Source organism: Haemaphysalis longicornis, unplaced genomic scaffold (genome assembly GCF_048455015.1).
Source record: "Haemaphysalis longicornis isolate Haplotype H1 unplaced genomic scaffold, Haemaphysalis longicornis Haplotype H1 scaffold_5, whole genome shotgun sequence".
Taxonomy (NCBI): domain Eukaryota; kingdom Metazoa; phylum Arthropoda; class Arachnida; order Ixodida; family Ixodidae; genus Haemaphysalis; species Haemaphysalis longicornis.
This window is the reverse complement of record NW_027526385.1, coordinates 82,421,494-82,565,672: the sequence shown is the minus strand read 5'-3', so window position 1 is coordinate 82,565,672 and position 144,179 is coordinate 82,421,494. Positions and strand designations below refer to the sequence as shown.

The 144,179-nt window shown below is 48.0% G+C and overlaps 1 protein-coding gene across 1 annotated transcript; it reads left to right on the top strand.

The window, feature by feature from the left end:
* The first annotated feature begins 62,055 nt into the window (after nt 1-62,055).
* LOC144139794 (uncharacterized) lies at nt 62,056-136,051 on the top strand. Its single transcript, XM_077672050.1, has 9 exons — nt 62,056-62,116; nt 65,330-65,701; nt 118,163-118,251; nt 120,251-120,582; nt 123,875-124,211; nt 126,427-126,738; nt 127,912-128,208; nt 130,395-130,607; nt 132,106-136,051. Exons 1-9 carry the CDS (start codon nt 62,056-62,058, stop codon nt 132,214-132,216), a joined length of 2,124 nt encoding a protein of 707 aa, XP_077528176.1. The 3' UTR covers nt 132,217-136,051.
* The last annotated feature ends 8,128 nt before the right edge of the window (nt 136,052-144,179 follow it).

Below are 144,179 nucleotides of genomic sequence, written 5' to 3'. Positions count from 1 at the left end.
GTGGTTTATGGGGCGCCGGCCAGTCACGTGACGCGTAAGCGTGATGTTGTCATGGGGCACGGACGTCACCAAATTCGAAAACTCGCTCGTAACAGCTCACATTGCAAAAAAAAAAAAAGAATCACGGGTAAACAAAGAGAAAAGACTTAAACCGACAGCGACCCACCGCGGTGGCTCAGTGGCTAAGGCGTTGCGCTGCTGAGCACGAAGTCGCGTGTTCGATTCCCGGCCGCGGCGGCCGCTTTTCTGATGGAGACGAAAAGCAAAAACGCCCGTTTGTGCGAGATTTCGGCGCACGTTAAAGATCCCCAGGTGGTCAAAATTAATCCGGAGCCCTCCACTACGGCGCACCTCATCGCCTGCGTTGCGTCGGCGCGTTAAACCCTACCCTCAAATCAATTAAAACCCTCAAATCAATTAAACCGACAGCATTGTTACGGACCTATCGTGTTACTCATCAACACGCTCCCTGTCGGATCGTCGCTCATCTCGTCGAAGACGTCTTCACACTCACATTAACACCGTTCGTGATGCCTCCTTCTAGTACCCTCCTCGGGAATTATGTAACTTTTACAAATTCACCCTGAATCAACAAAATAGGGGAAATAACAAAACTGGACGTAATGATATACAGTGGTGTTAGCAGCCAATTGCCACAAATGTACACAAAACTCCGTGTCCTTGTCCTTGTCACCGGTATGATAATTGTCTTGCACTATTTATCTATCTTCGTGCCGCACTTAGGAGCTTTGTAGACGAAGTAAACTTTGTTCGGTCTGAAAGAACTGGCCTTTGGTAACTCACTCAGTTCCATTCCGGCCCCGAAAGACGTTTTCTTTAACCTTAAAACGCGAGAAGTGTCGAAAAACGTTTAAATTTCCCGCTACAATGACGTAATATGGGCAGGAGTGACGTAATATCAGCCAGCCCTAAAAATATAGTTATCGGTGTGTTCACTTCACGTTAGCATACACTCAAACGGATGTAGAGGCCTCGCCTCAACCGCCAAGAAGTGTTTCTTGGTGTTGGCTTAGGTCGGCCGCAGCTAATAACATGAACATGATTTTATTCCGGTTCATTTCATTTATTGAAGCCTTAGAGGCCCGGAGGCATTACATAAGGCGGGGGCAAACGATGTTTGGGAAGCTCTTAATCACAAAAAGAAGGAAAAAAAAGAAAAAAAAATGGCGTACAGGAAGAACAAAGCAACAACGCTCAGAAAGAAGCAAGAGGTAGAACAATCTAAATCCCAGTTATTTGAAAAAAGGCAAGCAAGCAGTACACATGACTAATCATTATTATTAACAGGGTTCAGGTAACAAAATCCTTCTAGGTAAAATGATTTGTTAGTTTTTCGCGGAAGGCCTTGCGGTTGGTGGTCGAAACAATAATGTCGGGCAGATTGTTCCGCAGGGTTATTACACTTGGAAAAAAAGAATCTTTCATCGCAGATGTGCGACAGTGAATGTGCGTGATTGGACTGGTGTGGTTGAGGCCAGAAAAATCGCCAGAAACGGCTGGGGAGTCACCAGTGCTTGGCAGTTTTCTTTAAATGTAGATCGTTTGTTTTGAAGTTCGCGATAAAATTGTTATGGTTGTTTGCAAGCAGACCAAAGTAGTATTTTAAGAACCAAACTTGTAATCTATTTTCGTGGCCCATTTAAGAAGCCAAGTTCAAGAATGCGGCCATAGAATTTATCTGAAAAAAGCTTCTCTTACCTCCAGCAGCGTTCATTTGCCGCACTCCTCGTTGAATCAGGCGCGTAAGCGCCGCTCATATTTTCGGCAGCCACGGTTTTCTCCAACAATGAAAGTTGGCATTGTCTACGCAAGCGAGACTACTTTCTCCCTTTGCTCTTGTGGGCTCCCTTTCACCGCAACATTCTTGCGCCCTGGGTGGCCGGGCTGACTGTAGGTCAGTGCACCAGACGAGTGGCGGTGGGAGTTGTGATTTTAACGCGCGGTACAGACGCTGCTGCATACTACAGGCTCGTGGAGAGATTGTCAATATTCGGAGGCTTGCGCTACGACGGCGGGTCGCCATCACTGCTCTCGGCATACCTTCGCTCTCCCCGTGGTCCATGACTTGCGCAAACGCAATTTCTGTTTGATGGATGCAACTTTTGGCTGAACCTTTGATTGATTGATTGATTGATTGATTGATTGATTGATTGATTGATTGATTGATTGATTGATTGATTGATTGATTGATTGAGGTAGCGAATGAATGAGTTTATGAATGAGTGAGTGAGTGCACGAAGTAACAGTAGACTCCCGTAGTCATTTAACTCGGATTCCAGCTTTACTTGAAGTTTCTGACGGACTTCACTGCAGTGGAGATAGAGAGCAAATCAGCGCCGCATTTAACGTCGTACTGCTTATAACGAAGCCTTTTTATGGTAAATACTCGATACAACGAAATAACTTTACCACAAATAGGTGTCTGTGCATGGCACATACCCACGTGGGGGATTGGCCAGGAATCGGGCGTGAGAAGGGCTAATGCACCCGCTTAAAGGAGTACTGACACGAAATTTCAAAGCTGAGATCCGCTCTAGCAATCAAGTACAACGACAACACAAATAGGTGTCTGTGAATAAATGCATCTTTCTTTCTTTGTAGTTGTGTGTGTGTGTGTGTGTGTGATCTCTCTTTCGCGAACATTACCGAACCGCGCAAATTCAACTCCTGCATTCGCACTTTCACATTCTTCCCCTCGGGGAAATGCGGGGAAATTTTTTTTGTGTTTCATGTTATTCTACGTTATACTTGTTTGCGCTTAGGACTGTTGTTTAAAAATATTTTTGTTGCTATTTCTGGTGTTTTTTTGCATAGTAAAATACTAAATATTTGGAAAGCTAACCCGGGTCATCCCAACGATCTATGGAACGAAGTACGATATAGGATGATGATGACTATAGGATGATGGTGAAGGATGATGATACTTAGAGAGGTAATCAGCGCCTTAGACCTGAGAACAAGCTCGGGTGGAGACATTATAGCTAAAATATAGAAAAAATAAGTGGACTCTGGCTGAGCATGAAATCGATAAAATGACAGCCGGTGGACTATCACGATGGCAAAGTGGCTACCAAGGGACGGTACTACAAAGGAGGTGGCTAACTAAATGGAGGAACCAAATAAGAAAATTCGGAGGCAGTGAACGGACTCGGGCAGCGCAGGACAGCAGAGGTTGGACACCTATGGGAAAGGTCTTCGTCCCGCAGTGGACTTCTGTTGTTGTTGTTGTCGATGATGATGATGAAAAAAGAAAGGCGATACGAGCCAATCGAGTGTGGTGCGAATCGCTGCTAGTCAAATTGCCGAGTTAGGTTGCGTTTTTCGGTAGGTAACCAAAGTGCCATTTGTGCTTTTAACAGTGATGAACACTTGAATCTTTGTATTACTGTACTTCAATTGCGCAGAAAAGTAACGAAGACTGGAGAGAGACGACACGAGACAAAGCACTTTCAACAAACTTTATTAAGATGAAATAACAAATTTATACTGCCGTTGCAGTATAAATCTTACTACTTACTACTGGAACGAATGCCCCTTGTAAGATGTGCTTCGTAGTCCCTCTGTGGCTTAAGGGTTTCGGCTCCCCAATGATAAAAATACTCACGCATGTATTGATCTATCGAAATTAATGACGTCATTTCCGGACACAAATGACCCAACATGACCTCCATAGCCCCTATGCGGCTTTCAGGTGTAGACCCCATGGTGATAAAACTAATGCCTACATACCAAAGCAATGACGTCACTTCCGGGCACTAATACGTCAAGATTTCACGCGCGCGACAGAGAGAGGAGAGGGAAAGGCGTAAAGAAAATTACGCTCCCCCTCCACCACTCCGAAAAGGAGAACGGCGCGGGCCTGGAGGGGGTGTCCCGAGCACGACGTCACCATTTTCTCGGGTCCCCAAAACGAGCGCAACACGTATGTACAGGAATCCGACTGCCCCCTCCTCGCCGGCAGAAGCCGAAATCGAGGCCAAACCGAAAACGTGGCTTCACTACGGCCTAGCGCCCTCTATTTGGGAAGCCCACCCTCGCCGGCATGCCCGGGTCCATGCCGACGGCCGGCCAAGTAAAAAAACAGTCGCGGCGTAGTCTGCTCGCCGAGCGGGTAGCCAGCAGATGAGAAGCGCAGCGTCGTCTGCTCCGGCATCCTCCGCGTCGTCTGCTACGGCGGTGTTTATCGTCTGCTGCTCCCCGGAGCGCTCTGCGCTTCGCGTGTGGTGACCGCCATGTGTCGTCTTCTACTACGCTCCTAGAGTGTACGCCAGCGACGGTGTGACAGGAGTGATTGTCGAGTGATACTACATGTGGTGGAATTGTACAGTACAGCCGTGGAATTGTACAGTACAACCGTGTGCCGGCGGTCGGTGGGCCGCGTAGAAATACCGGCGCTTTCTTGTCATTTAGAAAGCTGAATCCGACGATGAGGTCCAATCACAACAGGTGCAGGCCACCCGAATTCTATGGTGAGTCCACGTGTTTCTTTCTCTGACATCAGCGTTTTTTTATGTGTGTGTGAGTGTGTTTGCGTGTTTCCACGCAAAAGAAGCTAAGAATGGCATGACCGCTAGTGGAAACGAAGAACATGCGGTTAGTAAAAGGATGAGAGGAACACAGATCTCGACTTGAGATAACGGTACGGATCGGAGTAGAACTAAACGGGACCGCTGATGCGAGGGGAATCAGACACGGGCGGCTCCGAAACGAACGGGTTACCGGCCGGGTACCGTAAGAACGCGTACATAAGGATCGGCGCTAAACCTAATAGAGGAACATTCTGCCAGAGCGCGGACGCATCTTGCCGGCATTTACGTTATTAAAACAGTAACACGGAAGGCCTACTGTTCTGCTAACTGCATTGGTGGTGTCTGTAGCTGTCCAAAAACATGGAATAATATAGAAGAGCAAAACAAAAAGGTGTTGGTGGAGTTACCGAAGAGCGCGCGAATAACTCGCATGTGCCAAAAGTGCAGCGCTCAGATATCTGAAGTCGTCAGGGGAGGGTTCGAAACACAGCACACATTTATTGTACGAACCATTCCTTCCATCTGCTTTGTGTCTTTGCTGAGACGTTGGAAACTCAACTCTATTCACGTTCCATTCCAGTGACGACACACTACGATGCAAACGTACCGCGGCAGCAAATTCATTGTATAAAATGTGCGGTAAGCTTAACTACGCAGACGTAAACCTCTTGAATAGAGCAGGCACTTGTCAAACCGAGTCATTTAACTTCTTAGTCGGCAAACGATGTTTCTTCCGGACTGGGCGGGTGTGCGCCGCTTTGTATCGCTGTCACGGAGGGGCTGTTGACCAGCCGTATGATTTAGCAGCTTTTGTTGACTTCGCAACATAAGGAGTCAAGTAAGCCATTTTAATTTCATTCGAACAAAGTTACAGGTCATGTAGCGCCACCGGGCGGAGCTGGGTGAAAACGGCGTATAAGCGGAGAGAAATTATTGCGACCGAAGCCAGCTTGCACGCGCACGCTTTCAGGGGCGAAGCAGCTTAGGGGCTGGGGATGTTGTCGTCTCCTGTCGTCGCCGTCGTAACCGTCGTCTCATGTAGTCACGGTACTAAAACACCGGGACACTCGCTTACGCCTTGCGCTGGAGAGCTTCGTGCTTCAAAGACACCAGACTTTTACAGCAAAGCTGTACACCCCTACCCCCCAACGGTTTCATCTTCGTTGGCAAAAACGCCAAGGCGCCAAGAATACACTCACACACTGCATGCTTCGCCCCTCCCCTGGTTTCTGTAGTGGAGATGGCCCGGAATTTTTTTCAGCTTTTCTCTTCTCATGTTTTTATGAATTCTCTAGAGAACCTGCGACAGTGAATTTCACTCTAGGGTGAATCCTCCGTTTCAGTTTCCCCGCGATGCACTTTAGTGACCAATTTATGCAGCTAAAAAAGAAAACTCGGCAGAAAACAGCAACGCCATGCTTGCTGAACGCCATGCTTGCCTTGCGTGGTGCCACAGCGGATCTGAAACGTTCAAGTCAAATTGTATGCTCCACAACGTCGTTCACCAAAATTGCATTGTTGGGTGTACTTATTGGTCCATAGAGTGCATTCCCTAAGGATTCCCTTAGAGAATGGACTCATTTCACGGAAACAAATCCCTGCAGTCTCACTGCTGATGTATATCAAGGTTGTGAATATAGAGGAAGCGTCCTAGTTTAGTCAAATCCCTTTACATTGAAAGCATTTGGTCACAACATAAGCCCAAGCGACATTCCACAAGCTAAAGGGACCCTGCAACACTATTTCCCATCTTTTTTTTGAAATCTAAATGCTTGCAGAACTTAGTCAACCTACACATACAGTACTTACATTAGGGAGTCGCAAAGTACTCCAGCCAAAAATTACTGCTCTATACGCATCAGATAACTTTGAAACTTGCTCAAAATATTTGATGGGCGAAGCCCCTTAGGGGCTCGGGCCATCGGCGTCTCATGTCGTCGTCGTCGTAACTGTCGCCTAATGTGGTCACGGTACTAAAACACCGGGACACTCGTTTACGCCTCACGCTGGAACGCGTCTTACTTCAAGGACAGGCGCCTTTTACAGCAAAGCTGCATACATCTATACCAAAACAGTTTAATCTCCCTGGGCAAATAGGCCATGGCGCCAAGAATACACTTAAACACTGCATACTTCGCCCTTCACCCGGTTTCACGGGAGTGGAGATGGCCCGGGGTTTTTTCTCTCTCTCCCGGTCTTGACTTTCTTCAACCGCTCGAATTCCGGAGGTGTAGCGGCCATTGGCCGACTGCGTTTCAGTTGCAGCAATAAACGCATTTGGTAGCCACTTTACAAAGAAAGCCACAGAAGCTAAGCATAAACGGAAGGCGTATCTGTTGCGACGAGCAAATCACGCAGTGCCACTCCGTGCTGGCGATTACTACATAATTTAAATGTGCTTCCATACCGAAGGAAAGAGTGGAACCGTTTATCAGAGCTGCTGCAGAGTCAATTTAAAAGATGTTCCTTTACAATAAACGTCCATTTCATCAACCAATACTCCTGTTTTTAGATTCTCTTCGAGGCGTGTGGAAGCAGAAAAGTGACACCCCTGACGTAACAAGCCAATGGCAGGTCTACGGATTTCCGAATGGAGCAGGCTCAAATGTTTTACGGGAGTGGTAAAAGTGATGGCACTATATTCGGCAATTGTTGATGCGAGCCATATTGGCGGAGGATCAGTACAAATGGAAACGTCGGTACTCGGGCAAAGATCCGTTCGATCTTGTTATTTAGGAAATATATATATAATGTAAGGTAGGGGATGCATTGCGGAATATTTTCACCAGCGCGCCGAACTATAATAAACCGCAACAATAGCACTGGAGACAGGATCAATAACACAAGAACCATTGATTGATTGATTCTAGGGTTTAACGTGCCGACGGAACGCATGCGACGAGGCGCGCCGTAGTATGTAGGAGGCTCCGGATTAATTTTGACTACCTGGGGATCTTTAACGTGCGCCGAAATCTCGTACACACGGGCGTTCTTGCTTTTCGCCTGCATCAGAAAAGTGGCCGCGCTACCGGGAATCGAATAGACAGGAACGTTCCACCGAACGGTTCCCGCATCGTGGCCCTTGCGATATTCTTTATTCAAGGTTGTTTAGTGTTAATCTGACTCTTCACTTTGTTAACTGCCATGAGAGGCTTAGCAGAAAGAGGTTTAGAAATATGTGGGTTAAAGTTTCTCATTGCTTTAGCTTTCCTAAAATGCGGTACAACGTTGTTTTCTTTCGTCTAATCTTTAAAATTTAGGCCTTGCGCTTTAACGCACACCTTTCTTTTTATTTGTTTAATCTACGCTCAACCCGAGCAACGTCATAATCATTTTTCAAAAAAAAAAAGTAGCTTTGCATTATAAATTGATTACGTTTAGTCCGCTGGTGTGAGGATGTCTCTATGCGTGGAATCCATGCCGGAAACTTGCGCTCGACATGTCTAGAGGAATAGCGAATAACATTCATCATGAACAGATACCAAACAGTCACGCCGCTTTGTTCAACGGTGCTATCAAAAGACACATATCGCGAAGTGCTGCCGGCTTAACTTGTGTTTCTCCAAGTCACGAAATGCAACATACTTTTAAAGACTGCTATCTTGATTGATTTCATTGCGGGGTTTAACGCGCCGACGACACACAGGCGATCAGGCGTGCCGTAGTGGAGGGCTTCGGATTAATTTTGACCACCCGGGGACGTTTACGAGAACACACGGGCGTTTTCGCTTTTCGAGCCTCCATCAGAAAAGCGGATGCCGTGGCCGGGAATCGAACCCGCGTCCTTGGGCTCAGCTGCACAACGCCTTAGCCACTGAACTACAGCGGCGGGTCAATGACTGCTATCTTGCGTCATCCGAATCTATTATTTGGCACGAAAATTTCTAACCTCATACCTTCGCATAGTTCTCTCTACACTGCTTTTTTACCATCCCCTATTTTTTCACTATCCACCATCTCTACCCCTGTCATCCATGGGTAACCGTTCCGGTAACAGGACAGTCAACTTGTCGTCCGGCGTCCGCTTCACATCGCAACATCTCCTAATTTGAGGCACATGATGTTTGCAGCACTAGTTCATCAATCAATCACGACGATCCTTAATTCGTGTCACTGCAGGAGTACGTAACTCCTCTCCAAATTCGTATGCGCATGTGCGAGTCTGCGCTAACACTGTTAGCGCAGATTTGAAAAACAAAACGCACTTCTCAGTGCCGCTAATGTAACTATAACTGACTGGCGCCGAAACGGAAATCATAGCCACTCGGCGTATTTCGTCAGCTCTCATGCAAGTAAAATTGGGAGTTACTAAAAGTCTCTGCTTATAGTCTTCCCGCATGGAAGCTCGCACAACAATTTCGCAGGCAGTTAGGTTACTGCTAAAAGGCATGTCATGTCGAGGACGGAACTGGCTGGGGACACCGTGGCGTGATCAGAGTGCGACGCTCGCTTCACCGAAAGTTAACGTACATGCATATCCAGCCATGAGCTGATTCCATATGGTAACGCAATACAAGCTTCCCCGTTTGTTTTCTGTCGTAACGTGCACTGGGGAAACCCTACGGTGGGTCGGTAAGTTTTCGGAGGGGCGTTCGAGGCTCCCGGCTTGCTCCCAATACGTGGCTGGCTGCCGCTGCTCTTCCTGCAGAAGAAACAGGTTACGATCACTCTGAGAGAACGGGCCCAGCGATGGCGATATGGTGTCGCCCGGCTGCAGGCGGCCGCTAAACGAGGAAAACCACGCTAACGACCGCCAAGTCTGAAATTTCCGCCTCCCGCTGGGCGCGGCCATGTCCGTCTCGGCGCTGCAGCAGCGCCGTGCCGTGGCTTAATTTTGCGGCGGCGCGCAGTGACACATAGAGTTATTGCACGTCGCTTGTGGTGGGACGTTCGACCACCGCAAAATTTGGATGTACAGCTGCTGTGCGGCAGTTGTACACTCTTAACAAAAATGCTAGTAAAAAGGTAGTAACGGGCTGTATTTGCTAACTGCTTACGAACTTTACTATCCCCAGAACGGTACGTAGGTACTGGCACTAAGTATGGAACCTAAATGCTATCGTTAGTAGTCTAGACCGTGCACTTGGTAACTGCTGCTTGTTTGATGCTAACATTCACTGATAGTAAGAAAATTCTATGAATTATTGATCATAATACCTACAGCACTTTTCCTACTCCCAATCACGATTAAGAAGTATTTGTAGGTCCACACGCTTACGTGTATATGCTCACGTTAAAATGCCTAACTACAAAATTATCGATAAAATATTTGATTTTTGCGACAAGCTTACCGACTCTATCAGAGGACTTTCAGCTGCTGGCTATAAAAGGAAGAAGCGAAGATGTATTTTAAGTTAACAGAGTTATACTCGCTTTCCTCGTGCATCTCTGTTAAGACGTGGATGGCAGAAAAAGACTTGTTCGTTCCATGGGGAATTGGCTGTCTAATATGCAAAAAATCTGAAACTATTGAGCATGTATTCATCGATTGTTGGAATGCTGTGTTCCTGTGGGATGTGCTCCAACGAACACTGAAAAAGGATCTGCCTGTGGATACCCAAGGCATACGGTACTTGCCTGTTGAAAGCGAGGATGGTATGCCTTACGACCTGATCATGCTTGTTGGATTGAGCTCTATTTGGAAAGCAAGAATGGCCGCAAGGTACTCTGACATCGATGCGCGAAGCGCGAGACAGTATTTTAGAGAGGCAATGAGTGAATACGTGGAAAATCAAAAATACGTGTCGAATCCACCCGAATGTCTTGCAGACATGGAATCGTTGGTACACCTAAGAGACTTTTAAACACATGATGTCAACCAAAGTCAGGTTGACGGCTGTCTGTGAATGAATGTCTGTGTTCTGTATGTGCCAAAGCAGGCAATAAAAAAAAAAGCATCGCGTTGGTTTTCCCGCTCAATTTATTTGTTGTCTAAGTGTGGTATGTGCGTCTAGAATGTGTCTATGTCGTGCTGCGCGCTGTACCGATCCACATTGTCACGCGTGGTTTTTTACTAGGTTATGCATGACCAGTTAGTAAAAGCACTATAAGTACCTAGCGTATACTGTGAAAAGTAACTGGTTAGTGTACTGTTAGTAAGTGATGCAACCTTGTTTTAAAGAGTGTAGGGCAGCTGTAGTTGTAACGCTCCAGTAATACCCTAGTTACTCCAATGTAGTGTTACTCCAGTAATGCCAAGTGTAACACTGGAGTAACTTTCCCGTGTTGCTACCATTGATCTTTATGCTAATATACACTAGAGGTAAATCTGGCGCCAGTATCTATGCGAGCCGTGCTGCACCGAGCGTGCTGTCGATCATGTACCCGTGAAGAAAGTTTCACTTGCCCTGGGCATGGCTCACCAAAAGACATAAAGTTGTGTGTGGCTGCAAAAAACAATATTATTTTAAAAGGAAGGTTAAAGTTTGAAAAGTGGAGCCCAGAAATATTTATTTGTCAGGGATTATTTAGAAGCTTCATGCAAGACGAACAAGAAAATAAAACGTCACCTTTGTGTTGGTTTTGACTTCAATAGCGAAAGGAAGCCATGTAGGAAGCCAAGCCGAGCGGGAGAGGAACATTTCCAGTTGAAATGGCAGCGCCCAGGATGGAATGTGATTGCTGAGACAGATTTTCCTTAGCATATGTTAGTATAAAACCCTATGGTTAGTACAACCATGGCCTCTTGCAACACTTTCGAGTAGCAACGTCCCCCCAGAAGTGGTGTCCCATGCAGTGACTATGCCGATGGGGTAATAGCTGCTCCGCTACTTGTAATATAGCAACATCACCCCACAAGTGATGTCACATGTAGAAGCATTGCTTAGGGGTGATGTTGATTTCACAGAAGACGTGTTAATAGCTGCAGTTGCTGTATAACTGTTTCGCGCAAGACTTGTACCCCGGCTTGTTCCTGGACAATGAAATTTCTTTTCTCACTTAAAAACGCCCGTGCATGGGCCGTATGCCAAATATACCACGAGCTTCATCTTCGGACCGGTCCTCGAACTCGCACCTAAGAATGCTTTTATCCGCCACTGCGCTTGTTTGCGCTAACCATTTGCAGAGTTACTTTCGGAACTCTTGAAACTCTTGAAACTTTCGGAAATTTCGAGACTTTTGAAAATTTCGAAACTCTCGAAACATTCGAACCTCTTATCTTCCAATGTTCGATAAGTTGTTGTAAACCTTTTATTCGCCAAAGGACGTCACTTGGCCTGCGAAGGATATACTGGGTAAGGGAATCTAATTTTAGAGTTCTTCAGTGCTGAACACCGTGAAGCGATTACTGAGCTCTTTTGAAGGGTGTATCGGCTTCGTTGTGGACCAGCACCATAACACTCGTGCTAAGCCACTCATAATACTGATTTGTGCAATTTGAGCGATGGTGTGTTCTTCCAGCGTGCGAAGGTCTACTGGAGCGGTGGTATCAAAGCCAGGAGATAACTGTTCTGTATTTTGTAAAACTTGGACACTTCCACACCGATGATGGAGATTTGCAGAAGTGAGTCCCTCCAACAGGTTGAATTTCTTCGATCACTTGCACTCGAAGCAATCACAAGAGCACTCGGCTGTTCTAGCTGCCATCGGCGAATTTAGGTTACACTTAACGACTGCACATCATGCCCGCACGCACGGATAAATATAAAATTCTCTCCTCCCTCCTTGCACGGAATCTACATTCGGGCGAAACGAAGCCGTGCTTGGTTCCACGTTTCAGCGAACACGCTATCACCATCCGGCGATTAAGTACCGAACGCTAGCGTGTCTCTATTTAAGGCTGTCGGTGGATCTGGGGAGCTATAAAACACCCTTTCCTTAATGGCAGAAGAGAAATAGAGCTCCCAGATTGTTCAGGCCGATACAAAATAATGCAAGCACGGTATCTGGATATTCTAGCTGAAAGAAGGGCCTCAACTAAGTATGTTTTGTACAAGTTTGTCGATGTTAACAAGTGTCACTGTAGTCCAAGGTTCGACGAAAACTCGTCTGGCGAGGAAATAACATTGTTGGTACAAAACCTACACTCGCCAAAGTGCTAAAAACAATAGGTAAAACAAATGACGTTTCGGGGCGAGCACTTTGGCGAGTGTAGGTTTTGTACCAACAAAGTGTCACTGTGTAAGCAGTAGGCACCATCGGAAAAAATAGAAACTGAAATACGTACTTGTCTTTCACATTCCCCAGTGCCTGACGTTGGCCTATGGAATGTTGAGCAGCGCGATACAAACCCGAATATTCCACCATGGTCGGGTACTCGGGGATATCGAATAATCAATTCTCCGATCGAACAGGAATCGAGTAATACTATATTCATATTCGAAACTTCGAAACTTCGAGCATTCCTGCTCACGTATTCAATGCACTTGCAGGTCAACTTAGGAAAAATTAGACCATGGTAGATTTTGAAAAAAAAAAAAAAATTATGTACCAAAATTCTGAGAATTGCCTATTAATGAGTAGCATTCTTATGCCGCCTGTCTAAGTGTGAGTTCTTTACGGCGAAATTGTTTGATTTTTCTTAATTATGCCCGACCAATTATCTTTCATAACACTAATAAAACGATCAAAGGTGTTACTTCTGACCAATGTGCATTTTTGTCTGAATGAAGGGTGTTACACGGCTCGCCATTTTCGCTATTTTTATTTTTCCTTTTTTTTGGTCTTTAAAAATTTTGTTCGACCAATTATCTCCACTTACATTATTATAACGATTACATGGGGGACTTCCACCAAGTGTGCATTCTTGTGGAAATTCAGGGCGTTAAGGCCACCAATACCATAAGGCCACCAATTAAGACTTCGATGTCAGGTTACGTGTGCAGATGGGTCCTTCCTTAAAAACAAACCACTCCCAGCAGACTTCTTTTGGCGGCTGCACGATGCCCGGTTGCCTTCCAAAACTCGCGATAAAATGGTTGCCACGAGTGGAAGAACAGCTGATTTTACTGATCGCTTAAGCTCATTTACGCTGACCAAAACAGGAAGCACAGGATGACTTCCGCTAGAGTTGAATAAACTTGCACGCACACGGAAACAAACTCCTCGAGAAGGAAACTTACTTCGATAAGGAGTATTTCTTTGAAAGCGGGGAATATTAGCTCTATCTGCGCAGCCATTAGGAACATAGGAAACTTCTAATAAATCGAGATTTCGAATAAAGCAATTTTCTCCTAAAAAGTGCCAACTGTACTTACTGTTTTAGTTGATTCTTCCACTGAAAGTCTGATGGCCTGAAGTATCTAAATCCATCACGAGGGCCCGTGAGACCGCATAACCACACATGCACTAGCGCTCTCGACAGTAGCCAGCTCTTTTATTCTTGTCTGGAATTCCCCGACAGCACGGGGGTAGTGCATCTACTTCGCGACCCAGAAGATGCTTGCAGTTTGAATCACTCCTAGGCCGAATCGTTTTATACGGTGATTAACTGCGTGTCGGTCTAACCTGTCGCTCAAGCATTTCGGACTTCCGTCACAGCCGGGCGTGTCACTCTTCCGTGACGACTTCCGTCGCAGTTCCAGCACGAAATACGACATATAAAACGCATTTTTTTGCTAAAAAAATACGGGAACTGGTTTTATGGGTAAAGTACAGAAAATAAGAACGGATTTTATGTCGATGCGATGTGTAGGTTATCTGAAATAAGTTCCAAAGAAGCGAGCTAAACTTGCTAATGGCACTCTGCTTAGATTGCTGCTAGCAAGGAAGGAACCTTCAATAATATCGCTTTAGTAAACAAAAGGAAAATATATTCACGCCAAAAAACTACGAGAATTCAAGCTGAAAATGATCAACTGCTGTGATCTTTCTAGTAGCTCTTCTTGGTGCAAGTAAGTGTTGTTCAATAACTAACACCAACCGCGTCTCTAAGCACGATATACAAGGGTAGTTCAATCTTCGCCATGGCATACTTTTAGGGGCTCGGGCTGTCGACGTCTAATGTCGTCGTCGTAACCATCGTCTCGTGTAGTTACGGTACAAAAACAGCGGGACACTCGTTTACGCCTCGCGCTAGAACGTAACGCGTGCTAAAAAAACCACCGGGAAACTCCTTTACGCCTCGCGCTAGAGAGCTTCGTGCTTTAAAGACAAGAGACTTCTACAGCAAAGCTGTGTACCTCTACCCCCAACTGTTTCATCTCCGTCGGCAAAAAGACCAAGGCGTCAAGAATACACTTGTACACTGCATGCTTCACTCCTCCCCAGGCGTCACGTTAGTGCAGATGGCCCGGGATATCTATCTCATCACCAGTAAGGGAGCTGGAAAGAATTTAACCAGATAAGGCAAATTATGTACCTCGTGTCAAAGACGTCCATTCTCAGACCCCGGTGCAGGGTCCCCATAAGATATGCCGTAGAGTCAGACGACGCGGCGCCTCGAAAAGAAAAGTCAAAAGACGCCAAACAGCGAGAAAACAAAAAAAGCAGGAGCAGCATTCCATGAAACGATTAAAGAGGCCCACTGAGGTCAGCGAAGAATACGGGATTCAGCCGTTAGGGGCGGCCCGCTGGTGCTAACGGTCTTCCCGTCCTTGAACAGCCCTCCTGACCTTCTTTCTTGCGCAAACAATGCGTTCGCTCTTCTTCCTCTCAGCAGCGAAGTCTTACCGTCTTGCCGTGCGCTTCAAGCAGACAGACGCACGTTGTGAGGCGTCCCAGTGTCCGAAGTATAGGAGTTAACTCGGAGGCGTGGTTTGCAGCGGGAGCGTGCTTCCAAGGGCACTCGATATGTTCTCGTTACGCGACTATTCGGTTGCTCTTCTCTTGCCTTGCGAGACACTATAGTCGTTAGAGTTGGATTTGCTGGGAGACAGCTCTAGAAACGTGTGTGTATACTGCCGTTGCAAGCGTCGTTTGGTGCTGTTCTTGGCACTAAAAGTGGCAGCTAGTTGAGCTAAAGTAGGGAAGAGCATTTAGTAAAGGCCGAGTATCCGTCCAGTTGTGGCTGCACCTTTTTCAGCGGTCCTTCCGATTCAAACAGGCCAATAAGTGAAATGAAAGCGAAAAAAAAATCCCGGACCATCTCCACTAACGTGAAACCTGGGGAGGAGCGAAGCATGCAGTGTATAAGTGTATTCTTGGCGCCTTGGGGTTTTTGTCCACGGAGATGAAACCGTTGGGGCATAGAGGTATACATCTGTGCTGTAAAAGTCTCTTATCTTTGAAGCACGAAGCTCTCTAGCGCGAGGCGTAAACTAGTGTCCCGGTGTTTTAGTACCGTGACTACATGAGACTACGATTACGACGACGACATGAGACGCCGACAGCTCCATCTCCTAAGGGGCTCCGCCCCTAATATATGAGGTGGACCATCCAGACAAGGCGCCAATAACCCATCGAAGCCCGAAAGACGTTCTTTGCACGGAGTTGTTGAAGTAGCAACCACTCGTCAGTCAGTTACGGGCATTTTCTCGCCCCTCTCTATCCTTCCCCTAACTCTCTGCTGTCTCTACCCTCAGCGAACACTAAGATGAAGAAAACGTCATTCGCTATTAAAGAAAACTATATCTGAAGGGTATCTGGAAAAAGGTAAACGGACGATGATGGACGGTACTCTTGAGCCAGTCGTCTTGTCTTCGAACATTGCAGCTGGGCTTCGTTCGTCGTCTGTCGACGTAGGCATGGTTTAGCGCTGATGAATTAGAAAAAGCAGGCATGACAAAAGATTGTAATGACAAATTATCGGGGTAGATTACGTTAGGAGCAGACTAAACACCTTCATGTTGAAAATTAGCTGCAGTAAACAGTGGCAGCGTCATGTTACCTCGCTGACCCTTGGCGAGCGGCGCATTGTTTGGTTACACCAAGGGGAGAGCAGCTATGAACGCCCTAATAGATGCTACAAGTTGTCGATGCCGAAAGCTTCCCAATCCCGTTAATTTGTTTTCCTATTGAAGCTATGTGAGCACGGTAACTAACTCATGCGAATTATATACTGTTGCTTTCGGTAATGTGGTGACGTTCGAACGTCACCTACAGTCTTTGGGAGACAGTCGTGTGACCTCCGACTTCATGATACATGTTTCCCGTCCGCACTGGGCAGTTAGGTAAAATTGATTCTCTTGTGATCATTATAATTGCTACTCCGTGGGTGGCTCTTTCGGCACTTTACTTACCTCGAATCTTTTAAAAAGTTCTCGATGTTTGCACGAGCCCCTCGGTATTTTTTGCGGGTCTTTGGGCCCTCAGCCCGGAGCAGGTTAGGCATATGGGACTATGCCTGTCGGGTTCCTCACAATCAAAAAAGGAGTAAGAGCCTTACCCCCCCCCCCCCTCTTCCCCTCCCACCTCCTACAGCATCCTCGAAAGAATACTTGGTGTTACACTGCCCCGATAAACTCTATCATGTGTAATTACCTTTTAAAGCAAGAGCGGCATGTGACCTGTGTACGAAAAAAAAACGGCGTCGTTTTTGATTCCTGTGCAGAAAACAGCCGCAACGACAATAAAGTGAGATAAAACTCATTTGAGTTCATACACGAACTGAACCCGGATCGCGATAGTATGCACCTTTCCATTAGTTAATCTATAATAAGATGAGGGCATGTTCTGGGCTGTCTTGCGCATGCGCAGTGACATCTTCCTGTCGACTGCGCCAATTATACGGCCGCTAGCACAGCCCGCTGACAAAATGGCAGCTCCCAGGACGAAAAAGTAAAAAAAGGTCTATAGGAGCCGAGGGCGTTACCACCGCAGGTTGCCGGCGGTAGAGCACGAGTTAGATTAGTGCGCGCAGCGTGACAGAGGAACGTGACAGCACGCGAGTAAAACAGGTGGCCACCAGCCAGGGCCAGTTGCGATTCTGGAGGAGCTTGGTTTGAAGTGTCACATGCATCGTGGTGGAATACAGAAGCGCTCAAAAAACAAGGACGAAGGAAGAAGTAGACAACACGGCGCTTACTCGCAACTACTCGTTTATTGAAAAACATACAAATATATACCATCCAGAGTACACGTGGTCGGATTCCCTCCCCCATTATACACACCATTACAAGACTTAACAGCGGTCTAGGCACATGCGGCAGAAAAAAAAATATAAGATACAACACACGCCAAACGTAAAGTACGCAAACCCTGAAAACAGCGCCACAACCTTAGATAGACCAAAGCATTAGTTCCGCAACGTGTGACACAGATATGAGTATTCCTTGTCGGTCAAATTGAGGGAGGGGGCGCTGACACAGCGTTTCCCACACCTTTTAATGTGGAATGATTCAATAACTTCTCTCGTGGTTTTGTCCCGAAATTTTGATAAAACTGAAGCCTCGCAAAAAATCGGTGTACATCCACACGCAGAACAGTGTTTCGCCAAGTTAGAGCCATCCTTCGACTTAACAGAACTTCGATGCTCTTGCAGGCGTATATTCAAGCATCGCTCAGTCTGGCCCACGTAGATATGGCCACAATTCAACGGTAGGCAATAAACAACACACGTTGCACAACGAACAAAGGGGGGGTTGTGCTCTACTCCGCAATTTCGTTTTCTTGTGCATTTTTTACTATTTGATAATAACCTATCTACTTTGCTACACACACCGTTCAGTTTATTCGGAGCCGAGAAAACCACTCTAACATCAAACCTATTGGCAACATTCTTTAACCCATGCGCCAACTTATGCACGTAGGGAATGACTGCCTGTTTTGTGGGCTGTTTTTCGCTGTCCTTTTCCTTGGCCGCCCAATTAGACTTCACACACTTTATTAACTTCAGAACAACCTTCCGCACGACCGACTCTTGAAAACCAGCCTTGTTTAGTCTATCTAATTGATTATGAAAACTTGTGGACACTCTATCAGAACAAGATTTTGTAATGGCTGAGCGCAGACAAGAAGCAGCAATTCCCATCTTTACTACCTTTGAGTGCCCAGAGTTGAAGTTTAATATGGGCTTTTTTGAGCGCGGGACGTACGCCCAGCAAACGTGGTTTTCTTCACGAAAAAGCCTTAAGTCTAAGAACTGTAGTTCATTCTCTTTCGGTAGCTCTACTGTAAAGCTCAGTCCACGACCATACTGCTCAAACAGACTCAGAACATCACTAACCCTGCGGCGAAGGCTACCAGACTTTACAAACACCAGGAAATCATCGACATACCTTACAATTTTTGTAGCCGCCCCACCAAGGTTGAGGTCGATTTGTCGATCCATTTTGCCTAGGAAAATGTTGCTAAGTACAGGGGCTACTTTGGATCCTATACATACACCTGTTTTTTGAACATAAAATTTTCCTTTCCATTCCACAAACGTAGACTCCAAATAGAAAGACAGGATTTCCATGAATGTATTAACCGACACACCGCAATTGTTACTAAACCTGATTTCATCATTATCTTCCGTGATACATAGCCGGACACTCTTCAAAAGATCATCAAAGGGCATTGAATAATATAAGTCCTGCACATCAATGCTAAAGAAACCACAGGCACCTGGATTTGAGACCTTAAGAAAATTAACAAGTTCATCAGAATTCGGAATGATGAACGGGTCGCACACCACCAGGTTTTGTAAATGAGTCTGCAAGAACGTAGAAACCTCTCGCTGCCAAGTGCACCTTTCGGTTACTATTGCACGAAAAGGAATCTCAGGTTTGTGCGTTTTTGCCGTAAAAAAGATTTCCAAATTAGGCTTTTTCGACTTCTTGACAGCTGATGCAAGTTTTTCCAGGCTGTGCTCATGCAGTATGTCGAGGGCGCGCTGTTTTACTTTTGCAGGTTTTATGTCCACATGGACATAAAACCTTGTTTTACGTCCTTGTTTTTTGAGCGCTTCTGTATTCCACCACGATGAACACATACCAACTAGCCCAACTTTCCGTTCTTCTGTGTCACATTCCACCTGCCAAAGTGGTTCGCACCAAAAGACGACGGAACGAAAGTGAACGCACTCAAATATAATGTAACAGCGAAGATGTCTCACAAGCATCTCCAGGTGGAGCTAGTGTCACTAGATAAGGTCACAGAGCATCGGAACTATTTTCTCTTATTGTGCCGTTCAGCCGCCGTGGTCATTATAGTCAGTTCACATCAGCTGACACTCGTTTACGCTGCGACGGTTCATGGGCGCGGCGCCCATGAACCGTCGCATGCGTTTTGTTTATGCGTTTTAACCGGTTTATGCGTTTTGTGTAGGTCAAGCATGGTAGTCTCAGCTGGTCCTCCCTCCTCTGCGTCCACACGCGACTGGCGTCGTTCCGATTGCGAATCAAGATAACGCGCTTCGCAGCATTTCAGCTGCAGAAGTGTGTCCGAAGATGCCGTGTAGCTGCGTATTCGGCAGCGTTGTTTACAAATGACCTCGTCAAAGTTAGCGGTGAGGCCGCAGAAGCGGCAATCTGGCAACACTGACAAACCAACAAAATGGCCGCCGTTGCTCACTTGCGTGCCTCAGTGACGGTACTCTGTAGCTTATCTAGTGACACTAGGAGGAACCTTAGTGCTTTCACCTTCAAAGCTGTTAAACACACTAAGTTGCCCCGAGGAATTTACAGATTGGGAATTCTGGCAGTTCCAACACGGCCGGGAAGCCAAACGCAATGTCGTCGTGTTATCTACTACAAACATATCCCCTTGCACGGAACCCTTCCATACAAATAGTAAACACTACTATCGCGGTGTATCTTAGCTTATTCTGGCATTCTGGCCGGTGTTTGGTGCGTAGCAATCAGTGCGGTGCGCTGTTATCCTAACTCGGGGCTTTGAGGATTAAGCGGAGCCAGCGTTCCCTCTATAATACACGGCCGGGAAGTCGTAACCTTGCCGCCCACTAGTCGCCCGTCGTTTACACGTATACGCCGCCCCTGCAGTACTTAGCTAAGCCCGGGCTCGTATACATGGGTCATCCCAGACACGACTTGGCCGGACTGCCACGCACGGTTGCGTCTGATGAGCGGCGGCGAGGGAAGGTTGTTGCTCCCGAGCGTGCCGTGCTGGCATTTTCACGCAGGACGCGCGCTCTTAGAGCCATTTATAAGGGAGGGAAATCTGGGAACGGCACGGCGCCGTCTGCGCGCGAGGTTTAAACAGCGCCGGAAGCAGACGAGGAGAGGCGGAGTGGCAGATTGGAGTTTTAGGTAGGAGTGCTAGTGTTATGCGAAGTGTTAGTGTTGAATATGATTTAGTGTTTGACGGAAGGCTAGCGTTAGATCGGAGTTTTCATGATAGGCAGGAGTGCTAGTGTTAGATGCGAACGTTGTGGTTATAAGGACGGTTAGTGTTAGAGTGTTAGTGTCAAACAGAGTGTTAGTGTTAGTAAGAACATTAGTGTTAGACAAAGCGCTAGTATTGAACGGGGTGTTAGTGTTAATAAGAGCATTAGTGTTAGACAAAGTTTTAGTATTAAAATGAGTGTTAGCGTTTGTAAGAGGATTAGTAATAAACAGTGTTAGTATTAAACGGAGTGTTAGTGTTACTAAGAGCATTAGAGTTAGACAGAGTGTTAGTATTAAGCAGAGTGTTAGTGTTAGTAAGAGCATTAGTGTTAGACAGATTGCTAGTGTTAGTCGGAATGTCAGTGTTAGTATGAGTGTTATTACCTGAGGAAATTCAGGGGTTCAAATGAAATACAAGGTTTGTTTCGCGCTTGGCTAATAGCTAAAAGAAGTTACTCTACACTTCCCAGCACTATCGTGTCGTAACACAGTAATGCGGAACACAGTAACACATAGAAACGGTAACACAGTACGTATTGTGCATAGCTCTGAAACTGTAAAACGTACTTACTCTGTACCGTGACTTGAAACCGTCCATTTGGGGTAAAGTAAAACTGACGTGCTTTGTATTATACGAGTACATCGTACGTGTGCTAAGATTCTAAAAATAATATTTATACCGTACACAATAAACCTTCGTTATAACGAAGCCACTTTACTCAAATTCTCACTATATTCGAAGTTTTGTATTGCATCAACGCAGTGCACGAAACGTGAATAATTTCGCCTTTATCGAACCACCGCTTATAACAAAGTCCTGTCTCTGTGATTTTGTTTAACGAGTGCTTACTGTATTTTGTGGTACAAGCAAGATTCGTGAGAAACTTCACATTAGCTTTACTCCCCAACTGCATCCATGACCTTGTCTTTGTACATCTTGCGAAAAGAGGCTGTTCAACTTCAGTTTGTTAATTCATCGACAACTTCAAAACATCGAGTAAGATCGAGAAAACATCGAGAAAACATCGAGCAACACCTTGATGACTCTGGAACGCTTCGGAGAGTAGCTGAAGCACATTCACGCCCACCACAGGTGCATCGATCAAGAGGGCGAACACCACGCCACCTGGCGCGCAATTTCACTCGCCACGCGATCATACCGCCACGCCGAATTGACGACCCAGAGAGCTGGACCACGCAGCCAACCCGCAAGGCCGCCCTCAGTCATCGGCATTTTTAGCAGCAGCAGCGGTAGCAGCAGCGGCCACCGAAGCCGGCGCAGTCGAAAGAGAAGCGGCAACTGGAGAGGCGCCCGAAGCGCGATGCTGACCTAATTCGATCGCGTACAGTGCGCGAACGTTATTTCGGTCGCCGGCCGGCAACTTGTTTTCTTTCCCGAAGGTAAACAGCCATGAAGAGGCGCGGCGGCGATGCAAAGAACTTATTTACTCGAAAATGCGCTTCACACACCGTGTCCTTAACTGCACGACGAACTCGTACAAGACTCCTAGTGCACAAACGAACAACTTAAAAAACGCGGAGTGTGTATGCCGATTCCGAAGGTGTGTTGGACCGTCCGAAGAGCTCGGAATTCGGGAGGAGAGCCTCATCGTATACGACAGCTTAAACGGGTGATTCCAGCAGGTTCAATCATGTTGTCAGGAACGGACGACATGACGGGCAAATAGCTAGATTGAATCGGTAATGCCACTTGAACTATAAGTAACACCTAATAGCAGTCGCGGGGGTTGAGGTACATGGCCGATTCGGTAGCTTTAAGCTTCAGGCGGCGTATTTTCAGATGGCGTGCGACCCACTAGAGGAATGACCGACAGATATAAACGCCGTGGAAGCTACTTGGGAAGATTCATTGAGGTTGTGGGTGTGCTGACCGAAACGATGAGCTACCATTCGGAGGATCACGCGATTTGTATCTAGTCTGCTCACGCTTGGCGCGCCGTCTGCAGGCGTCGCTAATACTAAGACGGAGTAAGAGGTACTTGGGTTCGACACTCATATCATATACGACACGTGTTACCTGCGAACTTATCAAGAGCATTTCGACGGGGCCGATAATGGCGCATTGGATCGGAGACAAGCTCCTGTGGCCTAGACCTAGTTGCGAGAGGATTACATTTAATGGGTTGTGAGAAGACGAGCTTTTCTTCGGTACCATGACCATCTACAGCAAGTTTATAGGTGGTCGGGAGGGAAGCTTGTTTTATAGACACAATATAATCAAGGTAGTAGCAGTCTCACAGTTGACACGGTGTGCCAGCGGTAAACATTGGAGCAAATTCCTCGTTGCGATCTCGCACTGTGGGGTGAAATATCGTCAAAGTGAATTCGAACTAGAACACACAGGCCACGTATTACGCTGGTGAAAATAATCGACCATAGAATTGTAATGCATTCGACCTGATTTGTACCAAGATGGCCCGCTAGAAAAAGTAGGTGAATAAAGGTATGGCGAATGAAAAACCCGATTACGATGATCCCGAGTGACAGTGATTCCATTCTTGAAAGGGGGGGGGGGGGGGTACTTGTCGCACAGAATGGGGTTGGACGTGTTCACCCACTGAGCTTTTTAAGACTATTATTGGTAAGTAAATACAGCAAATAATATCCCCCCCCTCCCCCAAGGCATCTGGTATTGGGGTGTCAACAGACCCTGGCTTTTACTCCCATTCCTCGACCCACGTACGGGCAGTGGGTGGCACAGTTGACCAGCTCCGACCGACCTCTCCTTCGAGCTTAGCTTGGTGGAGAGGGCCCGGGTGGCCGGCACAGGCCAGGGCGCCCCGGGCTGGAGGAAACCCCCCACCAGCGAGTGCTCGGAGCCCAAGGCTCGCCGTAATGAAGTTTACACCTCCTCCTCCTCCTCCTCCCCCTCCTCCTCCTCCTATTATTATTGGTGTATAAGGGTGTAAATATCAGGTCCCGTGGCGGGCCCCACTTGAAGGGTGTTTTGACCGAACAAGGGTTTTTTGCAAAAAAAAAAGAGGGATAGCAAGAAAGGAAAACATGCACAAAAAAATGAAACAAAAACACAACAAGCACAAGAAAGCCTAAACAAACATTTAATTGAACCTTTAAAGCGTAATTTCGGCCTTGCGTAATTTCGGCCTTTGAAGCGTAACATGGCCTTGCGTAATCGTTTTATTTCTTTTAAGGGTTTTGCCACCACCACCATTATTCTGAGGTATTGCAAAATGGACGGTAGATGTGGTGAGAGCAGAGTTCGAAGCCGCCTAGTCCCGGTACGTAGCTTATGACAAAATTTGTTATTGGTAGTCATTGTTGATGACAGGCAGAGTTGATTTAGTGTTAGTTTCACATACAAGGGCGTAGTGCGCACCCTGTGAACGCACCTCGTATACTGAGTCCGCGGTGCACCCCCCCCCCCCCCATTTTTATTTGTTTTAAATCTCCCGCTGAAAAAAAAAATCTGGAAGAATTTGTGTGACTTTGGATGGGATCGTTTGGATGGGACCGTCCGTGGGAGAGTCTGTCTTGGTCCGGCAGTTTACATCAAAAGGCTGACGTTAATGAAGTCCCAAAGTACGAGGTTGGAACTCATTCTCCCGGAACGCACCTCTCATACTCAGTCCACTGCAGGGTCCTTACTATTTGTTTTTAAATTTCGCGCCAAGAGTGGGCGACCCAGGAAGAAAGAAGGAGCCGGACAGGAGCCATTTTCGCCAAATGACGTTTGTGGGCAGCGAGGTGTGACTGCGGAACCAGTTAGGAGCTGGGCGCGTCCCGCGAAAGGCAGCATGCCCGTCGAAATGGAGCGGACGGACGCTAAAAATAAGTAAATAAATAAACGGAGTCGACAACGCACGTCGACACCATCGCGTACGTACACGCCACGCCCTGTGGGATCCGTGCGCGCGCAACATGCGCGTTGAATTGCTCTCTCCGCGTGTCGAGTTGGAGTCACGAACCTCCCAAGAAGCAGGGTACGGAGAAGGAAAAGTGACCCGACTTGTGTCGGAGATAGGGAATAAGCTGTCGGGAACGCCTAGTGTCTAAGCGAGGAAGATATGCATCAAGGTCTTTCTCCCGACGCGGCGTAATAAGCGCGAGTACAGAGATGGGACGTGCCGTTGTAACTGGAAGGAACCGGTGCAACTTTTATGTGCATCGTTCTGTCGACCTTCAACGTCCTTGAACAAAACCTGGCCGTCAACCCTGCTCGTACATAAAAAAAAAATATTACGCCCCCGTCTATTTTAAAACTACAAGAAACCTGCTAGTAGCATTTATGTATTGATGTTGTGCCTCAAATATGCCCAGTGTTGTCTTTTTTTTTTTTTCCTAAACAGTATTGACAAGCATGCATATGCTACCAGGGGCGGTATTCTCGTGGTTGTCCGTTTTGAAAACGTCCGTTTCGCATCCGTTTTATTGTGACTTACTTCGAGTTGTAGGCGGGCTTTGGGTTGACTTTTGTGCAACTGTTCTTGTAATAAGCCTAATTTAAACTAACTTTTATGCGTTTATTATTCCGCCAGCGAAACAACAACAAGACGAGGAAAAATCGTCTGCTCCCAATCGTCTGCTACGAGAAGCCGCGGGTCATAGCTCCGCTGTGCTTGTGTGGCGTCACATCCGGGTGTTCGCTTTTAGCCAATCAGGGCTTGCTCAAAACGGACATTTTTGAAACGCACGCAAAACGGACAAAACACGAGAATATCGTCCAAGGTTCAGTACTAGCAGTTTCGAAATGTTTTGCCCACGTAAACGTTTCGTTCAAGAATCATATTACCTTTTGGCCTAAGCGGCTGAATCGACAGACAGACAGACAGACAGACAGACAGACAGACAGACAGACAGACAGACAGACAGACGGGCCAAGATTTTCGCGTTTAAGTAGCCCAAGAAAGACCATCGTCTTTAAAATTATTCTTCGGGAGTGTTCCATAGCCCGATGCGTTCCGTAGCATGAGCCTAATCTCTCGGCAGTATCGAGAGGAGGCCGTCCATTCCAGCACACCACGTATGAAAGAAGCGAAAGAACATATCCGAGGGACGACGAACACACAATCCTCACACCTATTAAAGGAGCCATGAAGAGAAAATACAACTTCTTTTAATTTGAAAGAACTAGGATTCAGTATCTCACTCAGCTCCATTACAGCCACAAAAGATGTTTTTTAACGAAAAAAGAAGCAAGAAGTATTTAAAAACTTTCAAATTTCGCGCCACAGTGACGTGTTATGGGCAAGAATGACGTCATACGGGCCAACAATAAAATATGATTTTCAGTGCGTTGACGGCACGTTAGCATTCAAGTGATGCGGTCAAATGGAACTAGAGGCCCCAGTACAGACGTCCAGTCATGTTTCGTCGCGACAGGTTAGTTAGACGGCCGCCAATCGCACAAACAAGGTTCCGTGACGTCATAGAAAAGTTGCGGGAAATTGGCTAGGGGGTCGCGACTGCTTCCCACGTTTTCTTTAATATCTCCGCTATTTGTTCGAAGATTGCCATGATATTGGTATCATTGTTATCGGGACTAAGCAGTCTTTCTAATAAACCGAACTTGTATTTTGTCTTCATGGCTCCTTAAGGCTGACTAATAAAAGCAGAGAAATGTGGACGACAAAGCGAATTTGTGTACTTGTTAGTTATACTCGAAAGTGTTAAACTTGAATTTACTTAATAAGGCTTAAGCTGGCCAACTCACACCTGGAGGATCAGCTCGAGCTGATCTACCAGACGCAGCTGGCTGCACTTGCCTGGACCGAAGACGTCTCGCACGTGAGCAAACGGCTCTACCGTCTTCCGTTTTGCTATGAGTAAACGTTCATTCCTCTTACTCCACCTTTGAGAGAACCTTGCACAGTATCGCAAATACGCACGCGTCTAAAATACCAGCAAGGCAAACTTGAAAGCCGTTTAAAGGACCACGAAGAGAAGCTTTTACGCTCAAGTCGCAGCGCTGCCACTATAACTTTTATGACCACTTCCACCAACGTCGGGCAACGTTGGTAAAGCTACAGCGGACATCAGCCAATAGGAAGGACGGACCCATCGGCGTTAGCCAATGAGGAAACAGATGCACCAACATGTTCGTTTGAAATATACCGCGCAAACGTTGTCTGATCTCCTCGGGAGGAAGCAGACGACAGTGCGTGGTGCTATTTTCTTCCGCGCACTGTTTTGGCTGCACCTCTCCACACATTACAGCTTCAACAGCGCTGCATTGCACTAGTGAAGCATAGTACGGAATCAAACGAAGCCGCTAGCGCCATTGGCGTTTAATTCCGAACACGTGAGCGTCGGCGCCCAAGGAAAACGCACGGGCTGCCGAGGCACGGGGTGGCAAACGAACGCCGCTTTGTCGTCACTTCGGATCGGAGATATGCGCAATGGCAAAACGAGGAAATAGGTACGCGGTCACACGACGACTCACCGTGTGTGCATCGAGCACAAACCAGGCCGCGGCTTCGCGCGCTCTGAAGGGACCTTTGCAGTGTCCCATTCGCCAGTCGTTTCGTCTGTTTGTCGCTTTCTTTTTTTCAATCTTCATTTCGCTGCGAGGCCTTTCCTGGTCGAAATATATCCTCCAAGAACCGGTGGCTTGCTTCAAGCTCGGTGTCTGTATGCCAGCACAGCCAGTGCACCGCGTATGGTCAATGCCTTGTTGCAATTTCGTCAGCCGTTAATTGATACCGAAGTCGAAGTCATACTTCACCGAACATCACTTCCGCGCTAAAGCGGCTTTACTGGGCCCCTACACCCTTGGGAAGTTTTTCTTAACATACCCATAAAGCCAGCGTAACTTCGTAATTAATGTATATGCCAAAAAGTAGCGGTGGAAGGATGCTACCCTGCGGAACTCCAAATTCGAAATCCTATAGGTGTAACTATGAGTGCATATGGTCGAGTATAACAACTTATTATTTGGGATAATAATTAGTTAGAATTACTATATACTCTATTAGTCATTAATTTTTAGTTAAGCTTCTCCTTAATTTCATTAAGGCGCTTCCTCTATAAAATCAAATGCGAGCAGATTCTACCCAGTAGTCCAGGTACCTTCCTGGAGATAGTTTGCGTATAGATTGTAGGCGTTTATTGTTTAGACGTGATTTGTCGTCAGCAGATTATAAACAAAAGCTAGGTACGGTAGAGGGCAACTTTTTTTTACATGGCACCTAAGTGGTATTGCTGAATTATATGTAGAACTGCATTGTGCAGGTCAACTAATCTTTTATTTCTCTTTGCACGGAGAGTGTAGAGCCTGCTTAAGGAGACCATGAAGAAAAAAGTTTAATTCTCTAGAACGACTGCTTTATTCAAATAAAAACGATACCAATTTCAATGCAAAATTACAACAAATAAGACAAAAAAACAGGTGAAGCAGTGCCGACTAACCAACTACTTTTCCGCCGTGTCATCATGGCGTCACAGGTACTTGCTAATGCGATTGGCGGCTGCCTAATTTTGGCGGCTGCCTAATTGGCGGCTGCCTAATGTTTCTCTCCTACCGGCAAGAAACATTACTGTACGATTGTTGTGGTGCCCCTAGTTTCGTCTGATGGTAACACTTCAATGCTAACAAGGAATTAACATATGAAATGCTAATAACTCTCTCGTTTTTATTTAGAGGCAAAGCACCTCAGGGGCTCGGGCTGTCAGCTTCTCATGTCGTCGTCGTCTCTTGTAGTCGCGGTACAAAAACACCAGGATACTCGTTTCCCAACGCATCGCGCTAGAACGCTTCGTGCTTCAAAGTTACGAGACTTCTACATCAAAGCTGTATACCTCTACCCCCCAATGGTTTCATCCCCCTGGGCTAAAACGCCGAGACGCCAAGGCCTAAGACGCCGAGCGGTCAGCATCGAAACCGTTTATACGCTTCATCATAACTTCGAAACCGCATCATACATTTATATGTGCATGCTTCGCCCCTCCCCAGGTTTTACGTTAGTGGAGATGGCCCGTTTTTTCAATTTTAATTACCCTCTTTCATACCGCTGGGGCTGTGTAAGACGTAATTTGCAAGTTTTTTTTCGTACTTCTTATCCCTCCCCTCCCCTCCCCTCCCCTCCCCTCCCCCTCTCTCTCTCTCTCTCTCTCTCTCTCTCTCTCTCTCTCTCTCTCTCTCTCTCTCTCTCTCTCTCTTTGTTTGGTTACGACAACGCCTTTCGGAGTCGGAATAGAGTTGAATGTGTTACAAAACAATTATTTAAAATTGAGCATGGTTTTATTCTGTCAGCATGCTCACTTTGAGGAGTAAAATGCGGGATAATTATAGCACCAGAAGAAAGACAGAAAGGAGAAAGGAGAGCAAAAAAGGAGTAATGCAAACTACGCAGCACCGCTAAACTCGAAACCATGGTCGATACGCTAGACCAGTGTTGTGCAAGAAAGCCAGGAAATGTTCCAAAGCGCGAGCTCCTGCCCGCAGGAGGAAACAGAAGGTGATCAGCGGAAGAAACCGGCCGCGTTGTTAGAGGGTCCATAAAAGACCACGGCGCTGTGCACTGTATAATAGACCCATAAGCAAGAACGAAGACATGCTCCACGTTTTTTGACACAGCCCATGTAGCGCGAAAGGAATCAGCGCGCCCACAGAACGACTGCTGAGCAGGGCTGCCGCGCACGCGCACAACCCGCCCAGAGACACAAATTCCGATTGATAACAGCTTCCGTAAATGGCGCTGTTACGAAGGTTGAACAAAAATTCATCAGGCGCTTAAGTTTTTTACGTAGTTGGAAAGCGAAAGCGTAGCGATTACCGTACTTACCCGATTCTAACGCGCACCTTTTTTCCGGTAAAATAGGCCGAGAAATCGCATGCGCGTTAGAATCAGATACGAAACCAAAACTACCGAAACAGCTGAAATTTCGTTCCACCCAGCGCCATCGCCATCTCAAGATGGCGCCAAAGCTTTTAGCAACAATTTTTCGGATCTAGGCGCATAGGCTTTTCTTTCGGCATTCACACAAATTGTCAAATTATTCCACTTGCGCGCTTGATAAGAGCAATGGCAGCAGCGGCAACGAAGGTGCGCCGCTTTCGCGGCTTACGACCGGCTCCCACGCGTTCACAACGAGCGGTTGGCTGAAGCGTATGCCTCTGGAGAAGCTTGCGGGATGGGTGTACGAGGCGTGGGCCACGATCCCATCGAACATGGTTGAACGTTCGTTCAGAAGTGTGGCATCGCGAACGCGCTTTACGGCACCGATGATGAGATGTTGCGGTCAGCGGAAGGCGACAAGGAGCTCTCGGAGAGGGACGAGGAGTGAGATGAGTGAGATTACTTCGGGAAATAAATCGCCCGTATCTCTCGCATTAGTTTTTCTTGCTAAGTTCCGTGCGCGTTACAATAGGAGGTGCACGTTTTTTCGTTTTTTTTGCCTGGAAAATCGGGCGCGCGTTAGAATCGGGTAATTACGGTATATAAAAAAGAATGCAGGCCAATACTCCCTGCGAAGGTGGTTGGAAAGCGAAGCTGTAAACGACACCCAAAGCGATTACCCATGCGACGTCACTGGAATTCCCACACGCGTGGCTCTAAAAAGAGCGCCGCGTGAGGTCGCGCGATGCTATCACGTCGCATTCAGCGAGAACGCAGGGGGTAAACCCGCAGCTGTGCTCGGTAAGTACACCGTCTGTCTCCGCCGTCTCCGCGTGCGCTCGTAGCTCAGTTGGTAGAACAATGGGCTCTCGCTCCGTTTCTCTATTCGGTCCAGGTTCGATTACTGGCGGCGCCAGTAATTTCATTTATTTGTTCGCGGGAGTTTTCTGTTGGCGCCGATGGTCGCGGCAGAACCCTTGGCTGGTAGAGGTAGAAAGCTTCGCTTTAAAATTCATCAGGCGCTTAAGTCTGCTGATGTAGTTGGAAAGCGAAAGACTAGCTATGGTCGAAAACTCCTTCACTGCTACATTGTGTTTGCGTATCTTCCTTCGCTTTCGTTTTTTTCGCCTTCCGACACGAATTACGCCGACAGGCAGACTGTCTGTAATTCACGCTGTAGCTTCCTCAGAGCCAAGAGCTCTCCTCCGCGTTTACCTGTTCTACGCACGTGCCGCCACGTGCCCCTGTCCCGGCGCGCATCAGGGTCATTCTTCCATCCGGCCAGGCTGCCGGGTTAACGCTGTGGTCAGAACACCTGGCTGCTGCCCTGGCGACCCGGGTTCAAATCTCCCACGAACCCAATTTGTTAGGGGCTCGGGCTGTCGGTGTCTAATGTCGTCGCCGTAACCGTCGTCTCATGTCATCACGGTACTAAAACACCGGGACCCTCGTTTTCCAACGCCTCGCGCTGAAACGCTTCGTGCTCCAGAGACGCGAGGCTTTTACAACCAAGTTGTATACCTCTACCCCCAACAATTTCATTTCCGTTGGCAAAAACGTAAGGCGCCAAGAATACACTTATACACTGCATGCTACGCCCCTCCCCATGTTTGACATTGGTGGAGATAGCCCGAAATTTCTTTTTAAGAAGTAAAGTCAGCTCGTTGGCTCTGTCACTTACTCACACACTCTCCAGCCGTCTCGCTTTCTCCTCCTTTTGGTGAGCACTCGCACATCTGCCGGCGAAGGCGGCTATCAATCAGTGCGGCAGGAGGAGGTCGCTTCCTGGATTCACAAAAAAAAACTCCAAGGAAGCACAGCGAGTTGCGACCCGAAAAAAAGTCGTGGTTATGTCTAAGCTTTAGGGCAAACACAACTCCGCTGATGTACGAGTCACTCTTTCCACCCGTCGTAGGAAACACTTGAGAGGATGGAACTGCATATGCTGCTCGGCTGCCACTGCTAGGGTCGCTGAAACGTCAGAAAAAAGAAGGCAAAACTAGGCAAGTCGGAATAGCCGCACGATGGTCCGCTCCAAGCTACCTTCTTTTCACAACGCCAGCGCGCAGGAATCACAGAAAACATGAACGCTTGTACAGCACAAAACCGTGGTACAGCTAGAGTAAAACCCCCTTCACTTGGGCTAGGTTGCCTGCAGGGGACCTGAATTCTCTTACGGAACTGCCTTTGAAGACGGTGGAGAACTAACGCTTAGTTAACGGATTATCAGAGGGAATATTCCGGCATCTGGTCTGCCCATGGCACCCGGGACACTGTAACCGTGAGTGCGCCCCCGGAGCAAATGCCATTGCTGATGACTTGGAAGCTGATGACTTGGAAACAAGAGAAGACCGACACTGATTTCGTAGGTGTAATCGGGCTTCCAGACCTTGCGGTAACTTGCGGACACGTATACCTCGGTGCGTATAAGGCCCAGTGCACCCGATAACGCCACCAGCCTAATTAGAGGTATACAACAAGAGACGTTCCGCTTCGGCGTAGGCAATGAGGAAGGCGTACTGGCCTTTAAAACTTTAATCCGACAGGAACTCAAGACTGGCCCACCGAACTCGCCGTTGAAGAGTAGAATTACCGTTATCCTGGCCAGCCGCGTGAGTACGATGACTTTTAGGGCGCAGCTCTTTGGCGACCGTCTCCGGGCTGAGCCCCGTTGTCGGCGTAACCGAGTGAACGATGGCAAGCGAAAGCAAAAGGGAACGATAAAAGAAAGCAAAGGGGGAGAGTGTCGCTAAATTGGGAGGGGTGGGCGGTTCGCCGTGGCGGCGCGAGCCAGCGCTCTCCGAAAGTGTGCGGTGGGGGAGGGGAGGGGCCAGTATGCTTTGCCCGCACGAGGCGCTCGATGGCGCGACCCTGGACGAAAACGGGAGGGGGGCGTGCGCGTGACTATGATGTGCGTTCGCTTAAGACGCAGTTTGCGGTCCCTTCCTGAGACGCACTTCGCGCCGCCGACGCAGAGGCTCATCATCGCTGCCGTCGAGAGAACCCACGAGAGGGAGCTGCCTCAGCGCTCTGCTGCTGCGACCAAATATCGCATTAGGCAGTATCGTAATCGCCAGCCAATTTTTAACATATGAATGACTTAATGAGTTGCACGGGGCCATCCCCTTGCAACGCATAATCGTGTGATGCGGCACTATACGCCTCGAGCGCGGCCTGTAGGGGCGCCACTGAAATCCCCCTAGCGGCCCGTTTCAAAAGCAGGCGCGGGAGTCCCCGGCCCGCTCCCCCCTGTCGCCGTTGCTTTTGGGGTTCGTTCAAGACAGCGATTTACCGTTTGTCCGCGTTCGAAATACCGAATAACGTGGAGCAGGCACTCTGTTTGCAAGCGTGGTGTGTTCACGAGAGTATAAACGTTTATGACGCGATCTTAGTGAGTTCTATATGAGAGCCGGGCGTGTCACAGGCCGGCATCCCGAAGCCAGCATTTGCATGCAGCTGATTTCAATTCCGCTGCCCTGAAATTTAGTGGCAGTGTCTCCGTAAGCAGTGTTTCCTCCGATGGTCATGTTGCGGCCATACACACTATGATGTAAATCAACTTTGTGCATTTACAAATTCAGCGTAGCACTCATACGTGACAGCACGCAAGTTACGCCTGCCAATATCACATATCAGATATTCATCAGCACCCTGAACAAGCCAATGCGGCATAAATTTCAGAAACATTGTACCAAAGAAGTACGACGGATAATGCAAAATTACACTCAGGAGTCAGCACACGACGACAAGTTTAATGCTGTGTCGTCTTGTCCCGAGGTGAGCGCTCGCAAAGATTCATCTGCTACATTTATCCTCCACGAGAAGCGCGAAGATCGGCTTATAGAGTAATCCGCGTCCGTGACGAAACTCTTCTTCGAAACATCGTCAGAATCTAGCATAAACCGAAATCAGAGACCCTTATCAGATACAACACTCTTCCAACGAGCCTGTGTGTACGAGATTTCGGCGCCCGTTAAGGATCTCCAGGTGGTCAAAATTAATCCGGAGCCCTCAACTACGGCGTGCCTCATCGTCTCCGTTTCGTCGGTGCGTTAAACCCTGCAATCAATCAATCAACTTTTCCAACGACACCTCGTATCGCTTGTGAACTGCCTACCCTGTATTCTTCAAAAAATGCGTCCGCCGAGTGATCAGCTGTTCGTTGAAGGCGAAAAACAAACGAAAAGTGGACACGCAGCTTGTGTGTGTGATTACTAAAACGTTCATTCGTTGATTTCGCTCCGCATTTGTAAACAACGATAGTTGAGCGTCCTCCTCCTTACCCCCCCCCCCCCCCCCCCATGTCTAGCAAAATAGTGCATTTCGCATCTAGTTGGTCTGGTGAATACTACCTTGCTTGAACAAACGTCTTTAGCATTTCAGAGGCTGCACTCGGTTTTTTTTTTTTCATTCCCGTACGACTATTTAATTTATTACAGACTTGCAGACCATTCGTTTTCCAGTGGTTTCATTAACATATACCTTGGTTCTTACTATAAGGCATGAGCGGGCACATATCTGACAATGCACAGCCTTTGAGTGTACTTAACATTTTCGCGTGGCTTATATTCTCATAAAAGGCACAAGTTTTTGTCAGCTATTGGGTTATCACATCCCCGAAACATATTTTTCTACGATGTACATATTCGAAGCAAAGCCGCATTTCTTGTCTGCGCTGCAAAACGAACCAACCTCTTACAGTGCTAAACGAGGCGACAATAAATAGAATTCACTTGTGCTGACGTGTTCGAAGGTGACAGCGGTGATATGCTGCTGCCGTCGCCGACGCCCGCAAGAGCGGCCAAGAACGCGCAGAACCGCCTCCCTGGGTAGCTCTTGTTGGCGTTAGAGTGCTCTACCAAGACGCAGCATTTTTTTTTTTAAGTGCCCTAAACGTGCAGTTAGCTTACAGACGTCACCATAACAAGTTGTTTGGTGCGCGGAAACGCAAAGAGAAGCGAAAGAGAAACAAAACACTGCATGACCACCTATCAGCCACGCAGCGCTAATCCCGCAAACGCCGCGGAGAAGCGGCGGCAGGCGGCGCAGCGATCGCGAATCTCGAGGCGTATATCAAAAGCGTTTTAGACGAATATAGGGCATGCAAGGTATCGGACGCCTTGATGTGTTCGAGATAATAAATAACCGCACAGGTGGTCGACTTTTGACAGGCCGTGTATGGAGCCTGTCAAAAGAATTAAAGCAGGCTTTCGATAACATATATTCTGATAACATAACAGCTCCCAAAAGAATTAAAGCAGGCTTCAAATAACATATATTCGAGGCACCTGAATATAGTTGTTTCTGTCTGCTTGTAGACAAGGTGTCGCAGAAATTTACCCGGGGGAACCTAACAACTTGGTTCTTCTTCACGGCTTCAAACTTGCCGAAACTACTGAGAGGTGCCAAAGCTCAGGGACCAAATCGGTGCGCCGTATACAGTATACTTTTAACACTGTAATATCATAATACTTATAGATACTTATATACTTTTACTATATATATATATATATATATATATATATATATATATATATATATATATATATATATATATATATATATATATATATATATCTATATATATATATATATATATATATATATATATATATATATATATATATATATATATTATAATTATTATATAGGTATTCTATACTTATAATATTGTAATTATAATTATAATGAGACAGCGGAGACGATGGGGGAAAAGCCAATGCTCCAAAGGATCTGATATCTGATGCCATCTAGACGGCGATAACTATACTGGCTGGGGCAGCTGCGAATCGCCAAACCGCGCTGACGCAGTAAGTCACAGTGCTCTAGTTCGACAGTTAACACCAACGTGCTGACAGAGTAACCTAGAAGCAACCATAAAGGCACAGTAGTGGTACAAATTTGAGTCCTTGGAGTAATTTAAGTGTATTAAATGACACGAATGCCAGAAGCACATACTGCTTAAAATTCAAGTTGATTTCATAGATTATTAAGTCTAGGATATTACTGAGACCTTTTTCAGCTGCTTTTCTTAACCGCTTATAAACATTAGGCAGTAAGCTCAGGGGCGTCTTTTATTCCGCTCGTTTGTTGCCACAGTTCATTCGGACTAAACTACGCTTCCACTTTCTATGGATATTTTCTATAGCACGGGCTTCAGTTACTGTTTGTACTACTTGGAAAGTTTTCCTGAAGGAACACATCCTTTTGGCATTTAACTTTATGTATGTACCACTTAGCCTGCGTCTGTCATCCCATTCAGTTCATTCCAGGGGATTCTGGCCTCTCCTAACTATTCGCAGGAAATTTAGCGTGTAAGATACTTAATCTCCGTCACATGTTCTACCACATCAAATCTGCAGATTTCCGGCTCATGGCAGTCCTTTCAAGAGTGATTAGTCTGTAGTTATTTAGTAAAGTGTACAATATTTTTGTGCAGCTAATATTGGGGGGAGAAAACTTGCTTTGTACACAGTTTCAAGTCTTGTGCGTTGCGCGAGTAAGCTCCAGACCCATGGAAACTATCCCATGCTAATGCATGGGGAGTAACATTTTACAGCGAATTACACACACAAAAAAAATTCTGAATTCTGGAAAGTTATTTTAGAATTTTCATCTTCACGTTGACTTCTTGCTTTACATGGCAAATATCACTTTCGTGAAGTGGTTTGCTAGGTTCCTGAGAGGTCGGAATTTTGAGCGAGAAATCTGGGTAAGTTCCACCCGGCAGTAGCGTTGTCCGCGGTGCCTTTCGCGCCATCCCAACAGAACGGGCTACGAATGTGTCGCATTCTTCATGAAGGAGTCATGAGACGGAGACGGATCCTCAAGAATTCCCGGCTTATGACATGTGCTCAAGAAACCGCCTCTCCTCTGGCCATTTCAGATGCCCCCGGAACCAGGCCAGGTTTCACTGGCCTGGTGGTTGTGTGGTGAAACATCGTCTCAAGGCTTCCCAGAAAGCCTATAGCTCCATGTCTGGGCAAAGTATATCGGCCACAGTAATATACCAGGAGATGTTAAGGACGTCTTTAGACTAGTTCCTAAATTTTGTGTTTATGCCCAGTGGGAGCGGCCACAGCTTTTCGGTCTCGTTCGCACGTCAGCTTCAAAGGTCCAGCACAGAAGACATGCACGTGCATCCTAGAAGCCGTCTAAAACCTACTATGAAGCCCAAAGACAAGGTGAATTCCAAGACCCAAAGAGTTGTGGACAATTTCTGTGAGAGTTAAACAAGGCTGGTTGTATCAGATACAAGTTGGTATCGCAGTGCTACGCAAAGAGACGCACGAGCAAAGTGCGACCGGTGTTATGGCAGAAAACGCTTGTTGTGTGAAAGTATGACGTGTCAACTTGAACAAGAAAGCAGCCAGGCAAGTCGATAAAGCCGGTCTGACGGAGCTGGCAAAGTCTGTCAAGACGTGAAATGGTCTTTGCCTGAATGCCTTTTTCTCGGCAAAGACATACCGGGAAGGGTGCTCGTTTAGCGCAATCGCGTCAGAGAGGAAAACCTCGCAAACAGAAAAGAGTAGTTCTTCGAGGCATCCCTGTCGACACTACGAGTTGCGGATCCTTGCCTCGTAAGAAGCCCGACCGAGGTGTCGGTCTTCTTGGAAGGTAATGAACGGCATTAGGTGAAAGCGCTTTCGGACATGAAGGACCTGTACCACTAGGCACTTCATCAGGACATCAAGGAAGTCGTAAAAGACGCCAATGACGGGTACGGAAGCGTCAGCTTCCAAAATTCGTGCGGCACGTGCACCGATCGTTTTTTGGACGTACTACGGTTCGACATGGAGTCGACAGCGGACAAACTGAACGATGGACATCACGTGCAAATGGGCGTCGTTTTGCTTGGTCCTCGTGCTTAGCGACCTTTATTCTTCTGGTGTGGTGATTTGGCTGGTAGCCTTGCAGCTTCCTGGACTGTGCGTTGTCAGATGGGTGGATGATTTCCTTATTCTGTTTGTTTCCTGAGAGAGCGAGGGTGAGTAATGTGCAGAGAAAACGTTTGCTGCTCGGATAGCTTTCCATGAATTTACACTTACTAAATATCTGTTATACAGCAACAAACATAGGTCTCTTGGCCTATTAATTTATTTTCACCCCCGGGATGCATGTTGACACAACGAGCCCCGCTATCAGAAGAGCTTGTTCCTTCTTTACTCACTCATTCAACGATTTTCGACGGCAGCACTACCTTACCTGCTACAGGAGCGCCCCTTCCCTTATGAACCCCAGGTGCAGCTAAGTCTCACAAACTATAGGCACAGAGACTTCAAGATGCAGGCTACCCTCACACCTTTCTGTCAGGCGTGGGAGAAAAAAAACTAACGACGGCAACAAGGCCCATAGAAGGTAAGAAGAAACAGAGAAGACACAAGAGTTGACAATCAAGACAGCAGTGATCCCATTAGTGCACAGAGCCTTGCGCGCGATTAATAAACCTTCCGGGCGCGAGGTGTGGCGTCGTTTTTTATGCCCTAAAGATAAGCGCAATGCGCCTTCTAGTGATCCGACGTGTTGGTGGCGTGTGTTGAAAGAAGCAAGACCGACTGTTCGCGAAGTGTACAGTCGGCCAAATCTTAGCGTGAGTAAGCTGCGATTTTTCAGTGTCATGACGCCCTTAGGACGGAACAGCCTAGCAGACAATGGAACTGTTTGCAACTTGGCTTTCGTCACACGCCGCTCACGCATGAAAAGTCGCCGCTTCCGAACGCTAGTTAAAGATTTGGCCGACTGTACGACAAATGAGGCGTACGAAATTAAGAGATCATGCTGGAAATTGTACGTTGCGCGGGCTATAGGCGTCGCGAATGAAAACCTGAGGAAGCATGCCAGCACGTTAAAAACAGGGAGAGGGATCGGTCCGGCCATTCACTGCGCCGCATTCTTGCATGTACAGTTATTCTCTCAGGCATCGCATCGTTCCACCGGCAGTATCGCTTCCCGCAGGAACCTTTGCGCCGCCCCAAGAGAAGGGCATACGAATGTGTCGCGTTCCGAATGAGCAAACCATGGCATAGATACGGGTCCTCAAGGATGGCCTTCTCACTGCGCGCCCCCCAGAAACACATTCTCCGCTGGCCTTGACAAATACCTACGGTACTACGCATCGTATCACACGTAAGCGATGTCTCAAGACGAGCCATCGTGTGAAAGCTCCCTACAAAACACATATCCACGTCGTACCTAAGCAGTTGCCACTATCGGATACACGGGTCTACCAGAGGATGTGAAGAAAGTTCTTGACATATCGGCCGAGAATTTTGCGTTCGAGCCAAGTGCCTAGTTGGAGCGGGCAGAGCTCTGCTCAGTCTCGCAAGCACAACACAAAGTAGATGCATCCTAGAAACCGTAGAACAACTGTCATCGAGGGCAAAATACTTGCTGAACGCCAAGACCGAAAAAGCTGCAGCCCATATTCGTGGCAGTGAAACATGGCTGGTCTTACAAAACAAGCAGGGTGGATTCGCCGTGCTTTCTAATGAGACTCACGAGTAAAGGGCGATCCCCACTACGACGACAAACTTCCATTGTGGCCACGTTCGTTCGGCGAACGTGAGCAAGGAGGCTGCTTGGCTATGTTATCCATCCGGCCTAACAAAGCTGGCAGGGTCTGTCAAAAAGTCAAATAGTCTTTGCCTGAATGCCTTCATTGCAAAGACACACAAAAAAGGGTGCCCGTTTCACGCAATCGGGTCAGAAAGGATGACATGGCAAAAACACGTGCACAGTTTCCTCCAGGCAGTTCGTACTACGCGTTGAGGATCCATACATCATAAGAAGCCCGACAAAGGTGTCGGTCTTTTCCGAAGGTTGTAAACGACGTGACGGGAGAGCATTCTCAGTGGGCATAAAGGACGAGTACGACTCACTACCTCACCAGGACGTCACGGAAGTCGTGAAAGACGCCATCGACTGGTACGGAAGCGTGCGCTTCCAGAATTCGTGTGGCACGTGTACCGATCGTTTTCTGGACGTAGTTGCCGACTGTGTTTTAAATGGACGATGTACATCACGTGCGGGTGATGGGCGTTTGTATTGGGTCTTGCTTGGTCCTCGAGTTTAGTGACCTTGTTTTGGCGCAGTGTAAGCCCTCATTCACACAGCCGTATCCCCCCCGTCAAGTCACCGTCACGTCACCGTCTTCCGTCAAGGGCGATGGTTTCTCGAGCGATTTCTCGCCGAAAATGGTGCGATGGTGACGAGAAGCCGAGCTCTGCGTTTCCGTTCCGTCAACGCGACGGGACCTCGCCGTGGTAAACGCGCCAATCAGAAAACAAATTTTACGGCTGAATTTAGCGAAAAGTGAGCGCACGTTAAAATCTAAGCCATTTTCTGTACTTTTCAGATTAAGCACGCTCAATTCTAGGGTAATCTGATTCCTAGGCAGACGACCCTGTACTCAGACGGAGAGCTCCAGTACGAAGGCTACACCGTTAAGTCTCCGTCGCGGCTTTTTGACGTGTCGGTGCCGTGACCGCGAAGGTCACGGCTGTGTGAATGAGGCTTAACAGGTTGTCATCCTTGCGGATATACGAGAACGTGCGCGTTTTACGATGTCTGGACGGTTCCGAGGGCGAGGGATAGGAATTTGCAATAAATTGACTTTTGTATATCAGACTGTCTATATTGCGGCTGGAAAAAGTTCTTCCCAGCTAGGCACATTTGCATAGCAATGAAGTCAACTCAAAAGACGCTTTGTAAATGCCAAAGCGGCTCACGCAGTGATCCGGCAATGCCCATTTGGGGAGTTTATCCATATTCTTGTCGTTTTCGATACGTTCGGCATGTATATTTCCCTCGTTTTCAAACAGCATTCAGTTAACAGCCCTCTTACCATATTTTGTCTTGTTTTTTTATTCGTCGGGTAAAAAGCACTGTTCCAAGCTTTATGCATGAAGCTTCAACCTGAGGGCGTACACGCTCATGTAAAAGTAAGTTGCATCGCCAGAATCGGCGGAACGAATCCAAATTAAACCTCCACAAAGAAAATACAACCGACGAGCTGTAGTGAATTTTTTCAGAACTGCTAAACGAAAGCTCCATTATTTTGCGTGTGCGCTTTGCGCATGATGTCGGACACGTTCAGCAACCATTTCTTTGTAAAAAAAAAAATACGAAGGGCACCAAACCGTCACAGTGTAATGGCGTGGACTCCACCGCTTTTCTCTCCCATGTAGACAATTTCACGGGTTGTAAAGTGCTGCGTAACAATGTTTTCCGTTCAGTGGAATACCACAGATCAAGCGTCCCCAACGCGAGGGCTCTGTGGCTAAGGCGTTGTGCTGCTGAGCCCAAGGATACGGGCTCGATCCCCGCCACGGTGGATGCTTTCTTGATGGAGGCGAAAAAAGAAAACGTCCTTGTGTCGAGATTAATCCGGAGGCTTCCACTACGGCGCACCTCATAGGCCAGGTGTACCTCCCATGCGTTAAACCCCACAATCAATCTCTTTATCAATCATAAGATCAAGCGTTCGAGAAAGTAATTGTAATGCCTGCAGCCCCAGAAGCAGCATTGACCTCTAAGGCGCTACAAGTGCTTGACGAATACCGAACAGACCAGGCAGAAGTCCCTGATTCGCGCAACACCAACGTAGCCGATGCTGTAGTGGTAACAGGCAACTGCGAAAAGGGAAAGTTGGACGTGGAGTGGAGGGGGGGGGGGGGTGTCATGTTGACACGTGTACCCTTTTTACAGGTGACCGAGATTGCATTCCACTGCGCAGTTCCTGTCTTTATTTAGAACGCAGAAGAAGACGCGCTCTGCCATTGTTCCGTCTTCGCGTTGAAGCGCGATTCGTGCACGATTACGCCTCTCTCTCTCGCGTGGGCAGAAGATAATGGTGCGGAGAGCAGCAGACAGCATCACGTCAAATCGCACCGCGTCAAGCACTGACACGTTCAACCAATGCTGCGGTGCGTTCGCGGATGTATCAACCTATGTAACAAAAGCAGCCGGATAACATCGAACGAAAGCTCCAGTGTATCGGTATGCAGTGGGCGGAGTTGAACGTAAGTACTCTATTCACGGAAGCGCACTCCGTAGGGGAAATCCGACGGAACTACTTCGTTGGTACGAACGGATTTTTTTTTTGTAGAGGGAAAAACCAAAGCACTGCTCTAACTTTGCAACGGCAATAAGGAAGCGCAGACAAGCAAGGAAACATGCAAATGGAGAGCTACCAGACGAAACACCTGGCATGCGAGTGACGACATCGAGAGCAGACGACAAGAAAAGGGATACGCCACGGAACGCCGTGGCAGACACTGAAAAAGCAGCAGACGATAAAAAAATGGACGCCCAGCGAGAGAAGATGAAGGAGTTTCAAACAGGAAAAACAAACCTGACACGTGGAACAACCGCAGACGACGGCCGGGAAGGCCAAGAAAAGACAATTGCGCGCAGCGCTACGGCAGCCCGGATTACCCGGGGGAACCACTTATGTCTATAAATACGTACTACGCGTGCGATTACCGCTGGCTCGCTAGCCCGCCCCATGTCTGCGACAGGACCCCTTGAAGGCGAGTTTAGGGCTCACAGGTCAATGAGAGATTCAAGGTTCTGTCTCATCTTAAATCTTTGTTTCATTTTGCTCGGGGCGTAGATGTTCTTTATGAAATGGCGAGCTATGTAGGGGCTTGCGCTGGCAACACGAATGTCTTCATTAAATAGATAAGGAAAATTAAGTCGCGCTAGCCTTTGTCATGCGTCGTTCTAGGAAGTAACGGGAAATTCGAGTTCGTTAGGGGGTTCATAGGGCGACCTGGTTTCTCATTGTCAGACTCTACATTTGTGAGTCTATGAGTAACGTAATCTTCGACGCTTTTGTCCGGGAGAACACTTCCACACTTTGTACTGGAGGGTGAAGCGCTTGTGATGTACTCGAATAGCGTGCAGCGACTGAAAAGCGGGCAATTTTAGCAACGCGCTTCGAAAAATGGCTGTTCAGTTTTTGTTTCAACGCTGCCTCGCCTCTTTGCGTCACATTTCCTGCTGGCCCGTAAGTCCTCTTCACGCATGGCAAGGTAGTTACAGTTTGCTTCCTGTTGCTTATTTTGTGTTGTTAGAGCAGCGAGAGCCTCATTTGAGTCCTAAGCCATGCGTTAGTAAGTTCTAAATGCTACCCGAACAGTTTCCGAAATCCTTTCAGACTTCCTTCCGCAAGCTTTAGTAATGCGTTACTCAGCGTTACTTAGTAGTACGTTAGCGTATATAATGCACGCTATTTTATGCCGTGTAGTCAACACACCGTCAACACATTAGCTCATCAACAATTACATGAGTTAATTTTGAAAGCTATTTCTTTCCTATTTTTTTCTACTCTGAGCTATTATATATATAGGTGTGGACACAGTAACTGAGTGCACATAATTTAGCAACTGCGTGTGGGCTGGTTGGGGAATAATTGACGTCATGATTTTAGAGCCACGACTGACAAATACTTGCGAGCTGACAGGACAGACGATAACTTTTCTCAAGACCCCAAGATTATGGAACGGTTCCAAAGTCATTTCGTCATGCAAGTAATCCATCCGTTCTTGACCACCATTGCTGAGTGAGTGAGTGAGTGAGTGAGTGAGTGAGTGAGTGAGTGAGTGAGTGAGTGAGTGAGTGAGTGAGTGAGTGAGTGAGTGAGTGAGTGAGTGAGTGAGTGAGTGAGTGAGTGAGTGAGTGAGTGCGCTGGCCGCTGAAGGGGACTTAGCTTTGATGGAATCACCCGCACAGCCTGAGTGTCACTATGCCGTGTTATGAAGTCTATGAAGTCGAAAGGTCACTGCTTGGCACTGAGTTCTGAGTTAGCGAAAATTAGAGCAGATAACGGACAACACCTCTTCTCAGAATCCAATACCTCCTTGTCAAGTGTCACGTTAAGCGGGCGGCACTCTTATAGATGGCGAAATAAGTTCGTCCGCTCCAGATCGTGGTTCGAATGGTTATATATTTCGGTGAACACCATCACTCTGGTTTGAATTCAGCATTTTGTTTACAGCACACACGGTGAATGTCAGTGCACGTCCTTTGCTGCGCGAATCGAGTGCCTAAGGCAGTTCGATTATATTTAGACGCTTCGATTCTAAGAGCCGCAAACAACAAACCCTCCGTAAAAAAAAAAAAAAAAAAGAGGCTAAAAATGTGCATGCGCCTACGAGTGACGAGGAGAGAAAAGGGCCGACAGAATAACACGTGCGGCTGCGCGCATTGACACACTTTAGCGTCGAAAGGGCCATTGTGCAAGATGCATAAAGGAACCGGGTACAAAACGCCCGCATACCCGAATAAAGTTCCTACGGAAGAAAGAAAAAAAAAGAGAGCAGAGTGAACCAACGGAGAAAACCTTCCGTGTTCGTGAGGAACGCATTGTCATTCATGATCTCGCGCACTTGTCGTTTGTACCTTCGCGCACGCGCCCGCAGGATCGTAAGGTTCCTCCTGTCTGGACGCAGCGGCGCGTTAATAATGTTATTCGGGATTTTACGTCGAAAAATAAGATCCGGCTGGTAAAAGTCACGACAGAAGCGTGAACTGAATCCAACCACACGCAACTGCTTCGAAGGGAAAATGGTTGTATGAGACACTACTATGCGCTGCCGGAGCCGTAGCTGAAGCTCCCGTCTCTATTCGGCGCACGTTAAAGATCCCCAGGGGGTCAAAATCAATCCGGAGCCCTCCACTACGGCGCGCCTCATCGCCTGCGTTGCGTCGGCGCGTTAAACCCTACAATCAATCAATCACGTCTGTATCAGCTTATCGATTTAGGTATTTGCTGGTTTATAAGTTCATCAGGGCATCAATTACCCCAGCAGAAGTCGCCGCGTTTGTGGCCGACAAGCCAATCAATATTGGCCGTCTATCGGCTTGCTTCGCTGCTAATGTCTAACTAAAGATGGTATTCTTCCGTCGCCATCCCTGGAACTCAAATCCCTCTCTTTTCTGCCCTCCCGATCCCTCACTACCCTACCCTACCCTCTCGGTCCGCGCTAATAAATCCAATGGCCCAATTCAATTTTACCGCGTTCGCACGAGCAGTGTGAACGCAGGACCTTTGTTTCTGTTGCGCTTGGAGCAGCTTGAGCCGACGTATACTTTGTTTTAGTATTTCCTCTTATCTCGCCTGTCTTAGACAACGTTTTAATGTGTCTGTGTTTCTATCATTTTTATTGTAAGAATCACGCCAACCTGTATTCTAATTAGACGAGCCCTGGTACTATCGGGTGTAGGTATTTATATTTTGCCGGAAGTATACCCGAGGTTTCCTTTGCACTGAATGGTGTGGACCCTTGCGAGCCATGATTGCAGCTTAAGAAGCCTGGAATGGTCTGGCGCATGTGTGTTTCGAATCCAGGCATTCTTTCACCGGATTTTTTTTAGGACGGTGGTCGATCGACGGACATACAAGACCGAAAGACAGACAGACGGACGGACAGACAGAGGGAACGAAAGGCAGGTAGACAGACAGACCAACAACCAGAAAGACAGAGTGCCTGACAGACAGACAGACAGACAGACAGACACGCCAAAGTTTCTCCTTTAGGTGGCGCAAGAAGTCCTATCCTCTTCAAAAGCTGTGCAGACGTCAGTGTCGACTGACCAGACCAGTAGGATGGTTCGAACGGAAATGCGCGATAGCGGTTTCACGACCACAGTGACAATTTTAGTGGTTGGTGTGCTGCCATATTTAGTAAATTGACTAACACCCCGGTCAGGCCCTCGAACGCATCGTTTATTAAGTCAACTGGCAACTGTAATCTCTACATGGTACGCAGGAAATGCCGCCACGTCACGTGTCTTTTGAGCCAATGACTAGAGCTCCACCGAGAATTTCAAAGACCGTCGACTACCCTGTCATTTGAGAGACCCGTATAGCTGCAGGTATAAATATTGTACCAACGAACCCGTCTCCCCAAAGAAGAGGCGTCTTTAACAGGTTATAAGGACGCTCGTCCAAACTTATACTCTAGTCGCCATCCCTTTCGCAGTTGCCCTCCTCGTTCCCTCCCTGCCGAAATCGTCATCCTCGTCGCCGGACGATTCGCACGTTCCTTCGTAACATTTGCCGCCCTCAAGAGTGAGCGAACGTCATACATAGTACAGTGGAGTCCACTTATAATGATACCGTTTATAACAATATATCGGATATAACGATGAACAGCTATGGCACCGTCAACTTTTGTATTCTTTCTATGGTGAAATAAACCGCTTATTACCATGCTCCAGTGCACGATATCGGATATAACGATTGAATCCGGTTATATTGTGCACCAAAAGTGCAACAGTGACGACTCTAATGACGCAGTTGCGCAGCCTACTCAGGTAGTGTCTTCGTAGTAGGCCCAATGCGTGACACAGTCCCTCGGGGACTTTGTTTTCCCCAAGGACATTTACCTCAGCTAGGTTAAGCACCTGTAGACACTCTTGGAAAAGATTTGCGCTAGCTTCACACGCGGCAAACAAAGGTGACCGACCGTGGCTTCTTTTCCGCAAATTACTAGTAGTACAACCTTGCTGGCATGCGAATAAAATGTTTTGAGCTCTGTACCGTCTTTTTATTCTCAAGCCGCTTATAACAATTATCGGTTATAACGATGGGATTTCCTTGGCACTTGGATATTGTTATAAGTGGACTAGACTGTATACTCATGAATATCGCCTATGCATGCACGGCTCTTCTTCAAGACGTCACTTGAGGAGCTTGTAGATGCGCTCAACTTGTAACGACCTGGAAAATATCTGGAACCTCATGCGCTCCTCAAACGCCAACTGTGTGCTTGATATCGGCGGCCTAAATCCCAAACTTGGATCTGAATCACCATAGTTAAGTATTCCCGCGGACTTTCTCCTATGGCAACTTTAAATGGCGTCAGACATACAGGCTGGCTCTTGCCCTGCTTTTAATGCAGTAGCGACCTCAATGACGTCAGTGTAAACCACCTTTGGGGTGCTTGAGGAACTGTGCAACAAGAAAGAAACGTCCCTGTGGACGTGCGCTCGGTTTATACAGGACTGCGTCAGCCTGTCCGGGGATTCCCCCAACGCGGACCAAATATAACCCCGACGGTGTCAAACTGCAGCGTTGGCTTTTTTGCAAGAGCAACGCCCGCATCATCGGAAGTGCAGTGCGTGCGCACATATGCGCGTTGTGGACCGTAAAGGGACACAGTTGGGGTGGAGAATGCTTAAAACGAAACGGCAATATTTTTGATTGATTGATTGATTGATTGATTGATTGATTGATTGATTGATTGATTGATTGATTGGTTGATTGGTTGATTGATTGATTGATTGATTGATTGATTGATTGATTGATTGATTGATTGATTGATTGATTGATTGATTGATTGATTGATTGATTGCGGGGCTTAACGCGCCGAAGCTGCACATGGGGTATGAGGCGCGCCGTGTTGGAGGGCTCCGGATTAATTTTTACTACCTGGGAATCTTTAAGGTGAGCCGAAATCTGGACACATGGGTGTTTTCATTTTTGGCCTTCATCAGTAAAGCAGCCGCCGCGGGTGGTTCTGAATCCGCGTCTTTTGGCTCGGCAGCACAATGCCTTAGCCACCGAGCCTTTGCGGCGAGTAATCTTTTAATGGAGTATCTCAAGCCCAGCGAGTTTCACGTGTCCTACTCCTCCCCTTCGTCTTCAAAGGTAGTCCAAGCCACGACAGAGTCATGTATCAGCCACTACACGTCACCTGCAAAGAAAAGGCTAGATACACTCGTGATTAATATTGAGTGGAACACCAGAGAAATGTCCTCAAAGGTCAGGGAGACGGGTTAAAAGATAAGTGTAAGCCGCCACCGACACATATATCGGCCACATTGCCTTGAGCAAAAAGAAGTCTAAGTACAACCTCGAAGAATATTAAGTGGAACACCTGAGAAATGTCCTGAAAGGCGGGTCGGAAGACGGGCTGGAAGACGGGCTAGAAAAAGTGGAAAGTTGAGGCAGATGTTATGCTACATGTTATGCTAAAGTGGAAGTTGAGGTTATGCTAAAGTGGAAAGTTGAGGCAGAGGTTATGCTACACGTACTTGCGATGGGATGAAAGCACCTTGCCACCTCTTGCCGCTGGGTTTTCTTACCAGCAAGAAATTGCGCATAATACAAACAAAAAAAATCTGGTGAGGCAAATTCTCGAACCTAATTAAGAACGAAAAGCGGTTGCACACTCAGATGCAGTACAGACGACTTGTCAAGCTCACATGTAACATACCTAACGATGGCGCACAAAACGTTTTTATTTTTTTATTTTTTTATTCGTCGAAAACAATAATCTACAATACAGCAGCTCATAGGCGAGAGGCGACGCGTATGATCGCCTGATTGGGCCCGTAGAGCTACTGCGCACGACACACAGCAACACCACTGCAGCTCAAAATTGTACACAATAATGCAAAGAAAACAGTTAAGTGCCACAATAAAGGGTGATCATCCAATGCAAAGGGGAGTCATGGTATCAAGCAACAAGATATATTTATATTTTGTTCACATAACTTATTTTGTTTATATAGTTGATAATAATTATAAACCGAATTTTGTAATAGGTGGATATTCAGCTGTCCTAATAGACATGCTGTGACGTTCGATCGTTTCACGTCACTCATAATAGGTGAAATGTCGTTGTATTGGGGCTGTTGCAATCCGCTTCACTGTATCTACGCCTTCAGTCAAACAAGACGCCGTTTATAAACGGAGTGTGCTAAACCAGTGCAAACGGCGCAAACATCTGGCTCGCATCGTTGCCTCAGCTACACGCATTAAGAGAACACCGACTGGTTCCGCGAGTTTTCAGTATCCGACCGCGCTGCCGACACCCCGATCTTTGAAGCTGATCAAGGGGCCCACAAGATATCGCTTCAATCCAGAGACCCGGATGTAGCACAAGAAGCTGCAATGCGGGGCGCTTCGCAGGCAACGGACAATTTTGGGCGGAAAGTTTGCTCAAGCGGCACGGTGTAAAGTGTATCGTCTGCAGGCGACTCAGGCAGAGGTTAGCCGGGGCCCCCGCAGAGCGGCCGTCGTGGGGCTGAGCGTTTATCTCTGTCACGAATGGCCCGGATACCAACTATCCTCGTTGGCACGTCCAGTTGGGGAAACGAAAACAAAATATAGAAAAGAGAAGAAAATACAGAGCAAATTTGGCCGCGTATCTGCTCTCTTCGTTGCACATACCGTCGAAAGACGATAGCCTTTTGCCGCCGCTGGCTGCCACGTAACCACCTGTCCTCTCAAGCCCACCCAAAAGTCACGCTGTTCCAATTGAGGGACAGACAGACAGACAGACAGACAGACAGACAGACAGACAGACAGACAGACAGACAGACAGACCAAAGTTTTCGAGTTTATGTAGCCCAAGCAAGACTATCGTCTTCAAAATAGAAAAAAAGGCTCACCGGCGTCACAAGTTCTTATTTATGTGATCCTTGCCGCCACAGCCTTCTATAAGAAAATAACAACAAAAATGAAAAAAAAAAGCCAGAACAAGTGCGCATCCCAAAAGTCAAACTACGTTGATTCCCTTTTGCTCCTTCGATATAGTTTCGCTTCTTTTGTAGCAAACTTGAATTGCGGCTGATCCGAGTCTTTGAAGCCCACTTTCAGACTTCAGACGACATTTGTAGCGCCAAACGAACCCTGACAGACCGTTCGGGAACGAACACGCCCAAATACCATCGAAAAATCGCGCTCCATACATGTGTCGCGCGCTCGTCACAGCGTGTTCCCTTCCTTTTCGCCTGCGCGATAAACACACTTAGTTGACAACCCCCCAGGGTTTGCTGGGCAGCAAAAACGGGCAATCCATCGGCTCATGTAAGCAAACCGTTGGGATCCATCCTTCTGTGCATGTACTGCTTAGATGAGTCAGTGTGCCAAGCCCCTGCTTGCATTGCTGCTTTCATTTTCTTGCCGCTTCCAGCCACGTAAGATTGACGCAGAAAGCGACAGCTAATTTGAGCGGACGAATGGACGCCACATATTACAAGTATCAAGTGTCACTTGAGGCGAAGGCGTCAGAGCAGCCGAAAAATCAAAGCAGACGATCGTAAATTGAAGAGGGCAAAGCAGAGCAGACGACCGTTACAAGATCTCGTTTCGGGTCGGCCTTTCCATGGTCGTCTGCCGGCGGCACACATCCTCTCACCCACCCGCCGAAGTTTCGTATCGACCGTTATTCCCGCCGCCTCCTCCGCTTGCTCGCCCACCCGTCGAGAAGGTTTCTCTCAATGACCTTTTCTTGTCTTTTATGTTTCGTCGTCTAGAGCAAGTCGCGGGATGATGAGGAGGTACAGACCGAGAAGAGGGTGAGGGGGGAGAAGAGGCGCTCGCCGGCCGCCATGTTTGTATTTTTATCCCGCCGGACCGAACGCGTCGGAGAGCTTCTTAAGAGGGCTTTCACCTGTTGCCTCTGCGTGCGAGGCATGCTTTGTCCCCGATTCGAACTCGGCTGGGCTTTTCGTACGAGGAACCGAAAGCTGCAGGCGCCTTTTCTTGTCCAGTGCGCACGTGTGGCGTAGCGAAGCGCAGAAACAAACAAATAAACGTTGCAGCAAAAGGAAAGAGCGAGGCAAAGGGGAAATACCACTCCGTTTGAGCCGGCCTCTCTCCCCCCCAGATACCCTCGAACCAGAGCGGGCACAGCCGAGCTTTCACTTTTATAACGGGAACTGAGATTTTCGGGTGGCTGGGGTTGACCGTCGTCTGCTATCCTCACCGCGTCGTCTGCTACGCGTCGTCTGCACAGGTCAGCTCCTCCAAGCCAGCAGGCGTCCTCTTTATCGGACTCCTGTCGTCGACTGCCCCTTCTTCGGTGTTAACTTTAAGGTGATTTATCTACAGTCGCTCGTAGTGCAAATGCGGGTGCTTTTGAGAGCGCTTACGAGATAATACTGCGCGCTGCTGGCAACGTTGGGCTTAACCGGAACCGAGGTGACAATTTCTTCGATGCATTGTGGTCGGCCAATACAGAACAGTGACGTCAGTTCGATCGCTACCATCGGCGTCAACAGTGGCTAGTGCATATTCGGCAACACCTGGTGAGGACTTGATTCATTCTTATGCATGAATGGTTTCGATATGGCGCCGATAGTAAGGCGACTGTGATGTCAATGGCGATAGCGACGCGTCACAGGCATACATTGCTTCTAACCACCCGGAATGCTCCAAATTTTTATTAACCTCAATTTTCATTACGGCATCATAATATTTCCAGAAATATCGATCTATTGTTTGTCACACCGCAGGGCTTCTGTAAGATCATGTAACCTGCTATCAGTGCAAAAAGTAGCTTGTACGGGCTATCGATGTGAAGAGCGTTGAGCGTATGGTATGCTGGGTGTAGAATGCTTCTAGACACAATTTTGTAGTACTTTTACAACCAAGTGACACTTATAATGAAAGAACAGTACAAGTTGCCAGGGAAGTCAAGCCTAACGTTGCGTTTGTCATTAGCACTAACAGCTGTTCACATATATGTGGTATTTTAGTTTTACTCACATGTTTTCCCAGTTATTTCGAGCTATGTCTTTAAGCTTGTTGGCGGAAAAAAAAAGCTTTACTTGCCTCGTGGTAAAAAATATAATGTTGCCATAATCTCCGCGGCAACTTACAAAGCAGTACCATGGGGTGACTCATGCGACACTGCCCAAAAAGCGTATCCGACAAAGCAAAAACAACACTCGTTCAGGTGCTTACTTTTACTTCACACAGCACCAGCTCAATTTGAACGCTGATCAAAAACACCGCTTAAAGGATTGAATCAAGGTTGCGAGTAACAGCCGTAATTATCGATGCAATTAGTCTATTCTCATTTGTAAGTCATGCGCAGCTTCAGAGCGGATATGGCAAAAAAGGGTGTCCCTCGTGGTCTTATTTACCCTTTCTTGTTTACAACTGAGATAAAATATGCAAAACTCCTGTCGATGTAGCTGAAAAAACCAACATCTGTGCTCTGATTTCATCACGTACAATACCGACATTGATGCTACGACGGTTGGTCTAGCAAGAATATCGAAATGACTAGACTAATATCACTCTTTCTGCAAAAGGGCACACTACACAAGGACTTTGAAATTGCTCTGATTAGTACACCTGCTTGACGCCGAGGTTACTGAGCTACGCATGGGAGGATGCGACGTATTATCTTTCTATGACCGGAACGACAAAACTGTCGTAAAATGGTTGGTTGCTCTGCTAAGCAACAAAAATGTCCTGCAGCATAAGGAGGGAAGTTCTGGAGGAGGTGGGTTAACTCGCAATTTCGGGGTGCAGGTCTGAACCAACACATTAAGCAGGGACCTATCATAAAGTGGGAGCGCTTACGAATAATGAAGAGTAGCATGCCTTTGTCACTACAATGGGAAGTATGCAAGGAATGCGTATTTCCCACATTCGACTGCTGGCAGAAACATGGGACCTTACCGCTATCCCGAAATGAAACTTTCGTTAGGAAAAAAAAAAGGCGGGGGACAAAGGTGGTTAGGGTGAAACTTAAATATACAACTGAGCGTCATGATTACGAGGACAAACCCAACTGCAAAACGTGCTGCAAAGATGATGTTAACAGAAAGAAGCGGATTTTGAACTTGGGACTTGCTGGCATGCTTCATTACTTGGGAGTGTTTGCGGAATGACGCCTGCACCACATCATTTCTTCATTCGCCCAATATGTTCCTCATGGTATGAATCAGCGCTGAGTGTTCCTTCTTAAGTTCAATACTTCCTGCAGTGGTTCATTTACAATGTTGAATGGTTGTTTGGCTGCCTAGCTGTTGTATAGCAACGTGGTTAAAAAGCACATTTCTCTTAGATTTATGATTTGATTTAATTTGATTTGTTTTGATTTGATTATGAGGTTTAACGCTCAGACGCTACGCAGGCGATAAGGGGCGCCGTAGTGAAAGGCTCCGGATTAATTTTGACCACCTAGGGATCTTTAACGTGTGCCGCATTTCTTTCGGAACTGATTATCCTGGAGTTATTTAGTGAAACGCAAAGTATTTTCGCGAAGCTAATATTGAGAGTCAAAGCTTGCTTTCAGAGAAGATTCAGGTTTTGCAAGTTCGGCTGCCAAATTCAGGGGGCATTGAAGCTATTACCTTTAAATGTATGGGCAGTAACTTCTGGCAAACAATGACGCAAAAACTGTTGAGAGTTTTGTAAAGTATTTTTACGGTGTTCATACGCAACTCGACTTGATTTCTCTATGCAACGTAGCACTTTCACCTGATGGTTTTACTAAATGATGGTGATGGTTTTACAAAATGATGGTGGGTCGGACTTTTGAGCAAGAAAGCTGGAGTATGGGCTCTTAAAAATCCGCATACGAACTCCAAATGCGTCAAAATTCTTCAACTATTATCGCGACTCACACAAGGCTTTCATAGTACGGATGAAAAAAAAATTTCAATTTACGAACTGAGGGCCCCCCTGTCTTCGCATTTGCACAGATTTTTTTAATGTGTAATGCATACAAGAGAGTTTCAGCACATGACTGTTTGTCACAGCTTACGACATTTGTTCAGGTTAGTTCGCTATATGACTCAGTATAGGCCCCCACCTCATGCTGGCTTATTATGAATGCAGTGATGATACGTAAACTGACCTACGAAAACATTTAACGAAATATTTCTCAAGCAGACCATAACTATTTTTGGTGTTTAAATTTACCGTTTGTTTTGCTATTGGGAGCCCGAAATTCCAACTGTCGTGCCGAATACTCCTCACAAACAACACCTCAGCTCATTTGAAGGTCATGGTTCGACGGGGCAGGTGTGTGCGTCGTGCATAAGAACAAAAACAAAAAAATCCCGTGCCATCTCTACTAACGTGTAACCTGGCGAGAGGCGAAGCATGCAGTGTGTAAGTGTATCCTTGGCGCCTTGGCGTTTTTGCCAACGGAGATGAAACCATTGGGGGTTACAGGTATACAGCTTTGCTGTAAAAGTCTCTTGTCTTTGAAGCATGAAGCTCTCTAGTGGAGGCGTAAACGAGTGTCCCAGTGTTTTTTGGACGCGTTACGTTCTAGCGCTCGGCTTAAACGACTTTTCCGGTGTTTTAGTGCCGTGACTACATGCGACGACGATTACGACGACGACGACGACGACATGAGACGCCAACAGCACCAGTTCCTAAGGGGCTTCGCACCTAAAAAAATAGTCATTGCCAACTACCACGAATGAGCCCAGGATGCGTCAAACATGCGTCAAACATGCATAGCCCAAATGAAATAGCCTAACCGCCATTCATCCAGGGCACACTCACAAAGGAAAGGTGTGCGGCCTTTATTGTTCTTGATAGTTCAAACTGGAATCTTAAGATTTATTAACAGCAGCCGATCCCATTTCATCGCGTTTCCAGAAGAACGACAGCATGGAAGCTCAAGGAGTCGTGAGAGAGATGTGCGCGGAGGCAATTTTCCAGAGTAAAGTAATACTGTGAGAATCCACATATCTCAAGCCATGCGGATAATACAAAATGATGCGCACTATTTGCGAAACTTTGAAGGCGAATAAGGCCTGTACAAAGCGGAGCAGGCAGGACAAATGTATAAATAAAATGGGGGAAAAAAAGACATCGCCGTGCAGTATGGTATCACCGCCCTTGACCATCGCTGGGACCCATTACACGTGCGTTCGCAAATCTATCTATAGCCCCTTGCGCCGCTGTAATTATGGGCTCTGGGGCCCAGCTGTGGGAACTGGAACTGGCGGGTGCGATGACGGAGGGAATCTGGGCTGCGTGTAACCGCGGTGCACCCGTCAGCCGTGGGAAAGTGCGCTACCGCTCACGCACCGATACGCTGACGGGCGTCGCAATCGATACCATCTGGTTCTGTTTTTGTGGTCATATGCGACACGTGGTTCTTTTACGCCATGGATATGACCACTTAGGCTGGGTCTTAAGCCCAAGACGCGTGATAAATCAATCAATCAATCAATCAATCAATCAATCAATCAATCAATCAATCAATCAATCAATCAATCAATCAATCAATCGTGGGTAGGACAACCGTATCATACACACCCCTTATATAGAAGTGCTGCCATAATTACTGTACATCGTCTGTTGCCGCTACCATGTTGTTACCCTTCTTTCAAGTGCCGTGTCATGCCCACCCCTCATTTAATGTCCCGATGGGACTTTTGAGGAATCAATAAATCAAATAAATTTAATGAAACCAAATCAATCAACACTGTATTAATTGACCAATACCTTGTCATAACGTATTAATATCAGCCATGGCGCCGGGGAACAGTAAACATTCGTCGCTCCAAAGCGCTCTGGGCAGAATACTTTTTGTTAAAAACGGTATTTCGTTCAAAGCGGTGATGATTTGTTTTTCGTGCACTGCAGTTAAGGCAGTGAGAAATTTCCAATAAAGCGAGAATTCGATTAAAGTAATTTTGTCGTAACTAGGGTGCACTTAGTTTACCTTACCTTCAAATTCTACTAAGTAACTTCCGGAATGAACGGAAAGGCACGCTTTTACGGTTCACGACCGCAACAGGTGGCCCATCCGTTGCGTGCGTCCCTGCAAATGCCCTTTTTTGATAAAGCGCAAACAAAATGGATGAGTTAAAAGCAGATTGTATACGCAGAGTATTTCCCGTCCTTGTTGTGACATCAGGCGCAAAGCCGTGTCCCTCAAACACTAGGGAAATTTTGAGACACTGCGAAACATATTTAAATACAGTTGAACACGCACATATCGAACACGGATATATCGAATTATTGTCTATATCGAACAGTGCAAACATCTCCTTGAAAATCCCATGCAAAAGTATAGGACTGTTGTACGCGTATATCGAACTCCTGATCATGGGCAAATTCGATATATCGAATTCCGCGCCGAAGGTGCCCCTGAAAGTTTGCTTCCTCTGATGGGGTGGAGTTGATGATAATGTTGACTCATCGCAGGAGCTGCCTGGCTTGGTGAGACAGAGGCGGCGTCCGCGGCATTATGTCGCTTCGATGGCCTTCAACAGCTGTATTCACGCTAGCACGAGGGGCAGCTCCATGATAGCTAGAACGCCGATAGTGGTTGGGGCGAAAGGACATAAAGGAGCAAAAGAAATTGACCAGAGGCACTCTTTTTCTGTGTTTGAGCTGTTTGGTGGCTCGTGTAGGGGGACCGATGCGGCTTTGTATGTTTGCTTTGTCAAGGCATCCATTTCGGAGCAACGAAGGCGGGAATTCGTCGGGTGCAGGCTGCTGAAAAGATGTTGGTTGATAAGGCGTTCGGAATTCCTCGCAGTAGTTTTGATGGCGATGCACGCATCAACATTGACGTAAAGGCGAATGCAGCACAACCCGCCCCGGCTATTCCGGAGCGTGTCGGGTGCAAAGCGACTTCGTTGCACGCCTCCAGATGGGGGAGGTGTTCGGTTCGGATACTGAAGATAACGGCACTCAGTGCCTGACAACGTACCCAACCGCCTACTGCAGCCGAGGTTACGTCAGCGTTATTCGCCTCTGTTATGGCATAGTACACAGCATTGATTTTCGCATTTGTGCGTGTTTGTAATCTTGAAGACAATTTGGCGAACTTTACGACGCAGAAAAAAAAAAAAAACAAGCGAAGCTCAAAGACATTTCAATGATAAATAAAGTGCGGTGGTCATCATGCTGCGGTTCGGATTTTCCGTGCTTTGAGGGTCAAAACGGTAAACTACCGTTTTCCCCGACTTCAGAAAACTCTCAGTGATGTGCGGAGTTGTCAGATAATCTTCAGATAGGCGTATTTTATATATCGAATTATCGATATATCGAATTCTTTCGCGATCCCCTTGGAGTTCGATATATCCGTGTTCGACTGTAATAAGTTCTCTATGTATTCCCGGGAAAGCTTGTGGAAGTGCACCAATTATTGCATAACCATTTCTGCTTGTCTATTTCTTTGTCTAGTGTCCGTATTTGCTTATAGGGTGAGCGAATCATACTTTGCACAGCTATGATATTTAGTGGGTTGAATGTTCCGTAAAAATTTGAGTTTCCAGGTTCATTTTAAAATACAACGTTTTCTTTTGGTACGGCAAAGCGTTAAACTTTAATTGGGCACAGGCGCGTTTTTGTGTTTTAAGCCTCAATAAAAAGCGCAATACTTGCGTAGGACACCAGATGTATCATAAATTCATAAATATCTATAACATTTGGTATTTTTATTTCAACGAAAAGGCGGTCGTTAAGGTTAGTGACGCTGGCATAAGCGTTTTATTGATCAGTAACGTATTGCAGACGTCTTCCACGAAGCCAGCAGATTATGTTGCAGACACAAGTTTCCAAAGCACGCCTGCAGTGCCTGAAATTTGATATTTAATATTTCATTTCTGTACTGCTGGAAGCGTAGCACGTATTATCCCGAGAAAAATTGTAATTGTAAAGGAGATGTATCGTTTGCGTACACAGAAGTGGGTGACCGCAAGCGGCCGTTCGCAGAATAAGTTATTATTGAAAAATACCAATAAAATTATCTTGGATTTTGTTCGAGTTTGGTTCCCCCGAAACCTTATTCCAACATTTTCATCGGTCTTAAGGTTGCGAAACAGCTTCATGTAAGTGTTTAATCAGGAGCTCTTGCTCTTTCCTGTCAAAAACAACCACGGTTTTCACCCCATTTCCGGTTTCCGTAGTTTTCTCAATCCCGAATATCCACTGACAAACTACACCACCGGTTGGATTGACGGCTATAAAGCTGGTTATGTAGGGGTGCAGACGATTGTATTAAGGAGTGAGTTTACAATGACGTTTAATTACTCTTTAATCATCATCATCATTACCATCATCGGCACAATTGTGATAGCAGTATTGATGGTTGAAGCTGCACCCATGCCAACAATGGTTGACAGTTATAACAATGGTTGATAACAATACAGTTGTAACAATACAGTTGACAGTTATAACTGTCAACCATTGTTTCTGCCCGCGGCGAAACTGGCTCGCAATACAATTTGTCCACTGCCAATACAAAAGAAAAATGCGAGCTACATATAAGGACCCAAACGTAAAGGTTTGGGTATTTTGACTGGAACTTGTCAAGAAGCCGTTGACCAACATCATATATCGGATCTTCTGACACTTGCAAGCAGAATGATACACTAATTTCACAACTATAAATTCCTGCATTCTATCATCATCATCATGTACTCGATTACGTGCTGCGTAACTCACCATGGTTGATAGGTGGGCAGGGGTGCACGGAACTTTATACCACGACGCAATGAAGAAAAACCCTTCGCTGGAGGGATGTGCCATCATGGGACCGTTGGGACGTATTCTATTCTTACTTGGACTGGCTTGCAGCGTGGCTTCCTAGGGCTCGGGATGGCCATTTTTCTTTTGAGGTGTACCCTCCATGCAAATAGCTCAAAGCTGTACGCCTTTCTCAATGTGATGATTAATGTTCTCAAAAGACTATTGACTTACTAGTGAGTTGTGTGATATGCTGGTGTTTCCGGGCGCGTGTTTTATTGGAATAAGTTAGAGCATGCAAAAAAGACTGAACACAACGGCGGGCATTCCAACAGCGCTATACGATACTTAAAGAAGACGCCGTTTTGACAAGTTGTCTGTTTATTTTCCAGTCCTGAACACTTCTGAACAGTTTACGGGCAGTCCCGAACTGATCTCGCCGTGTAAATTCCTTGGGCAGAAGAAAATACTGAGTTGCTATGAAATCATTGATATGAAGATAGCAGACGATGTGGCAGACTACAAAAACCATCAACAAAACCAACATTTTTTTGTGGTCTTGTTCATGTTGCCTAAATGTAATTCTACTTTAGTATGATAAGACAAAATATAATCGTATTACAACAAGAATATTTGCTTTTTCGAGTCACAGGCAGCGTTTGTCAAACTTGTTCACGAGCCAAACCAAGTAAGAATGGAACACTCGCCAGCGGTCCCGCCATGCCGCGTTGATTAAAGCGTGGCTCGCCTAGACGCTAACACAAATTTCCCTCTAGTATTTCTGACTATCAAATTCCGTGAAGAGGCGGCAGCCCCTCTTTTAAACCTCGCCGTGCTCCACAGGACTGCAGTCATTTCGATCATGACATTCTCGAGCAAGTGCCCATCCAGAGGGTACTTACTTCTCTTTGCAAAGGAATATTAAACACTGCTCTGTTTTCACGTGTTACACAGCGTCCCTCAACCTTTTCCATAACCCGTTCCGGAAACAATTTACCTTTCTGCAACATAAATTGGTCATTTTTGTCCCTAGGCTCTTGCGGCTACAAGATTTGGTGCGTGCATGGTTTAAAAGATGTCTACGAAGTCGCGTCGAAATGGCGAAGGGTAAATACGGTTATTAATGCAGCCTCGCGAGTATTAATTGTAGTTTAATGACCCAAGGTGGAATAATCTACAAAAAAAAAACGTTACTCCTTCCTGTGTAGTTCAGTTTGCGAAGCTGCGGCTGTGCAGCTCCAGCCGATGGCAAGAGGAGAGTCCTGATGGCAGGAGAGGAGTCGAGTTTTCCCTAAGCCGCTGTTACCACTAGTTCTGCCTCGCTGCAGCTTCACTGCACTGCATTGACGTCATGGTTGATAGCGTCACCGGCAGTGGACGCGTTGCCGCACCGAAAACGACACTACTTTCGGTCACTTCGTCAATGATACGCTGCTTCCCGTTGGGGCGTTACTTCTGCCGTTAAAGAGACCCTGCCATACTTTCCATAAACGCTTTCACTCTTTCCTTCGCGTCTGGAAGCACTCATCAAGCTATAGTTATCGCCAGCACGGAGCCGCACTGCGTGACTTGTTCGTCGTACCAGATACGCCTTCCGTTTCTGCTTTCTTTTTGTGGCTGTTCTTTTAAGTGGCTATCAAAAAGCGTTCATTGCTGCAACCGTAGTAAAACCGGCCAAAAGCCGCTACAATGCCTTAATGACGTAATTTGAGCCGTATAAGAACGTCAAGACCGGGAAAGAAAGAAAAATCTTTTGAGCGAGTTTACAAGTTACCTGATTGGCATAGAGCAGTAATTTTTGGTTGAGGTACTTTGCGACCCCCTATTCTAAGTACTGGTTGTGTTGGCTGACTGCGTTCTGCAAGCATTTAAGATTTCAAAAAAAGTTGAAAGAAGTGTTGCAGGGTCCCTTTAGTGGATTCCATCAGACCCGCCGCGGTGGCTAAGTGGCTATGGCGTTGTGCTGCTGAGCACAAGGACGCGGGTTCGATTCCCGGCCGTGAAGGCTGCTTTTGAGAAGTAAGCGAAAAGCAGAAACTCTCGTGTGTTCGAGATTTCGGTGCACGTTAAACATCCCCAGGTGGTCAAAATTAATCCGGAGCCCTCCACTACGGTGCGCCTCGTCGCCTGTGTATCGTCGGCGTTAAACACCACAATCCATCGATGGATTCAACCTCCATCTCAGCCCACAAATTCCGGACCAACACGGCTTTGCAGTCCTTTTACGATTGCCTTGTGGGCGGGGATAGAGGGGAAGGGGTCTGTTTACTTGCATCACCTTGCGTGGTTAAGTAACCAGCTGGGTATTGTCGACTACGGATGCAGACAGGATGCAGCAATATATAACTGCCTTTTGTCTACATTCCCCAATCTCTTTGATGGTATGCGGTGTTCCGGGGAAAGTGACTCATGAGCCCGCACCGAGTTGTATGTCCAAGATGACACACACATAAAGTAAGGCCGCGTGGATATTTGGCGGTGGCAGTTAGGTTTTGTACTACCTGGGTGATAGAAATCCTGTGAACAGCGCACCATGGGTAATTCCCTAGCACGCGGTCGCAGATGACGTGGAAGGGTCACCGTGTTCAGCAGCTGCGGAGTTGACGGGCAGTGCTTTTTCCGGAGGGCCGAAAACGTTTAGCCACAGTGACAACCCCTAGCAAAACATCGCAATCGTATGGAGCGATGTAGGCATAAGCAATGGCATCCCGCGTAAGTTACCACTGTCCGAAGTAGTTCGTTGAGAAACAAGGAGAAACGCGGCTTTACTATTTTTGAGGGGCGAAGCCCCTTAGGGGCTTGGGCTGTTGGCGTCTCCTGTCGTCGTCGTCGTAATCGTCGTGTCATGTAGCCACGGTACTAAAACACCGGAAAACTCGCTTTACGCCTCGCGCTAGAACGTAAAGCGTACTAAAACAACACCGGGACATTCGTTTACACCTCGCGCTCGAGAGATTCGTGCTTGAAAGACAAGAGGCTTTTACAGCAAAGTTGTATACCTGTACCCCCCAATTGTTTCATCTCCGTCGACAAAAACGTCAAGGCACCAATAACACACTTATACAATGCATGTTTCACGCCTCCCCATGTTTCACGTTACTGGATATGACCCGGTATTCTTTATTTCGGTAGAGTCGATAACAGACATGTCGACAGCATGAGCAGAATTTTCCTGCAGAGCTGGCCTCCAAGAAAGCTGTCGCTTTTAAAACGTACGGGTGCGCTATACAGTGTGCACGTGGTAAGCTATGGCAGTCGGTTTTGGGTTTCTCGGACCCTCCGCAAATCACGCGTTTAGCGAATCAAAGACATGCGTGTTCCTTTGTAACTTCAAACTGAAGACTGGAGTTAATAACTCCAAGAAAATGCAGTGATTTTGCACTATGTGAGCGACTTGTAACCGCCAATGTTTTCACAGCCTTCTCGTTGATGGATTGATTGTAGGATTTTAACGCGCCGACGCAGCGCAGGCGATGAGGCGCGCTGTAGTGGAGGGCTCCGGATTAATTTTGACCACCTGGGAATCTTTAACGTGTGCCGAAACCTCGTATACACGGGCGTTTTTGCTTTTCGCCTCCATCAGAAAAGCGGCCGCCGCGGCCGGGAATCGAACCCGTGACCTCGTGCTCAGCAGCGCAACGCCTTAGCCACTGAGCCACCGCGGCGGGTGACACAGCCTTCTCGGCGTGAATATGTAACGGCGTGCATGCGTGCAGCTGACAAGTGCATGTATCTCCTTTATTACACCTTCACTGACGTTACTGGACGCAGTACACAACCACAGAAGCGAATGCCATTCGCTGCACCTGGCTGAGAGCCTATTAGTCACGTGTCCCTGACACATCGCGTACAGTGCGAACAAGAGGACGGTGAAAAATACACGGGCCACCATATCCGCCACTACAGTCCACATCGTACAAGTGTGTGGGATTCGCCGTCAACGCGGTGACATGACTCCTTTCGAAGAACTAACCAGTTTCGCTTGTGCCAGACTCTCTCAGCGAAAGCGACTCGTGCCTTGATCTCCTTCTCGCGTGCTGCATAAGGAAAGTGCTTCTTTTAAAACCCCTTTTGATGCTCCGATAAGCACTCATCCATCGCTTTTGTAGATCCCTTTAGTGCACGCGTCCGTGCGCGATGCATTGGTGGCACTGAGACGGGAGAATTCATCTAGGTGGATAGCGAACGCGTCAGCAGGCCACAGCTGAAGGGACAAGGCCCGCCCGAGCACTCATCTCTCACGTCTCTTTCACAGCCTTCGTAGTCACTTCACACATACTGATGACGTCACTCGAACTCGTCCAGCAAGTCGGGGGAAAATGATGGCGTAGTTGTTAGAGACGATGACGTTGACTCAGGGCCTCGTCGACTGGGAGGTGTTCGTCCGTCCCGGCAAGGTGGCGGGCAGGTAGTGTTTTGCGCCTACAGAAGACGCGCGCACGGCCGTCATGCTCGCCCACCCCCGAGAACCACCTTTCCAGTCGCGTGCGAGCCGAGTGCCGAAGTCACGCTGGGGTGAGCGCGGCGCAGAGCACGCCCGCAGCTTTCGTGATCGTGGATGCATCGCACCACTTCTCCCTCCCTCCCCCGCGCTTCGCTCCCCCGGCGTGCCCGACGACTGCACACCACTTGCACCGAGAGCAGACGTTTTGTGCCGGCCCGAGGAAGCGCGGAAGGTTCCTCTAGATATACACAGCAGGGCCTCGGCTCTTTTTTTTTCCTGGTCGATCCGGCGAACCCGAAAAAAAGAGACAGCAGGGCCAAGCCAAGCCAAGCCGGAAAGAAGGAAAGTTTGGAAACGCCGGGGCAATTATCCGTTAACGAGATTTAGTTAGCGACTGTGCCGTAGAACTGATTATGTGGTGTCTGTTAACTGAAGAAAGGGCTGCAAAAGAATTGCAGCATTGTGCGGTGGCCTGCTTATCTTACAGCACTGCCAGGAAAAGTACAACAGAAAATTCAATTATCTTCCCTTTTCCTTTCAAGATTACTACACCTGCCTTTGATGTTTCAAGTTATTATTTACTGATTGGTTTCACCGCATTTCTTGAAGACGTTACAGAAGAACTTACGGCGTAAGAACCACGACTCTCCGCTTTTACAGCACATTTGCATTTTAAACAACCTTTCCCACTCTTTAATAGTTTCAAAAACAAATGATTTAGAGAACAGGTTCGTCGTAGCCGGCAACTTCCTTATTTTTAATACATGGTCACTTTTACGCCAGTAACTGTAGCTTTATTTAAAAGGTTTTTTTTTGTTAATATATGTCAGTTTTATTGCTCAATGTTTCCAAAATACTTTCAATCGCTCTATAACTTACGACTTGTACAATGTGTGAACGAGCTGAAAGGTTGTTAGCGAACATAGTCGAGATCTCGTAGATTACGCTGCCCTAAAGACGTGTATTTGAGAATGTGAAACAGAAAAATTCTCTAGGCTGTCCTTCGACTCTCTGCACGTGATTTCTCTCAACGGATAGTCCGATTCAGCATTAGTCTCAGACTTTGGGTTTTGTTGCAGGTTATGAGTTGCGAGTTCTCACTGCTATTAGCTCGTCTTCATCATCATCATCTTCGGGTGCAGGGATTGCATAACGAGAACCTAAACTATTTCTGTTCGTTCTTCCCTTACAAGCATAGCAGTAATCGCTTAACTATCGACTGAAACGAAGTTTTCGTTTCATTTATTAAAGCGAAAGCTATCTTAATGGGACCGACGGCGTCCTGTTCAAAAACTAATGCATTTCCCCATAGACCGGTTGGTCGACCGAAAAGCTCTGATAAGATCTCTGGACACTCGCGTGTGCGTGAGACCGCGCATTCGTTGTGTCAAGACGGAATTACTTGAAACTCGCGAAAAACACTGACCATAAATCAGTCGTGAATGTCATTGTGAAGTAATGAGGGGTGTGGTTAAGAACATTCACTTGTCTCTGGTTTCACTCTTTGTAGAGCCACGTGTGTGAATTCAAGTGACGTCGCATGGGCAATCGTTGTGGGTGTTACTTACAGCTTCGCTTTCCAACCACCTTCACAGCGTGGATTGGTGCCAAATTTTTTTTTTCGTTTAATATACCTTTACAGGTCCGGATGCATTCGTATCTAGTTTGATAGGTATGTTTGAAACCCGCACGACATTGGAAACGCCAGTATTAAGCACCCCCTTTCAGGAATAACCAATTACTGTTCAATGTCTTCCATAATCAAATCTTGACTAGATATAGACGCAAAAGTTGTCCTGACTGAAACACGACCAACAAACCCCTCAACTCAGCAGGGCTGAACATATAAACGCCGTTAACACAAAGCTTAGCTTTCTCGCGCTGTGATTGCGGACCTCCCCTCCCCTTTTACCACGTCCACACTAAACTTTATGATAGACGTCTTCGCATTAAAAGCAACACTAATACTACTATGTCCTTATCCATCCTTCTCCGGGGAGTGTGACTTCACTCCTTTCTTCCTTCCGTTATTGAGGGGAAGGATGATCGCCGCTGCCTCTTATGATCCCCGCCGTGGTCCTCGTCCTCTTCTCACGTTGCACCTTATATTTAGGGAGTAGGGGATAAAATTTTGGTCATGATGGTTAATCAAAGCGAACTGGCTGATTGTGGGTCTTTTGAAATTATGGGACAAAATGCGTAAGAAAGGACGAGACGAACAGAAAGAAGACACCTCACAGCGCAGACTGGAGTGTCTATTTTCTGTTCGTGCCATCCTCTTTTGCGCATTTTGTCCCACGATGATGGTTGTCTCGAAGGTGCGTATCGACGTAATTACACAAGATAATTTCCCTCCTGGAACCGGGTACACGCCATATTCTAACATGGAGTACTCCCACTAAGTAACTCCTTCTTATTGGCACGAGCGATACTCACAGGAAACTTGTGGCAGTGTCTCAGCTTCGTCAACAATCGCCAATATTTCTTGGCCTTAGCCGACTCGCCGTAGCCGGGGTGTATTGCGATAAAGCTGTCAAGGCGGAACATTGTGACGTATGTGCACACATTCGTATACAGACTAATGTTTCGCTGGGGCTAGTCTTGCATCTCGTTCTTTGATGAAATTCGAGAGCAGCCTTCTAGCCAGGACGCCAGGGGGTGCATCACTGTGACTGCGCAGCCCGGAACGTCTTCGAACACCCCACGGGATAATAGGATTGGGTGTTGATTAGGCAAACAAATGCTCAAATTAAGGGTAGAACGTAGAGATGGGCAGGATAAGTCAAACCGAGGACCGATAAGTGGTGGACTACAAATGTAGCAGTTTGGATGACAAGGCACAGGGTAAGAAGCTGAGCAGAACTACAGCTTAGTAGGGGGAAGAAGTAAGAAAATTTAGGAGCAAAGAGGAAGTCTACAGTCAGACAGGATACGAGCGATTGGAAGTCCGCAGGAAAGGCCTTCGATTTGAAGTGGACTTCAGAAGGGTGTCGATGATGAGGACCACGGCGTATATTCGCGCACAGATTGAGCATGTTGCGGGACAGCCGAAGAGATTATTATGCAATACATGTGGCTTTAGACACTCACGACTCGTATACAGCGATTTTCGCCCCCAATCGAGAAAGGGGCCGTGATGAGTGACGCCGGTGTTTCCCTTTTGTCTCGCGCAGACCGGGCGTTTCTGGGAGGGCGACCGCTACCCAGCCGGCACCCTTCGCACCACCTGCACCACCACCTGGCCGCGGCGCACCACCTGGCCGCCCACCCGGCCTCCGTGACGGGCCACCACTCGCACCCGCACCCGCACCACCACCACCAGCCCTCGTCGGTGCAGCACCCGCAGGGCGGCAACCCCAGTTGCTCGTCGAGCGGGGGCTCCGGCTCGAGCAGCGTCCACAGCGCCGCCTACCGGCCGCAGGCGCCCCTCGTCAAGGGAGCCGCGGGCAGCGCTGCAGCCGCCGCTAGCGCCAGGGCGCGCAGGAGGAGGATGAAGTGCCTCATCTCCCTCGGACTCATTCTGCCCGCGCTGGCCGGAGTCATCGGTGAGTCAGTCGCCGCCGGCCGTTTTAAATGCAGAGCATTTCAGTAACTCACGATGTCACCCGCGTTGACGTCCGTCGTAGTCCGCACCGTCGTTGTCCGCACCCCTCCCCCCACACTATATATATAAAAAAAAAACCACCCGGTGCCTGGTTTCGATCCCTCGACCCTGCGGGCGGAACGCAATGTACATGGTGCTCTACCCACTGCGCCACAAAGCCGACACAGAATGGGAGGCTACGAACGCGCCTTCTATCCTTGACTCATTCAAACTACGTCAAGAAGCTGCTGATACAACGCATTCACTACCACCAACTCCCCAAACACTAAACGTTAACGCAATACACCCACCCCCTATGCGACGCATTTACTCGAGTCCCCCTCGCGGGGAGATGGGACCGCCAAAAACAACGCGTTGTGGACTGCGCAGTAAGGTGCCGGAACGTGCGAGAACCGCTCGCGCTGTTCGTTCCAGGCAGGGGGCGCGCGAGCACTGCGAAGGCGGGAAATTTGAACTGCTTTCGGCAAACCTCCGTTCAATTCATCAAGAGAGAAGTGAGACAGGGAGGCGAAGAGCGTGATGGGTAGTAGCAGTAAGCGGATAACGGTGCCACAGGCCGTTATGGCGAATCACTGCTCTGCATTTACGACAGCTTTCACGTTGAGTGGAACGGCTTTAATTTTTTCAACATAGCGGTCCTTGGGGCAGCCGTGTTATCATTGGGATTCGCTAGCCTAGCTCCGACTAGTGTCACGAGAAAAGGTATCGGAGTACCGCCACTGAGGCGCGCAAGTCAGCAACGGCGGCCACTTTAGTGTTTGTCAGTGTTGAGAGATTGCCGCATCTGCGGTCTCGCCGCTAACTTCGACAGGGTCGTTGGTTAACAACACTGCCAAAACTGCAGCGAAACGGTATATTCAGACACACTTCTGCTCCTGAAATGATGCTACACGCGTTTGATTCTTGTTCGGAACGACGTCAGCCGCGCGCAGCCGCAGAGCAGGGAGGACAAGCTTACACTACCCCAGTTGATCGCCTCAAAACGCATAAACAACAAAATGGCGGCGCCCATGAACCGTGGCAGTGCAAACAAATATCACGTGATGAAAACTGACCAATGATCATGGCGGCAGCACGGCACAATGAGAGAAAAGAATGCCGATACCCTGTAACCTTATCTAGTGACGCATAGCTCCGACGTTTTTGGTGTGGTCAACAGGAAGATCTATCCGCGCATACGCAATACAATCCAGAGCTGGCCGAGATGTTATAAATGTTTACAGATTAAAATAGCTTTTAGGCTTCTTCGCCTTGGGAACGTTTCTAGCTTGCTCTGGTTTTATTGGCGCGCATGCGCAGCACAGTTCAAAGCATTCCGAGATTTTATCAAGGCTTAAAGATTGAAAAGACATTTCCAGCATCTTAGTCCTAAAACAATCCGTTTTATCATCGGGCCGTGCAGGCCACGATATAATTGGCCCAGTCGACAGGATGATCTGGCTCCGTATGCGTAGCGTGGTCCAGAATATGCCAGGATGCTGTTCTAAAGGTGTAATTCTTTTAAATTAAACTGTCCTGGAAGCAGCCATCTTATGATTGCGCTGTGCTTGCGCAGACCTAAATGGCGCAGTCAATATGATCCTGTCACGGCGCATGCGCAACATTATCTATACCTGCCTAGACGTTATCAGGGCTTAAAGAATCAGTTGTCTTTTTCAGCTTTGTTGTGGTCGGAGAAGCTGTTGTATGATTCGGCTGCGTTAGCGCCGATTTAATTGCCGCAGTCGACAGGATTACATCACTGCGTGTGCGCATCACAGCGCCGTCCAGAACATGCTGAGGTGTATTTTAAAGAATAAAAGGTCTGCTCTGCACTGCTCAAACAAAACAAAATGCAGTCGACCTGTTTGTACATTACCGTTTATGGCGAATTCGCACCTATCATGAACTGAGAGGGAGAACGAGAATGTTGTGAATTAAAGTAAGCAGGAACCATTTCTGTGTCCAAGACGCGCCATCGTGAACCGCTCCTGGAGAGGATGCGGACTAGGAATGTCGACGCAACAACAGAACGCACGGTTGGTGTAAAAATGGAGGTGGAGATAAAAGAATAGCAAGAAGTGGCATGATGTAGATAAATTCGAAAAGCAGGAACTTGCGAGGGCACGTGAGCTCTCTTTACAATATAGTGATTGTGAAAGCATTGCCTGTTTTTGCTACTTATAATCGGCCAGCAAGCCAGCGCACTATATTGCAAGGTGCCAGTAACGTAACAAACCATCTGGGTCGAACAAGACGCCCACAAGCACCAAAACTAGGCGGTAAGCCTTTTCTCGAGATGAAGGTATACCTGCGGGCTAAGCAAACTGCCCTTGAGAGATCATAAGATCAGGCGTTTCATTTTGAGCCACATTCTACTCCTCTTTTCTCGCGACATTCTGGAAAATGTAACGCGCAACATCCTCGCGGAAGAGCCTAGCTGCACGTGTGACAGACGTTGTTGTTTTGAGTCAGCCGTTGTGTCATTCTTCTTTCGCCACGTCCGTGTAAGAGACCGCACGTCTTGAAGAATCTCTCGTCCTCGTCGAATTACGGTGTTCCACACATATCCACGGTATTTTCGTCCCCGCATTACCGCATGCGCCGCGTCTGACCCCAAAGCCACGCTCTCGTATCTCCCTCCGCGACGTGGCGTGCGTAGGTCGAGTCGTTGGCCTTTCTCAAATCGTGCGTCATAAATGTGGAACGTAAAAAAAAAACACGATCAAGGTTTAGGTCAGCATAGTCCTGGGAAATCCTCGGGGTGTCGCTGCTCACACGTTGACGAAACCAACTCACGATCTCAAAGACAGTTTATAAAAACGCGAATAAAGCTGCCAGATGTCGAATTTTATAGATGTAGCTCAATACAGATGAGAATAAGCAGGCGACGTTAGAAACAGGGTAAAATTCTGCAACGTAGAGACAGCGAGAACTGCCATGAATTGTACAAGAGTTAAATTACGGTACGAAGTTCTCTTCCAGAGCAAGCCATGGTGAAAATCTACATCCAGGTAAAAAGCGCCATATGTACGCAGCTATAGAGGTACTGTGACGGGAAAAAGGTTTCTGGAACACGAAGAGGCCATTCAAAGGAATTTCGCTATGCAGCCCAACAGTTAATAGAAATACCTTTTTGGAAAACTTAGGGCCCTAACAGTGCCTTACAGGGACGTCGTGTATAGCTGCTATGGCCAATATAATGTTTGCGCAACTGAAACTATCGGGCTCTGTTAATATCTGTTCGTGGCAGTTCATACAAACAACCGCACAAGAACAGAAACGTCGTTTCTTTTTTTTAAGCCAGAAAGCAGGCATTCGCTCAAGACTTACTCAAATATTTCAGCGCTATGCCGTATATAACGCTACTGCTAGGAGCCGCTTATAAACGTGACAGGCCACTAAGCCCCTTTCCTGCATGCAAATTTTTTTTACATGTACGTGCACGCTTAGAGAGGTCAATCATCGGAGTGTGCGAAACTTCTGTACACCTGATTAATTCGTTCATATATACCTCGATTGTGTCGCTTTGGAACAAAATCGACTTTGGGAGGTAATGTCGGGTAAGGACGCCACTGATCGCCTGAATTACGGTTTCAGTTAGTCATAGCAGCCGCGCTTGTTCTGAGCAATTACCCCGTTTCCTTTCCTGGACAGCACCTCTCTTTTCAATGCCCTATATTGTACACGAAAGAACATCTCCGCATTAACTTGCCACTCAAGAGGTTTTCCACGCCACGAGTCCTTTCATGCTGTAATTTCCCTAATAGGCTTCAATGTTACCTGGCGTGCAGCTTCTAAACTACTTTAACCAGTACTAGACGCTGCGAATTTACTTTTTAATAGTTCTGCGCTTACAGAAGCTGTATGTATAATGATTTTCCCGATGCCATCGTTTTCATAACTAACCATACTCCATCCGCCACTGTGTAACCACTTATCTTTTACATTCGCCCTCGTCATTGCTCTTAAGCCTTCAGCCTCCCACTGATGTCATCTGTAGTCCACACAAAACGCACTGCAGGAAAGACAACTTCCTCTGACGACGACGACGATGATGATGATGATCGTGGATGAAGTGAAGCAAAATTAATACGCCTCCTGTGGTCGGAATCGAACCTGGGTACCTCGCGATATGAAGCTAACGTCTATCCGATTGCACCATTTCCGCACTGTCGAAGCAGTTTGGGTTTGGAGAAAGGCCTGTGGACGTACGAAATTAGACAGAAAATATCAACTACCCTTGTGTCGAAACAACGGTGGGGGAACGCGAAGCTATTTAAAAATCAAGTCCACCACCAAACTAACCAATTCAGAAGTGAGCGGACACACATTACATCACCTTATTATACACATAAGGTAGGAATCGCGTTACCACCGTATCAATCATCATAAATAAATAGGGCTCGCTCGTTTCTGGGTATTTTCATGCCCCGTGCTACCATTGTATCGTAAGCCTCACTTGGAACATCAGGTTTTGGGGGCGAAGACCCTTAGGGGCTCGGGCTGTTGGCGTCTCATGTCGTCGTCGTAACCGTCCTCTCATGTAGTCACGGTAATAAAACACCGGGACACTCGTTTACGCCTCGCGCTAGAACGTAACGCGTGCTAAGAAAACACCGGCAACTCGTTTACGCCTTGCGCTGGAATGCTTCGTGCTTCGAAGACACGATACTTTTACAGCGAAGCTGTGTACCTCTACCCCCCAATGGTTTCATCTCCGTTGGCAAAAACGCCAAGGCGCCAAGAGTACACTTATGCACTGCATGCTTCACCCCTCCCCAGGTTTCACGTTAGTGGAGATGGCTCGGGATCTTTTCGATGCTTTATATTACTGTTTTCCGGTTTTTGCACGCGCTTAAGTCATGCTCGGGGACTGCAGAGTCTTAATAAATAAATAAATAAATAATATCAATGACGCGTGCGGAAACTCCTCCCTGAATACCTGAACAGATTGGCACCACCGTTCGAGAAACGTAGTTTATCGACATTCTTGTTGAATCCGCTAGCAGTTAGTTAATTGCTCGCTTAACACGAGTCACCTCAATTGCATTATTATCGTCCAATAGCTTTGTCACTTTTCTTATTGCATGTTGTATTTATTATTGTCTACTCTAAATCCTAAGGCTGCGCAGCACAGAGACACTGTAATACGCGAGTCGCGATCGCCTAGACACATAGGGTGGGGACCTGGACGAACAGGAACATAAATACCTAAAGAACGAGTCCGCGTATGGCTAACGGCATTTCTTGTCCTTCGACGTTTGCACTTGTCCCCAGCCGACGAACGCTGCAGTACTACCCAATTTAGCCCACTCTTTTTCCTTTCCCAGCGATACCCCCCTCCCTCTCTTGACCTTTTCGCACGCGGCTCTCATTCGGCTCTGTCGCCGCAGGGACACCGCAAAGGAACGCGACAAACGTTGGAAAGGGTTGCCGCGAGTAGCCGCTGCTGCTACTACGCAAACGACGTACGGGCAGCTCGAGGCGAAAAGGATAAGGGAAAAGACCGCCACCCTCGCCTGTTTTTACGTCAAGTAAAACAACAAAAAAGAAGGAAACTCCGAATGCGAAACTGGAACGCAGAGTCGTCGGCCGGTTTCGGGATGTAGGTGAGGAGCGGCGGCTCTCGGCGAGCGCTGCGTCGTCTGCTATCGCTCAGTGACCGCTCACCGGCCAGATCGTCTGCTACCGAGACGAGCAGTTGAAAGACGCGAGCCAGCGCAAGTAAATAAAGGGGAAGAATTTAAACGAGAAAGCGATGCTGAACGAATAGATGAGAAAGTGAGAAGACGAAGAGGAGAAAAATAAAGGGCGGGGGAATCAGAAGGGCGTTTGCGTGCGGCTCTTATCAATCAATCAACGTAACGAGGATTCGGGTCGACCAACCCTATCGCGAGCGATTTCTTTGGGATTCTGTACGCCTAAGGCAAAGTCGTCTGCTTCAGAAGGGGGCAGCCGCCTTGGAGTGCGGATAAATGTCTAGCAAACCAACGCCATCGACCTACAACCGTTCGATGATGCGACAAGAAAGAAGGTGACGACATGACCTTCGTGAACTTGTAACAGGGCCGTTCCTGAACTTGTAACAGGGCCGATGGCGAGACTGTCGTAAACGCCCAGACAACTGCTCGTGAAACCCAAAGCGAGAAGACAGAAGGTTGTCGACGCGACGTGCCTGGATGGCACTCCCAGCAGGCATCGACATGTTACCAGAAATAGCCCGTAGTGGACTGTATGTACAGTCTCGAGTATGCGCGGTGACACAGTGGATAAATATTCAAAGCAACTGCAGGGATTGAGGCCGAATTCCAGACGGTAGCGAGAAGGGGTATAGGTGCTGATTTTCAAGCCTTCTGCAGGCCACAATCTGCTTCGTAATGGCGGTATTTAAACCGCAAATCGAAAATAATTAGCACGCATAACTGCTCACAGTCGAGTGCCGGTTAGCAAATAAAAAGGTTGATGATGTCAGTCAATGCAGTATGGAATGTCTCTGATGGGAGGAAATGTGAATTTCCCTTGGAAAAAACAAAAAACAAAACAACACGCTCATATAAATCTTCGCTTTCTACAGAACTATACTTCTGCAGCGGTCATGTAAACAGCCACCACGGCAGCGCGTCCGTTGCTCTCTACACTTTATCACCAAGCAATTATTTCAGCATTAAGACAACAAACTGTTATATTGTCACGTGGCCAAAGACGACGCAGTTGTCTTCAAGAAAAACAAGTTTATTGGAGCGAACTTGCGCTCCCCTAACAACTCAAAGAATACAGGCGGCGAGGCAGCAGTCAACAAAGTAACGTGCGAAGGCGAGCGCGTCGACGATTAGAATTTAAAGCCGTGGCGTCTGCTCTGCAGGCTTTTCTTTATGTTTCGGCGCGAGTGTTTCTCGAACCGTCGATTTACATCCAGAACAAAGAAGATTAGGCTGTTCACGTTAGTTCGGAATGCTCTCCCTATGAGAAGAGATAACACAGGTGGCATAGAAAGAAAGAATGGAACTCGCGCTTCCCTTGGCACACAGATAACACAGACCGGCGCAGCCGGGCGGTAAAAGCAAAACATAAATATAAAAACCAAATGCATGGTTCGCGGCAATATGATGGACGCTTCGACAAGCAAAAACGCCCAATATGGCCGTTGGCAGCGGCGAACCTGATTACGTGCAATCGGCGAATTCGAGACAAAATGACAGGGTAAAATTTAGAGACCTTATCAATTGTGCGTCGAAAAAATCATAAATTATGAACAGCATTACAGTGCGCATTCGATAGCAGGGGGTAATTTCGGCTGAAAAGAAACTATTGAGAATAAATGGTCCTACTTTTTTTAGGGTTAGCGTTTCGTTAAGAATTCGTTCTAACATTTCAGCAAAGTGAGATGTTGATGTTTAAACATATGTAATCGGTATACTGTATTCCGGAAATTACGGTGCTCTATTTAGTCTATCTTTAGCGCACATGGAACTCCGGTAAAACTGGATTTCTTTTTCCAACTGCACCCCCGTCAAAAAAACCGTCGTTGTGCAGGAGTTGTCCCCCGACCTTGAGCACAATGGAAGATCGTTTGAGCTGACACCACTAAAAACAAGGAAACAATAATATGAGTCATAACATATCAACGTACAAATTACAGGGTCACGCTAAAGTTAAAGCATTTGATGTTCAGTCGACACCACTGCTTGCAGAAGGGGGGCTGGAAATATAAGCCAATGAACAGTTCTTATGCGGCCAGCACGATACTTTATGGGAAGAAGAAAATGTGCAGTGGTGGTGACAATTCTCAATACCACACCAAAAGTTTCGGGCCGCAAAAGCTTAACGTTCAAGTCTAACCGAAATATTTTATGGCAGTAGCAAAGAAAGGTGATTTTTCCGGCCTGTTAAAAAAACGGATCAGTATCATTCCAAAGTTAAGCGTGTAGTTTATTTCGTTGTGGTCTATGAACATTTGCATTGGCATAGAAACTTCTGGCGAAGACTGTACTTATTTTTTTAGTCGTAACAGCTCCCTTGCCCCCTCCTTCCGAAGCTCGGAGTAAACCTATGCTCCTCCTCGCTCTTATGCGTCAAAGTTAGGCGTCAATGCGCAGTTTTACACGCTAGGGATGACGGGGTGACTGCAAGGATTAACGTACAGTGAGAGTATCTCAGAAATTAAAACCCTGACAGGCCTGCAAAATCAAACATGAACAACCACGGATTGCACGCCACTACGCCCCCCCCCCCCCTCCCCCCTCAAGTTTTGGAAAGTATGAGGCGACAAACAAAAAATTACATTCTTAAAAAGGCTTGATTCGCTCAACGGTAAACTAGCTGTCACAAAAACGCTCTGCCTGTCAGAAAGTTCTGAAAAGGCTCTAAGGGGAATTTTTTATCACAAAGAGTGCCTGTCACCGATACCTTTGGTGCGACCAGGCTTCCAAGCAGGTGGGAACAGCTCAGCCGAAAAGAAACGGATGAATTCGCTAATAACAAAGCCGCGTGCACACACTGCGAGTCAGAATTGCTGAAGGCGCGTAAGCTGAGCCAATCTGAAACAGAAAACGCGTGCCTTTTTATCTGTGTCTCCTCAGTCCGCTTGAGGTTGCGGACAGAACCGCACAAATGCAAGGCGACAATGTTTCCCCGCGTATTTGTCGTGTGTTTGAGCGCAACTCCTGGTCACAGTCCAAAAATCTCTAATTTATTCGTCACGACGCTGTCGCCCTGCTCTTTACGAGCACCTTTAAGGAGCCCGCACGCGATTCAATCATCGCGTCAAGCCTTCAAACTATCAACGTCAGCCCCCGTGGTGCTGACGTTGATAGTCCGTCGCGTGAACGCACTGCTTGGCCGGCGCGTACGAAAGCACAAAGGACGGGCTGGGCAGGGTGTCGGCCGCCCTTATTGTAGCGTCCTCCGCGAAATGCTAACTTGAGTTCCGCATCGCTTGGAGAGCGTAAAGCAGTTCAGCGGCGAAAAATGCGGGTGGACGGCTTTCTGTATGAGCTCCGTCAAAGGGGTTCGCGCTGGGAACAAACAAGTTGTCAAGAGTGGACGGAACTCGCCGAAGCGGCGCCAGGGTAGAGGACGTAGACGACCGAAAGAGGAATAAAACGCCGTTTTGGGCGCTGTGATCAGGTTGGACTGATGCCAGACGTTGAGGTTAAATCCTTATTTTAACGTCTGAGAGGTGTAATACCGTGTTTTAGCGGTGAAGCCCTGTTGGCATTTCCTGTTGGCTAGTGGCCTTTTACTGTAGTCGTCGTCGTCGTCCTAATCGTCGTCTCATGTAGTCACGGTACTAAAACACCGGGAAACTCGTTTATGCCTCCCTCTGGGGAGCTTCGTAACGCGTACTCAAAAAAAAAAAAAACCACCGCGACACTCGTTTACGCCTTGCACTAGAGAGCTTCGTGCTTCAAAGACAAGAGACCCGCCGCGGTGGCTCAGTGGCTAAGGCGTTCTGCTGCTGAGCACGAGGTCGCGGGTTCGATTCCCGGCCGCGGCGGCCGCTTTTCTGATGGAGGCGAAAAGCAAAAACGCCCGTGTGTACGAGATTTCAGCGCACGATAAAGATCCCCAGGTGGTCAAAATTAATCCGTAGCCCTCCACTACGGCGCGCCTCATCGCCTGCGTTGCGTCGGCGCGTTGAACCCTACAATCAATCAATCAAGGACAAGAGACTTTTACAGCAAAGCTGTACACCTCTACACCCCAACGGTTTCATATCCACGTGAGAAAATGCCAAGGCGCCAAGAATACACTTACACACTGCATGCTTCGCCCCTCCCCAGGTTTCACGTTAGTGGAGATGGCCGGAAATTTTTTGTTCTTTCATTTCACTGAGGTGAAGGCGAAAGAGGGGAAGAATTCAAAAGGTGATGCGCAGAATGACAATAATAGTTCCCATTTCATGTCCGTTTCCAAGTGTCCCCTTCGAGTAAGCTCTGATCGCTTCCTCCTTTTTTTTTTTCACTTCTTTTATTTTCTCCTATCTTCTCTCTCTTCCACCTTTCTTCCTATTGCAACTTTTTTTCCCTCCTCCCGTACCCCGCAGAGTAGCATGTCGGCGTCAACATGCCGGCAGACCTCTCTGCTTTCCTCTAATAAAGAGCTTTCTCTCTCTCTCTCTCTGGATGAGAGCAGAAAGCAAGCATTTGACGCATCACAAGCAAGGCAGGGGTCGTTAGTTTTTGTTCGGTGTGCAGGTGAAAAACTCTACAGTGTAACTACCCGATGTCTTGAAGCGGACGCGAAATGGGTACTTTAAAACGGACACAACTAAATATTCCGCCCGGATATTTCACAGAAAGAGAAGAGCGTTACAAAACCTACTCGCACTCAGATAAATCTCCAACGTCACATCCAGATGAACGTCCGACATCACTCGGATGGCCAACGTCACACAACGTAACCACGAGGAAATTGTGTGGTAGGGTGCAATGTCTTTAGACGAGAACTTGTTGCCACAACGCCCTTGTCTGACACAGCTGTTTCCATCCAAAACACAGGTCTCGAGGCCTAAATTTATGCAGAAATATTGAGAGGTGCTTGCGAGTGTCCTGCCCAACAACAGTGATGTTGTGATGCTATGCTTTACCACCGCACTCATAATGGTTAGTCACTCTTGGCAGACAGCGGGCATTATTTATATCCTTATCCACCATCTACCCTAGTGTTGGCAGGTCATATTGGGCCTCCTGGACCTGCACTAGAGGTTCTCAATGGACACGCCGTGCAATTTTATGCACTTGCAATTCATGCTGCATATATTCGGGGCAATAATGGTGCAGCCCTGGAGCAATATATTTGATATTGTTGCGGGAACGACATAGCACAAAATGCGACAGAAGCGGCGTGGAGCCGCGGAAGAGAGTAAAATGGATCTGCGGAAGAGAGTAAAATGCATCTGCGGAAGAAAGTAAAATGGAACTGCGGAGAAGAGAGTAAAATTCCGGGCACTTTTTAATTCAATGGTAGGAGCGGGATCTCGTAATATGTTATAGCATGGCGAACCAACGCGGGTAATTCTCAGGGGTGGCGGTTATTGAAACGCGATGGTTAAAAAAATCAAATTTCTTTAGATACCTTATACTTTCAGCTTGTCCATAACTGCGATTGCAGGGTCAAATATCGGCATTGTCACCCACAGCTGAAGTGCAAAGCAATTAAGCTTCTCAGGCTAGGCTTCACCATTCACCGATCATTGGTACGCAAGCAAATCGCGATTGAACAGGGCACCTTAATATTGTTGTATTCATAAGGTGGAGGTGGTGATGATGTTTATTAACGGATGGTTCCAGCCTTGCGTGATGCGCCGGCAATTGCTCCCACGATCAACACCTTCTTGCCGCTATACGCGGGAAATCACCAGGAGTCACAGAGGCGTGTGCCCCTTAAAAACCCGAGGATCAGGCGCAAAATGTCTCTCATGCTGACCCGATGGCCTATAGGGAAAATTATATCATCCAAAGAGGCATGCGGAGCGGCTCTGCTTCGCAGTTCTTCAAACAAAGCTAACCGCTCCGTAGCCTGCTCTCGGCAGTCCATAAGAAAAAGTCCGATGTCACCTGTTACACAAAACGTTGCGCACAGATCTCGAGGTGAGGAGATAAGGTACAGCTTATGGAGCCACGCCGGTGTCCGCGCTGAGTTGGTCCGGATGCGGGACAGTACGGATGCCTCTGTCCTCTCCATTCCTTCGGTAACACAAGGCTGGTGTTGTGGTCGCCAAAGAGATCTGAAGTGTTCTTTAATTATGCTTTTTACACTTCCCCGTTCGTCTGGAGCCACTTTCAGGAAACGAGTACAAGATGTCGCTTGACGGGCCAACTTGTTCGCGGCTTCATTTCCAAGCATTCCGACATGGGGAAGAACCCACTGGAAGTGAACGCTAAGTCCGTTTTCATTTAGCTGCTGAAGGAGACCTCGAAAAAGATCAAATCGCTTCGGGCGATCAAATCGCTTCGGGTGCGGTGTGCGGTAGTTCTTACGGATTCCAAGTCAGCCCTAAAAATTTTGCAGCCTGGATTTCCCGCCGATAAAGCTTGCCAACGCTCCCTATATTGATACTAAAACTGCATCATCAAAAACAAATCCCACATGCTGCTGTCACTGTTTGCAGCGTTAAACCAAAAAACGCGGAGCGTCATAGTACCAGCTATATAGATCGTTCTCATAACGTTGTCCGCGCCAGGAAAGGAACATGACATATGACGGAGATGGTCGCATTCGCGCAGAATGTGCTCTGTCAAGGTCAGCTTCACGCAAGATTAGAGACGGCGGAAACAGGCGCAGCGTCCCGCCACCCGGAGACAGACAAGGTCACACCGGCGTGAACCTTGACCTTAACCGGCTTAAGCTGCGCTGCCGTAACTGTGTCATCGTCGTTCGTACAACAGCGCTGCCTCCGCGCCGGGCGCGTTCTTTTCCTAGAGAGCCGGGTCATTGTCACCGTGAAATGGTTGCGTCGTGAGTGAGTGGGTGTAAAGATGGCGTAAGGTTTCGCCTCAACGAGTGACCCCGAAGTACAAGAGTCGAGAACTACAAAAAGTTCTCGACTCTTTTGTACTTCACTTTTGTTTTCGTTTGTACTGTGCTTTTTTGTTTTCTTCGCACTGCTTCACCACTATGACTCTGAAGTACATTTAGTTATAGTAGTACTACTACTGTTACTACTACTACTACTAGTAGTAGTAGTAGTAGTAGTAGTAGTAGTAGTAGTAGTAGTAGTAGTAGTAGTAGTAGTAGCAGTAGTAGTAGTAGTAGTAGTACGTAAAAACAGAATTAGGATACAAGTGCGGGCCTATTCACGAGAAGGAAATGATGCGTCGAAGATTCGCCTGCAAATAGCGGCTTTCCGGCTTCTCCAAACGCGAGGAACCGAGCGTACCCACGCACACGCACACGCACGAACGCGCGCATTTGTGTGTGTTTATACGCCTTGACTGTAAAACGTTCGCTTAACAAATCTGACGTCACTCGGTTTACTTGTTGCCCGATAATTATAGCACCATGGAACCAGCCGAACGTGCATCACAAAGGGAACTGTTTTCAAACGAAAACCGGAGAGAGAGAGAGAGAGAGAGAGAGAGAGAGAGAGAGAGAGAGAGAGAGAGAGAGAGAGAGAGAGAGAGAGAGAGAGAGAGAGAGAGAGAGAGAGAGAGAGAGTATACTTTATTGTCTTAGGCCTAGGTCCAGGTACTAATTGTATTCTTCAATTCACCGGGTCCACGGAGAATAGGACCCGTCTACATACAAGTCCTGACGAAGGACCAGCCGTTAAACAATTGATAGAGAGCGCCTCTAAATTTAGCCGAACACGTCGTTATGGATTCAGGCAAATGCAGAAACGCACATAAAAGGTAAATGCATCTGCGATGTTGGTCAAGTATGGCAGGAGGAGATGATGACGACGACGACCGAGATGTCAGTGGCCTCAGGACTCAGCGGTCGAGGCTATACCGACAACCAACGGAGTCGGCAAGCCCTAAAGGCGCGCAGGGCTGGCGGTACTTGGTGAATTATGCCCGCATTAGTCACCGCAGGCTGACTCGTCGTACGGTTCGAAGATCAAGCGGGAAAGAAGCGCCCCTTTGACCGACGCCGCTGCGCGGTGTCCCGATCTATTCGCGGCGCGTTCGTTCGTCGAGTCGCAGCGAAGAACCCACATTCGGCGCCCAACGTGGCGGGCGAAACTAGCGCCCCGAAACGACCTTTGCGAAAGCTGGGCGCTCGTGTCGGGCCGGCGACCGAGACGAAATTGTCGGCGCGAGCCGATCACCGCGGTGGCCTTAGCGGAATTAAACAAAGTACGCCGTGCGGGCGCCCAGCGTTAAGCGGGATTAGAGGCGTACGGGTCAGTTGCTTCACTTGTAAATCACTTCTTTCGCCATCTGCGAAAATAAACATGCCGGTGCCAAAAATCCGGAGTCGTCTTTCAGCGTTCAAGAGGGCCATGATGACACAATACGAGTTTGGTTCATTGAATCTCATTGACATTGAATGAATGAATGAATGAATGAATGAATGAATGAATGAATGAATGAATGAATGAATGAATTACATTTCCTCTGCCACAACTTTATTTGCTCGATACAACCTTCGACTGAAGCGTAGTGGCTAGGACAAGTTTTAATGCTGCCACAAGTTTCTTGTGAATCTCGTCTATACTGATATACTGATATACACGTTTTTGAGAAGGTGCCGTTATCTTAGAAGAGGATATATACCTGACTCTCACGCAGAAAATCCCGGGCCATTCCCACTAACGTGAAACCTGGGGATCGGGGCCAAGCATGCAGTGCATAAGTGTACTCTTGGCGCCTTGGCGTTTTTGCCAACGGAGATTAAACCGTTGTGGGGCCAAGGTATACAGCTTTGCTGTAAAAGTCTCGTGTCTTTGAAGCACGAAGCTCTCTAGCGCGAGGCTTAAAAGAGTGTCCGCGTGTTTTAGTACCGTGACTACATGAGACGACGCTTACGACGATGACAGGAGACGTTAACAGCCCCAGTCCCGTAAGGGGCTTCGCCCCTAAAACTGGCAGCACGTGCGAAAACGTCGCGAAGCGTCGTCAGAGGCATCATAATGACAGCCTCCTCACGAACCGGGGTGGACGTAACCTGAGTGTTCGGTAAAATCACCCACATTGTGAGAGACAGTGCTCTTACGTGCCAGACAGTACCAGGGAGACAGTGAGTTGTGGAAAAGAACGAGTGGGCCGGGCCTGTTCCACATAAGAAATTGTGAGGGGTCAGTAAATATTCGCTATAACAAATTCCTCGCTACAATAAATACAATTCGTCATAAGCGGAACTTCGCTAAAATAGCGTATTATGTGCCCACCCAGCACTGAAGTTGGGGGCCATAAAAAAAACTTCGAATAAAAGAGGGAATTCGAACTTGTGAAGCAGTTTCGTTATAACGAGTGTCGCTTTGCTGCGTGAACGTTGCAGTATATCATGGCATTTATGAGCAGCAAGATTACGGCACCCGTCCTGTGCCGTGACGTGTTATCTTGCAATATGCGGACTGGAGTCATGATACTTCACCGCAGGCGGTACAATGACCGATCGCCCACCCCTGGGTATCGCATTTAGGGGTATCTTGGGCATGTTTGTTTCGTCTTGATAAATACGACCGCCATGAAATTGTGTTTTTCAGCAAACTGCTTCGAAAAGATGAATTAAAGTGGTTTTTTTTTCTGCAGGACTTCCATAATTTAGCCACCTTACAGTGAGTACGTCGCTGTCACAGAGTCAATAAATGACGGTACTTTATTAGGAGAGGGTTGTAGGAGTGGGGAGGTTGCACTTTATAGGAGTGCGTTATAGGAGGTATCGAATAAAATTACTGCTTGTGTGGCCACAGTTGTGTTTACTGAAAGCCGTCGCTCTTAATATCCCGCTTAAAATACATTTGGACAAACGTACGATAGCCCTACTATGCAGGCATGTGTGATATCGCAAGAAGAACAACGATATTTCGGAGAAGTTCTCGACAACTCATCGCACAGGTTTTACGACTTGTCGTATAAGTTGTCTAACCCGTCATGCAGGTTGTACGACTTGTCGTTGTAGAGGTTGTACGACGAGGTAGCACGACCACAGCCCCGGAATGGTTTGGTTGCGGGAAAAGGCATTTCTCCCTAGCCCCCTAGCGATTTACGCATAACGGAATCGCTTTTTCTGTTGACCGGGCACAATGTGACTGGTCACTACCTTGCCGCTACCAGCCATGTACCAGTAGAGCTTAATCGCGCGAATGTATCGCCTGTACCCGAACGGACCAATCGTCGCTTAAACTGGCCGTGGCGTTTCAAGATTCAACGCTCTACGCTTCCAAGAAGCGAGAACAATCTCACAGCTTAATCTCCGGGCCGCCTAGCCCAATTCTCTACAGCAACATAGCCGAAATGAACGCCGAAACTTTCAGCTCTACGCCCTCCCTTTCAGAGTGGCACCCCCTGCCAACACATCCGCCTTCTTATCAGCGCGTATATGTAGCACATACAAAGGCTAGATAACAGGGCGCTGGGTCGTTTGTTATCCTCACCTTTAAGGGGAAATCCCGCTGAACGTATACGTACAGAAATGACGTTACAGACAAACGAAATGATAAAACAGCAAGCCGAAAATCACGGTTCCGTAACCAATTGCCCCAGCACTCGCTTACCTGCCCCCCCTCCCTTCTCAGCCAACATGCCTCCAGTTCTGAGAAGCATGAAGGAACGCCAGTGTGTATGCAGCCCCACGCATCGAGCTATGTACGGAACGTTGGTCCACGTTATTTGGGTCAAGTGCGAGCGCTCGCGCCGTAAAACACATCTTCGGCCGCCGCCGCCGCCGCCGCCGCCTGCCCTGCCCGCGGCCACCGTTCCGAAGCGACCGGGATGCATTTGCCGGCAGGAGAGCGATGGGACGGGGAGATGATGTTCGCCCCATCTATGTTTTTCCTTTTTGATCTTTCCCTTTCCCGCTTTCGATGCTCCGTACGCTGGCATCACGCTGGACGAGTCTAGAAAGGCAGCGGCGGTGAAGTCGCTTGGCTACACACGTTGGCGTGTGCCCGAGTCGTGCGGCGTCCATGATTGGCGACGAAGTCGGGTACACACACGCGCGAAGAAGTGCCCGTTAAAAAACGAAGTCAAGCGACGTTTTGTTAACACAGGTGGGGCAACACTTGTTCCTTTGACGTCTACATTTTGTCTACGCCGAATAGAGCTGCGTGCCGGCGCATACTTTCATCGAAATGAGAGAGTCGTTTGGAATGCGTCGCTTGCAAGGTGCTCTCGATGTCATTGGAGGTACCCGACCACCTCTAGAGCAGGGCCTGGGCTCACAGAACTCTGACTGCCTCCCTCCGATTATGTTTCTGTAGGTTTGTTCGGGGCGCCAGCATGCCCCAACATGCCTGCTCTATCATTTTGTTTCCGGTGAAGAAATGGTGGCGCGAATTTCGTGACCCCTCGCGTCAGGTATACGGTCCCTTTCTCGCCCATCGGAAGTTCGCAGACTGGAATTTCCCGAGTGTGTGCACGTGCTTGTGCCTGACTTGTATGTGTTTCTAATGAAAGAATTGAGGACGCAGTGTGGTAACGTTGGAGGCCCCGTGTTCTGTCAGCCTTGAACTTTGACCTCCGCTGCTGCTAACTTACTTGGCTCCAGATGGTCAATAGTCAGGATTCCGGGAGGACGATGATGATAGGTCCTCTTACGTACCACCCCGCCTACTAGCCCCCCGAGGGCCTAACTGTTCTATCGGCGAGGTATTTATCAATTTGCCACGCCCCGGTGCGTTCGCAACGACCTGTGCAAGGCTTCCCGACAGCTCCTTGAACAGGCCCCAAATGGTTCTCGGGTTTCTGTTCCTTCAGTTAGGACCGTGCACATGGAACCGGATACACAATTTCTTTTAAACGAGCTGGTAAACGTACCAACTGCCCAGAAAGGAAACCAAAGTACCTTCACCTACACTGGCGAACGAAAGAACGAGCGAACGATACGAGATAAATATATGCGATATGACGTTAATCTAGGGTTAATGTCCCAAAAACGTTTATAAACAAGCTTTCCTGCCGTGCCTCAACAGTGTAATTATGGATTCTCATGGTAAATCCCACGCTCTCAACTTCCACTGTCTTCGTGTAGACCCCTTGGTATCCAACCCAACAATGTTTGGTTGGATACCAAAGTTCTGATTACCGCTAAGCTCCCCCCAGTAACAAAGAGATGATTACGTGTCACGTGTTATGAGACGTTCGACTATGTGGATAATTAAAAGTTTTATTTCAGGGTTTTACGCAACGTAGCGGAGGAAGTCGTTATATTTGTTACACGCCGTCGTTTTGATCACCCTGCCTGCGATTGCAAAGCTGTGATGCTTGCTTCAGTAAAAAGGAACGAACGAAAGAACGAATGAGAGAATGAATGAATGAATGAATGAATGAATGAATGAATGAATGAATGAATGAATGAATGAATGAATGAATGAATGAATGAATGTTCCCGTACTCCCGGACATACATTTACCGACAGTGAAGAGGCATGGTGTCAGAACCAAAAAACCTTTACCTTCGAAGTCTTGCCTTCACCACGAACTCCCTGGAGCAGCCGCTTCAGTGCACCGTTCCCTTGCTTCGCGCCCATCATCGTTAGAAGTTCGCTCCTTTACAAAAACCCGCTACTGTCGTACGTGAAGTGGCGGCGTGCTGACAGAGACCGAACGGCCTTTCACCTCTGACTTGAACATAAATCAAAACTTTCCCGGCCTCAAACGACCCCTCCTGATTGAGAGAGCAGCGTCTGCCGCAAGCATGGCCGCTGGTGATGGCTCTGCCTACCTCACTGACTCCCCCCTCGGACGGCCACTCACAGGGGGCGGGTTCGGCGTCGCGATCAACGTGATGGATTAAGGAGGTTGTTTCTGTCAGGTGGGGGCGAGCATTGTCAAGCAGGTGTTCTAAACTCGGCTTCTGTATACGCGTAATTGGCCTGCGCCAAGCACGAACCGTATACTTGGCCGCCGCATTCAGAAATGCGTCGAATCTCGGCCACGCAGATTTTTGTTTAAGATTATTTATTTTGTTCCCTTTACTTCGTTGACTTTGCGTTTCAGTTCAACACAATTATGCATTTTTTTATTATGGAGAGCTGTTTTGTGATTAATTAAGGCACCTATCAGTACTCGGCGTGTAAAAGTACAAATTAGCAGAGATCCTGGTAACACTACTAAAGACTTTTCCCCAGCACCAATCACAAGCGCTTTACCCCTCAAGCGAAATTGACTCTGCTCTATTAGTCAACCTATCGGTCACTGTATCTCATGAGGGGCGGGACAGCGCTTTATCTCCTCGCTTCTTTCTGGTGTTCACCTCTAATGATTGTGATCTTCATCAATCAATACCGCAACGCTAGACGGGAGGGGGCTCATCTCTCTGTTAGTGGGGGCGGGTTCAACATTCGTCGTGTTCTTTTTTTACTTGGAGCCAGGAGCAGAGTATGCTCTAAAATAAAAACCGCTTCCTCGTGAACGCATACGCTAGTGATGTAGCTTCAACCCGATGGAAGTTCAATTAAAATGGTAAAGTGTAACGCAGAGCTGTTGGTCTGCTTCGAGGAACGGCGGACTTTTTCGGAGAGAGCTGTTAAAAAAACTCCCAAATAAGAATAGTAGAACAAGAATAGTGGCTTACGCCACTCCGATATGCACTGAGCCCCTGGAAGGTCTGCTTTACTACTACACAAATATTTATTGTTGGACAGATATCTTTTCGGTCACCAGATGGGATGTCTGGTACCAAAGTAGGAAATACCTAGAACGTTGTAATAAATACCTCCATAATACCCCGGGTTACTCTTGGAGCGCCTTTAGAGTCATTTTAGTGTCGGTTACAGTACTGCACAAAGGCATCGCCAGCAAGACATTTTCAGGGGCAGTATAGGAACTTCATATCAAAGTACGATGGGCCGGGGCCCTTTTATTTAGTATTCCCCAAGGCGCCGTGTCTCCCTACGAAGCATATACACCGAGCTCCTTTAAATTCGGCGTTACCAGTATCCACAAATACACTGCTGGAAAGGCATTTTTAAAGCGAAAGCTTTCTTAGTGGGACCTATCGCATCCTGTAAAAAAAACTAAGGCATTTCCCCATAGGCCGGTTGGTCGACCGGAAAGTGCATGCGTTGAAACCGGGCTTCCACTGTTTCAAAAAAGTTTATTCAGAAATACAGAAAAAGGAGCGCTTCCATCGATCACGAAGCAGTAGCAAAAATAGTATACATTTAGCTCATAAACCACGTATCGGTATACATTTGGATCATTCGTAGATGCGTTTGCGTAGTGCGCGAAAAATAGTTGCATGTGTTCGTTCTTCGTTTGCGATTTGGGTCTTTGAAGGCTTGGCGATCGATTGGACGCGCTTTCAGTGAAGGGCGGGGGCACTTTTATCTTCAGCGCTTTTCTGAACTTTCTGTTGGAAAGGATGGTAATTTTTTTTCCGAGGAAATATCAACGGCGTGGCACCAAAGGAGGAAAAGTGCGTTATACGAATAACATTATACCTTAAGCGGCAAAAGTGTGACAGATTAAGCATTACTACAAACAAACAGACGGGCTTCCTCGTTAAGTCAGCGCAGAAATGCTTAAGCAATTAAAAAGCTTGCTTAAAACACTGGAGTTATTTTCAGTGCTTTTTAACACTTAGTCGCTGCGTCTTAGCCAAAGGGTACAATCGGCGGGGCAGAATTGGTGTGGAGAGACAGCTTGAAATACGTGCGTACGACTTGTGGCTTCTTGTATAATTTTGTGGCTACTTGTAAAGCTTCGCATTTGAACAGGCTAGCTCTTCAAAACTATATTTACACCTGTTCCCCGTTTCCCGAACGGCGAGCAATAGAAAACTTTGCGTCTTAGTATTTTGAGTTGGCTGTTAGAACCAGTCTCTCATCGCTAGAATCCCCACGGTGCTATGGGTGCTCCCTCGTGGGTGAATAGTTGGACCAGATCTGCTTCCGATGGCAATGACAGGTTAATCAGTGCCGACTGCGCAAGCGCAGTGGCGTGCGTGGGCAGTTCGACAGGTGAAAGCGTCATTATGACTGGTTCGGCTACACCAGCGCCACGAAACGCGTTTGCAAGACGTTTGATGACGTCTGCGCTGACGTGGCATAGCCTCGACAGCAGGGCAATCTCGTCCGCAAGGAGCTTGAAATCGCCTTGTGCGTTGCCATTGTGAGTGAGCCTTCAGTGTTTAAACGTACCGCTCTTGTTCTCCCATCGAAAAGACCATCAGCGTTTAACCGTGATGTTTCTATGGGCGCGACGTTTAACCGTGACTTTTCTATGACCGTGGCGTTTAACCGTGACACATTCAGCGCGCTGCCAATGATGAAATGGACGGACAGCTTTGCAGGTGCGCGAATACGGAACACATCCTTGCGTGGCCCATGCAATGCACCATATTCCCAGGTGCTACGCGTCCGCACTGACGCATGCATTCACTTCGCCGTCCATGTCTGGAAGGGAAAAGGACTGAAAGGAGCTTTTAACGCGGACTCGTTTTGTCTTGGCCGCGGGCACGGCGTACCGCTTATAACTTCACGCTTTAAAAAAGAAAAACAAAAAAGGACCTGAATGTCCAACCAGTAGCCGTTTGAAGGCACCTTTTAGCACGAGGCCGTCTTGTCTTGGCTCGGCTATTGGCACGACGTACCGCTTGTAAGTGCAGTCGGCGCGTTCACCAAAACTGCTTTCGTTCGACGGTTCTAACCGAAACGTTGAGCGCTCGCTCGCTTCGCTTATCGATGTTTATCGGCGTTTCAACTGCAGTCTGCGCAGACGTATGGCGATCTTATCTGCGCATTGCAGTCTTGCATCTCGGCTTATAGGTCAGCGATCATGCGTTGAGTAAAGACGTTTCCTTTCAGCCAATCCGTTGTGCTAAATCGGTCCTCGTGGGCGTTCGTCTTCAAAGTGGAGGCGCCATTCAAGCTAGCGCCCATCAAGACATTAGCAAAACGCTAATGTCTTTAATTATCTTACCAATTCACTGACACTTTGAAGACCCTGGTAAGGACAATGAAGACATTATGAACGGACGAAGGGCCGCTCGGATATAAAAGTCACACTGAAAGCCTTGAAAACGCGGAGTAGGTTTTAGGCGTTTTCAACAGCAGCAGCGCCAAAGAAAAAGGTACAATAACAACCAAAAGCGCCACACAAACAAGAAAATAAATAAAAACCTAAGAAAAGAATCATACGAATATTTCAACTAAAGAGGTGTCTTATGCCGGGACGTAGTCTACATTACGTTCCAATTGTTTTGTTCATTTTTTTCCCTTGAAAATTTGCAAAATGTCTGATCGTAGTTTGGAGAGTAGATATCACAGCCCGGTATGATTGGTGCGTTCTTTGCGGAAAAATACCCCCCCCCCCCCCCTTCTCAGCGTACGTAGTGCTTAGCCTATAAAAAAGCATGCCGGACCTTCTGTCCTGGAAGGTGCGTTTGTATCCGCTGACTTTCACCTAATACACTCGTAGCTCGGAATCTAGTCCTCAAAGCAGGCGACGTTTTGCCAACGCACCTGTGTCAAAGAGCGAGTTTTCTCCTTTGACTGACACGTTTCCCCTGTATACACGTCCTGTTTATACGGTCTTTCTATGCTGCCTGCAGCCCCCATGGCGTATCGATGCCTTGCGCCACCTCGTCGACAGACGATGAAGGTTCCGATCGCAACCCAGCCAACCTAGTTGGTATCTAGAGTGAAAAGGAGCGCCCGCGTCAGCTGCTGCTTACATGTACCGTAAAGTTTTGTGCAAGAGTGTGCGCGGAGAAGCAACAAACAAAACCTAAATGAACTCTTCAACACTTCCAATAAACGCTTTCACTCTTTCCTTCACATCTGGAAACACTGCGAAAGATGTAGTTATCGCTGGCACGGAGCGGCACCGCGTGATTTGCTCGTCGCAGCAGACGTATCCGCTATCCGTTTCTGCTTTGCTTTTGTGGATTTTTTTTTAAAACTGGCTATTCAATGAGTTTATTGCTGCAACTGAAGGAAAGCCGGCCAATAGCTGTTACACCACTGTAATGACGTAACTCGAGCGCTCGAAGAACACCAAGACCGGGAAAGAGAGAAAAAAATTTTGAGCAATTTTTTTTAGGTTATTTGATGGGCATAGAGCAAACATTTCTGGGTGAGATATTTTGTGGCCTCCTATTCCAAGTACTGGTTCTGTTTCTTGACTACGTTATGAAAGCATTAGGGATTTGGAAAAGAAGTTGAAGAGAGTGTTGCAGGGTCCCTTTAACGGAATACCTGTCCGTCGTTAAAAAGTCTCGTATTATTGAAGGATAAAATAGGAACAGGAGATTAAAATAGGAGATAACACAGGCGCAGTAGCATCAAGAAGCACAAGAATCACTTTCATAAAAAAGAATAGGCCTCAGAATAGAAAACTCCGGCAGCCACGCATTCCTAAAAATGCAGGCACGAGTGCATGCACCGGGAAGAAGATCGACCGAAGGCTCACGTATTTGGGGCTGGCTACCTGCCTCGTACCCTGCTCCCGCCGTAATGGTTCCATGCGGGCAACGCGCAACGTCTCGGCCCATGAGCGCGTCCATTAAAAGAAGCCGGCCGGGCACGGGGATAGCCATCGCGGCGTAAGCATAAACATAAACAGAAGTAAACAACCAAGCAAACACCTGAGCTACTGTAACCGCGCCCTAGCTGCGCCGTGTGGACGCTTGCTGCTCCCTTTGTTTAAGGGAGAGTATGATGCCTGAGGGTGCAGCGGCTCTAGCCGTCACCCCAAGCGTATTACATTCAAGGGACCCTGCAACACTTTCCATAAACGCTTTCACTCTTTCCTTCGTGTCTCGAAGCATTGTGAAAGCTTTAGTTATCGCCAGCACGGAGTGAGTGGCACTGCGTGATTTGCTCGTCACCGCAGATCCGCCTTTCGTTCCTGCTTTGCATTTGAGGCTTCTTTAGAGCGGCTATCGAATGTCCTATTTCATTGCTGCAACTCAAAGAAAGCCTGTCAAAAGCCACTGCATCGCCATAATGACGTAATTGGAGCGGCTGAAGAACGTTAGGACCGGGAAAGAGAGGAAAATTTTTTTCGAGCAAGTTTTGTAAGTTATCTGAAGGGCATAGGACCGTAAATTTTGACTGTGGTTCCTTGTGACCCTGTATTCGAAGTACTGGACGTGTTCGTTGACTACGTACTTAAAGCATTTAAGATTTAGAAAAAAATGAAAAAGTGCTGCAAGGTTCCTTTCAGTGGAGGGGAGCCTCGCAGGTATTGTATCGGCCGATACTCCAAATGTTGTCGGTTCGGGTTCCTACCCCGGGAACACGTTTTCATCTACTTTCTGTCATTTATAAAAATAAATGCACTTTGAAACCGAACACTGCTGAATTCCTTCCCCTTTGCTTTCCTTGGTGTTCTTGACTGCTGCCATTCCTGTCTGTGTTCATTCAAAAAGCCCCTCATTAACTAGTAAAAAGTTGCACACACGTAATAACTAAACACGATGTTTGCTTGCGTATCGGTCTGTGGACTGGCCAGTCAACTGGCCGATTCGTGAGAAAAGATCGTTGTTGTTTTAGGGGCGACGCCCCTTAGGAGCTGGGGCTGTTGGCGTCTAATCGTCGTTTCATGTAGTCAGGTACTACAAAACCGGGAGACTCGTTTACTCATCGCGCTAGAACGTAACGCGAACTAGAATAACAACGGGACAATCGTTTACGCCTCTCGCTAGAGAGTTTCGTGCTTCAAAGACACGAGACTTTTACAGCAAAGCTTTATGCCTCTACACCACAACGGTTTCATATTCGTGGGCGAAAACGCCAAGGCGCCGAGAATACCCTTATTCACTGCATACTTCTCCCCTCCCCAGGTTTCACGTTAGTAGAGATAGCCCATGATTTTTTTCTTTTGGCGAATAAAGCAGTAGTCGCGATGGTGACATCCCCGTCGGGCACAGCACCAGCTGCGGGCTAATTTCTAATTCCGCAAAAATAAACGCGTGAAATCGCAGTTCAAACCAGTTTCGGGCTAATTGAGACCATCATGATAAAGTAGCCATACCCGTCGCGGCGCTGGGAGAAATCTGGATCAGTCGGCACGCGCCAAGCGGAGTGGGAGACCTCGATACCCATCGTGTCTTTGGATATTTTGTGCATGCGTGTTTGTGCATCCTGACCCGCGTATATAAAGCCTGTAGAAGGGAGCACATCCGAGCTGTCGTCCGGGGAGTAGATTTTATCGGTGTAATGACTTTATCACGCTCCCTGGCTGAAGTTAAAGCGATCAACGGCTTACGCTAATTACGTTTTGGAGGCTGTCGGACTGCTATTAATCTGCCCCCTATCAATCGATCTGCTTTTCAGTTGTTAACAGTGGTTTATTACCGACCGTTGTAGGCACTTTCTTCCTGAACCTGAATGCAAAATATTTCTGAAACATCAGTTAGGGGGGGGGGGGGTCAAATTTTTTTATTCATCTTCTTAGTGAACTTCGGCGTGAGGTGTTATTGTTCTTCTCTGTCAAATAAATAACAAGCCTAGAAAATAGACCATGGATAACAAGTGGCAACCTAACCTCAGACTCGCCAGTGCGAATGTGAAGTGTTGAAATGGTGTACAACAAGAAGCTGGCACAAAGCTAACACGGAAGTTGAGGCATTGTGACCTAGTCGCTTAAACAAAGAAGGAGTAGCGAGATGTTTTTCAGCGAATGTTCATGGGCGTCCGGCCTCACGAGAATTTTCCTCTGTAATTTTTAGCTAGTGTAAGAAGTGTTTTCGCGCTAGCAAGTATCAATGCGAAATGATGATCAGCTTAGTGTAGAGCAAATCATCACATCCTTTGAAAGATCACGTGAGTATCTGCTGCGACTACAGTTGTAAATTTTAAACGTAAATGAGGCGCGACTGTGCACAATACGTGGAACAACCGCTTATATTGAACCACTTACCAAAAAAATGTAAGAGAGGGAGGGACCTTTGAATGGTGAAATGCGATGTGGAAATGCGAATAAGGTTTGTAGTTTTCACTGAGGAAAGCCCTAGCGCCATATAACGGCGTTTATCGAAACAGTGTTGATAGCCTTGGCTGTAATATTAGTCAGACTGACAGGGCCGCAAACATTTTTGGTTTTTGTATCATCTGACCGAAAAAATGGTCGAAGTGCCTGGAAAACGAATTTTGCTAAGGACGTTTTCTTCTCTGAGCAAGCGCTTGCTCTTGATTGAAAAATGGGTAACATTTCTTTGTGTTTTAGTAACTTACCTATGCTAAGAGCTCGTGTTAAGTTAACAGAAGAAAAAAGAAAAGAAAGAAGAAAAGAAAGGAAACAGAGTTCAATTGAACTGAATTCATTTTCATCATAAATACGAGTAGAGGGTAAAGAAAGTGACAGAAGCAACTGTATCCCTAACTAAGAGCTAGTTGGGATATATTCAATTAATGAAGAATAAAGGTAATTAGATCCCACATGCTTAAAAAAAATCCTTAAAGAATTCTCTCTAGCAGCAAGTAAACGCCATGAATGTAAATTGTAATAACAAAAAGGAAATCAAGCGAACCCGAGAATCGCCTTGGCAAAACAATTAATACGTACATTAAATGAATAGTTGCTTAACAACACTTAAAAAAGATAGCAACTGTTTGAGCTGTCCCAAGAAATAACAAACAAAACATAATTTGTAAAGAAAACAGGCATCACGAGGTCTAATAAATTGGTATCACAATTTCTTACAATACGTGCCCTTTCATATCTTTTATTCTGAAGTGCTTTGCGGAAAAACGGCAAGCAATAAGTTGTCATGTGTTTTTCCGCCCTGCTTCAAAACTAAATCCAAGTAGACCATCTTTTTCTTAAACGATACACAATTATCGCATCACGCATAGCGATGCTAAACACTGCACGAGCACTCTCTGGCGAGATCACAATAAACGAATATTTCCCCAAGGAGTGTATCAACCGAGGTAACTTCGTTTGACGAGTTAGAAGCCACTTGCGATTAGCCTACATTGCGGCGCAGGTGAAAGCACGATTCAAAGAACAGACGTTGACATTTGAGAAGCTCAAATAATTCTATTGTGCGTCCTGCTGGCGCCGAAGACCGAAAAGGTAAAGGTAGTTACGCTGGTCGAAAGTGAAGCTAAGCAGAAAAGCAAAACGGAAAAGAAAAGTGAGTGAAATAACAACACCAGCGGATACAGTTCGCTCTTTTTTTCTCAACGTGCTGGCTTTTTTTTTTTCGTTCACGCAACTGCTTTCTGCATTTTTGCTTTTCCTTTCAATTTTTCGCGCGCTTTTCTCGCTCGTCTGCTAGGCCGCCGCGGAGTCGTCGTCTGCTGAAGGCGTCCGCTCGGGCGACACTAATGGAGCACACTGGGCCATTGTAAAAACACAATTGGGCGTCAACCACGCGTGACGCTTAACGAGTGAGACGCTGCGACACGAGACAAAAAAAAGAAAACACCGACAAAACATATGACGCGGACAAAGAACAAAAACAGCAAACGGCCAACAAAAGCGGTGAAACGCAGCGCAGCAAAAGCGGAAGGTAAGCGCGGCGACTGCCGGGAACTTCGTTTGTCTCGCAGAAAAGTAGTACCGCCGTCGTCAGCGACACCTTTATTGACAATAGCGGAGCAATTGTGGGGGCATCAGTGCGGAACGCTGCTTCACATTACTCATGGACGACGTTTCTTCTTCTGTCTGCGAAGTCGTCTGCGAGCGAAGGCGTGTTATGCATGCGCGTTGCCGGGTGCGGAACTGCGGACTGGTTCGCTAAGCCTCTCGGTTACCGGATGGCTCGAGCCAATTTTAGGACGATGATTGGATTCTAAGCGGGCCTGTTCCGTGCACTGAACCGTGACTGAGTATGCGGGCTCACCGAGTGCTGGTTTCTAGATTTTTGCTACTGTTTGTGTGTATGGCAAAGCGAAGTGTTTTTGTTGGTTTAGATAACTTTTCTGGAAACTCGATGCGTGTGCAGGGCGTAACGTCTAGTTTGGAACAGTGCCCTTTTTTTTCTTCCTTTGTTCGGGTCGTTAACTGTTGTTTTAGTTCGCGGTGCTTGAGGTAAACGTAAAAAAAAAAAAAAAAAAACCAAACCAAGCAGACAGTTTTGGCACAACTGTCAATATAATAATGTTACTAATTTGGTCTAGAAAGAGCGAATAAAATATTAGTGAGTTTTAGATTGTAAGTAGCCGGTTGCAGGTCTACGCGACAGCTTGACGACAGTTCTGCAATGAAATATTTTATCCATCGCGCAAAAAGAGTGTAAAAATCGAAGACTCATTCTTTTTAGAAGACAAAAAAATTGGCCGCGTATCTGTTCACTTCGTTGCAAATGTCATCGAAAGACGATAGTTTTCTGCCGCCGTTGCCACATAACTGACTCTCTTCTCTCCTCCGACCACCTCTCACGGTCTTTTTTTTTTCCATCTCGCTCCTCACACGATAAACACCTGGAGGCTTGCAAAGGTCAATTCAATTTTCCCGCGTTCCACTGCTCCCGCGCCGTCTACTGGAACGTTTTGTTACTGTTGGCTTTCTATTACGGTCGGCGAAGTTTGCTGGACGGCGATACCTTTCTAATACGACGATACCTTTCTAATAAATGTACTACGCCTTTAAGGACTAACGTGGCAGAAAGCGACAAAGAGAGAAAGGGGAGTGAGTGACGACGATTGAAGAAGGCAACGAGTAATAGCCCCCCCTTGACATCAAATAGAAGGAAACTGGAAAACTTCGCAAGGTTGGACAGCTACATAAGTTCGATAACCACAAGGGAGAAAATTTCTGCGATGAAGCAAAGTCTCAAGAAAGTTCTGAATACAGGAACAAATTGAATATTAAATCGAGGCTACGACGGACGCCCGTCTGGTCGGGAATGCCCGATCTAGAACTTCTCCTGTCCTTTCCGGTGTTCCTCAAGGAACAGTACTTGGTCCCCTACTCTTTTTGATTTACATTAATGACCTTCCGCAATGGATTAGTAACAAGATCCGTTTATTTGCAGATGACTGCTTTCTTTATGCAACCATCACGAGTCAAGCCGACCAATTATCCTTACAAAGAGACCTTAAAGCCGTGCAACACTGGTGCGAGATGTCGCAGATGTCTTTAAATGTGTCTAAATGTAAATCACTCTCCTTTCATAGACGCACTAACTCATTTTCCCACAACTACTCTCTGGGCGGTTCCTTCCTACAATCCACTAATTGCCACAAATACCTCGGCGTACACATTACAAGCGATCCATCTTGGTCAGTCGATATTAACCATATCATTTCTGCAGCTAATAGATCCCTAGGGTATTTGCAGCGTACCTTGAAGTTTGCTCCCACCCCCTTGAAAATACAGGCCTTTACCACAAACCCGTCCAAAACTTGAGTACGCGGCAGCAGTGTGGGACCCACACCAGAATTACCTCATTAAAAACATTGAAGCTATTCAGAGCCGAGCTGCCAGATTCGCGTTTTCAGATTATCCATCATTCACTAGTGTGACAGAATTTAAAAAAACGTGCCGACCTCACTCCCCTGAGCCACCGTCCATAAATGTCATGGCTTACTCTGTTCCACAAATCCTACTACGCATTCCCAACGAGCATCGACATCACACCACGCCCCCATTCTTCTGATCGTCGTAGCAACGCGATGCAGGTTCTGATTGATTGATTGTAGGGGTTTAACGCGCCAACGCAACGCAGGCGATGAGGCGCGCCGTAGTGGAGGGCTCCGGATTAATTTCGACCACCTGGGGGCCTTTAACGTGCGCCGAAATCTCGTACACACGGGCGTTTTTGCTTTTCGCCTCCATCAGAAAAGCGGCCACCGCGGCCGGGAATCGAACCCGCGACCTTGTGCCGAAGCAGGTTCTATACCCTCGCCCTAAAACCAACACGTTTTGCGCAGTCATTCTTTATTCGAACTGCTAAAGAGTGGAACGCTCTACCGGATGACGTTGTTAATACCAAAGGTTCAGAAACATTCAAAAAGTTACTGACAACCCTTTCCGAGCCCGAGTGACCATTTGCGTTTATGGTTTTTGTGCTCTTTTTTTCACTGCAAACCATTTCATATACTGTATGTTGAATTGCAGTACTGATTTCCACGGTCGGCCTTTTGCTGTTCACTTGTAGTTACTAATAATTTGTGACACTGCGATTTTGTCGCCCCCAACCGTGCAAGGATTCTGCTGTATCACGTAGTATTCCAAGTGCATTTGCATGCTTGTTGTTCACTTGTAGTTGCTAATTATTTTCCCACTACGATTACATCCCCCCCCCCCCCCACCGTGTAAATAATTCTGCCTGTGTTACGCAGCATTCCAAGTGTATTCACACATTTTTGTGTTTTCGTTTACGCAGACGTTTGTTTGCTGTTTTCACAGTTTTTGTTTTTTTTGCACGTTTCCCTTTGTAATACTCAAACATTTGTATCCCCACCCCTAATGTAATGTCCAGTCCAGGGACCCTTGAGGAAATAAAATAAACAAAAAATAAATAAACAAGTAAATAAATAAAAGAAATAATAAAGAAGACTCTGACCACAAGAGAAAATAAAACATTGACGTTTCGGCCCCCGAACGGGAGCTTCAAGGCTCCCGTTTTGGGGGCCGAAACGTCATTGTTTTATTTTCTCTCGTGGTCGTCGTTTTCGTTATTATGTATTAGATAAAGATCACTTGGTAGACGTGATCGGGACAGAGGTTGCGTTCGTCAGTCTTTATGACTTCGATGCGGCGACTTCTCCGTTATTAAAGCTTTCGAGACGATACGTGCTACGATTTCCTTTACTGCTCTTGCGCGATGATATTTTTCAGAACCCTCGTAATGTCAAGGACCGTCCACTCAAGACAACCCAAAGCGGAGGTCAGCGCAATGGGTCGTTGAATAATTACCGCAGTGCCATTAGTCATAGCAACAAATTGCCCCGGTTCTGTTCATTTCTTTTTAACCACCCACTCGAATCGGTATGCGGACTCATTTTTACCAGCATTAACAACTCCGACGCGAGTGTCGACAGTAAAAGAAAGAAAGAAAGAAAGAAAGAAAGAAGGAAAGGAATAATAGCCGCGCGCGAACGTTCACCGCACCGCGCACACAAGCGAATCATGGCGTGCGGATTTCGAGTTAGGGCGGCTACCGCCGCCGGGTAGGCCGCCGTTTTTCCAGCCGGAGGCAGAAGTAACATCAGAAGCCTCTCCTTTGCTTCTGTACTCGTCCGTCCGGCAGCCGCAATGAACCTGCTGCCGTGGCAGGCACGCCGATTCTTAACAGGTCCACTGACCCAGATAGCTGCCCGCTTCGCACTCGTACGTCGGTGCACGCCTCCAGCCGACGACAGCGCCCTCTCTACGCCGCTGCGCGAACGTACGGGCCGTGGTCAAGCTACAGACGGCGGTGTATTCAAATCACGAATAGGGTGTGAGGTGCACAGCAGGTATATAGCTGCAAGCTCCACACAATTTATCCCTCTGACGCTCTTCAGCATACACGCGCATTTTATTTCAGCCGAATTTCGTGGCGGAAGTGTGACGGAAGTCGTCACGGAATATGCTCGGCTGCGACGGAAGTGCCGCACGGTCGAGCGACACACGCAGCCCGTTTATCGCACAAGAAAAAAAAATCCGACGAACTGGGTTCTACGCTACGTGAACAGAGTGCGCTACCGCTAACGTCATCGTGAGGGATACGAACAAACGTGTGCGCTGAGCTTTCTCGGATATCAGACAAAAGTTAATTAAAAACGATTATGGTGGTGATGATGATGATGAGGAGGAGGAGGATGCTAGTGATGACAGTGGTTTTAAAGATCAGCATCTGCAAATACATGGAATTAGATCGGTTGGTTTATGCCAGAGGTGACCTTTCTTGAATCTTGATGCAGCCTATTGGCTGGGCGGAACGTGTCCACTCAAGGGAGCGGTATTGCGGGATCCATTGGGCCTCACCGATTACCAGTACCCGATCGTCTGCGGACGGCCAGAGGCGCGAAACGGCGCTCGATTCTCCCATGTATTTCTATGGTGCTTCCGGTCCGAGTGCATTCCTCGGACTGCCCGGGTACAGTCCAGGACTGAAAAATCGAGGAGGTCAATTACTGGGGTAGTTATCAAAGAATTTGAAGCATGTGCGTCTCGTTCCCGGGTCTTCAAATTAGTGGTGCGGATGGGCATCTTCGCACAGATCCTGCCAGCGCGCTTTCCTTACATATCCATATCCATTCGTAGCAGTGACGTAAATGATCCAGTGATAACGAAACCAGTGGTGAAAGCAGGCGGTCCTTCTAAAGAGGCCAGGCAAGGCGACTTGGTAGACGGCGTTTATTCGGCGATTGCCAGCCCGGCCACAACAAACCAAAACATGAATATGATGATCGTTCGCGGCTGCAGAACGAGAATGATGGTGAGCAGTTGTGGCTGGCCGGTGATGACGATCACCATCCTGGGATCAACCTGGCGTGAACTCCTTGATGCACCACCACTTCCTACTCACGAAGAACGATATCGCTCTATCGCTCCTCATACCGCTTCGCACGTAGCTGGGCAGCAGGACCTCAGGTTATTTCTCCCTCATGACGATGATCCTGATAAGGATCGCAAGGATCAAAACGGATTATTAGGCTAAAACGATCCTGCATGATAAGTGCACAGCCGCGCTGATTACGTTACTCCTCCCGTTTTGTTGTGAGAAGGGGATCGAGACGTCACTGTCTCTACACCTTCCCCGCCAAACAACCCATGGTAACATCCCCACTGCATTGAGCAGCAACTTTATGCAGAAAAATGAAACAACCTGACGTTGTTTATTTTTCAAGCGAAAGCTTTCTCAGTGAGACCGCTGGCGTTCTGTAAAGAAACTAATGCATTTCCCCATAGACCGGTTGGTCGACCGAAAAGCTCTGATAAGATATCTGGACACACATGGCGCGTGCGTGAAACCGGGCCTCCGTTGTTTCAAAACGGTTACATGAAAATTGCGAAGAGATAACGGTTATAGATAAGACAATACACGCATGGATCACGAAGAAGGAGCACACAATAGTATATCCTCACCTCATTAACCATGTTTCGGCATACGTTTAGATCCCTCGTAGATGCGTGTACTCGGTGAGCGAAACATCGTCGCATGCCAGGTTCGTTCTTAGTTTGCGATTTGAGTCTCTGAAGGTTTGACGATCGGTTGGACGCACTTTCAGCGAAAGTTCAGCGCATTTTTAGCTTTAGCGCTTCTCTCAACTTTCTTTAGGAAGGGGTGGTGATTCTTTGTCGCCTTATTATACAAGTGTGGGAACTTATCAGATCAGGCCAGCGATAACAATTGCTGCGCTGTAGAACAGGCACGGGTAATGTTTTGCGAAGGCCCGAATGAGAAACCTCGACTGTATTTGAAAGCGAGACCGATAGGCTGGTCTTCAATGTTCTTCTAATTATTACTGAAAGCTTCGTTCTCCCTGAACAGCTGATGCAGGTAGGAGTGTAGGATTTTATAGTAAAATCGCTTGATTTGAAGTCTCGCTTAATTCGGAATTTCTTACGTGTCCGAACCTCAATGCATGGAATGTAAATAATCACCGTTTTTAACGAAATGCCGCTTGTAACGAAGTCAGTTTCCTGTCCGGGAGACTTCATTAGAGAGTTATAGCAGACCGGAGAGTTAACCGGTCCAGGTACGGTGCCCGGTCGGCGACCGGCGCTTCTGCGCGTGCGCAGAGCCGGAAAATCTGGTTTTGAGCATGCGCAGATGTACCGAATCCCGTACCGGGACCGGTTCTCCGGTATGCTATAACTCTCTATTATAACGAGGGTTTACAATATTTTACAATAGTACAAAAACACTGTTCTCTAAAAAAAATGACTCAGCTTGAACTAATGGTGCAAAGCTGGAGAAACAGCTTAGCTGGGGGTGAACCTAGCTTCTTCCGGTTTTGCTAAGTTCCGCTAAGTTTTCTAGGCATTGCTAAGTTGCGTTAGGTTTTGCGATGTTCCTACCAGGCTAGGCTAAGTGTCAAGGGGAGAGTTTAAGTTTAGCCGGATTTACAAGGCCATTCGGGTCGGTCCCCCACACTAACAGCGGATCCCAGGGAGGAAGAAGCTGGGTCGATCCCAAGCTCCGTTGTTTCTCTAGCCTTTCACCACTAGTGGAGGCTTCACCATTGTTTTTGCGTTTTAGTAGCCCAGTAAGGACTATCACCTTTGAAATGGTATTGTAGAGTATACGCATGCGCCCCTTGCGCTCACACTCGAGCAGGCCCGAAAGCCGGCTTCACTGCTATAATACCTTATCTGAGATGGTGCACCCTTTACAGGCAGCGCAGTTTTTTCTTGTTGTTTTTTTTTTTTTTTTGCTCACGCCACCGGACCAAGCTCAAGCTCAAACAGCTTCGCTGTTAAAACGCCCGAAAAAAAATCAAAAACAAGCGATCCGTTCTCTTGTGATGGCAGAGTACCAGGGCTTCTAGACCGTGTCCTGCTGAGGAGCGCTTGCGTTCACGGATTTAGATACCGCGGTCACCGACTCAATAATCTTCCTGCGAACTCCGGGGAAGTTGTGTGCGAACATCGAACGGGAAGGAAACACTGGTCCGAAGAAAAATACGCCGTCCTCGGCGGAACATAGGAAGCGTGGGACGACCGACGTAGCAAGCATAAGCGACAACGTAGCGCCGACCCATCGTATGACCATACAGCGCCCTCGACGCCGAAGTCGTGACTGCACACTCCGCGGGAACATTATCTCTACCCCGAATACCCGGCGCATGATTTCGTCCGGTCGCCTCTTTGGATGAAGTTTTCCTTTCTGCGTTCTGATGTCCAGGCTCTCGCCGCTTTCCTGTTTTGAAATTCCCCCCGGTAGCTCCTTTATCATATTTTCCGGGGGGGGAAGGGGGGGGGGGGGAAGGGGAGGGTAATTTAGTATTTTTTTTTTAGCTGCCCGGTGCGAGTGTAAATAATATGTGACTGATGCGCTCAGTAACTCGTACGAAAATAGCTTATCTTGTTTATTCTTCACCACGTACCGCGGTCGTCGAGATTCGAAGGCGTTGCACCATTAACATAATGAGAACCCGCGTTAACAAAACTCTCGTTACAACGACGCTATTTTATTTGAATTATCGCTCCGTTCCATGTTATTTGCGGTCTTGATCTGTTTCATGTGCGTTTCGAAAACCGCCACTAATATAAACTTACTGCTGATAAGAAAATTCTTACTTCGTATCGGTGAATTTGTAATAACGAGTGTTTACAAAACAAGCCCGCAAACACACAAAAGTATCACCTCTGAGTGTTCTTTTTTCTTGCTTGCGTTCCGTACTCTGGCACTGACCACCTACCCCGTCTATTGTACTTTGGTTCTTCCGAGCTCTACTCGTTTAATTTCTTCTAATCTTGTTTTATCTCAATATGATATAGATGGCAGTTACTCTTGCATTGGTGTGCTATATCGTATCGCTGATTACTTTCGCTACTGTTTGTATCACGCAGTACGATGTATGTCACATACGTACGTACGGCAGGACATATCGTCGTCGTCGTCGTCGTCGTCGTCATAATAATAATCAATCAATCAATCAATCAATCAATCAATCAATCAACCTTTATTTTCGGTGCCCAGGAACAACCCTAGGGTCTTGGTACTGGTACACCATATACAAATCGTACATAAAAACAAACTAAAATCAAGACAACACAACACACAAAACCGTATGCATGAAAGAAACAATAAAGTAAAGATAGTTACAGTAATCTCAGAAAGCAAAACAGCAAAAAAAATAACAAGAAAAGAAAAGAAACAGGAGACCTAGCGTTGCAAGCCATGACACTCGGACAGCGAAATGTTCAAGGCACGTGAAAAACAGGAAATACTCACTGAACATGACAGAGAAAAGTTATACGCATAACACGAAGGTTTTATAACAAAATGTTCGGAAGTTTCAACTTTGAAAGAAGTTCAGCATTACAAGCACTGGCACTCAAACCTACAGAAATTCAAGCAACGCAAAACCAGGAAATGTGAAAAACAAACAAACAAGAACATAATTTGCCTAAAATAAATACAGCACATAAATTTGCAATGACTAAAGGCACTTAAGCTACAACAGTTTTCAAGTCTTTTGAGAACAAAGAAAAAGAGCTCTGAAATATATCAAGACGATCAGAATATTCATTATATGCACATTGTATTCTGCAGATGGACGAGCGTCTTCTACTTAAAGCATCTGTTCTAAAAGTTCGAAATGTTCGGAAAAGTTTTTTCGGCAAGTTGACATTGATAAGTGTAACCAAGTCGTCACACAAAATATCCCCATGAAGAAGTTTATAAAGAAAGATATCAGCTCGCATTCGTCGACACCGAAGGGAAGGAAGACTTTTCAGAAAAGGCACACTGCCGTTAGCGTCTTCTAGCACATGACGGAAGCGGTGCTTAAAGATAAAGAGGAACTTATTTTGAACTCTTTCGATACGGTCACTATTGGACTTGCAAGTTCCATTCCAAACAACAGAGCCGTATTCGAGAAGAGGTAGGCAGATAGCCGAATACAACTTTAAAAAAGGAAGAGGACCTTTAAACTCTCTAGAATACCTGCAAACAGCACCCAGACATCGAATAGAGCGACGGGTAATTTGTGTAACGTGGGAAGAGAAAGTCAGAGAAGTATCGAATAGTACTCCCAAGTCTCGAATTTCAGTCACCCTCGGCAATGCAGTGCTTGCAATTTTATAAGAGTATTGCAGCTGTTGAGTTTTTCTACTATAGGAGACAACTTTCGTTTTTGAGGGGTTCAAAATTAGGTCATTTTTGGTGCACCAACGATGGAATGACGCAATATCAGCCTGAAGATAATTACAGTCATGAATATTGCGCACTTCTCTAAAGATTTTCATATCATCAGCATACAACAAAAAAGAAGAATTTTGAATTACAGAAGCAACATCGTTAATGAAAATGGAGAAAAGAAGGGGACCCAGAACAGATCCCTGGGGTACACCACTGGTTGCTTTGTACCTAAATGAAGTTTGACCATTAACACTTACATAGCAATATCGCTGCTGGAGATAGCAACGTATAAGACCCACCAAAGAAGCGTGGACATCTAACAGAATGAGCTTGGCAAGCAATAACGAGTGGTTGACTACATCAAAGGCCTTGCTCATGTCACAGTAGACCACATCAAGCTGGCTTCTACCAACGATTGCTGGGACAGCCTGCTCCATGAAGCACGCGAGGTTTGTGGAAGTTGAACGACCACGCATAAAGCCATGTTGATTAGGAATGAGGACGTGTTTTAGTGAGAAAGACAACACCATATGAAGAGATAACTCGAATAGTTTAGAGGCAGAACAAAGGAGCGAGACTGGCCTATAGTTTATGGCGTCAGTTTTTGGGCCTGACTTGAATACAGGGAATACGCGAGAGATTTTCCATGAGCGAGGGAACGTGCCAGACCGGAGACAGTTATTAAACATTGAAGTGAACACTGGAACGAATATGTTTGCATACGTTTTTAGAATGGCGGCAGGAATACCATCTGGTCCACAAGAAAGCGAGGGCTTTAGCCGCTTGATACTGGTCCGCACGATGTTCTCATCCAGTTGGAAACAACCAGAGTTACCGCCCTGGTGACAAGGGGCGCTACTGTTATCACTGCCACCGCTAATTCCAAAAAAAGAAGAAAACTGACGAGCAAAGCAGTCGGCCACCTCCGCAACCTCATTGCCGTTGGAGTCTAGTAAACGAATAGATTCTTTAGTTTTACTAGATCTTGAATGAATGTACTTCCAGAAGGCTCCCGGTTGATGGGTTGCTTTAGCTTCTACTGACGCCAGGTACGAAGCATGATCACGCTTGTGCAATATTTTGCATAAGGCACGTAGGCGCCGAAACTCCTGAGCGAACTGGTTCGCACCAGAGCGCTTCATTTTTCTGTGCGCACGTTCTTTGAGTTTAAGGGCATCCCGCAATTCAGAAGAAAACCAGTGTGGGAATTTGAACTTCTTTGGTAAATATTGCGGGATGTATTTCTTCATACCCAAAAGTACAATCTCAGTAAAACGGTCAACTTGTTCATTGACATCAGGTTCGTCAATGACTGTCGACCAAGGGGCAGCAGAAAAGTAATCATACAGCCCAACGTAATCTCCCCGGGCGAAAGCGTAGCGACATTGCGTGTTGCAGGAACTTACGGAATGGTGGAGCATTGTGGGAAGGGAACAGGAAATAGAAAGAGGAGGATGAAATCTATCAGGTCTAACTAAAGGACAATCAGAGTGTGACACACTAACATCATGACACACTAACAGAGTATGACACACTAAATAATAATAATAATAATAATAATAATAATAATAATAATAATTGCCGTCGCCATAATCATCATCACCACCACAGAATCGCCACACCGTTACGTTCCAACATTAAATTGTGATCGCGAGACTGGCGCCGTCCTACATAAACGTCTCGTCTGTCTCGCCGCAGCATAACCTCTCGTGCACGAGCAGTTGGCAAACAGTATAGTCTGGTGTGCAAATATCGCGTTGCAGAGTGAAGACAGAAAAAGAAACTGGCATTTCGTTTCATTGTGGACACAAAGCCCGTACACGCGTCTCCAAACGTCAACATCATCCTTTACGATTTCCATTGTTCGCGGGTTTGCCCTGCAGGCAGCATTTCTTTCCTAAGCAAAAAAAAAAAAAAAACTAAGACAACAATATAGATGGAGAGGACTGTTCCTTTCCGCAGGTGTCCCCCACTCGCGCCAGCAATTTTGGAGACCACGAATGCGGAAGGAAAACCTTCGCTCAAGATCCCCCGAAAGCGCAGCGTAGGTTCTCCACTCTGTCAGCGAGTCAGCGGCTTATGTAAAGCGAGCAAGCGCGTACATTAGAAGATGCGAAACACGCCAATCAGCGCAGTGTATACACGTGGGCAACCCCAATTAGAGTTACTAATGCTACCTCTCTTGCTTTTCCCAAAGAGGACACGCTTCGACTCGTCGTTTATCTAAGTGCTGAATCGTCGTCGCCCCACACGCTTCCTCCACCAAACCTTATGACTTCCCGCTGTTTCTTCACAGCAGGAGGTCTGTTCTATTTTTTCTTTCCTCGAGAGCGTCTTCGGGGCATCCGTTGAACGCGAGACAATTGGCACACGACCAAGAAGGCAAGGAACTTAAAACAAGAGGACGGGGCTAATCAGTTTCCCGGATCGGAAGCAGCCGCAGCCGGCGCATTCGGCCCAGTTCACGCGCGGAGGACTTCCGAGGCATTGCCTCTAATCTCCACTTCCGTTTCTTGTTTCCCCTTCAGGGGGGGAACCACAGCGCACGTCGTCCTTAGACACTGCTTTTGTTTCCGCGCGGACCGAAGCGCTATACACTCCCGCCACCGCTACTGCCAACGCGCCGGGCTGTATTTACCTTAAACTGCAATTACGGTGCAGCATTGGTTACGTCTGAAATGTATCCCGCTAGTTCTGTCCTTTTTGTTTTGTTTTTTGTTTTGGCTTTTGGCGCGCTCGGCTCTGCGATGTTCACTCTACACAAGAATTTCCTCAGAGTAGAAATGGGAGGGAGAGAGGGGAGGAGAGGGATAGACAGAGCTCTACAGAAGTATTTCCTTTCAGTCGAAAGGAGAGAGAGAGATAAAGATAGATAGAGAGGGAGGGAGGGAGGGAGGGAGGGAGGGAGGGAGGGAGGGAGGGAGGGAGGGGGTAAGAAACAACAGGGGAGAAGGAACAATCAGCGTTTTACTTTTTTTTTTCCTGGACGGAGAGCACTTTGGAGGAGAGCTGAAACGTCGCTCGGGCCGCAGCAGAGACGAGGAAACGCGAAAATGAACGGTAAAAATATAAAAACTATAGCAGCAGATGCGTGCAACTCTACACGCGGATATATCTGCACGCGGAGGGGAGTTGCGAGCGTAAATATAAGCAGGTAGCTAAAAACAAAAGAGAAAAACGAAAATGCGGGGGGAAGGGGCGCGGGAGATACGAAACTAAACGCGACAGCCGGTCCGCCCCTCTCCCGATTTCCTCGTTCCAGAAATACTCGCTGGATAATCCGCCGTCGCTCCGGCGCGCGCCCGTGCGCCCTCTCATAGCCGAATCACGACGGCGGCACACATACATGTAAACACGTACGCCGGGAGTGTGCGAAACTGAGGCGCGTGGTCGGGCGGCTCACGGCTGGCTTGCGAAGAAACGCTTTTTTTTTTTTCTCACCTGTTATACGCCAATTGGTCGTGATTGCTTCCGGTGAAGGTAAAGTGCGTAAGTTTTGTGTACTGGCGCTCACAATTCGTAATATGCGAGCATTGCTCAAGTCACCTTCCCTGTATAGCAAATTTCCGTACCGTGCAACGCCTGTTAGATAAGGGGGAAGCCAGCTTGCAGCGTCACCTCTCGGAATCTGTTCTGTAATGCCAGTGGCCAAGTTTAATTAAAAAAAAAAATCGGGAAACGTCTCCACGGACACACAAGGGTGATTCTTTTAACTTTTTGAGAATGTCAAGGACGAGGTTCGTTGGACCGTTTGCTGATCTGCTGCTGAACTTTCTACTAAACTTACACGTTGCTCTCGTCGGGTGTCTTCCGCAGATTGATCTATACCGCTTCCTCCCGACGGTGCTGTTACGGCTAGAGAGCGTTTCGAACTATACTCTAACCTCTTCCTCCGTAGCGTACTTTCACGGTCTTTTCCGCACGCGGCTAGGGCCTGGTGCGTAGTCAGCCACTGCGATGTGCAATGAGGCTCTGAGCCCAAGCATCGACGTGAACAAAATTCTAAACGTTGAAAGATTCTTTGCCCTTTCTGGGAACCCTTTTCCGTCGCTGCTGTTTCCCGTTATCTGCTCGCGCTCCCCGGCTGGCGCTCGATTTCCTGTACGACCAATTTTCTGTACGCCCTTCTGTACTTCACAACGCGTTCCGCGAAGCACAAATCTAAGGCTTTCGCCTTTAAACGAGGCGTGTATAACCAGTCACGTGTCTGGGATAAGGTGGCTTGCGTAAGGCGTCCGGTTTTGTTCTTATCTAGGAAACTTAAACGATTCCATCGAGAGTGTGAATGTGCTTCGCTGTATGGCAAACAAGCGCCGCTGTTGAGCTGCAGTTTCAGGGGCTAAGCCCCTTGGGGGTTGTGGAACTAGTATAAAAAAAAATACTCATACAATATAGCTCTAAAGCGTTATGGGTATGTTTTCCAGTGTCATGGGCTAAATAAGGAGTGTAAATATGGAGGGAATAGGGGGCGTGTCAAGTTTTAAGTCGTGGAAAGGTTACAGAGTTGTGGGTTAATTTGGTGTTAGGGGTAGACGTCTAGAACTGCGCGTTTTTGATCGACTTAGAAACGCTATACAAAGCACGTGTACGATGTTGCACCGCGGTATTCGAAAGAACAAAATACGGCACACAGTCGAAATTTGCAGGGAATGTGGAGCGTGCCATGGGCGGTGTGCGGAAAAAAGTTTGAAACGGATCGGTAATTGCGATCTTTTAAAAATAATCACCGACGCAAGCAGTCGAAGCGTATGCGAACGCTTTACGCAGGACATGGATTTCCTGCCCGCGGTCGTGGAAGAAAATGATTCTACATCAAGCTTAAATTTGCAGCTAATGTTGGCTGTGTTTCGGGTGATTCACATGTAAAATCAAATTTGAAAGGGTTAATTAATTAGAGGCTCTTGTGAAGATTAGTAATACCGGTCTTGAAGTCGTCCTGCAAACGTTATACAAATGTTATACAGTTCAACCTCGTTATAACGAACACTGATATAGCGAAGTATCGGCTATAGCCAACCAAATACGGAATTTGATTGATTACGCTTTATTTCAGTGACACTAATTCTTTTTATAACGAAAGCGAAACCGCGAGAGTCGCGGAATATCGGCTGTAACGAAGAAATATTAGGTCGGCGCGAGGCTCAAAAGTGGAAAGCTAGCAAAAAAAGCAACATAAAAAGTTCAAAACAACAAAAGCATTTTTTTAAATCGTTTGAAAAAGTTGCCGAAATTTCGGTCGTCCGGCGCAACAGCGCATTTTACTGGTCCGAAATAAGAACGTTGGCCTGCTTTTTTTCAAACGAACTTTGTTCTGTTGTAATGTCATGTTCTCATGTTTCGGTTTATTTCATTTGAAATGCCACAAGGAGACAAGTAAGGATTACCTCGTTTAAGGTGGGTTCGAAGACTAAAATAATCCGTTTTTGTATCTAGGATTTTTGCGCAAGCCAGATTGCCGATTTATTAGAGCCGATTGTTACGTCTACTGTTACAACAAATATCCAATATAACGAACTAATTTGCTGCCCCGAGAATTCGTTATAGCGGGGTTCGACTGTACTAACATTGGAAGAACCAAATACTACAGTGAGATTATATTTGGAGGTTGTGGGGTGGATAATGAAGGTTTTATGAGCAAGGTTTTATTTTTTATGTTAACTGGGTACTTTTCGGATCCTTTTGGCGCTATATTAAGGGGTTATTCGAAGAGCATAAAATATTCCCCACCTCTTACAGAAATAAGTGCGACACAATTCAAATCTGTACTGAATATAGGGGATGTTATCACTGATTTACGAAGATTAATATGCGTGGTTTAATTACGGCCTGAGGTAAAAAATGCGTAATACACAGTCTTCTCAACGCATAAAGGTTTACGAAGCACGTAGAACTGCACGTGGCCCCATGTTTCAATTTGCAGTGTTTGGTGGCCGTTTCATGGGTTGTGCTTCGCACTTATATGTTCTTGGACCGTTTTGGGCTATTTGCAGTAACACAGCTCTTCCCCCGAAATAGGCTCAATATCCCGCAAGGCCGCACAAGTGTGCTACGATTGTTGTCATTACGTTTCTGAACTGCATCGCCCATCATGGATCAATATGGTTTGCGGCCTCAAGCTCTCGAAAGACAGCTCAATTTCCGGACCACCGAGTCCAATAAAAGCAGCTATCACATCGTTGCAATGGACCAGCGCTCTCGAAAGCGATAACAGAACACTCGCGGTCTGTGGTCAACCGCCCCTTCCACGCGGACCCATATCGCCCGCCGCTGTGCCGCTCCCAGCAATCAGGAACCTCGCACGGTCGCCGCCTCCGCTCTTCGATCACTGTCGTTTGCCCTGTTCGAAGCGCACGGCGATTCCGGGGTCTTCGTTTCTCTCTGGACGCACGCGAACCGGTATAGCCACCCGATACAGCTGTCGGAAGACTGACAGCCGTCCTGCGTAGCGCGCTTCGGGGGAGTCCTAATCACCGAAACCGCTAGCGCGGGCTGATCTATTCATAGATCAAACGCGCCCGAGCAAGCAAGCGCACGATGGTCTGTGTGTGTTCCGTTTTCTCTCTCTCTCCCTCTCTTTTGTATGCTTCCCGACTGTCGCGGCTGACAGATTCCTGCCCCGTTTCGAAACCGAAGCCAAAACCGTGATCCAATTGAAACGAGGCAGCGGTGATCGAGCATCAAGCGGCAGAAAGATTTGCACTCTCGCCGGTCTCTTTTAGGGTAGCCCCAAAGGCCGCACCCTCTCCCCGCTCGCATTCAAATGCGCGATTCCGCTCACAGAGGTGCCTCGCATCGGAGGATCCGCGTATTTATAGCGCATCGAAGTTGATACAAGTTAAGCTTAGAAATGAAGAAAAGGGTCGTTCGTTCCGAGCGCGCTATTGCGTGTTTCGATATTCAGAGACGGACATAGGGTCGACCACCCCCAGGGAGTTATTAAGGCAAAATATAGAGGAAGGATTCTCACACGAAGCGATGCGGGACGAGACTATAGGCGGGAGAAGGGTTGTGTGGACGCGCATTCTTTCGACGGAATAACAGCGAGTGCTGGAAGGGGGAGGGGTGGGTTTTGGTATGACTGCCGTTTTCACGGCTGCGAGCTTCGAGAAACAATGGGCCCTCTCGTCCGACGCGCTTCTCACGCGTCAGACAACGGGAAAACACAGAACGGTGAAGCTTGAAGCGAGGCGAGACGGGATAGACCCGACCCCCCCCCCGCCTGAAAGGCAACGTCGCCTGCGATTCTTTCTTCTTTCGCTCTCTCCCCATTACACGGTCGCCGGCGTGGAGTCGACTGAGCTGGAAGAACAAAGCGAGTCGAGTGATTAGAGTCTTTGCGGTTGGGGCGATTGTTTCTTGTACGCCTTTCTCAGACCCGCTCGTGTGATGGCCGCAACTTGCTGGCTGGCTTGTCAGCTGAGAGCTTTCTCGGCGAGATAGTACACCCGAGTCCCCCTCATGAAGTCTATATTTATTTGCGTTAATTTCGTTGTATGAGAACATGTATAGTACGTTGTCGTCTGCGAGGGGAATTGTGCGCTTCGCATGGCGGAAAAGTATCGTTACACTTGGAACCACTCGACGCGCATATTTAGGGCATTCTCCATGATCGGTGACGGCCGTGTGGTGTAGAGGGCTATATCCGGCGGGAGACTAGGGCTCAGAGGGCGGGTGAAGATGATGATGACAATGATGACTACGACGATGATATAGTTATGATGTGGCTTTCCCATTCGTATCGGGTGGGCTCAGGCTTTGTACCCTAGCCGTCACTAGGCATCGCCACGTAAGCCATCACTTCGATCGGTCTCCGTGTCGACCTAACCTTAAACTTTTGTTCTGTTAGCGTAGTGTCTTTGGCATTATGTAATTAAAAACGAGGTAATGGATCCGTTTCCAAACCGCGGAGGATGGAGTCCTGGTGGGGGCGTAGTATAAATAGTAATATTAACAAAAAGAAACCGTGCTCAGGACGTTCAGCGAGAGCAAAGAAACAAGTGTGGTTTCAACTAAATTACCTCTTTGTCATATAGGCGAAAGAAATTGCACTGTCGCGAGGTCGGCGAGTTAGCGTGTTTATCTACTACACCGAAATCTCATTAGGCGGAAATTGGTTCTACGAATGGTCGCGCAAACAAAATATCCTGAGAGTTGGTTATTTTATTAGGATTCCCCAACGCAAGACACTTGTGTTGAAGCGGAACTCCTTACAAACGAACATATATTGTTAGTCATTTTATGTTCCATCCAATGAAATTCCATAATTTGTTTTTTTATGGGCGAGCCAGAGTGGTGCTACGGATGCAACCTGTGTTTACTTGTTTCTGGTTTATTTTTATTTGTTTGTTGGCGAGTGCCCAGCGTCCCTGCCTAACCCAACCCCATACTAACTTTTCTCCAACAAAAATGTATGCGCACATTCTTTCACTTTCTAGCGTTTGTTCGTTTTACATCCGTAGCTGTAAGGTCTACACCCTGCGCAAGAATGGTCGTCCTACGCAAAAACAAATCGCGCACGGCAGTCTCCCACTTGCTAACTTATGCACCAAAACAAAATCCCAACTGATTTTGATGTTGTTTGTCCCTAGAGAGGGCGCTCACAGATAATCTACCAGTAGCTATCGCGTGATGCGTGCCACTCACAAGTGCTTTAGCGCAGTTAGGCCTCGTTACCAACTTTGGGATCCATGCCAGTAGTCACGGGACATCTTTAGCCGTGCTCGTCGTGGACTCCCAGCCTATACGTATACAGGGTTGCGTGTGTTGTTCGCGCACTCAGTGCTGCGACCGTCGCTTAAATCTACGAGCGGCCAAACGCGTGTTTGGTAAAGAGCAAGCGGCCTTCTCAGCACCATCCTCTACCAGCTGTAAAGCGTGGCGACCACGTCCAGAAACGTTGAAGTGTCCCAAAACACGAAACCCGATTCGGTCAATTTATCCCGGTGTGTGCAACCTTCTAGTGCAGTCAATGAAGCTAACGTATCCTCGGTATTCAATGGCGTGGAATGCATGCATGCAACAAAGTGTGCGCCGCCATATCTGTGGCCAAGCATCTGTTGCTAGGCGACGTTGTGCGCACGGCCCGCAGATCAGGCTCCCCTCTTCTCCTCCATGCAACCGTGTCAGTGGAGGAGAAGCCAAGCCAAGGGTGTGACACGTCGTCGCTCTTCGCTCCTTCGGTTTTGGTGATTTTACGTGCATCAGCCTTGGAACTGCTGCCCAACTTGCTGTGATCCTCTCCAAAGACCCCTGGCCCCTCACCGACCCGTCAGTGACGACGCCCGAGGCGCTGATGCGGCCCTCGGGCCAGCGTTGCCCCATCGTCGCCGAGTAGGCCTAGCGTCCGCCGGCACCGCCGGCCCCAGAGCTAGGCGCGCCGCGGTTGCTATGGCAACACCAGGGCTACGCTCACTCTGCATGGACGCGACGCTGCAGCGCGACAGCATGGAGACTGAAACTACCGCCGTTCGACATCTTGCTGCGCCGGATCCGATGGAGGAACAACCAACTACCGTAACGGGTAATGGTGGTCCGAGTGGCTCTAAGAGGCGAGCATGTGAGCAACCATTGGGAGTGCCTGCTACGTCGACTCAGGACACATTTGTGCGCAAACGTGACAGTGCATCTGCAGTGCCTGCGGTGGCGCCCGGGGTATCGCCGCTGTACAAAGTGGCGATTAAACCACGGGAGTGCTTCAACGTGACGACTCTGCCCAACAGGGTCCTTCAAGCCACCCTGGACTCCTGCCTCCAAACCAACGGGTTCCAAGGTTTCGCCATTCACCGTCCCACCAACACCATCTCCGTGTGGGTGCGTTCGCTAGCAGATGTTGACCGTCTTTGCGGCCTGAAAGAGATCCCCCTGCCCGCCGGTACTGCAGTGGGGGTTCAAGCGTACCTGATTTCGGGCTCCGACCTTCGCAGGTATGTCGTCTTCGGCGTCGACCCCGACGAGTCACCGGAAACCCTTGCGGCTACGCTCACATGTACGTCCCACAAGATCTTGCAAGCCCGATACATGGGTCGCGGCCGAACATGCCTAGTCACCCTTCAGGGCCCGGTTTCTGCCCCAGCTCGCATCACATATTATGGTGGTATCCTGCGATTCCGCCCGTACAAGTCAGGCGTGGTCTATTGCTACCGGTGTTTTCGGCCCGGCCATATGCGTTCCTCATGCCCTCAGCCTGAACAAGAAACGGAAAACTCGCAAGAAGCTGTTAAATATAAATGTGGCATATGCAAAAAGGACGACCACGATGTTACGTCCAAGGAATGCCCCGTTAAGCGCAAGGCTAATGAAGCTGCTCGTCGCCAGAATACTCGCCACCGCAAATCGAGACAGCAAGACGCGTCCGATGGTGGGGTTGCGACGTCTAACCGATACGCGGTTTTGACACCCACCGATGAGGAGACGTTCCCTCCGTTAAGCCTGGAGACTGAGCCCGAGGACACCCTTACGTATAAGGAAGCACTCAAGCGGGGCAAGACACGCCGGAATCGAAAGGAAGACCTGCATGAGCCAGCAATGCAAGCTTCTGGGGAGCTGGCAGAAGTCGAAAAGCGTCTCAGTACGCTTCAGGAGGAAGTACGACGTCTTCGCCAGCGGAGAACTTTGCTCACCCGCTTGTCTGAACGGTCAGCGACCGCTGATAATCGCTCTTTTGCTGCTGCAACGCCTGCCTCACTTGCGCCACCGCCATCTGCCAAGCTATCTCCGATGGAACTCCTCAATTTCGTGGCGCAGCAACTGCAACATCTGTCATCGGTTTTGCTGGCACACCTTCCGTTGATGCAATGATTCCGAGGGACTACAAGTTTGTGCTGCAGTGGAACTGCAGAGGACTGGCAAGCAAGGTGGGGGAGCTTCGCTACCGTATACTTATCGGAAGACTCCCTGCCTGGGCCTTGCTCCTACAAGAAACTAATTCCCTTCCTAATTTGCCTGGATTGAACGCCTATGCTTCACCGAGTATTTTGGATCGTCGGTGCAGTGCTGTGTCTGACCCACCCGGAAAAGCCGCAGTCTATGTCGCCAACTGTTACCCGCAGACTCAGGTTAACCTAGAACCGTGGTGCAATGACTGGCAGGAAGTAGTGGCCGTGTTAGTGAGCCTTCCTCAAACAAAGGTAATACTAGTGTCCTGCTACGTGCGCCCGCACAGCGGGAGTTCTCCAGCGTTGCGACTAGGGTGGATTCAGCATCTCCTCCGCGCGCACCCAGGGTGCACTGTGCTGGTCGGCGGAGATTTCAATGCACCGCATCCCACATGGGGATATCCGTACTCTAGTGCCCGAGGAACGATAGTGTTGGACGCGTTCACGGATGCGCATTTCGCTCTCCTCAATCCTGTGGACACCCCAACCCGTCGACAGGAGCATCCGCGGAGCCCTCCATACTCCCCCGACCTTTCGTGGTGGCTTGGAGCGCGGACAGTGTCTTGGGACCGGGAACCGGACTGCTGGGGAAGTGACCACTATCCCATTCGCCTCGGTTTAGCTCCGGATATAAAGCGCTCAAACAGACGCCAGTGCTTTGTCACAGACTGGGACTTGTTTCGGAAGGGCCTGAACACGTCCGTCTGTGAAGAAACCTCGGATCCGCTGCGTGTGCTATGTAGTGCCCTTCGGGATGCCACGCGCACATCCTGGGTAGAGGAGAACAAGCCTGCACCAGACCTCCATCTTCTAAACCTGTGGGCAGCTCGACGCAGAGCAGAACTGGCGGCCAATAAACAGCCCACAAATCCGGAATTACGGAATTCGTTGCACCGCCTCACTGCAGCCGCGCGCCGTCATGAAAAGTCGCTATCCCGTCAACGGTGGTTGGACTGGTGTGCCTCACTAGGCCCATCTTCTACCAGCGCGTCTGTATGGCGCACTTTTCGTAGTATGGAGCGTGGTGGCCGCCCCCAAGACCCGGCAGCCACGGCCTGCCTTGCCTCTGGACTCACTCCGAGCCAATTTGCTCCAGATGTGGCCAAGCAGTTCTTCCCGAAGTACGACCAAGCTCCACCAGCATTTGTCAGCCTACCTACTCTTCCACCGGAGGCTGGGTCGCTCCCAAGCCAGGAAGATCTTGACGGGATACAGGCTCCATTTACCATGGCGGAGTTCCTTGCAGCTATTGATAAGGCTAAACTGCGCACAGCGCCGGGCCCAGATGGTGTAACATATGAAGTGTTTAAGAACATGGACGGTCTCGGTCTGCAGTGGTTACTGGACTGGCTCAACAGTGTCTGGGCGTCCAGCGACATTCCACTTACCTTGAAACATGCCGAAGTGGTACCTATCCCGAAACCTGGGAAGCCCCCAGACCAGTTGGGTAACCTCCGTCCTATCGCACTGACATCCACCCTGTGCAAGCTACTGGAACGGATGCTCGCCACGCGCCTTTCCTGGTGGCTGGAACGATACGGGTGGTATCACCCAGCTCAGATTGGGTTTCGTCCTCACCTGGGAACAGAAGATGGCCTGGACCATATGTCATCTATGGTGCTTTTAGGTGGCAGGTCACGTAAGATCCGTACGATCTTGGCTATGGACGTTGAAAAGGCGTATGACAACGTGAGCCACTCAGCTATAATCAGTGTTCTGCAGAGACTCCACCTTCCACCAGCAGTATGCCATTTTGTCAAGTCCTTCCTTCACAACCGCTCGTTCTCTATCCGCATAGGCAAGGAACGCGTGGGACACTTTGTTTCGGAGCGAGGCGTGCCTCAGGGCTCCGTATTGTCTCCTGTGCTGTTCAACGTGGCCCTATTACCCTTGGCGTGGCAGCTGGATAGCATACCGGACACGTTTTTTCTCGTCTATGCGGACGATATCACTGTGTGGTCGGTGCACGACATGTTGTCTCGTCAAGAAGCAGGTCTACAGGCTGCCGTGGACATTACGTCACAGTGGTGTTCGCTTATTGGCCTGAAGCTGTCTCCGCAAAAAACCACTTACATGTCTGTCACAAATCGTAGTGGTCGAGAACGGCTGTTGCAGACACCGATATCCCTGTTCTTGAATGGTGAACCCCTTGCCGCCACTGATCATATGCGTATACTGGGACTGGAAATCAGTGCAACTGGGTCGGCATCCTCATGGGTCCGCTGCACCCGACAAAAGGCCACCAGCATGTTACACTTGTTCCGCCGAATCGGCCAGAAGTCAGGGGGTGCCTGCTCTCGAGTCATGCGTACGCTAGTGCGTGCTATCTTCCAGCCTCGACTAGTTTACCAAGCCCAGTTCCAACACCTCACCTTGCGCGACTGGGATCGCTTAGAAACTGCAAATAGAGAAGCAATGCGAGTTATCACCGGACTCCCTCGCATGACCTCTATACCCACACTTCAAGCCGAAGCGCAACTGAACACGCTGGATGAAATCGTACATCAGCGTCGATCGGCTCGTCGTTTAAAAATTCAATCGATTCCCGCCGCGGCAGCACTTGCACACTACTACGATCGTGCTTCGCCTCTGCTACCTCGCTTAGCGGAGCCCCCTCCATGGCAGCGACCTCAAGCTACGGACAACCGGCCTCTAGGGTGCATAAAAAGCATTCACCCCCAAGAGAAGCAGGCCAACCCACCGCTTCCTTTTGACTCGCCAGAGGGCCTTCAAGCGCATGTGGACGCAGGGGTAGCCGACGGCATCCTCCACACAAGCCTTGTCTGCCCCACTATGCCATCCATCAACCAGACATGCTCGTATTTCACAGAGGCGCCACTTCCTTCTCTGTTGGCGGAGCTGGTTGCCATTCGAGATGGCCTGTGTGCTTTAGCTTCTGAGCTCGGCGCTGCCCCACCACCGCGCTTGGTGTTATACACCGATTCCACTCAGGCTGCTCGAGAGCTCCGGCGCGTCAACAGTACACTGGGCATTACATGCGAGGTGCACCAGATACTCCAATCATTCCCGTGCCCTGTTCGCGTCCTCTGGACCCGCCGGAGCACGACCACGCACGCCCTCGCCGACTCAGCCGCTCACCCGCAGCAAGTGGTGTACCCACTCCCGTTTCTACAGCTCTCACTGGAAGACACCCTACTCATCAAGAAAGATATTCTTCGGCGCTCCACGCGTGCCCTTCTCCCTCCGCGTGGGTCTGACCTTCCTGGCGGCTTAACCCGTCGTGAAGAGGTCGTGCTTCGAAGAATCCGCCTGGGCGTCGCACTGACGCCTGCTGTGCGAGCAACGTGGACTTCTAGTCTTGCAGATCCTTCCCCGACCTGCCCCTACTGCCCTGCCCCTGTTGCTGAAGCGACATTGGAACATTTGCTAGGGACGTGTCCAGGGCTTCAATCAACCCGAGCTCGACACATGGGGCCCACAGGACATCGCCCAGGGCGACCTCCAGATATTCATCGGTGGGCGCACGGCCCACTTTACAAGAAACTGTTGGAATTTATTTCCGAAACTGGACTCTATACTTTCCTGTAGTGCGCCCGCCTCACACTGTGTGTCTTTCTTTCTTTCCTTTTTTTTTTTTGCTTTCCTTTTTTGTCGTTCCCCTGTCCTGTTTTGTCTATTGTTTTCCTGTTATCTATGCCCTGTGGCAAAATGGCGCAATAAAAAAAAAAACCGTGTCAGTGCGCCGTCACTCGTTACGTCGGGCTCCGCGGGATGGCGGCACTTGTCCGTGCTAAGCACGACTGTGAAACACATGACTGTGCTTTCTCGTTACGAACTCTTCGCCGAACACAAAGAATTGCGTAGAGTTCACTGTGAGTGCGAATAATAACATCTCTGTTGGCGCCACAGTTTAGAATCGGATTGGAACGGAGCAGATGACGCACGCCGGTGTCTTTTTTTCTTCGGGGTGCGGCCGCAGTGGCCCAGGCTGCACCGTGCCCGTGGCGCATCGGCCATGTCTGTGGCCGTTTCCAGTGTTTCCAAGCGAATAAATTGACCGCCAAACTTTTCAACGAATACCGTCTATACCAACACCCACCACGCCCATTTGGTGCAAGGCCATGGGGTCTCCGGGCGCGTGGCGTCGAGTACAGTAAACCCTCGCTATTTAGAAGTCCTCGACTTCGCTATAACCGATACTTCTTTGAAAAGCGGGGATGATCTGCTCTCCCTGATATGTAGTTGGCATCGCGGAAAACATCGAATAAAGCGATTTCGTTGTTACGGGGGCTTTCTGTACTTAAGTTTTGCCAGGTCACAAAGCATTAATATTGTGACTACGGATCGATAAAATAACTTACTGCTATCGCCACCGCCCACCGTACGTGCAGTAGGGCTTGCACTTTCTTTCGATGCTCCTTTCTTAGAACTAGTTATTACCTACTTGCCTGGCTTTCTGCGCAAATACCAGGACTTGCGATAACAATCGCAGTTCTGTGATGCCCGAATGAGGACCATTCTACAACACACAATTATTTTCCGTTCGTTGTTGTCATTCTGTTGTATAGAACGGATGTTTCAATAAAGGGACCCTGCAACACTTCTTTAAACTTTTTTTGAAATCTTAAATGCCTGCAGAACGTAGTCACCCAACACACCCCGTACTTAGAATAGGAGTTCACAAAGCACCTCAGCCAAACATCACTGCTCTATGCCCATCAGATAACTTGTGCATTCGCTCAAAATATTTTTCTCTCTTTCTCGGTCTTGACGTTCTTCGATGGCTTGAATTACGTCAGTGAGGCCATGTAGCGGCTGCTGACCGGTTTTCCTTCAGTTGCAGCAATGAACGCTTTTCGGCAGCAACTTTAAAACTAAAGCCACGAAAACAAAACAGAAATGGAAGGCGTATCTGGTGCGACGAGCAAATCACGCAGTGCCGCTCCGTGCTGACGATAACTGCAGCTTTCGCAGTGGTTCTAGACGCGAAGGAAAGAGTGAATAGTGTGGGACTCAACCCAGGCCGACGTCCCGACTACAGACGCTGGCTCTTTGGGCCGTATCACCGGAGCCTTTTAGACTTTCTTAGTGAAAACTTCCTGTTTATGTACATTTAAACACACTCGCCTCCACCGTTTTATGCTGCAGAGCAAACTTTCGCAATAAAAAAAAACTCTTATCGGAAGGTGTTGCAGGGTCCCTTTAATGACGAGTTACTTTAGTGGGTACTCGGCGATTGCAACGCCCGACGTATTCACGCTCCTGTTTGTCTTTTCGCAGGGGTCGTCGCATGGGCCGTCAGCGCTGAAACAGTCATGGCCTCCGCCATGGAGAAGACCGAGTCCCCCATTCGCATTCAGGTGAGCAAAGTGAGTAACGTTTTCTGCTTACGTCACGGAATTCGTTCGTTGCTGCTAGCCTCGTGCACAGTCATGGGCAAATGAAACGCGACCACGAGAATATGAATCAGAACACACAAATAGCGCGCTTTCTTTCCATGCAAGTGAAATTGACGCGGGGTTCAATTACAGCAATAAAGTTGAAAAATGCGGCTGCCCAACTATATAAAAAGCGTGCCATATTTAATTATTTGTTCATTTTCATACCCTAATGACCCGGGAGGGCATTTCATAGGGGGGATTAGGAAGATATTCAACCAGTGCGCTGATGATGATGATGGCTTGGTGGCTGCCCCTTTGCATCGGGGGGACACTCCTGAGGGCATATAATCCCCCGGCGCCCCAGCCTCAAGAGTTTTGTTCGTCGCCTCCTTTCCTCATGCTAACGGGCGCAACGGGCTCGTCTTCTCCATTCCTCCAGTCGGCGCCTCGTAGTGCTGACCGGATTCGGCACCACGTCACCAGTCACGAGCCCCGGTGGCGCTGCACTCGCATCCGTGGTGTCACCCGTGCCCAGTGTGTCCCCTGGCGGCGGAGGTTGCCAGACATCATTGTTGCCAGACATCATTTTCTAAAGCTTAAAATGTAAAAGCGCAGGGAAACTACACACAACAGAAGTAATAAGGGAAAAAGGCGTGCATATAAACTTTGCACAAGAGCAGGTACATTAACAACAATACAGCATGCTCCAGGTAACAAAGTGTAGGCGCAAATAACACACACACAAAACAATCAAATAATTAACACCAGCAACACCACCGTATAACTAAATTAGTCATTTGGAATTTATTAGAACACTTTTAATGCTTTAAGAAAAGATGATGACTCTGTTATATTTGCAATATTATCTGGCAAGGAATTCCATTCAGTTATCGACAGGGCTAAAAGCGAGTTTGGACCTCCACGAACGGAACTTGTAATTTTTGCCTGTTGTGGTTCATATTTGCGTGTTCGTATTTCATTTCTCCATGACTTTACATATAGTGTGCTTTGTTAACGCAGCGTCCTGTACTATCAATGCGTCATGGTGCGGCCTCGCAGCGCCTCACGGTATTTCCAAAGCTGACATCTGTTTACAGTTGTTGTACGCAGGTGATTTACCATTGCTTGCATATGGAACGCATAAAAGCCGGCTTTTTATCTTGTTCACATTAATCACAACTGAAGCAATCCCGCGCCCGCGTATGCATGATTATTTCACGTATGCGTATGCGGAGCCGCGGATTATCTATGTCTAAGAGTTCACTATACGCAAGTGGAGTTCAGACTGGCTGTTTTGAACCAGATGGTAGTCGCAAACAAGAAGGCAGGGAAGATCGATCGGTTCTTATTTGGCCAAAGAAGTTTATAAGTCACTCTTCAATTTTTCCACCTTCATCACCGCTATAACTATCACGGATGTGCGTTATTTACGAGAGCGTTGACTTTTCTCGGAAATAGCTATGTAACATTTCGTCTGTCATAAGCAGTTATACTTGCTGGATGACGGACTATACGGCTATACAGTTAAACCTCCGTTTCAGGAAACGAAACCCAGATTTTACGAATATAAGGAATTAATGAGCAAATTTGCGATCCTTCCCGCAGTTGCCCATGGGCCTTATGCTTCTTCCATTTTGCGATGTTCGAATTTTACGAAGTTCCCTATATAACGAAATATGTCCCGGTTCGTACTGGCCTCATCGATCCGGGGTTCAACTGTACTGCAATTTCTCGTTCGAGGTTATTGCAACGGCAGTCACATAGGGTACAGCCTCCCTATAACGAATTTGCTTTATCCGAAATCTCGTTTCACTCGAAGTGTTTCATGGTCCACACCCCGATCCGTATACAGCTAATCGTTTCCGTTTTTAATGAAATATCGCTTATAACGAAGCTGTATTTTTGTCCCAATGACTTCTTTATAACGACGGTTTAGTGTACCTCTTGCGCAACGGACCGTATTGATCGTGTACGCGTACGGGTGCAGGAACGGACTTCGTACGACGACCGTCTCGACGAGTCCGCAGCCTCGTCGTACTCGAAGCTGCCTCCTGCCAAGGCGATACCTCCCCCTCCGCAAGAGCCCCCCATGGAGAGCGTCCTCATCGGCGGAGGCGGCGGCGGAGGCGACGAGTACGAGGCGGCGCTGCCCGACTACGCGGTCAACTCGCTGCCCATCCTTCCGGCGCAGCAGAAGCCGGGCGCCATCGTCGAGACGACCACGGGGGCCAACGGGGACAAGCCCGTGTACGTGGTGCACTTTGTGCTCGGCGAAAAGGACGCCAAGGGCCGCAACAAGGTCACCACCACCACCCAGAGGTCAGCATACTGCGCGCACGCGCACGGGGTACCGCTGAGGGCGAACGCGTTGCATGTTTCCTTTCTCTTAACGCGCACCTTTCGCCTTACACCGGTCGTGTTACAGCGTCGGATGTTGGTTGGGAAGCTCCAGCAACCGAATCGGATGCCGCATTGGAATCTAGCCAACCAGAATCTAGCCAACTACAGCTAGCCAGCTACAGGATCAACGATGTGTAGTAGGAGATTTCAGTTCGCCTTGAAGCACCATATCTAGTTCAACTTGGTCGTCTCTAGCCTTCGACCGAAAAACGTCGCAGAACCCATCCATCGTGTTAACGCGTTAAATGGACCGTGCAACACTTTTTTCAACGTTTTCTTATACCCTAAATGCGTTCAGAACGTAGTCAACAAACATACTCAATGCTTAGAATAGGGGGTCACAAAGTACCTCAGCCAAACATTACTGCTATATACCCACCAGATAACTCAGTTACCTGCTTAAAATATGTTTCTCTCTTTCCCGATCTTAGCGCTGTTCGACCGCTGGAATTGCGTTATTGCAGCATTGTAGCGGCTGTTGGCCGGTTTTCCTTCAATTGCCGCAGGGAACGCATTCGATAGCCATTCTAAAAAGAAAGCCACAAATGCAAAACAGAAACGAAAGGCGCATCTGCTGCGACGAGCAAACCACGCAGTGCCGCGCCGGGCTGGCGATACCTGAAGCTTTCGCAGTGCTTCCAGACGCGAAGGAAAGAGCGCGAACGTTTATGGGTAGTGTTGCAGAGTCTCTTTAAACGTTTTCATGCGGATGCGAACATTGACGGCGCTGAGCTAACATAGACTAAGGCCGAGTGGAGAATGTTGCCGCAATTGCCGTAAAAAGTCTGAAAAATGACCTCATTTCACGTCTCATCCAACCGGCTATGTTCAGACTAATACTGACGCAATAGCCATATGTGATCTGTGGATGTAAAAAAAAAACGGCGTGTCCCGCCGTTCGCTTGGCTGAGACGTGAAATGACGTCATTCTTTTAAGTTTTTACGACACTCGCAGCAACAGTCTGAATTCGGCCAAAGAACCACACAGAAGTTGATGAAGCGCTCCTTCTCTCTCTAGAACGTTCTCATGCTTTGGACGAGAATTCACTCATCCAACCAAAGAAAACGTGTCACACGATTCAGGAAAAAGTCTTGCCTCGTCGATTCAAAGGCGATTTTAAGTCCCTTGTTCGGCAACAAGGAATATCGATCAGCGGCCATCGGAGCAGAAAACTGACGGTGCCGTGTGGGAAAAAAATATAAGACAGTTCAGGAAAGCTGCTTCAGGGAGCTGGTTCCTGTTTTCGTATTGGGGCGAAATCGAAACGTGCAACGTCAAGTAAGACTCTCTTTTTTTAAAACAAGGTCCGCTGGGCAGCCTACAGGGCTCCGTTTCTGCCCGCATCTCGCCACTGCTTTTCCTCGACGCTTGCCGCGAACATCACACGGCGCGAAGTCCGCAAATAAACACCGTATTTACCCTCGACGTCTCGTCTCCCGAGTGACAGCGCAGGCGAGCTTGGTTCCCCCAATCCGCACGTGATCCTACCCGCTTATTTATATTTGGCGCGCTCCTGCCCATATTCGACTGAGCGATTACAGTGGTCTAGAGGCGAAGTTTGCTAAAAAAGGCCCAGCTCCCCCTCTCTCTCCATCGCCATCTCTCTCGTTACGCACCGCATGCCTTTTAGTGGCGAAGCACCTTAGGACCTCGCTTTGTCCAAGGCTTCGCGTCCGTGTACACAGTGTTGCGCATGCGCGAGGAGCATTGGATTGGATTGGATTGGATGTGGATTTGGATTGGATTGAAATGGATTGGATTAAAATCGGATTGTATCGGATTGGATTGGATTGGAATTGTATATACTGCACACACGCGTTGTCACTCATTTACATGCGCGAGTGGGCAACGCCACGGGTGATTTTGGTTAAGTACGATCCCCATTGCTTCGCCCACTCGTCATGATTCACATCGTGGAAATGCGTGAATTTTGTTTTTGTTTTTGTTGTCCTTGCGGCAGCTCGAGCCAACAACTTTTGTTGTTGTGTTTGCTTTTCAACGCCGTTTTAACCCCTTGTTTTTTACTGCCTGCTATTGTAAAAACCAACCTAGCGCTGGTACTCTCTGGTATGTACAACCGGTAAAACGCTTGTCTATAACAGCGATTTCTACTTCAACCAGCTACATCCGAAAACTGCCGAAACATACTCGTTCCAAACATGTCGGAGGCAAAAGCGAAGGGCCAATACTTCAGAATTCCGCAGTAGTTTTATTCAAATCCCGCTCCGGTGGGGCAGGATAGGGCTGAGAGTACGAACGCTGTGTTATAGACAAGCCTTTTACCGGCTGTACTTAACTTTGCATCAGATATGCCCGCGGTTTTCTTCGCGCTGAGTAACGTGGGCATGTAGGAGACGTGTCAGCAGTTTTAGTGTTTTAACTGGAACGAGGCTACCGAATATACTTCGTGTTCAAGCATTCTTTCCCCAGTTGTTTTGTATTCTTTGAGTCACAGGCCGTTTCGTGTGCATTCTTCGGCCATTTTTTAGGTCATCTCTTTGCCACAAAGACACCGAACTTTTGACATACCGAGTTCACGGACTATGTGTGATAACTCGTAAGGAACACGTAGATTTTGCCCGAACCAAATGGTTTCGCATGTTTGTAGTACACGTATCTTCTTACGTGAATCATATATACATTTATTTATCTCCTTTAACCTTTGTCGAAGGCTGTGTAATTACGATTGCATGGTCCCACTACTATCAGCATTGCTAGGAGTCCAGTCGTTTTTGACAGCAATGTTTTAGCCTTCTAAATCTATGAAATAAATTCATTGAAATTGAAAACTAATGCTTTCCCAGTCTAAAATGACAACAGGAATACCGCAGAAACCTAACAAGAATTCCCGTTGTGCGACAGAAAACTTCGTTTGTGACAACAGAAGCCCTGTTGTTACGACAAAGCCATCTGTTGTCACGACACACATTTATGTCGCACCGACAAAGTCAATTTTCTCAACGACAGACATTCCTGTAGTCACAACAGAACTGCCTGTCACTACGACAGCCATGATGCTGTCATGACATAGCCAGCTGCCAGAACCACGATACAACAATACGACAAAATGACAGAACGACACGCAAAAATACGACTAACTACAGGAATTTTTCTCGTTGTCATTTTCGACAAGGTTCGCATTAATAAGCGCTTTGATTCAAGACTGTCTGAATTCAGTTATAAATCCGCTCCTCTGCCGTCTCTTCTCAGCTTCCCGCCTTCGAGCTCGGCACCGAGTACGCAGAGCACGCCACCGAGCACGTCCAAGCGCAGCACGACGAGCACTACAACGAGCACGACCAGCACCACGACGACGAGTACGACGACGACGACGCCGCGACCTCGCACGACGGGGAGCCAGGCGCCGGCGACCCGGCCACCGGCGGCGGCGGCGTCGACGCTGAACCCGCACTCGCCCGAGTTCGCCGACATGCTGAACCAGATCCTGAACGCCTCCAAGAACGGCTTCGGCCGCTCGCCCCAGTTCGTCGTGTTCGCGCCCATGCCGGCCGATCACAAGCGGCAGCAGCACCACGCCGAGCACAAGGTGAGCAAGGGGGGAAAATGTCTGCTGTGTGGGCTAACTAGAATATTGCGGAAGAGCGTTCGAGTTTATTTTAAGGATGGAAATACTGTGAAAGGTAGAGCGAGTAGTAAACACCCGTTTTAAACTAAAACGTCACGAATCTTTCTTGGCGACAAATTGTCGAAGAGGGTTAAGCAAGAACGCCATAGGAGAAAAAAAATCCCGGGCCATCTCCACTAACGTGAAACCGGGGGAAGGGCGAATCATGCAGTGTAAAAGTGTATTCTTGGTGTCTTGGCCTTTTTTGCCAACGGAGCTGAAATCGTTGGGGGGTAGAAGTATAAAGCTTTGCTGTAAAAGTCTCTTGTCTTTGAAGCACGAAGCTGTCTAGCGCGAGGCGTAAATGAGTAGTGTCTCAGTGTTTCTTTAGTACGCGTTACGGAGCGCTCCAGCGCGGGCCGTAAACGAGTCTCCCGCTGTTTTTAGTGCTGTGACTACATGAGACGACGATTACGACGACAACGGAAGACGCCAACCGTCCCAGCCCCTAAAGGGGCTTCGTCCCTACATGGAATGTTCAGAAAGAAGAACAAGCTATGCGACCAATACGCTTAAGTGGAGAATTGATTCCCTTGAACGAGAGAAACTGAAGGTTAATAAATTACAGTTCGAACTTCGAATATGCTTCGGGTCTCACACAAAAACGCACGCACTCGCCAGCTCAGACCGACGATCTACATATTCTCTATTGAGGAGAAGGATTGCGATTCAACTGTTTGTTCGTTGTTTCGACTACAAAGTCACCATCCCTCACCGGGAAAAGAATTCTAACAAGGTCTCCCTGATAAGGAACAGTGACGTGCCATCTATCTCTGCGGTTAGATCCCTGTTTCGCTTCCCAATACAACTATATTCTGGATGAGCAGACACTGCCACTTAAGTAGTGGGAGGCAAATCGTGATAACCCACGCAATTCTGTTTCCTTCTCTAATGATGGTGATAAGAATGCCGTGGATGTCTGTACTTACAACCTGACAAATTTTGCTTGGCGACGAGTACATGCATTTAAAAAGCATACATTATGAGTGTTGGCATTGAGCAGGGGAACATTTCTGCGACGTTCAGGTGATGATGATGACGATGATTGATAGTGGTATCCTCTATGTAGCGGAGTGATGACGCGTCATCTTACCAAAAAAAAAACTAAAAAGAAACTAATATTCCTATGTTTTACACTCTCCGTTTAATACTACCGCTGCTCTTAGGGCAGGCACAAAAAAACTTATTCGTCACAAAGTACTTATTTTTTATGTTACGGGTTGTAGCTGTCCTAGGCAATATTCCCCCTCTCTGCTTTTCGTCCACCAGCATTCTAATCTTCTTTTCGTCGCCTCGACAGCCTTGAAGTTAACTCCGTCTGTGCAATCCTTAAATTCTATAGGGCTTCTGGAAGCCGGATATTTCGCTCATGTAGATTTGGATGCATGCAATCGCATTCTAGCACTATGTGCCGCATAGTTTGTTTCTTTTACGCAGACCACGCATACCCCATCATTTTGTGTATACTTCCCCACAAAGCTCTTAGTTCGCAAGCAACCTGCTCTAGCCTCAAAAAGCAAAGCACTGCCTTTTGGAATTATTGTAGAACTTTTCCCTTCTGATGTCCAATTTATCACTCTGTACATCTCTAACGAAGTTTTAGCTTCCATTTTGTAAGACGACAGTGTTTTATTCCCGGATACACAAAGATTTCGCCGACTTCATATCCGTCACGGAAGTCAGGCCAGTACAACGAAGCAAGCTGCCGGTAAAGGGTGCACCCCTGCACACAACGCCTTCGTGCGGGGAAGCAACCTTTAGCACTATAGAGTACGTTATACTTAGGGTGGTTCATTTTCAAGTTTTACATTTTAACACGAAAGTGTTTTATGCCGCGACACCCCAAGGTTTCACTGACGTCATATCCGTCACGGAAATAACACCATTACACGTTTGCCGAAGCGACCCGCCAGCAGGACGTCGCTCCCCAAGCACACCCACAAGACAGCCTCCGACTCGCAAATCACGCTCAGCTGCAGATTTCGCTGCACATTTCCCTTTTGTGTTTTCCTGATTCCTATGACAGAGGAATCAACCAGTTTTGTCTCTCCGTTTATTCGTTTCTATCTGCCTTGCCTCTTTTTTGGTGATTCATGACAGCTCAACATCAACACATCCACCCTTCTTGGTCACACAGGCCTCCCGCTACCACCCGATGGGCGTGCCCGTGGGTCAGCAGGTCATCGCGGCGGCCGGGCAGCAGCACGTACCGCACGAGCAGCAGCACCACATGGCCGCTGCCCACCCGCCACCACCGCCCGTCCCACTGAGGGTGCCCATCAGGCCGCGTGAGGAGCACTACCCAGTGGCCTCCCACCAGTACGCCCACCACGAGGCCGCGCTGCCGCCCAGGCAGCAGTACCTACTGCCGCCCCCGCAGGTCCTCAGCCGTAGGAACGGAAGCAACCCGAACCCGTTCCAGGCGCCGCCTCCACCACCAGGATTCCAGGTAGGCCCATCGCCGCAGCAGGCACGGCCTTTTAAAGCGGAAGTCTTTCTTAGTGGGACCGATGGCGTCCCGTGAAAAAACTAATGCATTTCCCCATAGACCGGTCGGTCGACCGAAAAGCTCTGATAACATCTCTGGACACACGGCGCGTGCGCGGAACCGGGCTTACACTGGGTCAAAATGGTTACTTGGAAATTGTAGAGGAATTCGGTTCTACATAAGACAATACAACCATCGACCATGAAGAAGGGGTACAGTGGTACACCTTTCTGTTATATAGGCCACGTATCGGCGCACATTTAGATATTCGTAGATACGTTTACACAGTGCTCGGAAAGTCGTCGCTTGGTTTCGTTCTTCGTTTACGATTTGGCGCTTCGATGGTTTGGTGATCGATTGGGCGCACTTTCAGCGAAGGTTGGACGTACTTTTGGCGAAGGTTTTGGCGCACACTTGAGGCAGTTTTCGATATAAGAAAGCTGTTTCGCTCTTCTCATAACTTTGTTTGGGAAGGGATATGGGAATTGTTTTAAGGGTCATCGGTTACCGTACTCGCCAGTCAACGAAAAGGAAAAGAGCGGAAGTTCTTTGCAGTCCACCCTAGCTTTGTGATGCCATCGGCAACCAATCTGTTTTCCCACACGCCGCCGCTGGGCTCAAACAATAGCAGCTTGAGTCAAGGCGAATTTACCGGGTCACAATACCTTCCCAGCGTGCTCTTTCGCTAATCCTCGCCCAAAAATTGAGGTCTTTCTCTGTAATTATTCCGCAAACTGTACTCTAGTTTAACCGCGAGGACACTACGTCGAAACACGGCGTAGACTCAGTAGTGAAAAACTCAGTGCTGGTGCCTCCTAAGAATCCAGGTTAGGAGACACAGACAAGCAAGCGCTGGTGCCTTCTGGTGCAAATGAGACAACCAGGTTGTAATCTGATTGTATACCTTAGGACTCGAGATGTAAACACAGCGCTGGTGTCTTCCGGGGTGTCTCGAGAAACAACCGGGGGGGTTTAGTCTGCCTCTCCGTTCGTTTTTTTTTAAGTTTTTGGCTCGGTTTTCTCACGTTTGACGATCAACCGACCAATCAACTTGTTCTCTATTCATTTTGGCGCTCGAAACGAGATTCTTCGTAGCTCAGGCACCACCCTCTCTCCTGTCTTCTTCACCCGCAGGGTAACGGGCCTCCGCCCCCTCCGCCTCCCGAGGAGCCTCTGCAGCCGGGATTCCAGTCCGTGGGCGGATACAGCGCCTCGCGGAACCACGAGTCGTACGCGCCGCCAGGAGGCCCCCCTCCGCCACCGCACGGCTCTTCGTCCCCGTTCAACCCGCCTCCACCGCCACCTCCGCCCCCGCACCACCACCACCACCACCACCCGCACTACTCGGGCTCTCCGTCGCGCTACAACGACGCCGTCGACTCGCAGCGGGGACTGCTGCACCCGGCCTCGGAGTCGGCATACCCCAACAAGGTGAACACGCATATAACAATCAAAAACAGCTCACGTGTATCCCCACTCGTCTGTTAATAACACGAGGAAATGATCAATGAATTAACTTTAGAGGTGCCCTCAGTCTAGAATAACTCGGTGCTTGCTAGCGATATTAAAATTAAGGTTTGGGGGGAAAGAAGGGGGGGTTGGTGCGCGCGTGGGCATGCATCTGTTTTGGGGCAGAGTGCGGCTCATTTGGAGCAGTATTCATTGTGTGGGATACATAGCGTGGAGAGGGGTGTTGCGATGGTATGTGTTTGTTTTTTCGGGGTGTGGGAGCCTCGCGTCGAAGGAGTCGGCAATGTGATAGCTGGGATGCTCGACTGGACACTTGGTAGCGGGTGAGAATGTCGGTTTACTTGAGGAAGACCGTATGGGTGAGGAAAGAGATGAGGTGTTGTTGCTCGATGGGCTAGCTCCCCGGTGTACGGAGTACCCGGCCATTGCCTGGGCCACTTCGTTTCCCGAAGGCCCGTGCGGCGAGGGGATATTTAGAAAATTTAGGGAGTAAGTTCCATACTACGAGCAGAAAAATTCGGCCACCTTCGCAGTTCAGATGCGAGGACTAAGGAGACAGCGGAGTTGGTGGTCTTCACTATGGCATTAACTTGGAATTTCCTATGGCTGCCCATTTTATCGGTAGACCGAACACCGATGCCGTCGGGTGCACGCGGTCTCTCTCAATTAGGAGAACACCTGCACGTCAGAGCTTACGTCATCACTAGGCGAAGCCAATCCTGGACGCGCGCCTCCCCACCCGTACATCTGCGCCGACGTGCACTCCCCACACCGGCTCGTCGGCTATTTGCCGCCTCGCCACTTTCCCTCACACTTGGTTGCCTAGCGTTTTCCTCCTCTCCACTTTTGTGCGCCGAGTTTTGAGCGAAGCCAAGCACGGATGGAACTCAAACTTAAACAGCTTCGCTGTTAAAAATCTTTTTAGGGACGCGCAATAACCGACATTTCATTAAAACAGTGTAAAAAGTAGAACACGAGTTTCAGAGCCACGCCAGGTATACTCTTACAGGGGGACCATGACTTTTGAGTGCTACAAACACCCTGCGAGGCTGGCTTTCCGACATGACACTTCTCCGTCATGATGGTGCATTATATGCTCAAAATAAACACGGCTACGCCTCTTGGCTCTTAAAGGGACACTGCAACACTTTCGATAAGCGCTTTCACTCTGTCCTTCGCGTCTGAAACCACTGCGAAAGCTATTGTTATCGCCAGCACGGAGCGGCACTGCGTGATCTGCTCGTCGCACCAGATACGCCTTCCGTTTCTGCTTCGTTTTTGTGGCTTTTAAGTTGCTATCTAAAAGCGTTCATTGCTGAAACTGAAGGAAAACCAGCCAACAGCCGCTGCATGGCCTTAGTGACGTAATTCGAGCTGTCGAAGACCGTCAAGAGTGGAAAAAAAAAATATCTTGAGCGAGTTTACAAGTTATCTGATGGCCATAGAGCAGTAATTTTTGGCTGAGGTACTTTGCGACCCCCTAATATAAGTACTGAGTGTGTTGGGTGACTACGTTCTGAAAGGATTTAAGATTTTCAAGAAAGCTGAAAAAAGTGTTGCAGGGTCCCTTTAAGTACATGGCAGCATATCTTAGAAGTTTACCCGCTCGCGGTTATCCCTGAGGATCGCTGTACGGACCTACTAAGAGCACAGGCGATGTGCTTACGCCGAGTCAAAAATGGTAACAGAAGTTGACTTCACCGCTGTGGGTTAAACGAAGTGTTCACCATGTGACACCGCGAAAAAACAAGGAGTACACATGAAGTAGACCAAGTGCTCGTATATGGACAAATTTGGCAGCCAACGAAAGGTACGGATAGAGATATATAAGCAACAGAATGGCTGTTGGAAATAGTTTGAGTATAGTTAAGCGTAGACATGGTCGCGTAGGTGACTTTGCCGCCATAAGTAATTTTGCCGCCATAAGTTCAGCAAATCTGACCTTTTCTTCGAATTCTAACTATGACGTCATCCACACGAGACCTTCGGGCTCTCGTCAAGGCAATCATCCTCGAGAGATATCTTAGCTTAGCTTTATTTAGTCATGCGAATACTCTGTTTGCATTATACACATTTGTTGAGTGAAGTCAGCGATTCGCGGTCGTCACCGAGTGGGCCGGCTCAAGTTGCCGTCCCATCGTGTCCAGGACCGAAGCGGGTTCGAGATCCACGCGGGAGACTCGTACGGCAGCGGCGGCCACAGCAGCAGCAGCGGCCACGGCGGAAGCGGCCACGGCAAGGGCATCACCTTCACCATCGGCGGCGGAGACCACCACGGCGGCGGCGGCCACCACGACTACGGCGTCAGTCCCATGGGCGTCATCAAGAACCTCTTCCTGCCTTTCCTGCCCAAGCCGAAGGTGGGTGACTCCTCCTCGTCTTGCTTTTAAATACGATGGTCTTTCATGGGCTTCTTAAGCGCAGAAATTTCGGTCTGTCTGTATGTCTGTCTGTCTGTGACTCGATTCAGTCCCCCGGCCAAAGTGAAACAGAAGCTACACAATGGTCTTATACACTCACTGCAAATAAGTCCGGTGTCAGTGTTCCTACTTGTCAACATTGTTGCGCAATAACAAGACATTACGCAAACATAAGGCAGAACATCAATACATTGGTGATATCTACAGTGTTCCTTTATAAAAAATGAATGGATGCTTGGTTTTTGCGATAGCAAATGAAATACTACATCAACAGCAGAAAACCGTCGCCTGCTGTTTCAGCGCTACCTCCTGGCGGAATTCAAGACATCAAACGGCATTAGCAACGAAAGGTTCCACTAGATGGGATTCACGTGCCGCTTAGAACGCTGGTGCAATATGGCATCGTAGTTCTGTAAACGTTGTAGTAGTGTGCCTCGATTCACGCGCGCCTCTGCCGTACGCTAGCGCTGGCATCGAGACACCCGACTTGGAGCAGTAGAACGCGGTAAATTTAAATTGACTTGAGCAAACCTCAAGCGTGCTATCCGGGGACAACAACGCCAAAGCGTTGGCAATGTCTTGCGTTGATGGCTGCGAAGTTGCCTGCAAAATTATGGCATTTGCGACTACATGCAAAATCATGTCCTCCAGAATCAAAGTTTGTTACCCCGGAGGAAGTCAATCCAGGCCACATCCAATCCGAATCTAGCCAGTTGCTTAGCATTAAAAATGACGTCGTCGTGGAGTCGCACCATGGCTCTGTCGCGGAAAAGTTTGCCCGAAAATCTAACTCTTGGCTTTATTTTGTCCCAAATATTGTTCGTATACATTGTTCCTATGGGACAACTGGCGCTTCGGGATATCCGGGATATCCAGAAAGTCCGAATTTTTGGAGCCCGGAAAAAGCGGTCGGCTACTATACAGGTTTTTTTTCATAACTCCAATTAAAAGAGTAGCGCGTATGCTCATTGGACAAATGGTTCGGTATAGTGGGCTTATACACCATGAGGCAAGCGGGAAGGCTGGTGAATTGGCCGAAACAAACACGTCTGCAATTTGAGGGGAAACAATCAAGTTATAACAAATGAATTGCTCCGGATCAAGACACGTTTTGGGCCAGAAGTCCTAGAGATAACCCATAACCCACATAACAACGCATAGTGTTTCTATAATAACGGTGCTGCGTTGTCAGGCGGATTATTTCTCGCCAAAGTTTCGGAGGCCGGTGCGTTTATGATACGACTACGTTTTAGGGAAATACTAGCTGCGGGAAATGGGTGTGACCACCCACTTCCCCTAAAGCGTCTGCTAGTGCAGACTAAGTACAGCCGCGTGGCTACAATGATTTCCTGTACGAACACTATTTTGCTACTTGACTAGACTGATGACCGCAATGTCAGCGTCAGAGAGCTTAAGCTTCACCATCCTCCCTGCGCAGGTAAACCTCAACGGACGGGTCGTGTTCGGCGTCGTGCTCGAGAAGGGTGTCGGCCTGGGCCACAACCAGCACGGACAACAGCACCACCACGCGGTCGCGTACCACCACTGATCACCCAGCATCCACCATTGCCCACCCCGCGACACCCACATCTCTGACTCTGCAGCATACAGCACCCCCCTCCGGCCACCGCACATAGCAAAGGCACGCAGACGACAACCAGGAACGCGTCGTCTCCACCCCGCTGTCCGCGTCATTGGTCATAGCCTTGTAGTCCTTGCACGCCGTAGGTTTTTTGCTAGCGATGTTGACTCCCTGTGCTCTGCTAACCACGTTTCCGGGACCCACCTGTGTCAGCGTGCACTTTCAACATCCGTTTGGCGTCGGCAACCAGGAAGCGGTTGTCTATACTCTTCTGCACAAGTCACTGGCCATACCCTGTAGCCCTTGGTAGCCATCTGTCTGTCACTAGCAATATTCACTTCCTGTGTTCTGCTAGCGACGTTCCTGGGACCCACCTGCTTCAGCGTGCACTTGCAGCATCCATTTTTTTTTGTGTTCCAACTGTCCAAGAGGAGTCGGTTGCCTAAGCAAAAAGAGAGCGACACCAGGGCTTGGCACGGACGCTTCAACAGGGCCACCTTTCTAAACATTCACGAATAATTGTTTGCTTCCGAAACCGACTCCTGCTAGGCCGTTTCACTTAACGTCATTTGTATGCGCTCAGACATTATTGCGTGAACAACCTGGCTTTGTTGACAAAACGTCCTGTCCATGAGCTTCGGGACGACCAGAATGACAATCAGCAGCGCTGGTGAGCTTACGTAGGCTTGAAAATATGCTTTTGAAGGTAAATTTTATTTGAAAAAGATATATCTCGTTCGTTTTGTGTACGTTTACATATACGGATATATTTTCTAGCTGTCCTCGAAGAGTCGCTGTCGGCTGAGACTCGTGTCTAGGCCTCTAGAATGCACGAGGTATACAAAAACTCTAAATACGTGTTTTATAATGCATCAAATAACTACGGAAGCTACGGCGGACAGAAGCAGCGTGGCCAGGTATAGGAAATATCGCTAACGGCAAAGACCAGTGAAACTGGACATCAGTGTCGGTTTCCAAGGTAAATTAGAGCAAGCTAACTTAGCTAGTGCTTTGGCCCTTGACTTGGGACAGGACCCCACTATCGAGACGGCGCAGTATCACGTGACTTTTAGAGGACACCGACACTTGGCACCCTGAGTGCGGCAAGCGAAGGGGCGTAGGGGAAGTTCTTCGAGGTCCAGTTGCGAGCAGGCTAAGGGATACGTGCATTATTACCACCTCCAACGAGAAGTATAATAGCTGTTATGCCGCAAGTCCACACAAGTCGTCGGGAGGTGGAAGGGTGATCTTGAAGAAAAAAAAAATGACCATGAGATTATTCCAAAGTGCAGGTTGGGAGCCTGCAACTCCCCTCTTGAACACATAGCCAAGATGACACGGCCGTGGAGCGACTATGGTGTTCGCCTTTAACCAGGAGACCAATCTATAGTGGCGCGGCAGTACCACAATCGTTGTGCCGCGCACTTCACCTCGGGAGAGTTCTTCATTTACGGTACTGACTCCCTGGGCTAAGGCGGGGATGCGGGAGGTTGACGTACGCCTTCACCCGATAACTCTCTTCTTTGCGATACCCGTAGTCGCCCACGGTAGACCAAGTCAACTAATGAAGAAAAAGACACATCGTTCACGCGTCTTTCATCATAACTTCATCGATTGGTGGCCGAGATTCGAGTGAGTACCGAGTTTATGTGAGAACTGGGCGTTTGGCGGTAGCTCGGTGTAATGTTGCGTATCACTCTGAGTAAAGCCACTAGCCCATTAGGGAGAAAAAAAAAACGTCATTAGGTATAACTTGCTGACCTTTCACTGCCGTCCAGTCTACGGATTTTAGGGAAACAAAGCAAGGCTGTATCACATTCCTTCGTTCGGTTGTCATCTAACACAACACTCGGGGCAATATAACACGGCTTGACTCAAACAAGTGCCGTTTTGTACAGTTTATCATTCTATCGTCATTCAGCGGAGACCTTTTTGCCGTAGTTTATCTCCAGCTATAAATATGCAAGGCGGAAATACCTTTTCAACGATGTTTGCTGAATTTGGTTCGCGCAAATAAGTTACTCTGAATTGGATTGTACGATTCGTGTAGATTTTTCGCCTTGATGTGTGAACCAGAAGTTGGAGACCATACATACTTCCTTAATGACATGTCATTTTTTTTTATATTTTTACGTGAGTACAGTTTCATTTCGACCCATAAGAAGGGCTCTTGTGATCATGAAATACTTTCCATAACAACGCAACGGTAATGCAGCAACAAGGTGCGATAGTTTTCCTCATTTTTTTCTCGTAACAGCGTCTATACGCGAGAGCCCATAATTAAGGTAGAGGCGGGCGTAGTTTTTAGGTTATCCTCATCGATTCTTTTTTTAGCCTCTCATATGATCGTAAACGTAATGACTTCAAAAAACAAAAAAAGCAAAAACACGCCTCCGGTTGGTATCGCGGTTTTCGGTGAACAAAAGCAAGTTAAAACTTGTCTCATCGCGTCTTGTAGTTGTGCCGCATCACCGCTGCGTTGTTAGTTTTTTTTCACCGAAAACCGCGGAAAAATGGAGGCCCCCAAACAACCGCAAAATGTAAAGAATGGCTGGTCGCAACTAAAACAAGAAATTAATCGATTTCTTGTACGAACGGTGAAGAAAACTGGCCTGGAAAAAAAGGCAGTTTGGAATAAAGCGGGTTGCAGAGAGACGTTGCGGTGCCATGCATGTAAAGTTGCTTATTTCAGCCCACTGAAAACGTTAGTTGACGTTAATTGACGTTAGTGACGTTAATTGATGTTGAGTGGTCCCGTGAAGCCGCGTTCGATGCCTTGTCGTCGGCTGATAGCCTGCAATATTGCGAGCAGCGCCTGAACGAATTAAATATAGATACGGCTTCCCAGTCAACTCAAGCTGCAAAACACGTCAAGGTTCGCTTGAAACCATGCATGTTCGCATCCGTTGGTTTGCTTAGGGTTTGAACGCACGGAATGCTAAAAATTGGTAACCAGTTGGCAGTGACTTAATCTGCTCCAGCACATTCGCCACGAAGCTTTCAAATTTTGAACGTCACGCTCTCTCGATTCTGCCGCGCAAACCTCGGGTTAAGAACAATAAACGTATTGCTTTAACCGTGCGCATTAAGTGACAAGCCTGATCTAAAAGCGAGGAAATTGCTCGTTCGCTACAAGATTCAATTGTTTGCGGTTGTGTACATGTGTATCATACGAAAGCGTAGTTGCTTTCTACGACTTCTGTTTCCGCGTTGTCTATAACACGTGTTTCTCTTTTGGGTCTGTGAGGCTCTTTATAACGTTTGGATGGACGTGAAAATCTGTTAATATTGCTTTTTAGTGAGTGTAGATATTTCTTTCTTAGATACGAACACAGACGGTGTTGAATAAAACATGCAAACTCACGAGTTTGATTGCTGAACTTAAGATTTTTCGATGTTCTTGGAGTGTCTTTGTTACGCCACACCGTAACCCGAAAATAATATTAAAAAACACCGTACTGTGGGATACGATTTGAATTTTTCGAAATACTTAAGGAAATACGAGTAGTGTTTTTATGTTCCCATCTCTTTTCGTCCTCTCCTTCCGGACTCAAAACTCACTGTATGCGTCTGAGAAAAAAAAAAAAAAAAGAACTCTGTCTTTCAATGCCTTCCAATGTCTTCCACGTTTTGTAAAAAAGCCTACCGCCTTACATGACCACTCGCGTCGCTTGAGAAATGTACAGTACAATGATGCGTGGACTCTTCTCGTATGAAAGTTTCCTCTCGCATTCCATCTCTTACTGATTTTGTTCACTTGTAAGCTCTAAACTGCGAAAGACAAATGCTTGTATATGTGAAATGCGCGTTCAATAAAACAAAATGTACTTTCAAACTCCTGCTTAGCTACTTGTGGTCTTGCGTATATGTTTGTGATCACGCAAACTCCAGGACCAAACTCCGGGACTTTCCGTTTCGTCAACCGTACGGAAGCGGGCCATCTTTTATAAGCGGCCCTGGGGCGGTATTCTCGTGTTTTGTAAGTTTTGTGTCCGTTTAAAATGTGTCCCTTTTGAGCAAGCCCTGATTGGCTAAAAGCGAACACCCGGATGTGACGCCATGCAAACACGGCGGAGCTATGAGCCGCGGTTTCTCGGAGCAGACGATTTTGAGCAGACGATTTCTCGTCGCCTTGTTGTTTGTTCGCTGGCGGTGCAATCAACTCATCACATATAGTTTAAAGTAGGTTTACTCGTTTAAAATGTGTTAACAAGAACAGTTGCGCAAAAGTCAACCCAGAGCCCACCTACAACTGGAAGTACGTCACAATAAAACGGACGCAAAACGGACGTTTTCAAAACGGACTAGCACGAGAATACCGCCCCTGGTTATAAGCTGCATACTTCGCCTGAAGCAACGTAGTACAAGTATTGCTTTAGAACATTTTAGCAGAAAAATCACTCGACTTGGGCAAAAAACGCGCAGGATTGGGGAACCACAGACTCTACCTAAAAGCCCCAAAGTTTGAACTGCGGGTCCTCTTCAGCCTTTCGTCAGCAGAATGTATTTGGTATCGAAAGGAAACCAATAGATGGCGCTAGGTGCCTTCATTTCTGCAGTGAATACGGAACGGAATAACGCCACCGGGCGCCGGATGGTGCCCAAATGGTATACCTTCCCGGTTCCGGTTTCCAACCCCGGTTTCCGGTATCCAATATCCCCCGAAGCTGTAGCAGCTGACCCGAGAGAGAGAGATCAAACTTTATTTAAAGCGGCCCATGTCCGGCCTGCCGAAAATGTGATTCTGGTGGGCCTGGAAGACGTTCAGAGCGCGGGTTTTTTGGAAATGTCATTAACGCAAGAGTTTTATGTCCGAAAGCTTATCGATCACGCAGCGTGATTTTTCATCATGTAAAATCGCGCGTCCACTCTGCTCAACAAGCTGGCGAACGGAGAAAAAAAAATCAGCGCAGCGAGCGGTGTTCAGCTCCGGAGAACATAAAATTTTTTGCTAGCTGGATTATTGAACCAAAAATTTCTTCTAGCTAGAAATAATTCTAGCTAGAAATAGGCAGAATTTCTAGCTGGAATTTCAGTTTCTAGCTCATTTCTCGCTGGATTGAGATTTTGTTCCGGCTGGAAGCTATTACTTCCAGCTAGCATTTGTTCGTCCAGCTGGAAGAAAAAAAAACGCCTGCAAGCTGGCAATAATCGTCTCTAGCTAGACTAAGAATTGTTCTAGTTAGAAGCCGTCGATTCAAGCTCGAATCTATGAATCTAGTCGGAAATGAAGCTGGAAATTATGATTTTTTTTATAGAAATGCTCTTTCCATTTTCACGAAAGAGGGCATAATTTATTGTACACCCCCCCCCCCCTCTCCTAAAAAAAAAAGAATATTCAGAGAGGCCGTTAAGCCATCTTGCGTGTAATATATCCGAAAGCCTCCTAGACTACTTCCAGCACGGAGGACTGGGCGGGGTCACCTTGGATGACGGGACGCGGCAGTTCTCGCCACTGCCATCGCCAGCGCCAGCCCGCAATGGCGAGCACCGACGATACTCGATGGGCAAATATCACCCCAGAGCCCTCCCAAAATCAGTTCTCCGAGGCTGCGGCGCCCCTGTTCCACTCACCTACCGTCAGGTTCACGTGTAACGCGATGTGACGTCAGCAACGCACGGGAAACTCTTCTTCCACCCCTTATAACGTGCTGAGGTAACGTGGTGCTAACGCACTCTTCTTACCTCGAACGACTGAGCCCTGGCCAATCCCCCTGAGTCGGTGCGCCAACTCACGGGGATTGGCCGGCGCTCACTCGTTAGCACCGATCGCAGTAAAACAGGGCGTGAAAGGAGAGGGGTTTTGTCACGCAAGTATACTGTACTTGCACGATTCTAACGCGCTTACCATGGTAAGACACAGGTAGGTTTGCTCATGAAAACTGGAAAAAAATAATTTCACGTCGACCTTACCGCGCTGATGTCAAGGGCATGACACCACATACCTGGCACAAGACATTTTATTTGACGCCCTAATTGCGGCACTACAAGTTCCCTGTGGTTCATAAAGTTGCTTATCCAGTTGCTGCGAGCGTTAAAACTAAAAGCGGGGAGCATTGAAAGCCGATTTCGGTTTCGAGGCCGACTACAATGCGCATGCAAATTTGAAGGCCACTTTTAGCGAAGCAAGGTGAGCGTTACAATCATGCAAATACGGTAATTCGGAGTACCATCACCGGTGTACCATCCGGTGTACCATCAGGTACCAACCGGTGTACCATCAGGGTAATAGAACGTAAACCTAGATGCGGGACTATAGGAGCTGCAAAAGGCAGGTAACTAGATCAAGAGAGAGGCAGAGAAAGAGAGAGAGAGAGAGAGAGAGAGAGAGACAGAGATCCTTAATGAAATCTGGCGAAGTTTGCCGAGCTAAAATGCCTAACTTGCTACGCCAGTTGATGACGTGATGAAGAAGATGATGATGATGTTGAAGAACTTGATGCGCACAGAGACGTTGAGTTATTTACAGAGACTGGTCTAGACTGTGTTGTAGGTACTGTATCAGAGCTTTTGTGGCCCGTAAAAGATCGAGAGAGGCTGGCCTTCGTCGTGCAGTGAAAATGAAGAGGCTGCTGCTGCTGGTGGTGACGATGATGGACTCCCAAAAATGAGAACGGAGTGAACAAACAGAACCGGAAATGGTGACTAAACAGCGCAGAAGACGAAACACAGAGAAGAGCAAAAACAGGACGAGCGCTGTTTAGTCACCATGTCGCAACACCAACTCGCCCAACTTTCCATCCTGCTGCAGAACCGGAAAGCCGTGATATCTTCAAAGAAGGCTTGCGGCGGTTACAGTTGCTTTGCAAAAGGCTCAGTTCGGCGACGACAGCCGTTATCAGCATGTGCCATCTCGTTTTTCCCAGCTGCCACTTCGCACCACAGTGCCAGAGCACAATACACAACAGGCCACAGCTCAGGGAATAAACGAGTGCTGTCTCTCTCTCAGAGGCTATAGTGACCTTTGGCAGACCAAATTGTCTTTCTGAATCACCCAAGTTTCTACCTAAAGTTCCCCTAACCATCATGCAGGAATCGCTTGCTTCCTTTTGCGTTAGATTGCGAGATAATTTTTATAAAACGCGTCAAGCCAAAAACACTCGCAGGTAGAAAATTGTTAGCGAAACTTCTAGCATGTGACATGCGTTACCGACGTCAACAGACCCAGGGACTGGTTCTACTGAAGCCCCCACGGTCACCCCTCAGACGTCGAAAAAAAAAAGCACAAAGGCTCTCGAAGTTCGAGCGTACCATGAGTATATATTTTCTTTTTGACGTCAATTCGCCCGCTTATCACTCGCTAGGCTAGTCGATTACGGGCAATGACTGGAAGCGCCTAACAAATGCCAGGCGGATAGTTCGCTCGCACGCATACCATGATATTGTGCACGATGTGCCTCTCCATAGGTGAGCGCAGATTCAGCCCGAACGTTTGAAGAACCTATTAGCCATCAAGCATTAAACACCTCCAGGACTACGTTTTGTAGTGTGTAAGAGCGGTCCGAAATTCTGATTAATTTGTGTGTCAGCGCGCCGGGTTGGACTAGCGTTGTTGAAGACAGACCGGCGCTCCTTTGTGACACAGGACCCGCTAGTCCCAAGGTGCACTCAGCGTCCCAGGGCTCACCCGGCTCATCACCGGTGCAGCTCGGCGCACCGGTGAGTAGGTGCAGCGCAAAAGCTGGTCGGTGGTGCGCCTCCGGTTTGGTCGGTGTGTAGATGCTAGCCGTGGCGGTCGCTCTCCGCTGTTGAAACAAGTACAGGTGGTGCAGCTGAAGGAGTGTACGCGGTAGCAGCATTTACACCTGCATTGCTGGTGGACGTTGGTAGCGCAGATGGCCACGGACTCCCTCCGACGGTTGGTCGTCGTCACTGGCTGGAATCGCAGATGCGTCGGCCACACGTGTGTGGAAGCCTCCATGGCATCTTCGGGCGCTTGCCGCTCCGTGTGAGAACCCGGGTACGCGATTGAAGCGTGCAGGATCTCGTTCTCTACGGTCAGGGCCAGCTCGCCGCTCAAGAAGTACCGCACGGGAGGAGCGACGCCCTCTGCGGCGGCACATGAGTGGCCGATCATGCCAGGGAAGACGACGTTTGACGACGTCACTAAACGCCTCCTCCAATAGTTGTTCCACAGATGAGATTCACCTGACTGGGGCCGGTTGGTCTGTGGCCTTGAAGATTTCGTGACTGACCACTCCGGGGCGCAAAGGGCCCTAGCTGGCCGCCTAGTTCCAGCAACCTCAAGGACCGACGTCTGAAATGGAACAGCGTTCGCACGGGGCGGCTCGTGCTCGCCTGCCCGTGCACGCGGTTAATGATGATGATGATGAGCGCCCCCTTCACAAGTAGTAAAGGAATCATGTTGTTCTTGCTGCCTTTATCAACAAAACAAACACGAAGGACCCAGGGCCATGTGGGGAAAAGGGGAAAAAAGCTAAGGGGGGAGGGGCGGTGTTAAAATTATTAGGGACCCGCCGCGGTGGCTCAGTGACTAAGGCGTTCTGCTGCTGAGCACGAGGTCGCGGGTTCGGTTCCCGGCCGCGGCGGCCGCTGTTCTGATGGAGGCTAAAAGTAAGAACGCCCGTGTGAATGAGATTTAGGCGCACGTTAAAGATGCCCAGGTGGTGAAAATTAATCCGGAGCCCTCCACTACGGCGCGCCTCATCGCCTGCGTTGCGTCGGCGCGTTAAAGGAGTACTGACACGAAATTTCAAACCTGAGATAACCATGTAGAGCGCTTCCTTTTTATCAGGAGATATCTCCCAGCAAGTTTCAACAGCAACCGTTCAGCGAAACATATTTAAAATCCATTTTAATCTTCGCCCGCACGAGAAAGCCCAGAGCGGACCGACATGACATCATCTGCTAATTGCCCCGAACTGCCGACGTCGGGGCTCCCGTGACGAAGCCGACGCGCTGGCTGTGGTTGGCGCGTGCTGCTCGGGCGTGTGTACACGTCAGGGTTTTGGGACTGACGTCATGCTGCCCAGGCCTGTGGGGACGGCGAGGACCTCGGCCGGTCTGGGCGCGCGCGTGCTTCCAGAGTGGCAGCGATACGGCAAGAATGGTGACGTCACGTGATACCTCCTGTCATGGCGGCCACTGGGCTTGTCAAAACCGAAACTGACACGAATAAACGACGCCGTAAATGAATGTTTACGCTGCGCTCGACCGTCTAATCTGTCATTCTATGATTAGTGGGCTGGTAGGCACGCATAGCAGCGAAGAAAACGTAACACAAAAAAATTCCCCCGCATTTCCCCGAGGGGGAGAATGTGAAAGTGCGAATGCACGGTTGTCGGCCCGCTTGCGGCGCTTGCGCTCGGCCCCCGCAGCCCACCGCCTCGCCGCCTTCTCTTCCATCTCTTCCATCGGGTTTGTAGTATCACGTGTACACCACGCAGTTATCAAGCCGCTATAACGCCGCTGAGTCGCCAACGCACGCCGCTGACGACGTAGTTTGAATGCGTTAAAGATATAAGGCGCGTCACTAACACTGATACCACCGTCGCGTCCGTGGCTTGGTCGGTAGAGCGTCGCGCTGCGGCCGCAAAGTCCTCGGATCGAAACCTGGCGCCGGATGCTGTTTCTTATTTAAATATAAAGGAGCACTGCGGACGCCGACGCCGCCGCCGCCGCCGCCGCCGGCGGTGGATGGTTTGGGGTCGCTTATAAAGTGCATTCGCACTTAAAATTTCGTGTCAGTACTCCTTTAAACCCCACAATCGAGTGAAACTATTAGGGGTTGTATTAGCTGTTGAGTTAAACAAAATGAAGGGGGTTGGCCAGAGCTCACTCGTCGGCCCCGATCACATAAAATGGTGAGGAAGATGTGGAGTTGCACCAGGCGTCATTCCGTTTCCGGACAGGTACAAGGGCCGCACTTCTTGTAGACGCCCACCGCCGCCTACTGGTTCCATTGGAACACTACTTCTATCCTCTTGAGCAGCTGGAAAAGGAGCTCCCCTGTCAGGCCTCAGTAGGCCAGGTGTCGAGTCCCTGGTTTTGGTCCGAACGGTGTGGTTTGGAGCCTGAGCAGTGTTTTTTTAACACGAAAGTGTTTTATGCCCGGGTACATCAAGATCTCACTCACGTCATATCCGTCACGGAAGTGACGTCGAATTGACCCAGCGGCGCCTGGATTGGAGCCCATGCCCTCGATCTCGAGCCCTCTTGCCGCAACTGGAGGTACGTGGCGCTCTACCGCCTGCGATATGAGCACAGACGTGAGCAGCTCTACGAACGCGCCTTATGTCCTTCCCTATGACTCTTTAAGATGGTGCTTCCGTCTAGGAGAGGCGAAGTGAAGTAGCACATCAAGACGCCAATGAGCGCCGATAGTTGGCGTCTTGATGCCGGCGCCTTCATGTGCGGGAGACGCGCGTGAATTGAGGCACCCTCCCCTGTGGCGTTGTTCGCATGACCGTTCGGTTTCAAGCTGCTGTTTCTGGGGACGTCCTTTTTACTTTTGTCCTCCCGGAATAAACCTGTTATTTTTGTTTCTTGCGTGTCGGCGCCACTTCGCCTGGCGGGGTCAGGCTCGCGAACCGTTCGCGCATGAAGGAGGTTCCTTTAACACTCAACTGCTCCTGTGAAGGCACATTTCACTTTCGTGCTTTACCGCTTCCTATGAAAGAAGGATCAACCACAATTATTTCCAACTTCCGTGAATAATTTTTATTGTTACGCGCGTTCTCTTATCTAAATTTTCCATAGTTTTTCGTAAATGAGGGTGTTTTTGGTATGTTGGGTTTAGGAGTGAGGCGCGGCAAATCGACATGTTTAATTAACATTTTGCATCGCACCGAAAGTGGCAGGCTTGCACCTATCTTGAAACGGAATATCGCTTGCATCAGCTGTGTAGGTACGAGCCAAAACATCGATGGCATCATTTCCATCGCTACCTCTGTGAGAACTCATTGTGTAAAGTTGGCCTTCCTGCAGTGTGTTCGTTGGCACGGTCTCCGGCGCAAGTTCCGGACATAGAAAGCTTCACTTTGGGAACTAGACAAGAGAGAGGCCTACGTCGTGTTGTGAACATTTATAGGCTGCTACTGGTGATGATGCTGATGATCAACCACCAAACAGTGAGGATAGAGTGAACAACAGTTGTGTGACGGCTGACGTTAACAGCATGAACCGTCTCGTTCCGTCCGCGCATGGGCGCGGACCATCACATCACGCTTCAATGGCTGCCTGGTCATTCTGGAATAGAAGGAAATGCTACATCTGATACAGCCACCAGCGCTGACCACTCTCTACCTAACACGACCCAGCTTCCTTTCTCTCGCCGTTGACGCCAACATGGGATGGAGTTCATTGAAACCACACATTAAACCCCTTGCCGCTGAGTTCTTGCACAAGCCGTCACGGAGTGCGCTGCAGTTTGCACCGACAGTTAAGGTTTCCCCCAATCACTGGAACGACTTCAGGCGAACAGTGGCTGAACATTTCAAGGCCTTGAGAAATCCCTATAACCAGCCACGCGTCACAAAAGGGCTTACAAGATCGGAGGCAACACTGCTCGGGCTCAGCGAAGACCACAGCATGGCTATTCAAGGTATGCCTCGTGCGATCGCCTCTGTGTTCGTCATGTGCAGTGATAGGGGATGTATACCACTACATAATGTGTTGCCCAGAGCATGCTGTCGAGCGGACTGCGATGCTCTCGGCGATTCGAAAGCTGGCAGCCCCACACAGCACTCTGGATCACATCGTCTATCCAAGGGGACACTGGATGCTGCGAAGGGACGTGTGACGCCTTCTCCCTAAGCTTCCTTCAGGAGACGGAGCTGGAAAACTCGTGGTGAAAGGACACTACCATTGGCTAATTAGGAGGAGCTTGGGCGGAGCAATTGCTGGCATATTTAACCAGGCTAACCCCGCTTGATCCCACACAACCACCACCACCACCACCACCACCACCA

Excerpts from the sequence above, each read along its gene's own strand:
- LOC144139794 (XM_077672050.1), top strand. The coding sequence starts at position 62,056 with ATGACGTTGACTCAGGGCCTCGTCGACTGGGAGGTGTTCGTCCGTCCC. Across the intron at positions 118,252-120,250 it reads TTCGCATTCAGGTGAGCAAA|GAACGGACTTCGTACGACGA; the intron begins GTGAGTAACGTT and ends GTACGGGTGCAG. Across the intron at positions 126,739-127,911 it reads CTCCACCACCAGGATTCCAG|GGTAACGGGCCTCCGCCCCC; the intron begins GTAGGCCCATCG and ends CTTCACCCGCAG.